General features: G+C 42.6%; 1 protein-coding gene across 5 annotated transcripts; it reads right to left on the bottom strand.

Annotated features, from left to right (window-relative positions):
- Window positions 1-260: 260 nt before the first annotated feature.
- On the bottom strand, window positions 261-85916 carry UBE4B (ubiquitination factor E4B). Of its 5 annotated transcripts, none has more exons than XM_074975726.1 (29): window positions 85592-85916; window positions 72359-72545; window positions 54991-55126; window positions 54256-54343; window positions 49840-49984; window positions 48496-48724; window positions 46524-46934; window positions 45053-45166; window positions 41262-41403; window positions 40401-40501; window positions 39295-39409; window positions 28352-28435; window positions 26576-26632; window positions 25669-25785; window positions 25478-25576; window positions 22618-22731; window positions 21553-21751; window positions 21111-21249; window positions 18656-18755; window positions 16878-17005; window positions 16462-16560; window positions 14904-15139; window positions 11209-11335; window positions 9762-9906; window positions 6828-6962; window positions 5792-5983; window positions 2766-2940; window positions 2016-2162; window positions 261-1538 (listed from the first exon to the last, which is right to left on the bottom strand). In XM_074975726.1, the coding sequence occupies exons 1-29, from the start codon at window positions 85613-85615 to the stop codon at window positions 1477-1479; spliced, it is 4047 nt and encodes a 1348-aa protein (XP_074831827.1). In that variant the 5' UTR covers window positions 85616-85916; the 3' UTR covers window positions 261-1476. The 5 variants fall into 5 exon arrangements, with proteins under 5 accessions (XP_074831827.1, XP_074831828.1, XP_074831831.1 ...); XM_074975727.1 differs by having other exon boundaries at window positions 54991-55123; XM_074975730.1 differs by lacking the exon at window positions 46524-46934 and having other exon boundaries at window positions 85592-85914.
- Window positions 85917-108422: the final 22506 nt, after the last annotated feature.

Raw genomic sequence — 108422 nt, 5'->3', positions numbered from 1 at the left:
CAGCTGTTTGTCTGTCTGTACGAATGAAGTGGCCTGTGGCTATTGCATCTGAGAAAAATAGCATTCACTTGAATGCTTCACAAGAATCTGCATTTATGTTCATGAAGCTTTTCATGCCTAATTGCTTTTCCTCTGGAATCCTAAAACAATTATCAGCAAGATTTCCAGCAGCAAACTAGGGCATTTACACCTAACCATTCCATCCTTTCCTCTCCTTCAACAAGTCTGAAAGATGGGGAGACACAGAAGGTTCCTAGTGACTGTGTATCACCATTTATTTTAATTCAAGAGTCAGGAACTGGACAGAGGACACTGTCAGCCAAAAACAAACATTTTTTTTTTTACAGGCTTAATTTTAAAACACGGTGGTTTCAAATCCTTTTTATAAAGGAAATTCAAGTATTATAAGCAGGGGGCAGTAATACAAAAATGTTTTGTGGTTTTGGCTTATTTTTTTCCTCCAGTTTTTTTTTTAAAAATGTAATTCTACATTTTCTGCACCCTTTTTGCTTTGGTAAGGCCAAGCCATGGATACAAACTGGTATGCAACATAAAAATGACCCCTACCCCAAATTACAAGCTGCAAGAATAAAAGGATCTGCCTTGCGGAGACAGCTAACGGCTCAGATCTGTCACTTAACATACTATGTCTCCGGCTTTAAAAGTATTTATTTATTTTAAGTCCTGGCATTCCCAAACACCTCCTTGGTAGCAGCTGTTTCAACATGTTCTATCATAAGGCTTTTAAAAAATACCAGAGCATCAAGATTCTATTTAACACAAAGAAAAGGGACATCTCAGAGAACAACTTAAAATCCATGTGTCAAAAATTTTTAAATTATTATTCTTGCATCATCTAACACCAATTAAAAAACAAATATGCGAATATGTATAATATAAAAATACGATCCCAAGATTAACACTTTGTTGCAGGCACAATTATCTCACAGAATATGTTCTCCTCGGGGGCAGGGGAAGGACTATTTTCACTGGGACGTTTTGTTTTTGTTTGCATTACAAAAAAAATAAGACAGCAGTGCAGGTTGGTGGAGGAGGGGAGGAGTTATTTTAGCAGCAAAGTGTCCAAGGTTCTAACCACAATCAAATTAATGAATATCTGGTTGTAAAAATAAAGTTGAAGGGATGCTGCCCTGATCCATTCATTTTTGCTAAAATAATTCAGCTGTCAAAACCCCAAATTGTGACACACCGAAGGACTTTGTTTTGCAACATTAGAAACTTCCTAATTTGTCCTCCGCGCTATTGACCACTGTTATCACTTAAATATATGTACAGGATTTAAGCTGCTTTTCTTCTTATCCACATGCTTCTGGTCACTACTACAAGTCAGTGGTGGTGGGCACCCTGAATGCTAATCCAATCTTCCTCTTCTAATGGATTATATGCACCATCATCACTACAGCAACCCGAGGTGTGGTCTTCTCCTTGGCCTTGGCGTGCGCTGCAAGGGACTTTTTAATGGTCAGTGTTCTGCTTGTCTCTCATCCAGGCTTGGATTTGCTCTTTCAATTCTGGCACTTGGAATGAAGAGAGGAAAAACATTTAAATGGTTACTGTGAAATCTGTGAAGTTATAGAAACGCTGAACTGAGAAACTACTATGGGACAAATGGTGTCCTTTGGTCAGGACAGAAAATGAAGAGGGAGCCCCTGAGCTCTGTTTGTGTGTGGGTAATGGATTTGCCATGTGGCTTCAGGCAAATCACTTAATTGCTCTCTGCCTCCCTTGATCTCTCTACAAAGTGAATATAATATTTAACTACCATTAAAGGATTCATTAGTCTAAGTGGTGGGAGCTTTGGAGTCATTCAAATGAAGACAGGAACAAAAAAGTACTGATTGCAAGGAATAAAACCTGAGTGACTCAGGGCCCGTGCTACATGTGGGGAGGGCAAAGAGGACTGCTGCTCTAGCCAGCCTATGACACAGTCCTTCAGGAGTCTAAGGCAAACCTCAGGGTACAACCCTCCACCAATACAGCAAAGGTAGAGCTACCTGGTTCTAGCATATTTTCTGTCAGCATCTGCCGATTGAAGGGGTCAGTGGAGGAGTTTAGCAGGTGTCGCAGGATGATTGATCTGTCCATAATGGTTCCAGATGGCAGTCTCACTGGGTCGGTCATCAGAGTGTCCATGAGTGGATCTGAAGAGACATATGAAGCTTATGTAATTAACGAAAGAGTAAGTGCTTTACCGATGTCTCTCTAGGTCACTTGTGTGCTGTGAATCTCTCTGGATCATTGAGAACCAGATACATTATTCAAGTCATGAAGGGTACCCCCAAAGAGAGGAAAAGCAAGTCTCTTAAATATCTCCTGCCAACTAACAGTAGCATCAGAGTAGGTCTCATGCACGTGGGCAACAGCTGCTGTAAATGAGGAATTGCTGGGATGAAGTCTGCCCTAATACAGAGCTGGCCATTCCCTTAAACTTTGTCCTGCTTCTTGAGTGTGAGTTTGAGCATTTCATTAGGCTCTCAGGGATCTTGTATTGATTTATGACCTGTGTTTGCAAAGTTGGTTTTAACAAGCACATGGCTAGGTATGGCTAATATGGTTGCTGAATAACTGCTCTCTTCCCTCAAACCTGAACTGTTTCACTGAATCAGTGGAAAATTCAGGACTACATAGAACCCTAGGCTATTCCCATTCGAAATCACAAGTCTAAATTATACGTACCTTACACGCACTTTAAGCAACTGCCCCCCCCCCCCCCAAAAAAGTTATTAAAAAAAAAATCAACCTGCCTCGGAATTCATCTGGAGCATCACTATAATCTATTTCTGCACGGGCATTCCTGGCAACAATTTCCTCCACTTTCTCTGCCAGCAGTTTGAATTTTTCTATTGCTATTGTGGACTTGATTCCAGCCTTCCTCATTTTAGAAATAACTTCCTCAAACAGCTCTTTGCTGTAGGACCTCTGCAAACAAGCAATAGAAGAAGAAAATGTTATCAAGTGACAGCATTACTCAGGTATATCATCTTTCATCTAAGGCTCTATTAAGCCTCAAAACTAATGTGAAGTACGCAAGAGGTTTACAGAAATCTCTTCAGTGGGCACTGAAACAGTCACCTCTGGGGTGGGGTGCACCTGCTACACCACTGCACATCTATCTACGACAGGCAATGAAGAGCATTATATCCAACTGGAGTTGTATCAGTGTTATGGAGGCTGACCTTAATTATCAGTGGTAAGAGAGTCATCTGCTGAATCACCCCCCAGTATCACCTAATTCTTTCTTTCTGATATCCTTCCAATTCATCCCAACCCTGCATTGCCGGTGAGATGTTTATGGTACAAGGTGATGCAGATGCAGTGAGTTTCAGAACTCCATAATTATGTGAACACCAAACAATTTAATTCCACTACTCTCCCTCTATTTTGCAAGGTTCAACTGGCATGAAACTATTTCATACACCCACAGTAACCAAAATATTACGATCTAAATAACTCTTTAATATCAGCAGTTGGATCTTTCCCCTTTCCCAAATAAGAAGGAATAGCAGTGGGCCCAAATTTCCCAACCTACCTTGCAATGGTGACAAAACTGCTTAGGACAGTCATCTTTTTTACAGAACTGAATTTGCACATTGGTGGAAACACCACCTACAATTTGGGTTCTCTGAATTATTAACTGCTAGAATTATAGCCAAGTATAATTTCATGCCATGCAAATATTGGTATGTGGGAATCAGGACAATACTGGGGAAATGGAGAAAGCAAGGAAGAAAGCACAAATTATCCAACTCTCACCCATCAGCATGATAATGACAATCAAATGCATTGGAAAACAAAAGTATCAGATTCACCAGCTAAAAATTAGTGTGCAGTTGCCATTGGGTATAAGCTGATGATTTGTTCATCTCTGTGACAGAGGAGAAGAGAGTTCTGGGAAAGCTCATTCTTCTTCTGTCCCTTAACAGCAAAAAAAAAAAAAATCCTGCTACAAAAATTAGTAAGAAGTCTCAGTGAGGGAGCTGGTACTTGCTGTGAGCCTGCCAGTTCAATGCACCATGAACCACACCACAGCAACAGCAGCAGCCTGCGTCTAGAACACTGCAGTGACAGCAGTCACAGGCAGAATGCATATTTTACAGCTTCACAGCCTACTCAGAATTTAAGAATACAGCAATATAAGACTTGTAAACTGCTTATGTTCTGGAGATTATAAAGCCACTCATGCTTACCTTCAGGGAGCTGGGTTTTGATATAAGCCCTTTAAAGTTTATTTGAATAGTTTTTAAACACCTCTTTTAATAAACACATATTTAAACTACACAGTACAAGACTGAGTTAAGCAACTAACAATTTATCATACTGGGCTTTACTGGTACCTTTTCTTTAGGAATTTTAAAATGTTTCGAACACAGTGGTAATTCTCTAATCTGTATTATACAAGCCACTGAAACGTTGTATTCAGTGCTCAGGACACTGTGTGCCCACCCAAACACCACATCAACCTCCAGAGGAGAACACAGTTATGGCCCTGTGCCTGGGGCCTGGCAAAGCTATTCAAATTTCTTCTACTACATGCTAAGATTTGCTAATCAGAGCTCCATCAAAATTCTTTAGAACACCTTTGCCAAACTCTGGTAACATTTTAGAACATACGTTTTACCCCATCTTTATTACAGCATCATGTGTTGTCTTGGATTTTCCTTCCTGTCATTGTCAATTACCAAGACACTAAACACTCCTTTGCCCCACCTCCCATGAGAGACTACTTTAGGTCATCCAACATTAATCCATTTGTACTAGATATTACAACTCAAATGCACAACAGCAAGGTGGAGACAAACTATAACAAAGCATATTGTTGTGGGAACTGGAATAGCATTTAAGGGACACTGTCAATTTACAGATCGCCAACAAAAGGCATCTTTTTACCTATGTTACTGACACCATGTGAGATCATCAGAATGCAGAAAGTTTAAACATCCAATTTACTTTTCTCCATGCTGTCTATTTCCTGCATTTCTCAGCCTAGCCATTGGTGGGTAAAAATCATCAAGCTAGTTTCACAGTTCTGCTTCTTGGAGATGCAAACATCAGTGCAATATTTCCTTATTTTAAAACCATTTTCATCAGAATTCTAAGTAGCCATGGAAACATGTCTATTGTTCTCTGGATTCTGAAAAGCTTGGTTTTGTACAAAACAGAACTCTAGGCCAACATTTGTCCTTTCTACTCTCAAAAACAGGACAAGGAGCCCAGGTGACAGATGAGCCATATTTCACCTATGTGATTTCTCTCTCACACACAATAGAATTTTATGAGTGTAGAAGTGTTATTCTAATGATTATTGTTGGAAGGAAATATGTTCTAGATGAAAGATAATGGTTTTACAAGAAGAGGTACATAGATTCCAATTCCAGTTGTGCCACAGGCTGTGTTGACTTCAGGTACGATCAAAATCGCTCGTGCCTTGGTTTACCTTCTGTAAAGTGGTGATGCTACTATTACTTCTACTTTACAAGAGAGGCTATGCAGGTAACAATTTATATAAAATGCTCTGTATATGTGAAGTGTACATATGTTTTATGGACATCTATTTACATTGCACTATTGCTTTGCAAAGCACTTTACAAACATACTTGTGGGAAAAGAGCAGAGAGCACCCAGGCAGACATGAATAATGAAGTTGAAAAAGCTCATTTGAAGGAGGCGTGCACAGGTATTGAGAAAGCTATCCCAGGAGTGAGTCTCCAAAACTCTTCCAGTTCTTTTTGCCCACGCCACCACCATATCCACATCTCTTTCAGTAGCTCACCTGGTCATCAGCAATTGCTTTAGCAAAGCGAGCACAATCTAACTGGAGGTAAATATCAGTCAGTTGGTCCAACAGCTTCTTTGGTTCAAACCCATATTTTTCAGGGTTTTCAACTTTCAGGTCACGGCACTTGGGGCCACATAACTGCTGAAGGTTAAAGTTCAGCATAGCAGCCAATCGTGGTCCAAGTTCCTAAAAAGCCAAAGTCAAGTACAAATGAAAATAGGAAGCACTGGGGAAGAGACCCCACCTTAGGGCCAGATGCATCAGGCTCTAACACTCCTCTTCAGGAAGACTGCCACTGACTTCAGATAGTACCCTTTCCTCACTGCTATTCCCAAGCTTAAGTTCAAAAGTTAAGTGTTGAGCATTTGAAGTAGAAAACAATGCAACTGGTATTGACTATTACCACAAGAACAGGGATTTTAAAAAGTGTAGATAATATCATTCATGGAGGGTTTTCTGGTAGTGACAAGGTGAAAACTTGACATGCCTATCTCCCTCTTCAGATTGGAACAATCATGGTGACTTTTCTCAGGCTGGAAGGACAAAAAGAGTCTACATAAAGGTAGATGCTAAAATACCCTTCCTACCATCCAATCTTGACATCATTGCAACATGCTTGTTATAATCCAAACATAAAAGCCATCTGGGACACGTCTAAAATCACTATTACTATCTCAGGAATAATGTTTCCTCTAGTTTTTTCCACCCATGTGCAGAATAAATGTTTTTTTGCATCAAGACATGTGGAACATGCACCACAAGTAGAAATGTAAGCTGCTGGCTGTGAGAACTCTGCTAATCAGCTGGGCCGCACCCAAGTGCTTATCTTACAGGGAACACTGCTTGGGGACTAAGGAAATGCATTCCATTGCACCATCATTGCTATCAACAACACGTATATTTAACATTAGATTTAGATAACATTACAACTCACCTCCAGGATTTTATCCATTAAAAAAAAAAGGAGCCAACCTGCACTGTAAAGAAGCTGGAAACAGCAACATGAGCAGAATAATTGATTTATACTTACGGGTCTGAGGAAAGGCTTCTGAACCTGCTTGGTAAGGATATGAAACATATCAACAGTTTCTGTTGCCAGGGCAAGATATGAGCGAGACACACGCTCATCCTGAGCAAGCTGAGACTGCCGAGCCTGTTGCTGGTCCTAGAAAAATAGATATGCCACAATTACGCTTCCTTATAACTTCCTATGGAATAGCTGAACATACACAAGGCTAATATTCTTTTGGCAGCAAGCAGTGATAGTCTGTGGTTCAAGATGTAACAATACATGGCTCTTTTAATTTAGGTCCAGCTCCCCTACATGAGCACGTCCTCAACAAATGTCTGGTGTGATAGAGGACTATAAAAGTGTACATAATAAAGAGTGTAAATTCCTGTATCTCTCCAAAAATGACTGTAAGAATGGTATTGTAGGGGCCCCATGTTTACTCTGTCTCACCCATTTCATATCCAATTTGCTCAACATAAAGTTAAAAGGGTGAACTGACCTTATCCCCAACCTCAAATACCATCACTGCAGAGTCAATGTTGGATGTAAAGTCAGGCCAGGGTTTTTCTTGCTTGTTCGTGAAACACAGGTACTAAAATTGGAATGATTCTAATGGATGTGTCAGCTCACACTATTGCATAATGGCTCTCCTGTGCTGTCAGGATCAAGATGTCATAAAGGCTTCAGAAGAGCAAATCTGACTAACATGCAGGAAGCCGAAGCTGTGAAATAAAAAGTTGTTTGTTTTTTGGGGTTTTTTTGTTTTGTTTGTTTGTTTGTTTGTTTGTTTTTAAAGAGTCACCTTGTTGATCACAACTGCATGCACTTTTTTCTTAATTATTTTTATGGGAAAGAAATAATGGTTCTTGAAAATTCACACATCTTTCAAAGGTAAATCAGAGAGAGTTACAGGGATGAGTTACTGCACAGATTTCAGCTCTGAACAATTAGCAGCAAGCCCCTGCAAGTGTCAAGGTCATGCTGTTTGTCACCTGAAAGGTACAATTACTCTGTATTTGAAACATGACTCATGAGCTCGATGTCACAACTTATTAATGATCTCCAAATCTAATAAAACTAGACTTGACAAAAATGCTGTCGAATACGTTCGAGAGCAGTGGTTCCTAACCTTTTCAGCATCACACCCCCCTGCTTTTGATGTCTGAGAAACCTTCACGCCTCCCCACCTCTTCTTAAGCATCATCCAACTCCCCTTAACAAAAAATTCAATCTGTAATTTAAAATAAACACAAACTTGATAGAAAAATGTTATTTAAAATTACAAATAAGCACAAATAGGTATTTTTGGTCCCTTGTGGGTGCTTGGTGCAGCCCCAGCTGGCCAGCTGCCAGAGTTGCCTGCACCAGCCACCTGCCCTCCCGAACGCTGTGTTGACAGAGCCACCTACCCAAGCCAACTGAGCCCTGTGCTATTGGGGCCACCCACCCACATGACAGCTGCCCAAGTCCCGCAAGCCACCCACCCGAGCCCCACGCTGCTGGGGCCAGCAGTCCACCTACAAGCTGCCCAAGCCCTGCACTGCCTGGGTCAGCTGCCTGCCCGAGCCACAGGCCAGCCACTTGCCTGAGCCCCACGCTGCCAGTGCCAGCCCCATGCCTATTGGCCCAAGCCATCTGAGCCATGCATGACCAGGGCCAGCTGCCGCCCCCACCCTCCCACCCACCACCCAAGCCCCACACTGCCAGGGCCAACTGCCCGAGCCCCTGAAGCCCCTCCCCCCTCCCCCAAAGCTAGATACTGCCAGACCCCAACTCTTACCCCATCCCCCTTCCCTGAGCCTGGCAGTCCCCAGCCCCCCATCTAACCCCATCCTACTCCTGCTCCCCCTCCCCTCTTCATGTCAGTTTACTTTTATCAGAATTTTCCAGATCTGAAGTGGGTCTGTCCCATGAAAGCTCATCACCTAATAAATTATTTTGTTAAGTCTTTAAAATGCTACAGGGCTGCTTTTTCGTTTTGTGAAGGCATTTATCTTGTTTAACACATTAGTTTGTATTCTTCAACTGTGACAAACATTATGGGCATCTGCATGTCTGCAACTGGATAATCCATTATAAGTACTGAGTGAAACTTCAATCTCCTTCACACGTGTTCAGCTACCTAAGCACCAAAGATTACAGCTGGGCAGAAAATTTTCTTCACTGTATAGTAAGTGAATTCCAAGACAACGGCATATAGTCACTTACTATCACAATATATTTTAAGTTTATCCAAGACTATTTCAGAAGAGAATAAGCCAGCTACCTACATGTTCTATTTTTTGCCACCTGTTTGCACTGTAAGGACTATCCACTTCCAAGATTTGTGCTCATGTGTTCTATTTGAGCCAGCTGTCCACATTCCTGGTGTGCACAAGTTTTAGGGCAGCTAAAGCTTATCTGTATTAAGAGGAGGAAGTAACATTGTAGGGAGAACACAGAATTTAGATCTCTCTCATCTGAAAAGAACTCAGCAAAATGCATCTTGCTCTTTTATTTAGCTTTTTGATTTCAAACTATTTTGAAATCAATAACATCAACATAAAAATATCCAACATTGGTGGGTGAATGCATACAATTATTGTATGACGACAGCAAATCCTGGAATTTATTCTCTTTCTTTTCATGCCGAAGCCTGCTTCAAGCTCCATACATTAGGAGAACAAAAGCTCTTTATTGAGACAGTTCTCTGAAGTGAACTTCGCTGGTGGGCATCTTTCAGAATGCAGACTCCATTTCTCCATTTAGCATTTTAACTACACAACCTCTTAAAAGCCTTGTACACCCTCCCACAAATGCCAATTCTGATGTAGCTCTGTATCTTGGGTTCTCTTTCAGGAAGTAATGCCAGAAATGACTTTGAAGCAAACAGCGCTGTCCCCAGAGGCAATTTGGTTCTAACCTTACCCAAAGAAAGTTTAACATAGAAAAGGAGAAAAAAAAAATGCTCACCCTAGGCAGCAGATCCCACTGTTCTTTGTTTTTCATCTCCTCCTGAACTTCATGGATACGTTTCAGGGACTCCAGACTCTCGTCCAGCAAAAAAGTTGTATCATTTATCAGCATGTTGATATAACGAACAAACTGCTTCCCAGAACTGGAGAACATTGAAATGCATTTATCACTGCACAATACAGCAGGAGCATCCAGTCCAGAATGTCTCTCTCAATTAGGAGCACCAGTAACATTCCCTCTTCTTATCACAATTTGAATAATTAATTCCCTCACTTGACAGGCCAGGTGAATCAAGAGTCCAGAGACTACATACATCCTATATTCCTCTATGCTCAGAATGGTTGTAGAGGTAAGGCCTAACAATAAATAAAGTAGGACTTATTGAAAAGCAGCACCATCCTGCTTCCTGACAGTAATGGCAAAGAAAGAGCAAGAGAGCCCAAACAAGAGCACAACAGGAGCAGGGAAAATCCCTCTTCACCGCATAAAGCAATTCTTGTTGGCCAGTGACAAAAAAAATTGCCAAATATCTACAAACTCACAGGGGAGCGACAAATAAACATCCCCAGGGTCTGGAAATGGAATCTGGGACAGACCAGTACATGAAGTAGAAGGATGAAAGGGATAAACCTTGTCTCTGCACATCCTGACTATAACAATACAGACATTAACTAGAAATGAAACTAAGTATGGTCAGAAACATAAACAGCAGTTCTCAACTGGGACCACCACCAGGAGCTCAGGAAAATATTCAGAAGAAACATATAGTAGTAGCTGACAGAGACTAAAGGAAAAGCATTTTCTACAGTACGTTTTGGCACAACATGTCCAAGGCAGGGACAGAGTGAAGATGTGCCCCCTATCCCTCCAACACAGCAGAGAAGCTAGCAGTATGTACAGCCGCATAGGGAGGCACGCTTCGTTTAAAAAAAAAAAAAAAAAAAAAAAGACTTGGTGGAGTCTCTCTCTTGCAACTCCAGGCCTGGTACATTTTTCTCATGTTCTGAAGCTAAATATCTTTGGCTGTGTCTACACTTACCTGGAAGGTAGAGGCTGCTATGCAATTTTTGGTATGCCAACTGCGTACCAAAAATCGACTTTGCAGTCATCAACTTCTGTGCCTGTCTTCACAGCAGAAGGTCGATGGGAGCACTCCTCCCATTGACCTTCCTTAATATCATGCCACTCAAAAGAAGTTCCAGGGTCAACATTCAGCCTGGAATGTGCTGTTTTTCACATGCGCAAAACGGTACCCCAGAAGATTAAACATAAAGTGTTCAATCTTCTGCAGCAACTGTAGATCCAGCCTTTGAGTAGTCTGGCTGTTTGGCTACATATCCTCTTTGGAGGGATCAGCCTCAGATTCTTATTCTAGTGATCCTTCACACTTCAGAAATCCAAAGTGAGTGTCTGATGTTATCTGTAGCATTCACAGTTTACTCACTTGAACTCTTCCATGAACGTGCCATGATGAGCTATATTTTGCCAAAGGCTTTTGAAAATGGTGCTGATATGATAGCGGATTGTAAATTTGTCATAGAACTCGCTGGTGGCTCCAGTATGCTCAACATCTGAGAAGAAAGTAGAAGACCCCAGTATTAAAACTAGAAACCCCATCATCAAAATATCCCTCCAGTATGCTGTACTAATTATAAGGCACCCATATATCAGAATCACCCACAACCTAGCTAATCAGGCACAGGTGAAAGCTGCAAAATATTGAATCTAAAGCATATATATTTGTAAAATTCCACTTTGATCCCTATTTTAAGGCATAAATCACCGTATTTCTCAGAATCAACCCCCCCCCCTTCAAAGGTAAGCGAGTCTCATGATGCAGCATCTTTGGCGGAGAACATCTTACATACTACTTTCATTCCATGTTAAAAAAAGCCACATTGTTTGGATCCGCCAGTGTTTGAGGTGCTAAAGGTAAATAACTCAAGTGAATACAGAGATCCTTAAAAAAACTGAACACAAAAAAATCCACTACTTTATTACGTTGAATATTTTAATCACCTGCCCCAAGAAAACCCAGAAATTCAGTTGTTTCAACATCACTTCTAACTCAGTCCCCTTTCAGATGGGGAGTACTGTGATTTAAGAATATCCAAGTCTCTCATCATTGAATATTTCAGCTTATCATCACAGCATCTGACCACTTTGCATGTAAAATCAATAGCAATAATGAACTCTCTGGTGTACCTCCAGAAGTGTCTGGTTTTTCACCCCTTTTTGGGGTAGTCCTTTTAGTTTTGATGTTTTAGATTTTATTTAATTTACTTGGGTTTTTTGTTTAGGTTGATTTTTCTCAGGGCAAATAATATGGTTATTAATGGCTAAAAACATGTGGGCTGTGTCTACTCTAGCAACTTCTTTCAAAAGATTTTTCAAAAGAAGGCAGCTCTTTCAAAAGATCCTGCAGAGCATCTACATGCAAAAAGTGTTTTTTTCTAAATAAAATTGAAAGAACACGGAGTTCCTTTCAAAATTCCTCTTCCTTTCCCATTTCAGCAAGAGTGCATTCTTTTGAAAGAAAACTTGTGTAGATGCTCCTCAGAGCTCTTCTTTCAAAAGAGCAGTCCTCTTGGCACCTGATTTTTCAATCCCATGCCCATTCTTCTGAAAGAGTCGGGGACTATGTGGACGCTCTCTTTCAAAAGAGCAGATCACTCCTTTGGTCCACTTTTTTGTGTGTGGACACACACTTTCGAAAGAAGCTCTTCCAGAGCTTCTTTTGAAAGCTTTCTCTACCATAGACGTTGCTGTGATACGTAGCTTATAACTGCAATTGCCTGGAGATTACACTATACAGAGTCTGCTGCGGTGCCCATCCCAGAGTGACACTGTAAAAAAGCCACAGTCATGTTGTTATGGAATAGGGCAGCAGGATGTAGCCAAAATCTACCATACCTTTTAAAGAGTGCATCTGTCGTTTGATCAAGAACTCCTCCTAAACAGTAAGGGCTAGGACCACCATATTCGGTATATGGCTTCCACTTATTGTAACTTAAGCAAGGCAAGGGTTTGGTTGTGCCAGGAAAATGAGATGTGCCTAGAATGGGATTACTTCTCATCAAACAAAACATAAGAATGGCCATCCTGGGTCAGACCAAACGTCCATCTAGCCCAGTATCCTGTCTTCCCACAGTGGCCAATACCAGATGCCCCAGAGGGAGTGAACAGAACAGCGATCCCTCTCCTGTTATCCCAGCCAAACAGGGCTCTGCTATAGGCTGCTGCACAAAGCAGTGGGCAGCCAGTCAGACGAAAGGAGTGGGCAGGCTGAGGGTGAACCCCAGCCAGGACTGCCTGAACCCTGAGCCTCCCCCCTCCAAGTGCCCTTTAGGAAAGTGGGGGGGCCCTAAACCCCCTGCCTCCGGACTCATACGGGGATGTTGCCTGCTGTTTCCCTTCATCATTGTCAGGAAGTAAGGTAAATGTCTGCTGCACTTCTCTCCCTCTGGCTAGGGAGGGTAGGGTGCACGCAAGCTGTGCACTTTGATCTTGCTCCCTGACAAGGACAGGAAAGGGAATGGCAATCAGCTTCAGGCCTCCTGCCTTTCCCACACACACCAACCCTCTGTGCTTGTTTTTTCCTTAATTTTTGAAAAATACAAATCAGTTAAATAAAGCATGTCCGTTTTCATCTGTTTTTTTAAAATTGAGTTAAGGATTTGAGCAACACTGAGTACATGCAAAGTGCTCCACTTAGGAAGAAATAATCAGTGTCACACATACAGAATGGGAAAGGACTGCCTAGGAATGAGTACAGCAGAAAGGGATCTGGGGGTTATAGTGGACCACAAGCTAAATATGAGTCAACAGTGTGATGCTGTTGCAAAAAAGGCAAACATGATTCTAGGATGCATTAACAGGTGTGTCATGAACAAGTCATTCTCCCGCTCTACTCTGCGCTGGTTAGGCCTCAGCTGGAGTATTGTGTCCAGTTCTGGGCACCGCAGTTCAGGAAGGATGTGGAGAAACTGGAGAGGGTCCAGACGAGAGCAACGAGAATGATCAAAGGTCTAGAGAACATGACCTATGAAGAAAGGCTGAAAGAACTGGGCTTGTTTAGTTTGGAAAAGAGAAGATTGAGGGGGGACATGATAGCAGTTTTCAGGCATTTAAAAGGGTGTCATAAGGCAGAGGGAGGGAACTTGTTCTTCCTTGCCTCTGAGGATAGAACAAGAGGCAATGGACTGAAATTGCAGCAGGGGAGGTTCAGGTTGGACATTAGGAAAAAGTTCCTAACTGTCAGGGCGATCAAACACTGGAACTAATTGCCAAGGGAGGTGGTAGAATCTCCATCACTGGAGCTATTTAAGAAGAGGTTGGACAGATAGCTTTCAGGGATGGTCTAGAAAATGCCATGGCAGGGGGCTGGACTTGATGGCCTCTCGAGGTCCCTTCCAGTCCTACTCTTCTATGATTCTATGATCTGCTAGTAATGAAATAAAACAAGAAGAAAGGAAGCTAGAAAAAGGTGAAGCTAGAATACTCGCATGAATTAGCTATTGTACATTTAAAATACCAGCACACTGTGTTACTGTAGGCTTTTTGATTATTTTTTTAAGCAAAAGAAAAGTAGCATTTGTGTGTAGGACTACTCCTATTCTGCTCTATTCAATTGCTTTATGTACTATAGCTCTATGCTCCACAGTGCAATAAAGCTGGCAGATTATGGTAGATCTGAAGCTGAAATAGCTGAAAGGCCACCTAGACTCACTAGATCCCTAGGACATATGTTCGAAAAGCAAAAGGCAATGAGGCAAGATGGAACATGAGAGTGGACTGAAAATGACTTGATAACGTCCCAGAGGAAGAGCGCTTAAAAACAATCCAAAGTTTACATAGCTACTGGGATACATACAAGCTCATGCACAAAAAAATTTCAGCTCCAAAATCCCCAGAAAAGCTCTTTCCTGATTTGGAATCTAATTGCCACTGCCACTGGTAGTGTCAGGCTACAATACCACACTTACCTACACAAAGACTGCCAGAAAGCAACACAACAAGGCATCATCTAGACTAGGTTTCAAAACCTTCACTTATTTCTTTTAAGAGCCTAAGCAGGCTAAAAGAGCCTCCTGCCTTACAAAGCCTTCACCACCCATTATGCAAAACACAACAACTTACCTGTATAAAACTTCATCAGTGAGGGGACTAGCAATTTAGTAGAGAGAGGATGATTCTCTATCATTTCAAAGAACTTCTGTGTCCGTGGCTGAACAGCTGGGTTTGTCATGAACATCACCTCCACCAGCTTCGCTACTAGATATGGATTTCGAATGTAATTCTGGTTGCACAGCATCACAACAAGGAACATCACGATGTCCTGAGTGCATGGCTCATAAAGCACCTGGGGGGAGTATCTGAAGACAGGTCGGGGGAGTGGAAAGAGGGGAGAAGAAGAAAAACCTGTAAAGGATTCAACTACATACTTAGGCACCTCAAGTCAGGCTACTTGTTACCACTAGCAAGAGCAGAAGGCAATATGGAAATAATATTCTGCTTAAGTTACATTAGGCAATCTTGCTGGCAGTAGTTCTATGGGACCACGTTTGAAGCCCAGGCGTGACTGGTTGTTGCTTTCATTTGGAGTCAACCCTACTCTGAATTGTCACTTTAAATGACACTTCCTCTCTCTTTTTGGAGCACTGAGAGAAACTGGAATGGGAATGAAGAAAGAAAATGACTCAGATCTCCTGAATTCTGTGCTCATCAATGGACTCGCCACTCTGAGGGAACAGCCATATTCAGCTTTAACGAGGTAAAATAAAAGTTAATGTGACCCTGACAAATCCACAGATTAAAGGGCATTTGTTTATAATTGTGTAATTTCTTATCTTTAATGCTGTTCCAGAGATGGATCATACCCAAGACCTTCTTGTGATATGTAAGAGAAATTGTCTTTAAGACCATATGGCACTCCATTCCATTTTTAATAGGCTAGGAAAGCATCTCCCATCCTAGAGGGCACAGTCTCTGGTGAACTCTAGTCACTTTCTAAGAGAGATGTAAGTAGCACAGGAGACTGGGGCAGGCCTGAAATAAGAATCTCCACTGCAAAACTGCTCTTATGCCCTTGGGTAAATCAGTAATTGTCCCTTTGAATGCCAAGTAGACAGCCCCATTCCTCTTTCTGCTACAACTCCAAATGCCGTCAGCAACAAAAGCAGCTCATACTTGGAGGGCTGTACAAAACAGCCTGCCACAAGCTTCTCTTCTTGGCTCAGACAGTGCACACTTTGTTCAATGGCAAATCAACCCAACACTACAGAGTCCACAATAGGGGCTTAGCCCACCTGCCCAAGCAGCATGCAGCCTTCCAGTGAGCTGGAAGGAGGGACAGAGATTCTCAAAAGTAAGAAAAAAATTAAAGATTAGAAAAAGACCAAAAACCACATAACTGAAGCCAACTCTGGAGCTACCCCTCTCAGACATGCACACTGGGGGAGCTCGAATACCTAGGCAGCTGATATTCACTGCAGTTCGCTCCTTCTTTTTCTGCCTTTTTTCCCTCCAGAGAAATTGCTGAACGTTTTCTTATTAGTCTCCCCCACTGGACTGGAATGCACTTACCTCAGAGTCCTGACTGTTTCTCAGAGAAGGGAGCCCACAGACAATTACAAGAACACCATCTAGAATGTATGAATGGGAAGCATGATAGTTTACCTCGAACAGGACTACTTACTGTACAATAAAAAATAAAAATTCAGCAACATCTTCCACATAAAACTCAGGCAATGCTGCAAACACCTTCGGAACATCAGGATTTAAAGGCAGTATTATGCTGTTGAATAGAAAAGACAGTGACCAGGTTAAAAGGAGGATAGTGGAATATCAGGGCTAAGTAATATCTTCTGCATTTTACAAAAGAACTGCCAAATGGCCTTTAACAGATATCCTCATAAATACTTCATAAATTTTAAAATCCAATGTCAGCACTTCTGAAGTTACTACATCTATCAGACAGAGTCTAAGAAGAGTAATTCATTGACATGAGGCAGTCAAAGATTTAGGAGTTCCTCTAGATGGTAATGGTGAGGTAGAGAGAGCTAGTATCAGATATTACAGATAGCAATTTACACACACAGCCCTGAAACTCACTTGGGGTATGCAGGGTCGAGGATTCGAAGCAACAGCTGAATTACCATGCCATAAAAATTCAGACACCTCCTCAGAAAGCTTTCATCTAACAAGCCAGCATCTGCACAAGCTTTGCACCGTACCAGTTTCTGCAGGAGGAGGAGAAGAAGTACACAAAAGGCTAATCAAGGGCAAGACACAAGAAACACAGTATAAAGGTCAAATCCATCCAAACCATTCTATTCAACACTCCCAACTATTAAGACATTTATGCCCCTCCCTCCACACAAAATATTTTATCATTCGCCAAAGAACAGGTCTCTTAAAATCCCCCTATACATCAACAAGGACAGATAAGTACAATTCAGCTACAGTCAGTAGGTCAAAACCTTCACTAACTTGAAGTCAAGGAGCAAATTCTCCAACAACATCAAGAATAAAAAAGCACTCAAGTAGCACTTTAAAGACTAACAAAATAATTTATTAGGTGAGGTTTTGTGGGACAGACCCACTTCTTCAGATGTAGCCATACCAGAAGAGACTCAATATTTAAAGCACAGAGAACCAAAAACAGTAATCAAGGTGGACAATTCAGAAAAAAAATATCAAGGTGAGGAAATCAGAGAGTAGAGAGCAGAAGGCGGCGGGGGGAATTCAAGAATTAGATTAAGCCAAGTATGCAAACAAGCCCCATAGTGACCCAGAAAATTCCCATCCCAGTTCAAACCATGTGTTAATGTGTCGAATTTGAAGATAAAAAAAAGTTCAGCAGCCTCTCTTTCAAGAGTTTTGTGAAAATTCCTCTTCAGTAAGACGCAGACTCTTAGGTCATTAACAGAATGGCCCACTCCACTAAAATGCCGGCTAACAGGTTTGTGGATCAGGAGTGTTTTGATGTCTGTTTTGTGCCCAGTTAATTGTCTCCATACCCTAGTCTGTCTCCACAACCTGTGCCCAGTTAATGGGCACAAAACAGACATCAAAAACACTCCTGATCCACAAACCTGTCAGCCAACATTTTTTTTCCTGAATTGTCCACCTTGATTACTGTTTTTGGTTCTCTGTGCCTCAAATATTGAGTCTGTTCTGGTCTGGCTATCGTCTGAAGAAGTGGGTCTGTCCCACAAAAGCTCACCTAATAAATTATTTTGTTAGTCTTTAAAGTGCTATTTGAGTGCTTTTTTGTTTTGATAGTATATAGACTAGCACAGCTTTCTCTCTGTTACTATTCAACATTAAGAATGGGAAAGTTAAGAATTTAGCAGAGCTGGGAAATTGTTTGAGAAAGCGGTCTACATGGCACAGGGTAGGATGTTCCAAACAATTTATAGTTGTAATAATTAAACAGAATATTTAAAGTCTCAATGAAGGATTCCACTGAATCCACTTTGAAGAAAGTGGAGGACATAGGAACTCTGGAGTTCTAAACCTAGTTTAGAAAGAAATTCCATGAGCCCACCTACCATAAGCAAATCACTCACATTCTTTGACACTATTTCTTCATCTGAGAAATACAAACAGCAACACCTTCATTCCCCCAAAGTGCGTTGCAAGGACTGATTTTTACAATCTGCTTTTATTTAAAATTGCTAAGCACGTGTTAAGCATTTCATCCTGTATTATACTGTGCATATTACATGGCATTCTCACGTCAACAGAGTATTCTCCACTAATGTGCTGTCAACAAGCTTTCTATACACCTAAGACATTTTCAAACATCTGTGAAATTATGGTTACTAGCCCACCACTCCCAGCCTCAAAGTGATTGACTGGACTTGTAATCTTAACTAGTTACAAACCTTAAGTTGTGTTTTACAGCGTTTCAGCATTTCTCTATGTCTGGTAGCTAGAGGAGACTCCTTCCATTGACTTTCATTGTTTTTCAGGTCTTCCACAGTCCTGTAAACCACACAAATCACTGGTGACAATAGTAGAGGGAACATGTGCATACAGCAGGTAAAACGTTTATATGATTTCAAATGACAAAAGGAAAGAAATTTGCCACGAAAGAAATATGAGATTACAAAAATTATTCATCTTTATAGAAACTATGCCTCAAATTCACCAGGACAGCAAGTTACTCTTCGCATCTTTTGAAAGGAAAGACAAAAACCTTCAGGGCTAAATGCTCAGATACACAATTGATCAAGACATTCAGCAAAGAAAAGACACAGCAAAATTATTATTGGGCAGGAATGAGGTACGGAAAGGATTTCCCCTCCAGATAGTCTTCGTTTTATCACTGCATTTCAAGTACTTAGTTTGTATGAAATTCACAATCTCTATAAAAAGCAGAGAGTTAAAATCATGTCATTAAAGACAGTAATCCTGCATCTTATTCCCTCCCCAAAGAGCAGAAAGAAGATGGAGAAGCTGCTAGAAGAAAATTGGAAATTGTTGTCAGGAACGGTTCAAAATACCTTCCTTTTCTTTGTAGGACAGATACAAATGCACTCCCAGCACTACCTTCTAGAAAAAATTTCTCTTAGCAGCCCCCTTTCTTCTCTTCTACCACCAGGCACAACCCCATTACAATGTAAGCCCACAGGCAAGGAGCACAAGCCATGGGAAAGCTGCTCATGCACTCCTTGCCAATGTAATTCAAAGACTGGGTTGTGCCCCCTTCACAATGGTCATAGTCAATCTAGAACTATCACGGGATAGATGTTAAGTGGAATGACTAATGTCACCCAACTGTCCATGTCAAGCTATTCAAGTATCAACATCTGGACTAGTGTTCCCTGTAATTTTTTCCACCCCTGGGTAGAATAAATTTTGTTATGTGAATCCAAGGCATGTGCAGATGTGAACCGCCCATAAAAATACATGCTGCCAACTGTGGGTGCTCTGCTAATCAGTCAGGGTGGCATCTGGATCTCTCCTGGGTGGCCACCTAAGCCCTCAGCTTCCAAGGAGCAGTGATCTGGACCTGTTTCCTTTAAAAAGTAGCAACTCACTTATATTTTGTTTATATTGTTCGAATCTTAATGTACTTTAGATTTTATGTTCTGCACTATTATGTTTCTATTTCCTATCTCCTCTGGATGTAAACTAGTCAGTCTCCACACCCTAGCCTCCATCTACTGCAGATCACTAACTGAACTTAATTCTTTCATTAAGAACATCAAAATATATGGCCTCATTTTCACAAAGGGCTTACCAGTACCTGTTAAGGGCTGAGCATGCACGGAAGTCACTCATGACCAACAATACTATATTCCATATAAGGAACAAGAGGAGTGACTCCTTTTTAAAATCCAGGGCCTGTTTACCTGAAAATACTTTTTTGTGTAAAATGCGTGCCGACTGTTCACACACAGAGACCCAGAGTTTACCTAGCCCTTTGTATGTCTACACTATAAATAAATTTAAAAACCCTCCAATAAGCCTGCCACCTTAATGTCAAGGGACTTTTACTAAGTGAATGCAATGATAAACAGTGAAAACACTGATGCTGTGCAATCTGCTGTTTTTTAACTGAGAAGTTTCCTTGAAGGTTTAAAGATCTAACAGATATAAAATTTTATTTGGATTCATATCAAGGAGATGGGAAAAACATATACCTGTGTGTCAGGGCCAAAACTTTTTTTGAAATGACAAACCAGTAGTTGAATTACATATGAGGAACCTTAGAATTCACTCTGGAAGCTTTTATAAAATGAAGGAGATCATTTGATATCCATGAACACCACAGTAGACATCAGAACCAGACAAACATCTGTTCTGCATGAGGATATACAACAACACAGACAGAGAAGATATGCTGCTTGTCAAGCAACTGTTACAATGACCTGCACATCAGAGATGTGTGCACATGCCCCCAGAGCAATGCCAAAGGCTTAAAGCACTAAGATCTCACATCATATCACTGATTATTCACAAAGGTGGACTGTTATAAAACAGTGCAATTCTGTGCACCTTCGCATACTTTCAAACAACTATCCAGTGCTCTCTAGCACTACCCACAGAATTTGAGATCCTATATAAAAACCAACACCCTTTCCCCCATTATTGTTGGAAGCCAATGTACAGCAGCACAAACAGAAACTGGAGACAAAAACTCTGTGTATCAACTCAAAACAGCTGACTGAGCAGATGATAGAATCCCCCAATACGCCATACCATGTATTTACTTAAGTTGTAGTTTTCATTTCCATCAAGGTGAAAAACAATTATTGATATGAAAGCACCTACAATTCAAGCTGGCAGGGAAAACTGTGGAACACATGCTAGGTAATTAACACAACTTCTAACCTGTTGAGCTCTCTGATGGCCCGCAGTCTACGGATATAGCGGCGGCAGCTTGGCAGGATGGAGAGGTGATGGGCATGCAGAGTTAGGAAGAAGCATTCTGTTGGGAATTTCGGTTCAGAACATGGAGATTGATCCCTGTCTACAAAAAGAACAGCATAGCATGAAGGAGGGGACCACCCGATCACCACGCTGTCCAGAAAGAAAATGAACTCAAATTGCAGGGCTTCCTGTTTCCTACTTCCAGCACACCTGGAGAAAAAAGCTACCTGAATTAGTGCTCAGACTTTCAGTAACTCATGCTTCTCATGCAGTGTTAAAACAAGCCAAAAAAGCAAAATGAAGTCCCCAGGAAAACATTTATAGTGCTGAAAATGTTGTGGCATTCCAAATACCAAAAGGAAGGACAGAGACTGAAGGCAGAAAATGCATGTTCTGTACTCACAGAGCTCAGCCATCCAGACTGTCACGTCTTCCATTGTTGCTTTCACTCTTGCCTCATCCATTGGGACAGTGATGCGACACCTGGGATGGAATATATAGCTGGGATCAACTGTTTCTAGCTTTATCTTCGTGCTTAGCTGCTGCAGCACCCAGAGGAAGTTAAGCATAAAACCATCTGTAGACACCATCCGATCATCAGTCTGCAAGACAAGGAACAGAAAGTGAATGCTTGAAGATGCCAGCTTATAAGAAAGCAGCAGGCAACAGACCATGGATTCCAGTAGCCATTGCTTGTGCACAATGCTTGGTTAAATCAAAAGTAGCATCAGGATCTCTAGGGCTAACTAGAATGTAAACAGCTGACTTATTAAGTGTTTCCCTTTCCGCTGCTTGTCCAAACATGAGTCATACTTGCAAGTACAAAATGCACATAACATAGGAGGGGAAAAAAAGAGGAGGTAAGGGTCTTTAACAGGCTTCTACCTCAAAACTTTTTAGCACAGGGACAGCCAGTGACAGGAAGGATTCATTAAGGAGCTAAACTTCAGGTCTTAAATTTTACCATACAAGCAACTTTTCCAGTAATTCTTTGTTTCAAGTTTAAGCCAATATTTCTGAAGACAGTTTAAAACTGTTTGCATCAATGGAAAATGGGGGCTTCAAGACACTGATGTCTCAAACTGCACACATTTAGGACTCACAACCAGGCTATACCAAGGCAAAAATTAACCAACCAACTGGCTCACTCTTATTTGCAAGAGCCACAAATAGAGCGAATATTGGACAATTTGTTAACTGCAGAAAATAGGCCTTAATTACAGCCAGTGGGTGGAAACTGCCAGAAAGAGCACATATCAGTAAAAAGTGGAAGCAAGGCAAAAACAGATTCATTTCAGAAAAGAAGAATGTACAGAAAAATAATATTGAAAGAATGACCTAGATTTCCTGGTTGCTCCAGGACCTAGAACATCTGTTTTCTTCAGTTAAAATTACCACTGCATCAGCCATCTAGAACTATTTGTACTAAACACATCCATGAGTCAGAGGGAGAAAGTTGAGTCTTTACCTGCATCTGTGCTTTCTTCATGTTGGCATCAACAACAGCTGCCATGTAATTGAGAGCTGCCTCTCGAGTTTCACCATTCAGCAAAATACTGTGTAGAATCTTAAACAGCTCTTGCTGAAATTTAAAGTGAAAATTCTATCACTTGAGAGCAAGATCATGAAAACAGCAGCATGGAGACAAGTGGATATTCCAAGCATTATGCAGCCTCTACTACTGTGTTGCAGTCTTGTAAAGAACACAGCTACCCCATATAAGAAAAGTATTTCTATTACAGAAAAGTATTATCTAGAAAAGATTAGTGCTTAAAAATCATGGCAATATAAGCACAAAGGCAGGGGTTCACCAGATCCAGCTCATCAAGCCTCCAGATGCACGGAGCAACCAGCCACTGCTTTAAGCAGCTTCTTGTTCCCTGTAACTCTCTGATCCAGAGTCTGAGAGGGAGCAAGAGGCTTTGAGGATTGTTCCTGTCCCCTTGCAAAATATCTCAGCTTCCATTGGTTGGTTTCCAGTTTCTGGCCAACAGGAGCTCAGATTTTGCTGAAGGGCATAAGCAACCCTTTAAAGCTCCCCACCTCCTGCTCCTGCCTCTCTAGCATCTAGAGCAGAAAACTACAGGAAACAGATGGCAGTTCTGAGAGGTCTATGGCTGCAACAGGGAAAGAGCCTGCCCACTGGACTGCTGGTTGGGCACCACACAGGTAAAGTCTCTTAGCTAGAGCCTCCCTCTGGCATCCTAGAGCCTCCCTTCTACCAACCCTTGGCCCTGCCCCCTCCCTCCACATTACCCTAACCTTCTGCGCCTCCTCTTGCATCCAGACCCCGCATCCCAGTCACAACCCCCACCTGCTCCCGGTCTCAACCCAAACCTCTGAACCCCCTCCTGCATCCCAGTCCCCTGCCACAGGTCACAACTGACTCCTCCACCCAAACTCCCTTCCAGAACCCACACTCTTTCCTGCACCTCAGTCCCTTACCCTAAGCTCCCTTTTGTATCCAATGAACATCCCAGACCCTGCACGTCCTCCATTAATATCATGGAAGAGTGCAACCCTTGAGCACTTTTCAAATTCTTGGAGTGGCCCTCCAATCAAAAATTACTGCCAACCCCTGCACTACAGAACTATCTTCTTTACTCATCCATTTGCAAGAGCTGAAATGGAAATTTGAAATAATCAGTAGTTTGTGGTAATACTCCCAATAATTGGGTAGAAGGCTTACATAAAGATCTCCTATTTTGTGGCTCTCTGGTTAAACTGCTCTTGCTGGGTTTCCTCCCTTTCTTAGGCTATGTCTACGAAATAAAGTTGACTTTGTCAACTTCGTAACACTTGATTTTAGAGTCAGGAGTTGAGAGTCTGCACTTGCCCATAAAGCTGACTTAGTAAGTCTCCACTAAATCACCAAAGTTAGACTGCTGCAGCAGTGCATTGTGGGAATTTATCCCCACACTTCCCTCAAGCCCATGGCATTCTGGGTTTTTTTGCTGGTGTGTTATGGGGGAAAAAAATGCCCCACAAGTGGTGGTGGGTGTGTGATGTTATCTCCCCAGACTGCATTGTCCTCATTCCCCTCATGCTGAAAATAAATGGCCATATTTGAGAAGTATCTTTCCCCAATGAAATTGTTTGAGTCGTCCACATTACCAGATGTGTTCTGAGAGCACCCAGCTGACTGAACAACTTCAACAGGTTGTTCAACTAGTTTTCTCCACTTCACATTTATAAGGAGCAGCAGCCACCATGTAAAGATTACATTTCTAAGCGGTCACTGCTGGGACTGTACTTTATTTTTAAAGCAATTAAAGAACAGAGACTTTAAAAAAATAACCATATCAAATGTGTTCTGAGAGCACCCAGTTGACTGTACCACGTCACCAGGTTGCTCAACTAATTTTGCCCTGGTGAACACACACCAAACAGGTGGGCTTCAGAAGCTGAATCCCATGACACCCATGTGGAACAAAATGGCTCCATGTGACTAGGGAAAGACTTCATATTATTCACAAGAAAGAAGATACAATGCAAAAGTAGTAGTGTCTCTGGCTGAACGAGCCAGGTTTGAAGTTGAGAAAAAGACATCTGTGAGTCGTCACCACATAGAAGAGAGGAACACTCTGGGGAGGTCATTGCACTGACCTCTCCAACGTGAGGCGAGGAGACCATACAAATGTGAAGCACAGAAAAGAAGTTTCCCAGTCTCTCCTGCTAAATCCTGTGCAGGGGAGAAGCCTCCACCCCGCACAGGATAGGACATGCTGCTCTCTGCAAGCAGGGTCCCCACAGCCCAGCCATGACATGGTGTGGTGTGGCAGGGGCTAGCCTGCCATCCAAGAACCTGGTTCTCTTGATGGCTCCATGCTGGAGCTCTTTTTCATGACTAGGTGTGATTGCCATGTTGGCCACAAAGAAAATGAATTCAAATTGCCCAGCATCCTGTCTCCTACTTCCTGCACACCTGGAGAGCAAGGGAGGTGAAAGCAGCCAGAATGGACGCATCCAAGGCACTGTGGGATACCTCTGAAGGCCAATAAAATCAATTTAAAGTAATGCTGTTTCCACACTAGCATTAATTTTACCTTTTATTTCAACATGGTGTTATGCCACTCAGAGGGTCAGGGCAAGAAAGCTGACTTCATCGCCTCTTAAAATCGACCTTATGATTTTTGCAGTGAAGATAGTCATGTTGCAAAATCAAGCTAAGTGCCTTAAAATTTACTTTATGCTGTACTGTAGACACAGCCTTAGCTAATTTATTGTTTAGTAGATGGCCTATATTTTATAAAACATTCTTTCCCAATGTTATGGAAAAATTAAAAACAAAAAACTCCCTGGCAGCACTTAAGTATCAGGACACTTACCCTTGCAGATTCCAAGTAATGCTGCAAAGACTGGCTAACCACTCGTGTGTTTTCAAGAGTAATGGCAGGCCCTGAGAAATATTTTTCAACCACTTTAGTCTGAAAGAAAAAAAAATTTGCAAGGAGTACAAACCAATCTTTTGGGTTCATTTCCAGATGAGAGACTGCAAACAGCCACACATAGTACTTACATCATCTTCAGCAAAGACTGAGAGACTGAAGAAAGCTCCAAGGTAAGAAAGTCTTTGCAACTCTCGTCCTGCACCTGGACTTATAGGTTTAGGTAACCACAATGGCAAAGCTACGACCTACCAAAAAATGGGAACAGAAACACATTGATGGGAAAAGCCAAACCATTGTCATTTTTCTGTCTACCCTGGTTTTTTTTGATTATTTGCTTTTCACTCTTTGGACTCATCATCATCCCATCATGCTAGTAGCAAAATGGTAAAGTCTGTAGCACTTCAGAAAGCTAAGCAAGCAGTCTTTGTTTTATGTCTCTCTGAACTTCAGTTATTTCTCTTTTCAGGGGGAGGCAACTCAGTTTACTGACATGCTTCTCAAGAGCCCCCAATTAGGATGACAGCCTGACTGTAAAAGATGCTATACAAATACTTAAGTAAGAGCCCTGGTCCAAATAACTTACTGAAGAAATCTGGATGATCCATCATCTATGAATGCAATTCTCAAGTACACTGGTATTACCAAAGAAAACAAAAAATAAACCTTGCCATTAGTAAGAACTGCAAGCAAATTGGCAGGCCTAACAGATTGAGCATAAGAACAGAAACGATGAAGTCATGGTTTCCAGTCCTGGAAGCCACAGACTTTTTATGTGGCTTTGGGGCAAGACACTTCTTTGTGCCTCAGTTTCCTAAGTGATTTTTGCAAACTGCACACATTTAGGATATACAACCAAGTTATACGAAGGCAAAAATCAACCAATATCCTTATTCAAATTTGCAGAATACCAGCTACCTAAATTTTAAGGGTGTTGACAGAATAACTGAGGTTTTCAGAGTGTTTCAAAACAAAAATGCTACATAAATGCCAAGTATTACGTGGTACAAAATCACATGTGTGTGTGTGTCCACTTACCAAATTGCATATAGGGTGTGTTTTCCCAAACTTGATTTCACACAGTTCACCTAACGCCTGCAAGAAAAACCCAGCAAATTTGTTCAGATGATCACCCTGGTGACCAACGAAAAGGAAAAACCAACAGAATGCTTAAGAGGCCATATCCTACTCCACTAAGTCAATGGTAGAACATTCACTGACAAAAGAAACAGGATCTAAATATGCTGAAGCGCACACCTTGCAACTACTACTGTTTTTGTGTCTTTTAAATTTGTCTGAAAAAAGCCAAATATGTTTATTTTCAAAAGTAGCTAGGCAAATTATTTGCTTGTTCAGTATATAATGATCCCATTTCTGAACTCCTCAATCACCATACAAAAATAAGAGTAAATAAGAGGGCTATTGTCCTATACACACCAAGGCCTTTGTCTTCCATCCCAAAGTGGAACATCGTCACATGAATACTGAGGCCTGAAACAAGGAATCCTATCTATAGGATAACTCAAGCTAAACTGCAGAGGAAAAGGAAATAAAGCAGCTAGTAAAGGAAGATTTTGAAAATGCAAAAATACCAAGTTTTTACGTGTTCCACTTCTTGTATTAGTTGTTCTAATACTTGAATTACAGTGCACCTCCACCCTTTGCCACAACAGCAAGTGTCCTTAGCCTACGATGCAGCTGACAGTTGAATTTCACACGGGGTTTTAATTATTTATGGATGGGGTAGGCAGAAAATAGGGGAACATAGAACAAACATCAGAGAGGTAGTTGTGTTAGTCTGCATCCACAAAAAAAACGAGAAGTCCTGTGGCACCTTAGACAAACAGATTTTTTGGGAGCATAAGCTTTTGTGGGCAAAAACCCACTTTGTCAGATGCATGTCACACGCATCTGATGAAATGGGTCTTTGCCCACAAAAGTTATATTCCCAAAAAAATCTGTTTGTCTATAAGATGCCACAGGATTCTCATTTTTTATGGAACAAGCAGAGAAAGCTTTTTTTTTTTTTTTAAAATGTGGATCAGTGACATCAACTTTGCTTTGCTTTCGAAGTTCCAAAGTAGTTTAAGCTAACTGGCAGAACTGCAAATTCAGATCTAAAACAGTTCTCTTTCTAGTTCAACCATAAGAGATCCTGTAATCTGATCATAATTTACAATAAATGGCATAGAGGGGTCTCCTGCAGGCTCTCTTGTATCTGTGCTTGACTCAGCAGTGTTGCCTACAGGATTATGTTTGGTTGTGTGGGTAAACCAGCAATTCTGCCTCAGACACACTGGAAGTTGATCTGTGGAGCACAATAAGCACTTTTTAGAAGTAGCTTTTCAGTGGACAGGCTGCTATGAATTTCCAACAATAAATGGCCCTGGGTTCGATTTATTTTATTATGGACATTAATTGGATAGGCTGACACAGGGAAAAAAACAAACAGATGCCAACAGTAGAAAGTATATCAGATATTAATTTTTTTCATTTCTGATAAATTAGTTTTTAAACACCTGGTACATTTACTTAATGGGCAAGACCACATCTCTCCTGTGCATCATCAGGATGTAAACATTTGAACAGACTGCTGCCTCAAGTCTCCTGTACATTTTAAGGCCCACAGATTCTACGTGGTCATTACCCTTCGTTACTCACCCCAGAACACTAACTTTTGAAGATGCCATCACCAATATTCAACAAGACATCTGATGCAATGCATACAGGGTTAATTACAGTTACTTTGAAGACAGTCTGCATCAAATACTGGGTATCTTAAAGCAAGAGCTGCTAAAAAGGAATAATCCTTACCATAAGGGGGTACTTAAAATTGTCACTGTCAAGGGAGCACTCTTTGGAAGCAAGAGCCAGGCCTTGTAAGATAGGGATAAAGATCTGTAAAAACAAATATATAACTTAAGTGAAACCACAGCCCCCGGGCACCATGAAACCCTTGCTCACATCTCCAATACTAACATATCCCGAGAAGGAAACAAAGTTTCTTTTGGTTTACATAAATGATTTCAAAAGAAATCACAAATAGACGTGTTTAAACACAAAAAGAATAGCAAACCTAGGAGTACAAAATGAAGCCAGTTCCTTTACACATCAGGCAATGAAGTTCATCCCAAGAGACCACGTCTTTTGTTACACACTGAGAAGGAGCATCTGGCATGACTCTTAAACGCATCTAAGTACAATGCACATGACAGATCAACTTGATGTCCGTACATGGGAATTCTCTTGTACCAACTATTAACTATTCCAAACGTGAGCATTTGTGAAGTCTTCCTGGTCCAATTCTAACTTCGAGAGGCCCTGAACCTCCATGATAGTCTAAAAAATTCTAGCAATGCAAACAAGCTAATCTGGACTTGGTCACAGAGCTAGGTGGAACATATAACACAAACTGCAGCCAATCAACAACAGTAAAACTATGATGAGATTAGAAGTTTGATCTAGCAAACTCTCCAGAATCGAAATTCATGAATAAAAAATAAAAATATGAGCTATCACTTCCTTTAACTGCTCTGACAATGCCGTCTTGCAGAACTCTGCTGACCCATTCACTTGGAGTGAAAAGTGATTATTTATAGCAGTATAGTAGTTTCATCATTATAAGTAAAGTAGATTTTGTGCCCATGTTGGTAAATGCTAATTCTGTAATAGGCATAAATAAAACCAACAGCAGTCAATGAGTCTGCAAGGAGGTAAGAAGGGAGGAAATGGTTAACCAAGAAGTAACACCACTAAATTACCAAGATCCAGTAATACATCATCAAGTTTTTCCTTCTGGAATAAAAATAAAATATTTTATTACTAAACACAAGTGGCCACTTGAACTCAAAACAAAAAACTGTACTGGTTCCCTTGGCTAAAGATATACAAATACCCATAAATCATACTAGGGGACCTGGTTAACAAGACTGTTCCCTAATTCAGTTAGGGTCATGATTCCAATCTTGATCTTCAACGCATTCCATGAGTGGGTATATCTATACTGCAGCTATAGTGCGATTCCCAACTTGGGTAAACAGATACATGTTAGCTCTGCTTGAGCAAGCTTATTAAAAATAGCGTGGGCTAGCCACCCAACTACAAGCCTATCTTGCCATTGCCCTAAACTTGTGTGGCTAGTTTGAGTACAGTTAACATGTGCGAGTCTACCCAGCAGTGATGAATTAAGGCATAAAATACCTAATCTACAATCCTGGGCCTTGCAATATGAGGAGCCTCTAAAAAAAAGAACCTGACTCAGTTTCCAATGTTATCAAAATCAACTGAAAAGTAAAGGAATGTGGGAAAAAGATTCTCTCTCAAAAATAGACATTTTTGTTCCAGAAACACAAATGTAGACATCTGACTACACAAATTCCCTTGCCCTTCACTAATTTTTTTCGGTACTGATGGCAGGAAGCCAGGGCTGAGAAAAACCTATACTACTTTTAAAAATAGTATTTTCTATGAGTAAGTCTCCAATCAGTTTTCCAAAGCAGCATTTTGTTGTCCATCTGCTATTGGTAACATCCTGACTGTGGCTTCAGAACTTAAATAAATAATTTCACTGCGAAAAAAACTGGAAAAGATATGAGGCTGGAGATGGCAGTCTCATGAAGCAATCCTATGCCCTCCTTGTATTCAGTTGGGACTCATCCTAGGAGTGACATCAGAGTCCCCCATGACCGGTAATAGCCAGAAGGCCGCCATCTTATGTCTGCTGTCCAGCATGCTCAATCATATAATGCCTTCGCTTCTGCTTTGTTTCTTTTTCTTAAGTGTTTCTATGCTCTTTCTTCTTTTGATCTGCACATATGTTCCACTGTGTATATTAACATATACACTGCTTTCTCCTTCATGTGCTGTCCATGTTTCTCATCACTGAGTTTGCAGGTGATCGTCTTATGGACGTGGGTCAAGTGGCTCTTGAGGAGGATAAATTTGTGTTGGCTTCCCCCATTAATTTCAGGAATTTTTACTATTTTCTTATAGTATGGCAAAAAAGAATCCCCAAAAAATTATTTCCAAGTGAAAATTAAATCGGAATAACATTGTAAATATATTTTATATAGAGTCTGGATAAACTTTGTATTTCCCTAACAAAACTGATAAGAGTTTTCATTTACTCATATGAAAAAAATTTTTTTCTTATTTGTCGAATAAAAAAAGTCATCCTCTCTCATCTAACTTTACATTTCATTGAAATAGTCTGCTAAAAAACAGGTTTTTGGCATATTTTTATAAATATTGGTAATTATATATAAATATATATTTTACTGGTTTCAATAAAACATTCTAATACTAATTTTAGTACCAATATTTCATAATTCAGCAGAGTCATCTATAAAACCAATAATCTATTTATTGGAAAAATATAACCTGCATAAAATTATGCAGCCAAAGGACATTTAAACCACTTGAATCTTTAATCAAATCATTTTCCAAGATAAGACTCAAGTGGCATTTCATAATGTAGAAATGCTTTTGTGGCTTTTTCTTTTTTTTTTTTTTTTTTCCTTCTTTTGGTCTAATGGTGTTTTAGTTAGGTCATTCCAGTCTTACAACCTCACCTTTGTATATATGCAAATATAAAGCTTTCATGTTTATATAAGCAATGTCCTTTCTATGAAAAATCAATTTTTAATGGTACAGGAACTCGTACACTTGAAATAATTCAGAGACTTGGAACGTACATAATCCAGTCCTGCTGCCCAAGATCCCAAGCTGCAACATGTACTCTCAGACACACACCAAGCACTCAGATAACAAGAGCCCAAATAAGAGTTAGCACAGAAATTAAGTAACCACTTAACTGTGCAAATTGATATTTAATCCCAGATAGGAAAGGTAATATTCCTTCTGGAGTCTTATTCAGAGGATCATGTTAATTAAAAACAGAGGAGTTTGTAGTGATCAAATACTTCTGTCAAAAGTCAGTTCTTATTGGCGTGGATGGTGTTAATACAGAGTAAGAATTTCTCTACATTTTCTAAAGCAGTGGTGAACAAACTTTTCCAGTCTTGCTCCCCTTACCAGTATACAATCTGTTTATGATATTAAACCGCCAAAGGTTCCTCAGCAGCAGAGCCTCAGGTGGATGTGCAGCTGGGGGAGTAGCTGTGCGTTGAGGTGGAGTGGGGTTTAACATGTGACACTCTCCCCCCAACGCAATGGGAGACCAGCCCCAACCCCTCCGTGTACTTCTCCACATGTTCCTCTTTGCACTTTGAGAACTATGTTCTAAGGATACTAAAGATTTTCCATCATTCTGAGTACTGCTCTGTTAGTAAATCAAGACATACCATGCAGGTACAATAGTAATTAGAGCCAGTAACAACCTGATTGAAAATTTAATGCCAAAGTAGGGCAAATAGAAACATGGCCTAGTAATTATCACATAGAACTAGCAATCAGGGGAAATGGATTACAATTTCTGGCTCCACTTCTGACCCACCCGGCCATCTAGGGCATGTTTTTACTGTGTCTCAGCATCTTCATCTTTAATGGGGGATAACAGGGGTTCCCCACCTTACAGGGGTGCTGTGAGGCCTTAATGAATTAATGTTTATGAACTGGTTTGCATCTGTAACACTTTTGCCCCAAAGATTTAAAACTATTAAATTTACTCTGTCCTTACAAGATGGACACAAACTAACATTTCTAAGTTCTGATTTGGGTAAGTGTGCCATTTTATGCATCAGGGAAATGGACAGAATGATCAGAAAAGTGACAGTCCAATACAGTTTCATAATAGGATACTATTGTACTGAAATGAATTCTGGTTGTATGTGTCAATATTTCAAAAAATGGGGCGGCTTATTAAAGCATCTTCTTTACCACACATTTTAATGTACAGTAGGGTTTCAACGTTCACGAAAGAGAAGTTACTCACCGTAGTAACGGTGGTTCTTCGAGATGTGTCCCCGTGGGTGCTCCACCATAGGTGACGGCTTGGCCGGCGCCGCAGATCGGATCTTCCAAGCAGTTTCTGCCGGACCGCGCATGCGCCGGTACGCGCCGCTCCCTGGCGCGCTCCCGGCCATGTGCGCGATCCGGTCCCCGCCAGTTCCTCGACCAACCGCCTCGGTTGCCCCTGCAAAACACTAACAGAGATCCGAAGCGGGGAGGATGGGCGGGAAGTGGAGCACCCACGGGGACACATCTCGAAGAACCACCGTTACTACGGTGAGTAACTTCTCTTTCTTCTTCGAGTGTCCCCGTGGGTGCTCCACCATAGGTGACTACCCAGCAGTAACCCAGATAGGTGGTGGGTAATCGGATTATGTGCAGCTGGTCCCCGAGAGGACCGCTGCAGAGAGACGGGTATCCTCTTGGAATACCCTGTGAAGGGCGTAATGTTTGGCGAACGTGTCGTAGGATGACCAGGTCGCCGCTCTGCAAATGTCTTTCAATGCAACGCCCTTGAAAAAGGCTGTTGATGCTGCCACCGCCCTGGTGGAATGAGCCCTGGGAGTGGCCGACAAAGGAGTCTTTCTGAGCTCGTAGCACATTTTTATGCAGGATACAATGTGCTTTGAGATTCTCTGCGATGAGAGACCTTCTCCTTTAGATTTGGGAGCGAGGGAGACCAGGAGTCTATCCGATTTTCGGAAGGACTTGGTCCTGTCTACGTAGAAGGCTAGCGCCCTCCTCACATCCAGGAGGTGTAGGCGCGCCTCTTCGCTGGAGTTATGAGGCTTTGGATAGAACGAGGGTAGAACAATAGGTTCATTGATGTGAAACTCGGAAGAAACTTTGGGAACAAAGGCTGGATGCAGCCGTATGGTTACCGCCTCCTTGGAAAAGACAGTGCAGGGTGGCGTTGCCATGACTGCCGCAAGCTCGCTCACCCGACGGGCTGACGTAATTGCAAGAAGAAAGGTCGTCTTTACTGTAAGGAGGCGAAGGGGAACCGTGGCCAAGGGCTCGAACGGTGGTCCCATGAGTGTGGTAAGCACCAGGTCCAAGCTCCACGAAGGTGGAATCGGTTTCCGAGGGGGGTATAGGTTTACCAACCCTTTGAGGAACCTGGTAACCATAGGGTGGGCGAACACCGTGTGCCCTCCCTCCTCATGTCTGAACGCCGAGATGGCGGCCAGGTGGACCTTTAACGAGGATAGCGAGAGTCCTGCTCTCTTGAGGTCCAGTAAATACTCTAGAATTGTAGGTATAGGCACCGAAAGGGGGGCCAGCTGCTTGGTAGAACACCAAGCCATGAAGCGAGTCCATTTTTGTTTGTAGGTTTTCCTAGTGGAAGTCCTCCTGCTACTTTCTAGGACTTGCTGTACTTCCACTGTGCATGTGCTCTCTAGGGAGCTGAGCCATGGATTAGCCACGCTTGCAGTCGCAGGCTTTGGGGGTGCGGATGCACTATGGACCCCTGGGCTTGCGTGAGCAGGTCCGGCGCCACCGGAAGAGGCATCGGTGGGCGGTCCGACAGGCGCAGGAGTAGGGGGAACCATGGTTGGCGATCCCATGTTGGGACTATCAGGATCATCCGAGCCTTGTCTCTCCTGGCTTTTTGCAGAACCTTGTGGATCAGCACTGCGGGGGGAAACGCGTAAAGCAGGGGGCCTCCCCACGGGATCGCGAACGCGTCCCCCAGGGACCCCCGGCCCAGCCCTGCTCTGGAGGAGAATCGTGGGCACTGTTTGTTGTGCTGAGTGGCAAACAGATCTATTTGGGGAAACCCCCATGCGTGGAAAATAGGCCGTAGTAGATCGGGACGGATCTGCCACTCGTGGGTGAGCGCAAAACGTCTGCTCAACTGGTATGCCTTCACGTTGTGCGTGCCCGGCAAGTAGGAGGCTCTCAGGATTATATCGTGGGCGATGCACCAGTTCCATAGGCGGATTGCTTCCGCGCATAAGGTACGGGATCGAGCTCCTCCTTGCCTGTTTATGTAAAACATGGTGGAGGTATTGTCTGTACTGATCCCGACGACTTTGCCTTGTATACGGTCTCGAAAGTGTTTGCAGGCGTTGAACACTGCTCTGAGCTCTAAAACATTGATATGCAGAGACTGTTCCGTGGGTGACCACAGTCCTTGAGCCACCTCTTCGCCCATGTGCGCTCCCCACCCTATGAGGGAGGCATCCGTAGTGAGGAAAACCGATATTTGCGGCTGATGGAAGGGTACCCCTGTTAGCAAGTTCCCGGGGTTTACCCACCATTGCAGGGATTCGCGCACCCCAGGTGGGGGCGACACCACCCTGTGAACGGTGTGTACTGCCGGCTTGTATACACTTGCCAGCCAATGTTGCATGCCGCGCATGTGCAACCTGGCGTTCTGTACCACAAACGTAGCCGCTGCCATGTGGCCCAGCAGCTGCAAGCACGTCAAGACCGGCACCGTAGGGCTGAAGGTGATGACCTGCACGAGGGAACCGATGGCTCGAAAGCGAGCCTCTGGAAGGTATACTCTCGCCGAGACTGAGTTTATGCGAGCCCCTATGAACTCTATGTCCTGTGAGGGGTCTATCTTTGATTTTGCCATATTGATAACCAGGCCAAGTGCGGAGAACGTGTTTGCTGTGACGCGTATCATGCGGAGAACCTCCCTTTTCGAGGTCCCTTTGAGCAGGCAGTCGTCCAGATACGGGAAAATAAACACCCCCTGTCTGTGCAGGTAGGCTGACACCACTGCCAAGGTCTTGGTGAAGACTCTGGGGGCCGAGGAAAGGCCAAACGGCAGGACCTTGTATTGGAAGTGTTCGTTGCCCACCATGAACCGGAGAAAACGTCGGTGAGCCGGATGAATGGTTATGTGGAAGTACGCGTCTTGTAGATCGAGGGCTGCGAACCAGTCTCCATCGTCCAGTGCTGTAAGGATGGAGGCAATAGTGATCATCCGAAAACGTTGCTTGCGCAGATACCTGTTGAGGCCACGAAGGTCTAAGATGGGCCTCCAGCCTCCTGTTTTTTTCTCCGTCAGGAAATACCGAGAGTAGAACCCTTTCCCTTGCAGTTGCTCCGGCACCTTTTCCACCGCCCCTATGAACTCTAGGTGGGCCACCTCCTGCCTGAGCCTGGCTACATGGGAGGCCTCCTGGGGGTGGGGCTTGGGCGGGGGTCGCGGCGGCGGGAGCGACTGGAAGGGGATGGCGTACCCCGTGGCTATGATCTCCAGCACCCATTTGTCTGTGGTGATCCTTTGCCACTGGTCGTAGAATGGTCGGAGGCGATGGTGAAAAAGTCGTTTCGGATGATCTTGTGCAATGGTGGTGATGGCGCAGCCCTGGATTTGTATGTCAAACTTGTGGCCTTTGGCCCCGCCCCGAGGACGTACGGCCCTGTTGTGAGCGTCGCCTGGGGGTTCTGTACTGCTGGTGCTGCTGATGCCGCCCTTGCTCGTAACCCCTGTGATACTGGGGGCGCTGTTGCTGGTATTGGTACCGCCTTTGCTGTGGGTAGTACCTTTTCTTTGAGTATGGAGGGGTGTAAATCCCCAGGGTCCTGAGTGTGGCTCTTGAGTCTTTACTGGAATGAAGGACCGAGTCAGTTGATTCAGCAAACAGCTTCTGCAAGTCGAAGGGAAGGTCGATTATCTTCGCCTGCAGATCTCTCGGTATGCCCGAGGTCTGGAGCCAGGACTCCCGTCGCATCACCACTGCAGTTGCTGTGGAACGTGCTGCCGTGTCCGCAACGTCCAAAGCAATCTGAACTTCCATCCTCGCAGCCGCGTAGCCCTCTTGCACTATGGCCTTGAGGACCGGCTTTTTGTCCTCTGGAAGCGAGTCCATGAGGGAAGTTAATCTGGCATAGTTGTCGAAATTATGGTTCGCCAAGTGCGCTGCATAATTTGCCATTCGCAAGGTTAAAGTGGAGGAGGAGTAGACCTTTCTGCCGAACAGCTCTAGCTTCTTGGCATCTCTGTCCATTCCCCCTGTTTTAAATTGAGATGTTTTTAATCTTTGCTGCGAGGACTCCACCACCAAGGAGTTTGGCTGGGGGTGGCTAAACAAGAACTCCATGCCCTTCGCCGGCACGAAGTATTTCTTATCCGCTCTCTTTTGGACAGGCGGAATAGTTGCCGGGGTCTGCCATATGGTAGTGGCGGACTCCAAGATCGCTTCATCAAGCGGGATTGCTACTCTGGAGGAGGCCGGGGAGCTCAAATTTTTAAGGAGCTTATGATGTTTCTCTTGCACTTGTGCTGTCTGGATGCCTTGCGTGAAAGCTACCCTCTTAAACAGCTCCTGAAACTGTTTGAGATCGTCCTTGGGATGGACGTCCCCTAAGGCCGTGGCCTCATCCGGGGAGGAAAACGAGGAACCGCTGGGGTACATTTCTTTGGACCCTTCCGGTTCTTGATGGTGATGGTGCGCCCTCTCGCTGGAGGTTTGCGAGGGAAAATCTCGTGGGTCCACGGCCAGCCCCCCCTGGGATGCTTGAGTCTCCGTCCCCGATCGCGATTGCCCTCGGGGGTACGAGGTAATATGTGGGGATCTCCCCCTGGTAGATTGCCGATGGTGTCCATGCCCCGCGTGGAAGGGACGACCATGGTAGTATAGGCACTGTTCCTGGGAAGGTGACCTTGACCATTCCCTTTGCACGTACCCTGTGTGTCTGGGAGAGGGGGATTGTCGAGACACTGGAGAGAGCGATTTTGCATAATAGTCCAGCGATTCAAATCCCAGGAAGGGCGAGGGGGGTGCCAGCCATGGGGAGGCTGATTGCAGGAAAGGAGAAGGGGGCTCCGGGTAGGCTAGGGGGGGCCCCTGCCTTCTGGTTGGAGTCTGCAACATGAGCGGAGGGCTGTGAGAGAAGAGCTCCACAGCCCTGTCTGGAGAGGGGCTGCAATGCCTCCTCTTGTGTGCAGCCTTCCCCCTCCCTTGAGGAGGTAACTCCGCCCCCTGATGGGCGGGGGATCCCGGCCCCGTCGGCACCGTGCTAGGCACGCTCGAGGGCGGTGCCACACGTGCGGAGTCCTTGTGCGCCTGCAGGCTACGTGCCTGCGCGCCCTGCACCGCCGGTTCCCCGGGGATCGGTGCCGCTGTCTGCGGTGCCGCTGGTACCGGCGCTTGCTTAGCCGCCGCCCTGCCTGCGGTGCGGGGCGGCTGGCTGATCATCGGAGGCTGAGCCGCTTCCACGTGGCTCTCCGTGCCGCCGCCGATCAGCTGTTGCTGCGGCTGGGGGCTGCTCGCTCCTCCCGTCCCGCTCACTGTTACTGCCGGCAGGGATCGGGTTGGAGAAACTTTCCTCCGTTTTTGCGCAGATGGAGTGAGGGAGGCAGCTTTCCTTCTAAGGGCCCCGGAGGGTCCCTCCTGCTGCGGCCGCTCCGGCACGTCTGGCTGGAGGGCCTTGTCAAGAAGCAGCAGTTTAATTCTCATCTCCCTGTCTCTCCGTGCTCTGGTCGTTAACTTTGCACAGAAGGCGCATTTTTGTGCCACATGGGACTCCCCCAGGCACCTTATGCATAGACTGTGCCCATCGGACACTGGCATCGCCTCTCGGCAGGACTCACATTTTTTAAAGCCTGAGGCGGACATTGTTGGTGAGTCTTTGAGTTTGCTTGTGGGTACTTAGCACTTCTTTGTGCTGTTTCCCCGTCCGATGGCCTGCCTCCGCAGGAGGGCTGATGGCCCTAGCTCCCGGCCTCCGGCGCTGGTTACTGGGACTGGCTTGAGCTGTCCCTCCGTAGCTTGTTTGTTGTTTGTTTTTTTTTTTTTTTTTTGCAAAATAACAACCGGTTACTTATGGTATCCTAAGAACTGAAAAACTTTAAAGAGAAAAACAAATAAAGTCGTTGAATACGCTATGTGGCTTTAGCCTAGTCGGATTCCGTCTGCAGCCGACGGCGGTTGAGAGGAACTGGCGGGGACCGGATCGCGCACATGGCCGGGAGCGCGCCAGGGAGCGGCGCGTACCGGCGCATGCGCGGTCCGGCAGAAACTGCTTGGAAGATCCGATCTGCGGCGCCGGCCAAGCCGTCACCTATGGTGGAGCACCCACGGGGACACTCGAAGAAGAACCTAAGCTTTGCGAAGTCAAGTATTTGCGAGTGGCCGCTTCCCCCCGGGGCCCCGGGCAGGAGCACCAGCAGCTATGGCTTCCCCCCCAGGGCCCTGGACAGAAGCACTGGCAGCCCCCACTTTCCCCAGGCTCCAGGGAGGAGTCCCGGCAACTGGGCTCCAGGCAGGAGTGGCTGTCATATAGTAGCCTATTCACGAAATTCACCATTTGCGAGAGTTCTCAACACGGAACCCTCGCGAATGTTGAGACCCTACTGTATAGAATTATCGATGATTTACTTACTTTGAGTCAAACTTCATACAGAGCTCAGTCATTCTTTTTGAATCCCCTTAACAAGTGAAATAAGAAAAAATACAAACTCCATCAATTGCTTGTTAACATGCCAGTCCCTGGAGCAATGGTTCTCGGATTGTGGCTACAGAGTGAGGTCTGCAGAACAAAGAGTTGGACAGGACCCTTCCTTGGATGGTTCAGGCATTAAGGCCTAGCCTATGCTACCACCAGCCACATAGCTGAAATCAAGGTACTTAGCTCTACTTACCCCAGTATCTTAATTGTAGTGAGTCGATGGCAGGCACTCCCCCACCGATTCTGCCTATGCTGCTTCCTTCTGAAGTCCTGGAGTCAATGGGAGAGCACTCGACACTCAATTTATTGCACCTACACTAGATGCGATAATTGACCCCTGCTGGATCAGTTTTTGCCTGCTGATCCTGCAGGTAGTGTAGACGTGTCCTAAGTTGTAGAATATGTTTATATTTCCAACTTGAACAGCCTCTTACCTGTTTAAACATCTCTTCATCCTGGTGAGTTGTTCTCACCAATTCTTGGATGAAGCCAAATGGAAGATTCCTACACAGCATGTATGGTACCAACAGTGACTGCTGCTGCAAAGACCTTTAGTCAAGACAAAAATAAGGGGAAGGGGATTTTTCAGAAAAAAGCTACTAGCCTCACATTTACTAACATAACTAGAAATGGAATGTTGTAACTGTGAGACAATTACTTCTTTCAGGAACAAGCAACTAAGTCTCCAAGTTCTTTTACAAAGGTAATCCTGCAGGGGATGCTGCTGCCAAAACCACATGGAGCTCTTATATAGCTGGAAGAAAACTAATTCGTTCTCTCTTTTACCACTCTCTACTGAAAAGATGACTTGTTCAGCTCATCCTAGTGAAGCAACAGCATTAGGTTTGTTCCATTAACCTCAACCTATTCCTTTTTCCAACTTTAAGGAAAGGATCAAGCCATATTTTCCAAAGTCACACTTTCTATAAGCACACTCGCAACTTAAAAGAGGACTGTTGCTTTTTTCTCTACTGCACACAAAACCACAGTTGTTACTCTAAGGTTCCTCTGTATCAGTGAGTGGCTCCCATTAATTTTGGGAAGTTCATAGAAGGATTATTTTGAACCAATATACCTAAGTTACCTGGATTTTAGTAAATAGGAAAAGAAAAAGTCAGGTCAGAGTTCTCATTTGACATTTTCCATTTACATACTTACGGCTTGTCTATACCAGAAGTGCAATAAATATAAATCCCTGCGTGGGCACACTTATTCCAGAGTACATGTGACTTATTTGGTTTAACTTGAACTGCTTTCACAGTGACATAAGCTGAACAGAATAAGGCCCCCTTATACTGGAATAAGAAGTGTCCACATGAGGGTTTTCCTGGGAGAATTACAGAAGTTAAGTTCACATCTTAATTTATACTGGTATATCTTACCATGTAGACAAAAAACGAGCCAATGTAACGGTACATACTGTGCAATGAAAAGGTGTCCCATTCTGTAGCTGACTTTACTCAAGTTTAATCTGTTTTTATAGACTAACACATCTAATGCAGAATTTATGTATTTCACAACCAACATCAACTTTACTCACCTTGGTTGCGTTAAGGATCCCTGTAGCACCAAAGCGGCATGGGAAATGCACTGTGATCGGATGTTGCTCAGTAACTGGCTAACTGCTGGCTGGCTACACATCTAAGTATATGTAGAAAAATTAATGCAGAATTAGATCATTCTTAGACAAAATATACAGGCACTAGGGTTGTAAAGTCCCATTTAATTAGTTAACCCAGCTGGAGTAGCCCCTGTTCGCAGGGACCCTGAGAGTACTACAGGGCCTGGGCTCTCTAACCAGGCTGGAGCAGTCCCAGTCCGGAGGTGTTGTGCTGCAGGCAGGGAGCTGCTCCAGCTTTTACTTGTTAACCATAACCAGTAAGCCTCATCAGTTTAGGGTGAGACTAACTGCTTAACCATTAATATCCCTAACAGGCAATGCAGTGAACAACTTCTGCATTCATGCAATAAGCAAACACAGGACATATTTCCTGTTAAAGATTTTTCAGCCTTGATTTAATGAGCTGAGCTAAATATTTTCCATTCCACTGCTGGGACAAGTTTAGGTTTACATTAATGGCAAAGGCTGCCGGCCTCAGAGAGGTAGTTCTATGTGGAATAAATAATTTAAAGCAAATTCAAGGGTACAGACAAATGCATGTCAGTCCTCAAAACAATGTCAATTTTACAGATGTCAAATTAACAGAGCAGGGTTCTGAACACAAGCTGAAAAAGGCTAAAGAGAAATTGCGGTAATGAGATTTACAAACAGAACTTCGCATGAAGTTTTTACACAGCTATCATCTACTGCAAACCATCTTTCCTCTCCAGGGAACATGAAGAGAATACAGTCTGAGCATCTATGCAGTTGGAAATACAACTTTTCTCTTCTCTACAATACCTTTGGTGCTTTTCGCTCCTCTATTCCAACTCTGTCAAAACACTCAATGAGGTAGTTCAGCATCTCTGTCTCCTTACAAGTTTCAATGCTGAAATGGTCGCTGCAGGAATCACAAGCACTTACTCCAGCTGAGCCTCCCATGCTTTAAAAAAAAGGAGAGAAAAAATAATCAAGATGTAGCTCTCTGTTCTTTTAATGTCTTGCACGCTCCCAATTTTCTCTGTCAAACAATTTCTTGATATTAGAAGACGCCATCCCAACACAGCACACTCATGCAGACAAGACCTGTAAAAGTTTAGATTTGTGTGACCTGTGTACAAGTTGCTAATTGTTTTGTCCATATCTTGGGATGGGAACTATTCCCACAATTCATTTTCTCTGCTTGCAAACCAAGCAACCAAATGGGATTCCTAAAGGGGGAACAAGATGGACCAGATGTTTGACAGATGATAAAAAGCATATAAAAACAATGGGCCTTTATAAATGTGTCCTGCAAACTGTGAGTTACAGAGGTGAAGCAGCCATCAGTCATCAAGCAGTGATACTTATAGCTAATTGCACCCTATGGTTCTGCACTTTATGGTTTCCAAGTTACCTGAGCAGCAACACTGAGAAAGTATTAAACCCTCCCCACTCAGCTGCTTCACATTCTCTCTCTCAGGCATTGACTGTAAGTTCAACCACAATCACTTTTTTGGTATAATTTTTTAATTCATTTTTTTTCAGCACACACAATTGGTTAGTATAACAAGTCACAGAAGGCAGGTTAATTTCTTCCTATCCGATCATGTAACAGAATGCTACTTTTAAATTAGAATTTCATGTAATTTGGCTGGGACTGAAGTGAAGTTCACTGGTCTGTAATTCTCCAAATCATAGGTATGTAAGGTTGGAAGGACCCCAAGAAGTTACCTAGTCATTTCCTCCTCTCCATCCCCATACACTAGTATACCAGGATCATCTCAGGTAGGTATTTTGTTTTTTTAAGACTGGCTCCCCATGTATTTCCCTCCAGGTCTCCAATACAACAGCTCACTTTTAGGAATCAAGATATTTTCAATAACAGTTCAGCCACTCCATCCTTTTGTTCTGTCAGAATTCTTCTATATACCACTAGCCCTTACAACACACATTAGGTTATCAACCCATACCAGCACCTCCCTTTGGCTACCTCTATCTCAGGCAGTATCTCATATTTATTACCTTGGGGTAGGCACTCACCACCATCCTCTATTTTACAGACATGAAAAATGAGAGAAAAAGTGACTTGCCCAAGATTACAAAGGAAATCCATGACAGACACAGGAACAGAACCCAGTTCTCCTGGATCCCTGTTTGTGCCTCTATTCCCTATCTCTCTACCTTTCCAATTCAAACCTAGCAATTTTATGCAATATGCACATCTCATTTTATAAGAGTGGTTTACAACTATGTAGCTACTACCTATAACAAGTTTTAAAAAATAAAACAAGAACAGTGCCAGCATGGTAGATCTTACAGTTATATTTCATAAGGCCATTTTTCAGGGTCTCTAGATATGTCTACACAGCCCACAGAAACCTGCAGCTGGCCTGTACCAGCCCTCTTGGGCTCACGAGCCTCAGGCTGGAGCACAGGCTCTAGGAGCCAGTGGAGTGGGAGGGTCTCAGACCTCCAGCACAGAAGTCTGCACAGCAATGCCATTTTTATTTGCTGTGGAGATTCACTGTCTCCCGTTGCTAATTTCTCCACCCTAACAACCATCTTGGGCCTACTGACCTGTTATTGGTTCTCTCTCTGATCCAATGTAAAATTACATATTTGTGTACTTTTCTCCATGTGGTCTCTTTCTGGCAGTTTGAATTTCTCACTTTCCACCTGACAATCACCCCCCACCCTTTATTTGTAGAATATTAACTTCTTTTCATAGAAGATTATTCAGACCAAGGTTAGTTACTTTGCAGGCAACTTCACAGCTGTATATGTTTATTACATATGCAAAGTGCTCTGGAATCTTTCAAAATAAAAGTTGTTGCATAAACATTAGATTGTCACATAAGTTCTTTAAAATGATATTCCCTGCACTCAGAATGTAATATACCAACACAGCCGCTTGAAGTATGGCTGTCCCACAATATACTACATTGCACAGTGTTAACACTTGGACTGCATTTTCAATAGCACATGGGTAAGATCTGAAATTAAAGCAAAGGGTGAAAATGACAATTCCCTGTATACACAATACAGAACTTTAATCTGTGGATCAGAAGATGGGAGTTTATACAACTCACCTCTCTGAGAATCATCCAGCAACTATTTATTAAATTTATAGCTTTCAACTTTGTCACAATAGCTAGGTCCTAATATTAAACCACAGACAACAGCAGACGTAAGAGCTAGAAAGGTCTTGTAGGACTTTCCTCCACTCCTGTGCATGACTGGATTTCTCCCTTGTACAGCACTTCCCAGTTCTCTATCTAGTTTTGTTCTAGAAGTCCCAAGCAATGATGTTTTAATTTTGAGAGGATACATCAAATACTCAGATTTCCCTAATTCAAGAATTTTTAAGAAGTAACACAGCCTAAATTCTCCTTTTAAAAGGTCTCTTTGCTCTTTCTTGTACTCAGAAAGAAGCATTCTAACTCAACTACATGAGACAATGAGCACAATATTCCAAGCACATGGATTAGATTGTCGTCGTGATGACAGAGCCTCTAGTGTCCTAAAATGGTGGCCAGCCTCAGATCTCTCAGCCTGGGTAAGACTGAAGGAGGATTAAAGTGTTAAATACCACAGAAATTTTATAGAGCTATTGTTTTCCAAAAAGCTCCCCTCTTTTCCAAAGGGCATGTTTCCTACATACTACTCCCATATCCATCTCCTAATTTAGCTAAGTGCAAAGGAAAAGAATCTATGACAATACGTTTCTTCTGTGGTTTTTTAATAAGGATATCACAATCAACATCACTCGTGGCCAGACCAAAAACGCAGATTACTTAGAAGTGACGAACATGCATTCAGGTAGTTTTTCATTTGAAGTTGAAAGGAGGCTGACAGACCGTGATGCACATTCAGCAGTTATTCTTAAACTACACACATGGATAAAGAAGATGGAGCCCTTCTTTGTCACTCCTACAGACATCTGTTGCCTGATCCATCCAACATTCAAACAAATTTATTTTCAGGGCTAACAAGTTAACCTTCACATGAACACTTCCAGTCTCATTTCATTATAATGTATTTCAGTGCCATACAAATGGAACTAAGAGTCCCAAATGTATCAGTCTTTACCACAATGCATCCCAAGTGGCTGCTAATTTCCACTTGGGCATTTGAGAATCAGATGTGCTTCACAGATTAAAGGACAGATACTCAGCCAGAGTAAATAGCTGCAGTTCCATTAAGTTCAATGGAACTGAACCAGTTTATATCAGTTGAGGATCTGGCTCTGGCTCTCACCCACTACTAAACTTTGTCCTCCTTTCCTTTGTCCTCCATTTAGCAGAAGTGTTTCTACAAAGGTAGTACTGAATTTGAAGATGTAGTTTTAGATGAGCAACATTCCTCATATCATACATGTCACTTCAGACCTCGTGATCTTTAAAACTGAAGGGCAACATGACTAACATTTCCTTTACTTTGAATCACCTCTGTTTAACAAGAATGACCAATTAGACTTCGTTACACAGGTTAATTTTTCATCTCCTATTATGACCCATCCAGGTTATCTCATTTATTTATTTCCAAAGCTCCTCAAACTGTTAGTTCCTAGAGCACCCAAACATGCAAATTACAGTCTATTTCTCCAATACCTGGACCCAAACTGGACACAAGAAAAATCACCATCTTCATTTTCTTCATCACTACTGTCCCCAGACACATCAGAAACGGCAAGGAAGAGGAGGGAGAAAGGGTTGTCGTACATACTACCACAAAAGTGAAAAAGGCCATCAGAAAACAAAACAGATTTTAAAATGAAAAGAAAGCACGAAAAGTAAAAATGCTACAGTCTTCCCTTCTAATTTATATCAAAATTCTTCCTAAACATGCAGCAAACAATGGTTAATACAATCTATGACATTAAAGAAGTCATAGGCTAACATGCTCCAGCACACTACTGACAATGATGGCATCTACACTATCAAGTTCTTAGAAAATATTTTTCGAAAGAAGGGGCTCTTTCAAAATATCCAGCAGAGCATCTACAGACAAGATGTGTTTTTTCGAAATTAAATCGAAAGAACACAACACTCCTTTTGAAAGCACTCTTTCACTCCCATTTCAGGAAGAGCACCTTCCTTTGAAAGCTTCTTTCAAAAGAAAACAAGGGTAGATGCTCCACAGGCGCCCCCCCCCCCCACTTTTTTTTTTTCTTTTTGAAAGAGCAGTCCTCATGGCACCTGATTTTTCAATCTCTGACCCGTTCTTTTGTAAGAGCAGGGGCTGTGTGGACGCTCTCTTTAGGATGAGCGGATCATTCTTTTGATCCGCTTGTGTGTGTGGATGCACACTTTGGAATGAAGTTCTTTCAGAAGAGATCTTCTGGAAGGATTTTTTTTTTCCAACAGATCGATGTTGGGCAGATGTAGCCTTTGAGTTATTTACATATCAAAATATTAAACATTTATACACAACTAATGAGGAAACAATGAGAGCCTTGAGAAAAATTATAGCATAAATGTAAACCCTTCAATCTCAGACTCTGAGCTGCTCAACCAAACCACAGCATTTGCAGAGTAAATGAGACACAACCCAAAAGACTGTTTGCTGGTTTCTCCTGCGAAGACTGGGGGACCCTGGAAACGGCTAGCAAACAGAGAACATTAGTACCGGTCTTTGTTGACAAAGAGAAGTTAAACTATCATTCTGATTTATACACTAAGGAGTCAAATCTAACACACTTTGCCAAACAAGTGCATTCAACAAACGAAGTGAAGAGCTGTTTGAAAGACTATCCAGCAAGAGTGACTGAACTGGAATTTCAACAGAAGACAGACAGTTTACCAGGAAGGGGGCGGGGGTAGGAGGAGAGTAAAAGAAAGGGGAAATATAAAACAATATTGCTACCTTAATGCCAATTACATAAAATGCCAGCTAAAAAGGCTTAGTACTTTGGCAGCCAGGGCCTGTTAGCAAATCAACATATTAGCTCAACACAAACACAAAAATCAACTCTCGGTAAGTAGAATGAGCTCAGTACAGAGACAAGTTCTTCCAAATAGCATCAATGCACCACACCCTGCACTGCACATGTAATAGACACTGTTTATGCTTGTGAATTACCTAGAAGGAATCCTGTTTAGAAAAGAGGAACGCCTACTCAAGGTACTGGACAAAGCAGTAAACAAAGGTGGACCCACTGTTGTGGGCCTCTGTCTGGACGAGCTGACTGGCACAGTTGGAGGACTGGTAAGCATGACTGGAGGATTTGGTGAGCTAGTTGGGATGGAGATATTCAAGAAGCGTGGACTATGAGAAGCTGAAAAACCCACAGAGTGGGTAATAGTATATGGGCGGTATCTTGGAGAGCAGGCCTGGACTCCAGAAGAACTTGCCGCTGTGAGATGAGGGCTTACAGAAATGGAAGGGAAAGATGTGGTGGCAAGTGAACTGGCTGATGGGGTGACAGATGAATCAGTTACTGGAACATGGCTTGAGAAACTGTTACTAGGAGATGGACTAGTCCCATAGAGACTAAATCAATTAAGGGGGAAGAAAAGAAGAAGAAGAAAAAAAAAGTCATTTCAGACACAAGACAGGTGACATAGAGAGAGAAAATGAACAGAAACACTCCAATACTATTAACCATTCGATGTATGTATATTCCTTGTAACATATCACATACAACATTTTACCTAGTGATTCTCATTTTAGACTTTTTGCAATATTCAATCAATTTCATTGCTTGGATTATACATTTGAAAGTGAACCTAGCTGAATATCTGGCTCTTCAGTTAAGCGAGACCCCAATTACTTCATAGCATATAAAGTCAGAATGAGCCCAGGATCATCTAGTCTGACCTTATGCACACTGCAGGCCACAGAACCTCACCCACTCACTCCTGTAATAGGCCCATAACCTCTGGCCCAATTACTGACCTCAAATCATAATTTAAAGACTGAAGTAAAGAGAATCCACAATTTACACTCATTTAAACCTAAGAGTGATTGTGCCCCATGCAGCAAAAGAAAGTAAAAAAACAACCCAAGGATCTCTGCCAATCTGATGTGGGGGGAACCTTCTTCCTAACCCCACAAAGGTGGGCCATGTCTACACTAGCCACAGACTTCGAAATGGCCATGCAAATGGACATTTCGAAGTTTACTAATGAAGCGCTGAAATACATATTCAGCGCCTCATTAGCATGCGGGCGGCTGTGGCACTTCGAAATTGACATGCCTCGCCGCCACGCGGCTCGTCCTGACTTTCATTTAATGTCAAGCCTAAACTTGTTTTTATCTATTTGTCTTCAACAAAGCTATAATAATTTATATCAGCTGAGGACCTGGTCTTCATTAAAAATATGCATTTAACCATCGAAGACCAGTCAAAAAGGGGGAAGAACACGCTGGTACATGAGGATGAAACATTTTTTTAAATCCTGCATACCTCCTCAATAGTAACAGAGAAGGAGCCATGCTAGTCTATACACTATCAAAACAAAAAGCAGTCAAGTAGCACTTTAAAGACTAGCAAAATAACGTATTAGGTGAGCTTTCGTGGGACAGACCCACTTCTTCAGAGTCTGTTCTAGTATAGCTATGGTCTGAAGAAGTGGGTCTGTCCCACGAAAGCTCACCTAATACATTATTTTGCTAGCCTTTGAAGTGCTACTTGACTTCTTTTTGTTTCCATGCTTCCTGCTTTTGTGGCATTTTAAAGCCCATATGAAGCAGAGCACATTAAATGCAGGTACTCAGGGTTTGTTTACACTACAGAGGCTAGAGTGATACAACAGCACCGCAGGTTTGTAACCCCATAATGTAGACACCATAGCAACAGAAGGGGTTTTTCAGCCACTGTAGTAATTTCTCATCTTGGAGGTAGTGAGGCTGACAGAATCATTGTCCCACTGAACTAGCAATGTCTACACCAGAGGTTAAATGGTCATGGAAACATACCTCATGAGAGTACCATGTGTCACGCTTTGAGTTACATACTTACGTCAATCTGCCTTTTAAGTGCAGACAAGGCCTTTAAGTCTCACCTTTACCCACAATTACAGAAGCAGCAATTTAGGGTACCCAAAGTTACCTGGACAGGGAACTGGAACCAAAGGAGCCCAAATTACACAATATTGGACTTGTTCCTGGGTTGGAGCCAGTGTTTAGAATTAGATTTCTGTCAGGTGACCGGGCAGCTGCTGCAATTGGCTGGGACGTGGCTGTGAGGCTGGCAAATGGGTTTTCGTCCCTCGACTGCGTGGACATCATCAGAACTTCCATTAAAATCTGGCCAATCAAGTCCTTAAAATCTGAGAATACTGAAGAAGACAGCAAGAAAATTAGTGACCACTGCGATAATAATTCTACTGAGGAACCTGACTGGTTAACGCAACCAAATTCTTTTCTTCTCTTTCTGTACATTAAATGCTATTGCTGCCAATAGCAATAAAGTAGGTTACTTTATTTTAACTTCAAAAAATTATTATGATGCAATGCAATATTGAATACTTCAATTAAACAGTATATGAAAGATTCAAAACCCTGGCAACATTAGCAAAATAATTTGCTAACAGGGTGATCAGTTTTGTTCTTAGTCTGACTATTACAGCTACCGCTCTGCATCTTCACAAAACAAAAAAAGCAGTCCTGCAGTACTTTGAAGACTAGCAAAATGATTCGTTGACGAGCTTTCATGGGAGACACTCACATCTTCAGCTCTGGATCTGAAGTGGGTTTGTCCCACGAAAGCTTGTCACCTAATAAATCATTTTGTTAGTCTTTAATGTGCTACGAAACTGCTTTTCAGTTTTGTTAAGGCAGTTGACTTCAATAGCAGTTTCTTCTGCTCAGCATCTTGCAGCATGTTGCCTTCTTCCATGTACTGTGGCCCCATTGCAATGGCATCTTCTGATGACAAATGTATTTTGTGCTCAAGAAAAGTCTACATAAAGCAGAGGACAACTAGAAAAGCTCAAGCATCACTATAACATTATTTATATGACTAGCCAAATAAAAAGCTAGAGATGAAACTGAACAGCTAGCCAGCCACCCCACCCTAATCTTTGAAAATAATTACAGGAATCCTCCAATTTGTTCTTTCATGCCATAACTAACAAAATGGAAACCAAGGAAGTCAACAGAATTGCCAGGCTCCTGCGCAAGGTTGGAGAGGGAACCTTAGGCAGAAGAGGCCAGCCAGCCCTCAATGCTGCCCAGACTGCACCATGCCCCTGCCCCAGTCAGCCCTTAGAACCACCCAGACTGTACTACCTAGGGATCTGGAGACAATTTACAGAGCCCCCTGACACTGCAGTGGTAGTAGCATCAGCAGCCGAGCGCCTTGGGTCCCTCTGAATCTGTGGGACCCAAGGCAGTTGCTTTTGCCCCCTCCCTCCCAGGCAGTGGGTCTGATGGGAATGGCTTAAGTTCTTACCTTCTCTTGGGTTCTGCTTAAATTGCTCAGAGAATGAACTGAGAAAGATGACGTCTCTGTCTCGGTCCTTCCAGGATACTCTGAAGATCTTACAGACAAGCTGTAAGGCCTGCTCCTCAGAGACTTCAGATCCTGATGGAGGCTCCTTGTGGAGGGAAGAGGAAATCGTTTTTTGCAATCATTTTGGTTTGGCTTATGGAAGTCAAGAGTTTCTCCAGGTGCAATGCTACACCTTAATTCAGCTCTGGTGGCTCACAGCAATATCAAACAAAACCCAACACTTATTACCCAATGATACTGGAAAGAAAATGTTCTGGAAGGCTTCTTGCACATCAGTCCAATAAGTCATGACCACAGGCTGGTAGCATTTTCTGGATACTTATGAAAGGGCAGTTATACAAGTACCAAAATATTTCAGAAAGAAAAATTATGCAAAGAAGAGTTATAGGGGAAATGAAATAATGATTTCATGCAGCAATAAAGTGAAGTGCAACTGGCCTACATGATACTAAGGACAGCTCTGGAGGCAGGTAAAGCTTACAAGGAGTTAGTTCTATGGGGATTTAAATTTTATTTAATGTCCATTCAGAGTAGACAGCAGTTCCTTTCTTTTTAAGATTTCATCTCAAACTGAAAACAAAGATTCTCCCCACTCTTTTTAATTCCAACCTTGGTTTTGAGAAAAAAGACCAGTGAAAAAATTGTGTCCATACAGCACTTAAAAATAGTTTCCAGTTAGCTGGCTTACAAAATATTAAATACTGAGGAATGGTCTTTATTCATGGCCCAAACCAAGTCTCTGAAGTCAGAGCACTGCCATTTCCATTCAATGAGAGTAGGAGCAGTCTCATGGCACAAGTCAGTGTCTGTTCTAAAACAGAACTCCACATGGAAATTCCACTATAAATGAAATTGCAGTTTGCACGCTGTGATGCCTGGAAGCAACTGGGGATTTCCAGTTGCTACACGAGAGCTGAATGAATGTAAATAGCTACCAGTATAGTTCATAAGCACTTGGTCAATGAAAGAATACAAAAAAAATAAAATAAAATGAGAAAATTAATTCTGATACCAAGTGAAAACTTGTAGTTGTAAGACTTGGGTAGAACTGTTACGAAGAGCTACACGGCTAATCTAGTTTTTGTTATACTCAACCTCAAAACTTTGCCTCTCTTTGAAAAGAGTTGGACAAAGTTTTCAAGAACATCTGCCTCATTCCTCTCCTTCCTTTCCTTCGTAAAGGCAAGTTAACTGTATTCAATTCTAAGGTAAAACAAGCTTCTCAGCAGTTCTTCCCTTCAAGAAGTGGTCACCCTAATAACAAGAAGTGAACAACAGTGGTTTTACAAAGGTATTCCCTGTAAGCTGTGTGCTTGTGTGGCTGCTCAGGGGATATTCAGAGACTGTACAGCTGACTAAGCAGAGCACCTTAAGCAAGGCTTTGGGTTTCTATTGCACATTTGCACTTGTCTTGGTGTATGTAAAATATTATTCCACACATGGGTGGTAAAGATGAGAGGGAACATGGGTGATAGCACATTTTAGGGGGAGTGGATGCAAAAATAGCTCAAGAAATAAGGGAATCAAATTTCATATAATTGTTATCTGCAAAGAAGGAGGGAGTTAGTAATTAGACATTTGCAGAACATGAATGTAACCAGCAACCTTTGTTCTCTATCAAGGCTGGCAAGAATAACTTGTACTGTAATTAGACAGAAGACTCACTCAAGAACACAGAAAATATTTGTTGCACAAAGTTCAGTTGCTTCTGCCTAAAACCATTTCTTCTTTTCCCTTCACCACTTACAAGAAAAAATTCTGCACTTGAAGTTCTATGATTAGTTAACATTCCACCAATTGTCAAATGCCTTTTGTTGGGACACAATGGTGACTATTGCTTTTACCTCAACTCTTCCTTATTCCATCACACCACAACCCATCTTTTCTATTCTCTTACCTTCCCGTTAGCAAATTCTGATTTGTTAATGGTAACAATTGACCTAAACAATACAATTCTTCTGAAGTGGTCTACATTGAAATAGCTTGAACCCACTGCCTGTGCTCTCTTTTTATTGGGCACACGTTTCCAACACATGCTAAAGTTGTCTGTTACACAAAGTAAAAAAGGCCAGATCATACTGCAATGACAAAAACCCAGCAAATGTGATTGTAAGACACAGCACCTAAGAGATGGAAAAAGCCTAGTGGATCAAAACCCATTCTTTTTGAAGAGTATGGTATATTTATCAGATAAAACAGATCAGATCAGATATTCACCTGATACTGAACTTTAAGAGAATTAGGATAAAATCAATATATTCTGAAAAATTGTTCTCTTTAAAAAAGAAAGATTCCTGGGGGAGGGAGAACATGCAAGTTAGAAAAATTAATCAACAACTAAAAAATAAAAATAATAAAATAATTGGACTCTGATTAGCGTTCAAAGGGCAACTCCAGACGCAGCGGAGACTGCCTCGCTTTCCTTGTCACTTCCACAAAAGTTATCACTATTTCCCATTTTTCATCCTTCCTCTGCAGCCAAGAAACAATACATAAGGTTTATGGCCCTCAAATAACCTAGAAGCCTGGGCAGAATACAGTATTCAATTCACAACTGTAAGGCATGTACAATTAAAGTGTTACTATTTCTATTTCACACAGCTCAAGAACCTACTGAGAATAAAATCCCAAACTCTTCTGCTTCCTCTTCACAAACAAAAGGCTTCAATGCTGAAATTATTAAAATAACCAAGTTATTAAAAAAATCCAGTTTTCCATGCAGAGAACAGGGAAGGAAGTTTCCGACTTAAAAATGGGTTTGGGGTGCCTTCTTTCCAATTCATTCACTCAGAGTAGTGAGAAGGCTAAAGAATTAAACCAAGTTTGCAAAGCTTCTTCGTACTCACCACTGAACCCCTCCCCCATTCAGACATCCTTGATTTGAAACTAATTTCACAACAGCACAATGGAAGCTGTCTGACTGCCTGGCTTGCAACCAGCGTCTGCTCAGAGAAATAAGTTCTGCAGTAAGGTTAGTGCAACATGGCTCAAAGCCAGACTTTCACTGACTGAGCTTATTACAGATAGTGCAGACAAAGGCTTAGAAGGAGAACTGAAAAAATGGTGATGAAAGCTTGTCTGCATCCACATTAAGGGCAGAACAATGCTACAAAGACAGATCAATCTAAGCTATGCAGTTTGAGTTACGTTCGCAGCATAACTCATATCACTGCAGCTTAAATCTACTTCCCATGAGGGCCACACAAAAAACAAAAAAACAACCCTCTCCCCTCAATTCCCCTTACTCATCTTGTTCTGTTGGAGTACTGGACTCAACAGGAGAGTGATCGATGGCCAATTTAATGGGTCTTTACTAGATATGCTAAATTGACCACCAGTGATTTAATTGCTGCAGTGGTGATCCACCCCATAGTGGAGATAAGTCCTAAGGCTGCAGCTCTACCACTGGACCCAGAGTCAGGTTATAATTTTGGAATGAATTTGATCTTTGGATCGGATTACTCCCTGCTCTGCTCATCAGAGTCCCATCACTCGTCTGGATGGGTAGGAGAGCTAGGTGCTCTTATTTCTCTTTTGCATGGATACCACCACCACCACTTAATTGATTGCTTTTCATTGAAATCTGAAAGCACTTTACAAAAGGAGGAAGGACATGGTCTTCAAAATTATACCAATTATTTCCCCTAACACCTGCTCACTTTGATCTAATCCACATTGCAGAAAAATCAGATTTCAAGGGTTAAACTTATTTTATTGCAAGATACAATAATCCTCCTTACACCACAAGACCAATTTTCCAGAGTCCATCAACCACATTGTTGAAGGCATTATGCAGAAAATACTCTGAGACCATCCAGTCGCTTGCTACAAAAGTTCATGAGTTCTGTCTTTTTTCAGATTTGACCAGGGATTTGAGGAAGTGAGTATAGTTAAAGCCTGGAAGCTGGATACTTCCCAAAAACATGTATGTGCGCATAAACGTGAATGATACAACAGAAGACAGATTAAGAACAATACTGTATATTGCTCTTTCACCAGTCTGGCTACTGTTCCACTTCAGATACACCCTTTGGGGGGACGTACGAAGTATGATTCTGATTAGGGACATTTCCCTAAGTGTGATTTAATCCTCTGGAGGTAAAAAGGAAAGCAAAGACAGTATCACAAAGCTCATCTAACAGTTCATCTGGTTCACTAACACAAAAGTCTAAGACAATGTGTTCACAAAACAAATTTAGTATTTTATGAAAAAGCAGCATGGATAGCATTCAGTAAAAGAGTGGTGGCTCAAACTTAAACATTAGGTCACACAATTCAAGTAAACTTTCTTACCAAATGCAAGAGCTAAGAGAGTTTCTACGTCTAGCCTCAAATGAAACACTCTGACTAACCAACCTTATCAGTCAGGCTCCTTTTCTCTCTGCGATCACTCTCATCAACCTCCATGTTTTCTATTCCTGAATCTACATCCACCTGGGACATACTGTAAAAGGAAAGAAGGAAAAAAGCCCATTAACTGCTGGAAACCCAAAGATAGTTCTTTATGAAGATGCTGACTGAAGGAATGTTCTCTTAAATGGAAACTGCTCAGGAAATAGGACAGATGCCTAGAAATTGTCTGATCCATAAATGTGGCAATTAAAAGTTACTAGCCAATAAATGAGTTGCTTAGATATGCTTCTCATATTATGTTTGCTATAAGTACAAGAAATTTCGTAAGCAGGGAAATTAAAATGTACAGACATTCCATCCTACAATTTATTTTTAATACAGTTACTAAATCATGCCCACCAGCATAGAATCACAGAATACTAGGACTGGAAAGGACCTCGAGAGGCCATTGAGTCCAGCCCCCTGCCCCAATGGCAGGACCAAGTACTGTCTAAACCATCCCTGGTCACTTGCATGCTGGTCACTTTAGTGTTTAGGATGACCCTCTGTATTGTAATAATTTAGGAGAGGGAGACTCCATTAAAGAGACTGGACAAAATCACAAGGTAGGAAATTATAACATTTTATACTTGTCCGTTAATATAGCTATAAGTGGAAGAGTGTATTTTCTTTGTACATGCAGTATTTAAATGGCCTGTAGAACAATATCTGCCTAGCAACATAAGCAGTGATTTTTACCTTTTTTCACAGGAGACACCATCAATATCCATGCTCTGGGACCGGGAGAGAGACTGAGATTGCGTTTCAAGACTGTTAGACGGGGAACTGCTGAGTGAACTCACTCCCTCACTGCTCTGGCTTCGATGGGCTACTGCTAAAGAAAAGCAACAACCAGGTAAGTGCTGCAGAGATGGGAAGCCACCACACAACTATCCACTGAGGTCAATGTAGCTTTTTGTAATCATTTCTCAAACCAACTATTAAGGATTCCTGGAAATGCGTTACAAATATTGTTGCCTCTGAACTACTATATGGCCGAACGAAAGCTAGTCCATCTGTATTGCCTCTTCCCTGTCTGTAGAAGGAAAGTTAAGAATACTTACCTGCAACATAAGTGAGTGAATGGAAGCTTAATTCATGGCTGTGAAATACTCAGGGCTCCCTCCAAAAACAGCACCATTGTTGTTTTTTTTAAAATAAACTCCTTGTGCTCTCTTCATCTGAGTGATAAGTGAAGCTATAATAATTCTATGTTTTAACTGTACCAAAGCTTAAATATTGTAAAGATTTAGAAGTTTGAGAGTGATTTACAACAGAGCTTAAAAGGAGGACTACAAGAAATTTATCTCCTTTTGCAACCTGCTCAGGAGAGAAATGTGGGTATATCAAATACCTACTCAGTTCAATAATGCCCCTCTTCCACTTCTCTTGCTCTGAAAACCTGTACTGAATACAAATGCCTGAAGCTAGGGTGACCACAATGACCTATGGCAAACACAGGACACCAGCCTCCAGAGATGGCGTCAGGGCTGCCGTTCCATGTCAGGGCTCCTTGGTGACGGGGGCTGCTGCTCCAGCGTGAGGCATCGGGGATGGGGGCTCTGCAGCCTCCAGTGGGGAGGCACCAAGGATGAAGGGGACTGGAATATGGGGGCTCCAGAAGCCCTTGATGGGGGACGTTTCAAAGCCTCCTGGCAGGGGCATCACACAACAAGGCAGGAGCTGCCTCCCTGAGGAATGGGACGCTGGGGAACAAGGCAGCCAAGCCACAGAGGGGCTCCCTGCCAGCAGGTGCTGCCTCCCGTACGTGTAGGGCACCAGGAAGTGAGGCAGCGACCCCAATGTAATTGTCCAGCAGTGGGAGCTGCCAGTGTGGGGTGCTGGGGAAAGGGGGCAGTTGCCCCACAGAGCACTTCCCCTGCAGCAGGAGCTGCTGCCACAAAGATGCAGAGCTCCAGAGAACAGGGCAGTCACCCAGTGGAGAAGCTCCCTGGCAGGAGAGGCTGCCACCCCATGACAAAGGATGCCATGGATCAGGAAACCTGCCAAAATATGGGACAGTTTGCATTTTCTTTAAAAAGTCAGGACACCTGTGCAACAGCTTAAATAAGGGACTGTCCCAGTAAAAAAAGGGATGGATGATCAGTGAGAGAGGAAGGTAGTCCATACTGGATATTTGATGCAATTTCCCTACAGCTGTGTGAGGTCAGTCAGTTTTTAAAAATTAATCCTAAAGCAAGTAAATAATGTACATGATGTTAATAGACAAAACAAAAACAATACTTGGCTTGTAGAAGCTGACTGACCAAATCAGAAGAAGCGTCTCACAGCAAATTGTTGCCACGTTTTAACGTTCATGGAGTCAGTTTATAGATATCTTATTAGCTATGCGCAGCTTTTGCTGTCCACTGGTCTGAGTCCCATCCCGTCTGTTGGCAAACCATCCATACAGACAGTCACACATGCTAACAGTTTGCACCTAAAGTAGTTTATATGCAAATCCATTTTTGTATCTGGGTTTTATCTGGAAGAAAAAGGATTTTCTCTTGCCAGCCCTACTGTCTGAATTCATCAAACTCTCTTGAGGCAAGTTGGGTAACATTATCTCTGGTTCCCATCAGCACAATGCCAGTGTGCATCATCATGAGCAAGGAGAGGAACTAAGCTTACTCCCTGGGCACATCTTCACTATAGCTACGTCTACACTGGGATGCTACATCGAAATAGCTTATTCTGAAATCGAAATAAGCTTTTTTCGATGAATAGAATCTACACATCCTCCAGGGCTGGTGCTGTCGACATTCAACATCGAAGTAGGTGCTGCAGGGGAGCGTCTACACACCAAAGCGGCCCAAATCGAAATCAGGGTGCCAGGAACAGCTGCAGACAGGGTCACAGGGCGGACTAGCACTTCTGGGGCAACAGCAAGCCGCCCCCTTAAAGGGCCCCTCCTAGACATACTCAGCCTGCACAGCACGCGGTCTGCAGAGCCACAAGCACGCACACCCCGTGTAAGCAGCATGGACCCCCAGCAGCAGCAGCAGCCGCCACCAGAGGCCCACACCCCCACCACTGGAGGAGCAGTGGTTGCCCTGCTCAGTGCCATGCAGGAGGCAGCTGACCATCTTTTATTTGAGGAAGATGACCTGTCCTCGGGGGATGAAGAAGCAGCCCCAGGCCCCCCCACGCCCCCCCCCGGCCGCACATGCCACCGGCTGTGGAGATACCCCACGAGCACGGACTCATGGGAGTGGCTGGTGCTCACTGAGTGGGACAATGACCGCTGGCTTCGGAACTTCCGAATGAGCAGTTAGACATTCCTGGAGCTCTGCCAGTGGCTCACCCCTGCCTTATGGCACCAGGACACCCCCATGCGACGTGCCCTCACCGTAGAGAAACAGGTCGGCATCGCTGCCTGGAAGCTGGCCACTCCAGACAGCTACCGATCCGTAGGGCAGCAGTTCGGCGTGGGCAAGGCCACCATCGGGGCTCTCCTCATGGAGGTAAGAGGACCCAGGGAGAGGGGGGGAGCGCTCTGGGCAGGGGGAGCCCTGGGGAGGAGGGCCAGACACATCCTGCACACCCCTCACCGGTGCTTGCTAATGTCCTTCCCCTACAGGTCGTCCGCGCAATCAATGCCCTGCTCCTCCACAGGCTTGTGCGGTTTGGGGACCCGGATGCTGCCATCGCGGGGTTGGCCAGCCTGGGCTTCCCAAATTGCCTTGGGGCTCTGGATGGGACCCATATCCCCATCCGCGCCCCAAAGCACAGCGGAGGACGCTTCCTCAATAGGAAGGGATACCATTCCGTGGTCCTCCAGGCCTTGGTGGACAGCCAGAGCCGCCTCTTGGACATTTACGTCGGCTGGCCTGGCAGCACCCACAATGTCCGGGTGTTCAGAAATTCGGGCCTGTGCCGCCAGCTGGAGGTGGGGACCTACATCCCCCAGCAGGAGATCCCTATGGGGGACACCACCATGCCCCTCTGCTTCGTCTCAGACGTGGCGTACCCCCTCCGCCCCTGGCTCATGCACCCGTACACGGGCCACGTCACAGCCAGCCAGGAGCGGTTCAACACACGCTTGAACCATGTGCACCAGGTGGTCGAGCGCACTTTCGGCCACCTCAAAGGGCACTGGAGGTGTCTCCTCACCCACCTGGATGCAGGCCTCACCAACATCCCCCAGGGTGTGGGCACGTGCAGCGCACTCCACAACCTGGTGGAGAGCAAGGAAGAGGCCTTCTTCCAGGGCTGGGCTGTGGAGGCTGGCAGGGCCGACGTCCAGCCACCCGCTACCCCTAGTCACCAGGTCGACCCTGAGGGGATCCGGGTCTGGGAGGCCCTGCGGACCCATTTTGACCAGGCTGCGGGGTGAACGCTGGCAGGGCCAGCTGAGGGTGAGCCACCCGCTGCACGCCCCAAATACTCCACAACACTCCCTGCCCCCACACCCACACCAGAGAACCCGAGAGCACGCATGCCCCCCCCGCCACTTCTGTGCAATAAAATGGAATTTTTTTAAACAAAACCCTGCAACCTTGTATTAATTATTAAAACAGAAGAAGAAGGGGGGAACTATGTACATGGGGGGGCAGGTACAAAACAAGGGTAGAACCAAAACTATTTACAAAGATGGGGGAATAAGTCCAAAGGAGGGGGCCTTGGGGGCAACGTCCTCGGCCATGCACCCCTATTGTCCTGCGCCTGGTGTTGGGGGGCGCGACCCACGTCTCGGCCGGAGGTCCAGTCGAGGCTACGTGGGGGCCGGGCGAACTGGCAGATAGGGCCGGGCAGAGTCCGGAGGCCCATAGTCCCCCTTGGTGGCAGGCCCCAGGATGGCTGATGGTGGAGGGATGGCGGGCGGAGCGGCAGGGAGGGCCAAGTGCCGCACGATGGCATCGAAGGTGTGCATGAAGGCCCCCCAAGCCTCCTGGCACCAGGCCAGTGCTCGCTCCTGGAGATGGAGCTGCCGCTCCTCCACCTGAACCAGAGGGTGGCGAGCAGCTGGGGTCCGTGGACACCCGCAGATGGCTCCACCGCTGTCAGGCTTGTCCTGGGGCTGGTCCGTGCTCCGCCGAGGGGCTAGCCTGGTGGGATGGCCCTGGTGGGCTCTCCGGGACCACGGACGGCGCGCCGGTGCTCTCCGGGCCCTCCAATGGTGCAGCTGAGGAACAGAGGGGGGAAGAAGAGTGGAGACAGCCGTTAGTCTGGGCCCTGACCCGTGGCCCTTGTCCCCCCACCCCTCTGCTGCTAGTTCCCCATCCCCGTCCCCCGCCGATGATGATGATGATGGGTGTCCAACCCCACCCCCCCAGGGGACCCTAGGTTCTGCTCCCCCCATCCCCCCATGGGGCATGGCGCTGTCCTGCTGGGGGGCAGGGGCTGATGGACTTTTCCGAGAGTCATGCCGCTGCTGTCCTTGGGGCCATGGTCATCTGGGTGTGTGGAGGGCCCTGGTCATGTCTTTTGTCCCCGCCCCTTAACCCCGGGGGTGTGCACCAAGGTGGTACATACCTGACGCTCCGCTCCCACGGTCAGGGGACACCCATCGGGCGGACGCCCTGCTGGAGCTGCGGGAGGGGAGGGCGATCTGGAGCCCCCCGTCGCTGGAGGCCCCCTCCTCCTCCTCCAGTGTCCATGGGGTGGGCTCCTGGGGGGGCCCCTGGGGTGCAGGGCTGGCCTCTGGGGTGGACTCCGTCTCCGGGGCCTGCTGGGGCTCGTCGGCCGATGGGTCAAGGGTGGCCAGGGGGGAGGTGGTGTACCGGGGGCCCAGGATGGCCCTGAGCTCCCTGTAAAAGGGGCAAACTGTGGGGGCGGCCCCAGATCGGCTGGCCACGTCCCGGACCCAGGCGTAACCCTGCCGCAGCGCCTTTACCTTACTCCTGACATGGTCAGGAGTGCGGGCAGGGTGACCCCGGGCAGCCAGGCCCTCAGCCAGCCGAGCGAATGCATCTGTTTTCTGCCTCTTGCTCCCCGTTACCTGGAGCACCACCTCCTTGCCCCAGAGCCCCAACAGGTCCCAGATCTTGGCCTCCGTCCAGGAGGGGCCCTGCTGCCTCTTCCCCCACTGGCTGGCAGGCTGGGAGCCCTGGGTCCCCTTGGGGGGGTGTCCTGTGGGCGCTTGGGGGACTGGCTGGATGCCATGGGGTGCAGGGTGGTGGGTTGGTGCACAGGAAATAAGGGGGCGATGAGCTTTAAGGGGCTGCTGCACGCAGCGACCATAGAGCTCAGGGGCTGGAGAGAACGTCTCTCAACCCCTCAGCTGATGGCCGCCGTGGAGGACCCCGCTATTTCGATGTTGCAGGACGCGGATCGTCTACACTTGCCCTACTTCGACGTTCAACGTCGAAGTAGGGTGCTATTCCCATCTCCTGATGAGGATAGCAACTTCGACGTCTCGCCGCCTTACGTCGATTTCAGCTTCCAAATACCGCTCGGCGCGTGTAGACGTGGCGGGTGCTATTTCGAAGTTGGCACGGCTACTTCGAAATAGCCGGCTAGTGTAGACGCGGCTTATATGTTGCATCAATGAGCAGTAATGAATCCAGCGGGGATCAATTTATTGCATCTAGCACAGATGAAACAAATTGGCCCCCAAGAATTCTCCAGCTGACTCCTGTACTCCACCAAAACAAGAATTATTGATGGGAGAGTTGATGCAAGAGTGCCAACTGTCAACTTACCACAGCAAAGACACCACAGTAAACAGACTTAAATACGTCAACTTCAGCTTTGTTACTCAAATAGCTGAAGTTGCGTAACTTAGGTTGACAGCCCACAATAGTGTAGACAAGGCATCGAATTCTGATCACCTGTAAGAGTGTTAAATGCTGTCCCAGCACTGCTAGGTCATCCAAACCTTACCTGTTTATCTTCAGATGGGCACAAAAGTTTTCTCCGCTGCGAAGTTGACCCTGGGTGTGACCTATGCGCACACATAAACTGGTTCTTCTCTACACACTAAAACCTCCGACCCAAGGTCAGTAGTGCTTTCAACCCAAGCTAGTTGGCCAGTCACAGATTATAGTCTAAATGCAAGTTAAGGCTTTCACTTGGCTGGTATCCTGCTTATGCTGCAGGTGAGGAAGCAATGTTAGCCCATTCAAACGATAGTTTTTTGATGCCTTCCCATGACTCCCTTCACGTGCCCAGAAGGGCAAACATGTTCTGCCACAGTTCAACTGGAAAGAACCAGTGCGGTCCAACTTATGAAAGCACAAACCACCATGGGATATGCCCCACACATCCTCCAGATGAAGACAGATGAACATAGCACCAGCGAGGATAAAATAGTTAAAGTGTTGCTATGCGATATGGCTAGGCTAAGCTGGCTGCCAACCAGTCGGGTTAACTGGGATGTGCAGATAGGCAAACCAGCACGTTAGGATGGAAGGAGGAAGAACTTAAGAACGGCCATACTGGGTCAGACCAAAGGTCCATCTAGCCCAGTATCCTGTCTGCCCACAGTGACCAATGCCACGTGCCCCAGAGGAGGTGAACCGAAGACAATGATCAAGTGATTTGTCTCCTGCCATCCATCTCCCACCTTCGACAAAAGGCTAGGCACTATACCTTACCCCTTGCTAATAGCCATCTATGGACCTAACCTCCAAATATTTAATCGAGGTTTTTTTTTTGTTTTTTTTTTTTACACTCTGTTAGAGTCCTGGCCTTCCCAGCGTCCTCTGGCAAGGAGTTCCACAGGTTGACTGTGTGCTGTGTGAAGAAAAACTTTTTTTTATTAGTTTTGAACCTGCTACCCATGAATTCCATTTGGTGTCTTCCAGTTCTTATATTATGGGAACAAGTAAATAACTTTTCTGTATTCACTTTGTCCACACCATTCATGATTTTATATACCTTTATCACATCGCCCCGCAGTCTCCCCTTTTGTAAGCTGAAAAGTCACAGTCTCTCTAGCCTCTCCTCATATGGGACCCGTTCCAAACCCTCAATCATTTTAGTTGCCCTTTTCTGAACCTTTTCTAACGCCAATATGTCTTTTTTCAGGTCAGGAGACCACATCTGCATGTACTACTCAAGATGTGGGCGTACCATAGTTTTATATAGGGGAAGTAAAATATTCCTTGTCTTATTTTCTATCCCTTTTTTAATTATTCCTAACATCCTATTTGCCTTTACTGACTGCCGCTGCACACTGCATGGATGTTTTCAGAGAACTATCTACTATAATTCCAAGATGCCTTTCCTGATCAGTTGTAGCTAAATTTGCCCCCCTCATATTGTAAGAAACAAACAAAATTCATATTAATGAATCATAAACCTTGAACTCAAACCAATGAAAAAGAATAGTGATAACATCTACACAGAAGTCAACACAAAGTGCACCACACACCTAAAATTCCTGCCTTCTGATACTGGGTCAGGGAGACGGATGTTAAATTATTTATTACTTGGCAAGATTTGACCTAAGTGCGAACTATAACACTTGTGTGCTGATAACAGGGTTCTCTCAAGACCAAGCAAAGAAAAAGCTTTTGTTAGCATGCTTGCTTAATATGAAAGCAGCACTTAATTCTCCTCCTATGGGGTTCTCCATATGTTGTTTATGAGACATTCCCCAAATAGTATTCGTTTTCAGGTAAACAGTATAAAGCCAGATTGACAACCTATTTTTAAATTACAGCACGGATCTGTTCCACCATTACTACTAAAATCTGCAGTAGCATTTCCTGTGCTTATGGCAGTATCACATTTTAAAGTTAACTGTGGATAGCGAAGCAGAACAGATATAAGATTATGGCGTTTTTACTGCAAATCAGTTTGTGTTAGAAGTTTCTTCATAAAATATTTGAGAGCTTTCACACAAATCTCAACTAAACAGCAAAACTAAGAGCAGTCTGCAGAAAAATACAACGCACATATTTTGCTTCCTTTGGTCAAAACGATGACTAAATTACATAAAACCAGTTTCTCAACACTCTAAAAAACAAACTTCTGATTGTAGCCACATTTTATAACAGGTCATGGTAGCAACAGCTATTTAAATGGAGTTCGGCCAAATTCTCTTTCTACATAGCATACATGTGAAATAATTCCATCAACTTCAATGGAGATACAATGTTATAAAATGAGTTTAAGTGAGCATTGACTCAGATGATCTTATTTCAAGTAGTTTCTTTGTCCAATATGAACAAAGGGATTTTGTGTTTTTAAAGCCATGTTATAAACATGGTATGGGAAACAATATGCACTTTGGCATAATTTGGCTAAATTGTCCGAAAAAAAATTCACTATTTAACTCAGCCAGGAAACAACCATATGCTTCTTGTTAGAGAAGTTTCAGCTGCAATACAGAGACGGTGTCAATAAATTAACTTGACATATACCTACACACAAGAAAGTACTGTGCTGCGGGAATCATGTTATAATACAGGATGCTCCCCTCTATTAGAATTTGAGGAGGTACTATTGCATCTTAATCATTGAACTATACAAAGAGAATTTGTACATTAGAACAAACTGTCCAAAATAGGGCATATTCTGAAAAGGGTCACAGAGTTACAGCTGTGTCTTCGCGACACCCCTCCACAATATACACTAAACTCTTTCATACCCAGCAGCCCAAGGACCAGGAGGTTGCCTGATATTCAAATATTCTGGATAACAGACAGGTATACCTAGCAATTCTTAACACTAAAGAAAAACAAATTTGACATTAAGAAATAAAAATGTACGCAGAGTACTTTATTTACCAACAGTAGTATTGTACACTGAAAACTTACAGGCTATAGCCACACTAGTGAGTTTTTTCGACAAAACTGGGAGTTTTGTCAACAAAACTTGCCACACATCCACACACAAAATGCGTTTTGTTGACAGTGGCCACAAAACATGGCACTTACACCAACAACCTTCTGCCTCTCCCAGATGAAGAAGAGTGCCTTTGTCAATAGAATTTTCAACAAAAAACTGTGGGGACGAGCTGGGGGGGGGGCCTTCTGTCAACTCTTCCAGAACACTGGGCAGCCCTGTCTGCTGTGCTTCTAGTTCGCTGTTTTGTCGAGAGAGTGGCCAGTTATTTGAGAGTTCCAGGTGACAAAATGCTGGTTAAGACAGAGTTTACTGTGTGTTAGCTTTTTTCTGTGGGTTTGTCGCGGTCTTAGTTCTCAGAACACTTCTGATAACGAGTACAGATTTATATTCCAAAAAGAACTGAACTATTGAAAAAGTGCAATAATGGCCCAGTAACATGATGGGGACAAAAGATTATAACATTCTCTTCTACATTTTCCCATGCTACGGGCAGACAGACACCAGCTGACAGTTAAACTCACCAATTGGTCACTCTTAGAGCCACTTTCTAGATCAAAAATAGATTCCCTAACTTTAACATAGTTGGAATTTCTTCAGCTATTGTATTTGAAAGGCATATTGCAGTACTCAATTTTTTTAAATCTTCTAATTTATTCATGGAAGCTAGGGGAGAAGTCTGTTTGCTCTAACTTCTAAAGTATTTTAGTCTCCCAGTTTCAGAGACTGAGTGGCTCAAAAGTCATCTTCAAGATCAGTATCTCTTCTATTAAAAATGTGAGGAAATAATTTGAGTAAACCCAACCAATCCTCCCCATTTCAAAAGAGAAGGAGAAGCTTTTGGGCAACAATCTGTGTGTGGGCACAATTTTACCATCAGCAAATTTTTTGTGGGTTTCTTTTTATTTCACTGTATATGCTAAAGGCCACACATAATGTAATCATCCCTTCTTGGTGTTAGCTAATGTCTTTTTCAACTTTTTGAAGAGTTAAAGTGCCATGCAAATGCTAGGTATTGTTCTATAGGATCAACCATCATCTTGGATTCCATTCACTCATAAGGGAATCCCAGTGCAAACTAGTAGTGTTAAAATTTCAAACTAAAATACAGACCAGCCAAGAAGAAACAGAACAAACACTGTTTTAGTGAGTATGATTTGCAGACCACCCCCTGCCAGCTTGAATGGTGTGTCTCAACTCTACTTCACTGGAAGATAGTGACCTCAAAATTAGGATTTTAAGAGTTCACAGAAAAGGGGATCACCTCTCATTGTCTCTTGGCAGGTAGCACGGGGGGGCCCTCCATAAGGTGCGAATGCAACCCAGTGACCAGAGAATAGCACCAGAAGCCAATACTATTCCTGAATACAGGCTAGATGTAGTCTAGCAAAATGGCTAGAATGCTCAACCTCTCCTCTCAGGTTGTGTGTCTGCAGAGCATTTTGAGATCATTAGACCAATGGCGTAATATATTTAGAAGGCATTACTAATTGGCCTGTATAATCAGAAATAAGGTTAATCTAAAATTATCAAAACATTCCAGTTCTGTGGCTGAAGAAACAAGTGCACTTTGCAGAGTGGAATGAAAATACAGAAGGAATAGATAACCCAGACCAGCCACAATTTATGTGGTATGTTTAACAGTTGTAAAAGAAACAAACAAAAGAGAAATATGGAAAATATACACTAATGGTCTATGCTGGGCTGAAGCTGACCATTAACATGCAATTTTAACAGCTGTCTCAAATTTAAGCATGCTCTAACAATGAGGAAAAACGGTACCTGGGATCCTCTAAGAAACTAGATTTTGCTGAAATGCCAGTTGACTAATATTACACAAACAAATTATTTCAGTTTATGGATGAGAAAAAATAAATCCCTTTGAAAGTATTGAGATTATGGAATGCATACTACACCCTCATTCTGCAAGTCATTGCAAGATACACAAATCTGTTGCAATTCAGCATAAATGATGGCTAAATGGAAGCTTAAAGCAGCATAAACATCAGGTATCTCTAAGCACTCAGGTCAAGCAAGCATGAAGCCTCATCTAAATTAAGGAAATTTGCAACAGTATAACTACATTGATGCATTTACCCCAGCACTAATCCTTCCTGTAAATATGCTGCACCAGTTTAGAGCAGCTCATGTCACTATGTGACTGATAAAGGGTATCCTAATGTAACCCCTGATCCATTTCATTTAGTGACTTCAGCACAAGTGTACTTAATGTAGACAAGACCAGTGGCACCACTGCACCTACTCCATTATCTACAGATAATACAGGGGAAGACAAAGAGATGTGAGCAGAATACAAACGTAGTAAACACAACCCTCCGCGACACTCACAAGGTGCAAAGCTCTATGTCTCACAACACCTTTGCTCCTGCTATTGAGCAAAGCACATTGGTTCTGTGACCTACCTGCTGCTTTCTATCTTGAGATAATTTGCCAAACACTCAACATCTCCCTTGTGCTGGAACACAGTCTATGAAACATCTGATCTTCAAAAATGCAAACAGAAACACTGTAAATACATAGTGATGTGCACTGAGCTAACCTAACACGTTGTTTATATCTCACTCCTTTATTTTATTTGCCATTTCCAGGGTCTCTAAATATGAAACTAAAACATCTTTCCTATCCAACGTATCCTGTGCTCTGACTTCACCGTGGTATGCAACTCCTCACACACAGAAACACTTAGAAGAACATTATTTTGCTGAACCCACTCTCTTCACACATGTAAGTGAATTGACATCTTCTGCCATCATCTTAATCTAGCACTGCTAATGAACTCCTGCAACCATAGAGCTTTAAATCAATCTTTGTCCATGTGAAGCACATACAGTGGATGCTCAGCATTGAACAACATTACTCTCAGTAACCACCAATGTTCTAATTTACCTAACCCCCTCATTTGGGTCTGAAAAAAAATGGAACAGTTTCAATAATCTGTATAGATATGATCAGTCTGGTTTTCTGACAGGTGGTCTGGTGCAACCTAAGTGACCTTATAGATACTTTGTGTCAAAAAACACCACCAATCCATTTCGGAACAAAAATCACTGAAGTGCTCTCCATTTTCATTCACGTTGCCTACATCGTCTTTTCCCAAGGTCTGTTCTCTGCCTGTTCTTATGCTTCCAATTTTCACATTGAAGTTGCCCATCAAAATCAAGACATCCTTCTTTGCATTCTGGTTCACAACACTTGGTAGTTTCTCATAGAAGTCTGTTTTCCATTCCTCAGCTGCTTTGCTGGTTGGCACATAACATAGCACAATCAGTACTTTTTGCACTTTGGCATAGAATCTGGCTGTGATGATGCGTGATGAAACTGCTGTCCACTCTATTAAAGCACCAGATGTCTCTCTTGACAACATTAAGCCCATATCTTCTGCATGTCCTGAGTAGATGAGGGTTTCACCTACTGCCATGAATAGCTGCTGAGATTGTATCTATCTTGTCTCACACAACCCGAAAAGTGCAAGTGTGTATTGTTTCATCTCCACTGGAATCTGTACTGTTTTCCTTGCTTAATACATGATCCAATCATTCCACATATCAAACTGGGTGGTTGTCCTAGGTGAGGATGGTCCTCTGTGGGTTAGCTTCCTTTCTGCTGATGTCACCCTCCTTTCACACCAATATGAAAGTGTGGAAGAAAAGGTTGCAACACGACAAAACTGTGTCAATGACGGGACTGAGCATCAAGGAGGGAAATACCAAGACAATAAGGATCAACAAATCCAACACCACCACCACCACCAAACTGGAAGGAGATGACATGGAAGATGTGGAGCAGTACACCTACTTGGGGTATATTATGCAGAGACAGAGCAACAGACAAGGATATCAATGCCAGGAAAGGGAAAGCAACCACTGCATTCAAGACTCTTCATTCCATTCAGAGATTACAAGTATCTTCAAAACACACATCTTCAACACAAATGTGAAGAGTATACTCTGATATGGATGAGACCCCTGGGGTACTAAAACATCTTCAGATCACAAGCTACAGACTTTCATAAACAGATGCCTGAAGTACATCCTTCACATCAAATGGCAAGACTCCATCACAAATTAGGAGCTTTGGAACAGAGCAGGACAAGAACCACTTAACATTCAAATCAAAAGAAGGAAGTGGGGATGCCTAGACCACACGATCAGAAAACCATTATCCAGCTCGCAAATGGAACCTGCAAGGAAAATACAAAAGAGGAAGACCTCGGACAATGTGAAGAAGATTTACTGAGACTGAAGGACAACAACTGGGGTACTCCTCGAGTAAGCTAGAAGTTTTGTTCCAAGAGAGAGTGAAGTGGAGTACACTTGTAGATGACCTATGCTCCACTCAGAGTGTCAAGTCAATAACCTGTATAATTGGAAGCAGATACAATACTTTGACTAGTAATCTTATGATTCTGAGCATGACAAAGCAAAAACTCATGCACTCCCAGGGCCTGGGTGTCTAGAACAGACAACTAAATTTGTCAGACTGACCTCTCCAAGTAAACAAATTGTGATGCATGAACCTTTCAATGCCAACTGGTAAGAGGGTTACAAGAATATCCTGATTCTGGTATGCATATTCTTGTTCAGCAAAGAATGTCATGTGAGCTCTTAAATGTAAGCCAAGATAATACTGGTCATCAGTATAATTGAGAAACCTCAGTACAAACATGACGTAAGGCGTTATGTATGCGTTCTGAAAACATGTTTAGAAGTCTGTATCAAGGCACCATTACAAAGCTAGACAAGAGATATCTATCCAACTGTCAAAAACTTAACACAATGGCTAATCATTTATACAGAAAGCAGCAGTGGGGATGGGGTGGAGAGGGTGGCCAGGAGTGAACATGCAATAATAAGAGGAGGTCCCCACACTTCTAAGCTGACTTTACCGAATGCATAAGAATGGCAATTCTGTGTCAGACCAAAGATCCAGCGAGCCCAGTATCCTGTCTTCCAGCAATGGCCAGTTCCAGGTGCTCCAGAGGGGATGAACAGAACAGAACAGGACATCAAGTGATCCATTCCCTGTTGCTCATTCCCAGCTTCTGACAAAGAATCTAGGGACATCATTCCTGCCCATCCCAACCAAAAGTCATTTATGGACCTATCCTCCCCGAATGTATCTAATGCTTTTTTAACCCTGTTATGATCTTGGCCTTCATAATATGCTCTGGAAAGGAGTTCAACAGGTTGATTGTGTATAGTGTGAAGAAATACTTCCTTTTGTTTGCTTTAAATCTGCTTCCTATTAATTTGTTTTGGTGACCCCCTAGTTTACTGTGTTATGAGGAGAACTAAATAGCATTTCCTTACCCACTTTCTCTACACTTGTCATGAATTTATAGCCCTAATCACAGTTCATCTCTTTTTCCAAGCTGAAAAGTCTCAGTTTTATTAATCTCTCCTCATACAGAAACCATTCTGTACCCCTCATCTTTTTCTTGCCCTTTTCTGAACCTTTTTCCAATTCTATTTTCAGAAGGGGCAACAACATCTGTACACAGTATTCAAGACATTCAAGTTTCAAAGGACATAATCAAAAAGCAAGCACATTAGACAAAAGCTCACAATGCCCATTTTTAAGTCATGAACTGGCTTGATCTGCACCCTTCTGCACAGACATGGGAAAATATATTTCACTAGGCCTCAAGTGTTTTAAGTCTCCATGACATTTTAGCAGTAGATAAAAAAAGAGTCCCCACTTTTTAAATACTGAAATATAAAAATAAAAAAATAGTTAAATGACTGATTTCTTAAATATATGAACTAAAATTTAGGAATAAGGGTACTTCGAGGTAGCTGGGGTCCTTTCGAAAAGGAACCCCGTCTGGATGAGCTGCTCGGCGGCGAACCACATCAATTTCGAAGTGACGCAGCTGCCCGCATTCTAATGAGGCGCTGAATATGTATTTCAGTGCTTCATTAGTAAACACTGCATGGCCATTTTGAAGTTTTGGGCTAGTGTAGACACGGCCCTAGAGTCACAGGAATAGTAAACTAAAGGGCACTTGACTTTTACTCTCCAGAACTGTTAGAAGACTCTTTTTCCCCTTTGTTTATGGACTTCACATACATTGCTCCTTTGAACACCACCAAAACACTATATGAAGCATCCAAATGAACCTAATAATCGTGCAAGATCTTAAACAAAACTGGACTTTGGGACTCAGTGTTGAAGTGCAACTAGAAACAGATCAACGAAAATGTTACTTAAAATCTCAACTATAAAAGGCAGATAGGAAAAATCCTTGGTTTTGTTCAGACAAAGAAGAAGATCTAAGCAATGTCAACTATCATCTGTCTACATTATATACTTCATGCTATACCACGTTTTAACGCTGAGTAAACTATGTTTTAGAATTATCTGTAATCCCCTCCCCCCAAAAAAGTTTTTGCTTTGTTTTAAATAAAAGGAAGAGCTCTCTCTCTCACTGGCTGCCAAAAAATATTAAAGTAATTTAAAATACGTTCATTAGCACCGTTGATTAATCCAGTTAACTCTCACAATTAACTCAAAAAATGAATCAATTAAAAACTAATTCTAATCGCAGTGTTTAACTGGTATATAACAGTCTGCCAATTTAAATTTATTACATTTTCAGATGTTTTCTAAATTTTCAAATATATTGATTTCAATTACAAAGAATACAAAGTGTACACGTCTCACTTTCCATTATTTTTAATATCACATATTTGCACTGCAAAATGATAAACAAAAGAAATGGTATTTTTCAATTCACCTCATACATACATTGTAGTGTAGTCTTTATTGCAGAGGTATAATTTTCAGATGTAGTGGTTTTTTTAATTGCATAAGTGCATTCAGAAACAAAACTTCAGAGCCTACAAATCTATTCAGTCCTACTTTTTGTTCAGCCAACCACTAAGACAAACAACTCTGTTTACATTTATAGGAGATAATGCTGCCCACTTCTTATTTACATTATCAGAAAATGAACACAGGCATTTGCATGGGACTTCTGTTGCTAGCATTGCAAGGTTTTTACATGCTAGATATGCTAAACACTCATACGTCCCTTCATGCTTCAGCCACCACTCCAGAGGACAGTCTTCCCTGCTAATGGCACTCATTAACAAAACAATGAATTAATTAAATTTGTGACCAAACTCCTTGTGCGGACAACCATATGGCTCCTGCTTTGTTTTACCCAGATTCTACTGCATATTTGATGTTTTAGTAGTCTCGGATGATGACTCAGTCAGTGTTGTTCATTTTAAGAACATTTTCACTGCAGATTTGAGAAATTACAAATAAAGTACCAACGTGAGATTTCTAAAGATAGCCACCGTGTCCAACCCAAGTTTTAAAAATCCAAAATCTAAAAGGAATGAGGTGTGCAGCATGCTTTTTCAGATATCTTAAAAGAGCAACACTCAGATGTGGAAACTCCACAACCCAAATCAGCTAAAAAGAAAATCCACTGTCTGCTGATGACATCTGGCTCTAATTATGAAAATAACCATGTGTTTGTCCACCCTGCTTTAGACTGTTATCAAGCAGAGCCCACCATCAGCATGGATGCATGTCTTATGGAATGGTGACTGGAGCATGAAGAAACGTATGAAACTACAGCACATCTGCCGTATAAACATATTGCAACATAGCTAACACAGTGTTATATGAATGACAGTTTTCACTTTCATGTGTCATCGTGAACAAGAAGCAGGCAGCATTATCTCCTGCAAATATTAACAAACTTGTTTAACTGAGTGATTGTCTCAACAAGAAATAGGACTGAATGGACTTAAAGGCGCTAAAGTTTAACATTGCTTTATTTTTGATACATAAACCCACATTTGCATATTCAGTTTTCACAGTGAAGAGACTGTACCACACTACTTGTACTGGATGAACTGAAAAGTAACATTTCTTTTGTGTTTTTTTTTTGTTTTTGTTTTTTTAAGGTAAATCACAAATAAATACAAAGTGAGCACTGTACACTGTATTCTGTATTGTAATTTACACAATTGAAAACGCAGCAAAAATATTTAATTGAATAGTATTTAATTGTCATGAATGTAATTAATCATGCCATTAGATTTCTTTTATCATGCAATTAAACATAATTAGTCACTTGACAGCCCTAATGTTAATACATTCACCTAAACAACTTTATATAGCTCACCAGAAAACTTAAACATATTCAACATAAGAAAGTGTCCAGTTTCCTAAACACCTTTCAAATTGCACCAGAAGTAAAACTGTAGCACTCATGTCCTAGGTTTAAAAAGTTAAATAGAATACTTACAACCACCACTACAAAATTATTCTTCAACGATCAGTTGTAGCCTACCTGATGTGCCAATTGGAGAGGTAGCTGGGGTCATGCTATGGACATTGAGGCCAAAATTGTGGGAGGGACCTGGTGTTGGCACTGCTACTGGAGGTCCAGGGGGGTTCTCTCTTTGTGGGGAGGTAAGTGGGGTAGTGGGCTGGGAAGATGGTCCACCTGCAAGCCGAGCAAGGCGCCTTCGACGGATCTGCACAAAAGACATAAAAAGCACACACGCATTGAATTTTATGAACATTGCACAAATGGCCCTTCCAAACTGATGGCATCACCAACAACAAAAAATTACCTGTGCCCCAGATATAAAAAGAAACCTGCCCTAAAGATCACCTCCAATAAGCAAACTACTGTCTTAAGTGGCTATTTTAAAAGTCTACCTAGAATGTCCAGAACATTTTTAATGTCTTTGAAGATCATCTTTACCAGCCCAACTTGTATAAATCCCCCAAGTGATCATTTAAGACAGGATGTACTGTCTATTGTATAATAACTAAGAGGTAGTCATGTTAGTCTGTATTCTAACACCACAAACCAGCAGTCATGTAGCACTTTCAAGACTAACAAAATAATTTACTGTATTACGTGATGAACTTTTGTGGGGCAGACCCACTTCTGGAAGTGTAATTCCAGATCTGAGGAAGTGAGTCTGCCCTGCAAAAACTCATCACCTAATAAATTATTTTGTTAGTCTTTAAAGTGCTACATGACTGCTAATTTGTTTACTGTATAGTTACGTGGACAAGCATAACAATTTCCTTCCTCTGGTTTTAGCATATGACGGGATAAACTATGTTCTTCTGCTAAAGAGACCTTAATGTAAATATTGTCCAAATTTCTTTACATCCAGGACTAACACAAATTTTTATATTTAAAAAAAAAAAATCTACTGAAAACAATTATCTTTACTCAAAAGATCATTGCCCTACCATATCTGAAATTGAAACATAAGTGAAATTTTTCATTCAAAACAAAAATACAGAAACAAGTGAAGAGGCTAGCATCCCAGGAGCCTCTTGGAGCAGCAGATCAACGTCAATTGACAGATGAACTGGCGTTTTAAAAATTTTACCTTTTGGTGTGTTGTTATGAACACAATTCAAGACGTGCTTTCGCTTACGACATGACATCAGTTCCTAGTATACTTTACAATTGCTCAAAGTTTAGCACCACCACAAGCTTGATAATGGGATTAAAGGGAAAATAATATGTACAACATTTTTAAGACTAGTAAACTAAAAAAACTCTCAAAGTTAAATATCACCATGAAACACTTCTCTAGCATTAAAGCAGCGTTCAATCAACTGCATCATTTCTCACTCTTGCTCATAAGATCCAAAAGTTGCCAACCATGTGAAAGAGTGCAATAAAAGAGGTGTCAAATGACTTATACTATGTTACTATAGTCATTTAATGGCCTATCAACCCTTCCTGAATAGAGAAAGAAGATGAACAGATTGAATTAAACCAGACTTTAAAAACTCTGGGGAAAAAATAGCTTCTGGAACAGAATCTCTTCCCTGACTCTGATGTCACCATATGAATACAAAAAGGGCTTTGAATAGACTATCTTAATCACAATCTTTACAAAGAGAATTTGATGTTATTTTGCAGCAAGACAAAGCAGGATCCATTCATACAGCCAAAAATGGTTTTTAAATGGGCTCTCAAAAGAAAAAAATATTTAAATTCACATTTTCCCCCAAATACGTTTCACAGACTGATGAAAGCTGGTGATTGTATATCTTATATACTCATTTGTGTACAGATTTTCCGTGGAGTAATATTGCCTCAACCATTAGGCAATTACATTTATTCAAGAAAAGAGGTAGCAATATTTGAAAGAAAAAAACCGGGATATCGGTATGGGAGTGTGACATTCCTGTCTAGTTTTTTTTTTTTTTTTTTAATTCAACAACTGAGAAAGTGGGTTGTATCTCAGAAAAGCTTATACCCTAGCAGCCTAATAAATTAGTATTTAAAGTGGCAGCAGAGTCTTAATATTTCAGTAGTGATTCAAGTGATCTCTAAATATACACACCCTATAAATCAGGTGCAACTGACCAGCCTCTACTCTTAACCAGTATCATGCTATTTATACTACAGAAAATAAAGAACAATTACACATGAGAGAAAAGTACCCACAGGGTTTTCTTTCACACTGTCAATGATTGGATGTTATTGTAAAGTTAATTCCTCTCCAAGAAAAAAAAGTCAGAGTCCCAAAAAAACCTCATGCAAATGCTAAACTCTACATAAATGTTGTTCCATAAATGATAATGTGGCTACTCATGTGTGTAATGTTCCACTTGAGTGCATGACAGAGGTCCAAATCTCCATATCTGCTTTAAAGAAAGGATGTGAGTGTGCATGTGAACTAGTTTAGAGCTAGAGTCATCACCACTGATGTCACAAGGAGATAGGAATATTTACTTGCTTCTTAATATTTTTCTGTGCAGCAATACAGTAATGAAGAAAACATGGAAGACACTAAGTACACTAAGGCACTAATTCTGGATGCAAGATCCAAAATTACAACATAACAAAGCACAGCTAAATTTACATCAATTTTCAATTGGCTGGAAAGTTTCCAGATCATATAATGAAAATTCAGTTTGGTCTTTGGTTGATTTAGTTACAAAACCTTTGAAAATTTAAATTTGGCATATTTAAATCAGTGTATCAAATAAACTTGGATAAGAATCGCCATATCAGGTCAGACCAATGGTTCACGTAGCTCAATAACTACTTTCGGAGGTCAGGATAACGTCAGATAAGGAATCAATACAATAGGGAAGTCATCAAGTGATCCATTCCATCACCCTGTCCCAGTCTAAGACAGTCAGAAGTTTAATGGGGTTGCTTTCCTCAACATCTTTGCTAACAGTCATTGATGCCTCTCTCCTCCATGAGCTTATTGAATTCTCTTTTGAACTCAATTACACTTTTGGTCTTCACAATATCCCTTGCCAACAGGTTCCACAAGTCACACTTTACGTGAAAAAGTATTTTCTTGTATTTGTTTTAAATCTGCTTCTTGTTACAGGTTGAACCTCTGTAGTCTGGCACACTTGGGACCTGACGGGTACCAAACCAAAGAATTTGCCAAACCACAAAAGACCTGGCAGCATCACCAATATCTCCACTGTTTACTGGGCTCTTAGAAGACATTTAGAAGTAAATTAGAGCTAAATAACAGCACTGAACACTGAGAGCCAGGACTGGTGGCTATAAAACTTTACTGGACCCCAAAAAACTTGCCCACACTCCTAAGTGGACATTCGGCTAACTAACCTCATGCCAGACCATGAATATTTCTGGATTAGAGCGGTTCAACCTGTAATATCACTGGGTAATACCTGTTCTTGTGTTATGTGAAAGAATTAACATTTACTTACTCTCTTTCTCCATGCGAGTCTTTATTTCATGGACCTTATCACATCACTTAGTCATTGCTTTTTTATGCTGAACACTTCTAGTCATCCTAATCTCTCTTCATACTTAATTTATTCCATGCTCAATTATTTTTGTTGTGCTCTTCATAGATTTTCCACTTCCAATTTATCTTTTTTAAGATGGGGAAACTAAAACTTCATGCAGTATTCCAAGCGTGGCTGTACCATGGAACTATGATATTATCTATACTATTACTATATTATCTATTCCTTTCCTCATGATACCTGCCTCTGGAATTTGCACTATGTGCATCTGAGAAAGCGTGTCTTTGCCCATGAAAGCTTATGCTCCAATAAATCTATTGGCCTGTAAGGTGCCACAGGACTTTTCGTTGTTTTTCCTTTCCTCGTGTTTCATAACAGTGTTAGCTTTTTTGACTGCTGCTGCATATTGAGCAGATGTTTTCATGGAACTATCCATGATGGTCCCACAATCTCTTTCTTGTGTGGTAACAAGTAATTTAGACCTCATTTTGTGTGTATTGTTTTGATAAAGTTTTTCAATTTGCATTACACAACGCTGAATTTAATCTATCATTTTGTTGCTCAGTCATGCTGCTTTGTGAAATCTTTTTGCAACTCTTCAGAAGGTATGGATAAAGAAAAAACAATTTGGGCAGTAGGACCCTGTGAAGAGGAAGCATCCCAGACCATGGGCTCCAGCCTGAGGCCAGAAATCTACTGAACAGTGAAACTTTCCTGTAGCCCAAACCCTGTGAATCTGTGTCAGCTGGAATGGGCCACTCACATTTTTTTCTTTACTTTATAGACATTCCCACAATCATCTTTGGACTTAATTATCTTCAGTAATTTTGTATTACCTGCAAACTTTTTCATTTCACGGTTTACTTCCTTTTCCACATTATTTATGATTATGTTGAACATTGGTTTCAGTACAGATCCTTGTATCAGAGGGGTAGCCATATTAGTCTGTATCCACAAAAACAGTGGATACAAGAAGTCCTGTGGCACCTTATAGACTAACAAATTTATTGGAGCGTAAGCTTTAATCTTTAAGGTGCCATAGGGTTCTTGTTGTTTTTACAGATCCTTGGGGAACCCTCCCATTTGCTTTTCTCCATTGTGGAAACTATTCCTATTTTTTGTTTCCCTCTTTTAATCAGTTACGGTCCATGAGAAGACCTTCCCTCACTCATCCCATGGATGTTCACTTGGCTTAAGTACTTTTGGTGTTGGATCTTGTCAAAGGGTTCCTGAAAGTCCAGGTTCACTACATTCCCTAGATCACCCTTGTGCACATGCTTGTTGGCCTATGATTCTCCATTACAAATGTACTGAGACTCTTCAGAATATTGTGGTCACCTGTGCGTCTGATAATTTTATTCATTGCTACAGTTTCAACCACTCTGGCTGATATTGAAGCTAGGCTTACCAGCCTATACGTGCCACGATCACCACTGGAGCATATTTTAAAAATTGATTTAGCCATTCAGAAGATTAATTATTGGGTACAAGATCCCAGTGCTCCATCACTGAATGGAACAGTATGAAAAGACAATTACTCTGTCGGCTCATTTATCCAAAAGTTGTTCAAGACACAACAGTTCAATGGTGGAAGCACGACAGGTTTATTTAACTAGAATGCTTGTGCATGATGCTGAGAGCCCGACCAAATTCACAGCCACGAAAAATCCACTAGGAACTGTGAAAGCTGGTGTCCCCCACCATGCAATCTGATCTTTTGTGTACTTTTATCCTATTCTACTCAGATCTCGTGGAGGGAGACCAGCATTTCTCAAATTTGCATAGTATTTTTCATACTTGCTCTATTGAAAGTTTACTCTCAATCTTCCTATTGTATGAAAGCACTTAGGATTTCCATCTTCTTTACCTTTTCTTACCTGCAAATCCACTCTGAAGCACAGCACTAACAACCTCATTCAAACACTGCTGACACTATACTAATAACAATTCTACTTAAACATAACTATTGCAAGTAAAGTTTGCTTGACCAATGATTACTAGAATGGCTTAGCTACAGAGAAGTTTAAGGCCCAATCTATAACATCTACACTCTAGGAATCCAGCACAGAGAACCGTTTTTTTCCCTTCCTTTTTAAATGTGACTTGGTCTTGCCCACACTGATTGGCCCAGGTAATGCCATCATCATTTTAAGACATCCTGATATCACTGTGATCTTTGCACTGATCCTTAAACATAGCTCATTTTGGAGAAGACACAGAGCACAAACAAATGGTATTGTAAGGCCAACACAGAGAAGTTCTACCTGAGGGTATTTACCATTTGGCTAGCATATTTCACTGAGAGAGAAAAACTCATATGCCTACAGGTCAGGAAAGCCAGACTTGCAAACGACTATGTTTAAACTGTTGCCATTAGTAGATTTCAACTGTAGGGTGAGTGGCTTCCAAGAGGCCCCACTCTGAGATGCTTATGTCATGGTACATTTTTGTAACAATTAGAATTTACATCTCTCCTTTTGCCTATTTCTCATCTTTTGCAGCAAAGACAAATATCAACGAATCAATGACAACAGTATGTCAAGACACCAGGTAGGCATGGTATTATCTCTTATTGCCCCAACTTGTGTTAGTGAACTAGACAAGCCTTCCAGTTCCACATACCATCTCTTCAAAGCTCAGAAACATTTAGGTATGTCTGTAAAACATTTTCCCCTTGTTTTTGTGGATTTTCAGCTCTACCTCAGCATACAGGTGCCCTGCTTTGACAAAGGTCAAGACCTTCAAAATGCCAGTTTTGACTTAGATTAAAGCCTCAGCAACCCTTTGTAAAAAAGTGAACAGGCAAAACATGTTCGTTAAGATGGACAACTTCACCCTGTCATACCACCATGCATTAACAAATTCTTCATGCAGCGCAACCCAACTAGATCTGTTCTAGTGCTATACATCCTTAGTGGTGTGGCCATTCTAATAGCAAGAGTTAGGGCAAGACAAAGGAAACAAGAAAATGGGAATACATAGAGTCTGTCATCAGAAATTCTCATTCTGATTAATACAGGTGGAAAAACAAAATCTTTATTAGTAAGATCTGATTGGTTGAAAGACTAACTGTTCCATTTGAATTAAATTCCAACAGAATATACGAAACTCTGCCATGAAGCCTTGAGGAGTTCCATGCCAGGATAAAGGAGAAGGTTCATCAGATGAGGGATGATGAGCTGACCTTGAAACAACAATACTAATGAAATCCGACACCAGTACAACAAAATGATAAAAGATGCCAGCTCCGACGTCACCCACATAAACAAGGTCCGTGACACCAATCGAGCGACTGGGGCTGGGTCAGTAAGTTGGCCACTGAAAGAAAATTACAACTAACACGTATGCTATCAGTTGGAATGTGGAACATCCGAACTCCGAGGGTGACTGCAAAATTAGAGCTGCTTCAGAAGGAGACAGAGGGATACTGATGAGATATACTTAGACTGGCGGAGATGCGTTGGATGCCATCAGGAGAGATGTGTAGTTGCAAAGTCATTTGGTCAGGGAATGAAATGAAACATGAGGCAGGAGTCAGATTCCTTCTTAGCAAAAGTTCTAGAGGAGCATTATTAGGACACAAACCGGTGAGTGCAAAAATGAGGGTAGCGAGATTTGAAGCAAAACCATTCAACATCTTGTTCAGTCAAGTGTATGCACCCACGTCTGACGGTACAGAAGAGGAGACTGAGCTATTCCATAAAGACTTGATAAAGACTCGAGGAGATACTAAAGAGAGATGTGTTGATCATCTGAGGAGATTGGAATGCAAAGGTTGAAACAGATAACGAAGGATGGGAGAGAGTCATGACTGGGGCGGAGTTAGTCTACAGAAACTAAACCACTCCACACTGGACAGGGAAAGATGGAAAGAAATAGAGAGAGAGGCATCAGACACCAAACGGCACTGAGCCCATGGTTGTTGATGATGATGATGATGATGAGAATACATGAAGAAAAAAAACACAGTTAAAAAGTCTCAGGTAAGTAGAGTGATGATGCTTTGTTACCCAATTCAGCTAATGTTATCTGAAAAATGAAAAAAGTCATCCTCTCAACACACTGATGCATAGCTGCTGAAATGTCAACTACATGTCCTCACTTCTGTTTGTTCATTTGCCAAGTCCACCTGTATCAGAACTGCTGGAGTCAGATAAAAATCTGTCCAAATTAAGCACGTGTTGCTCACAAACAGAAGTTGTGCCAAGGAGGATAATTAAGACAAGACTTCTGAACGTATAATGGAAGTTGCATTAGGGTTTAATCTATCACTCAATTAATATATTTACAGCATGTTTTTTTTTAAATAAATGGTACGCAGAATGGGGAGAAAAAAACCCCAGAGGTGGTGGGAAATGGGAGGGAGAAACACAGTGTTTCTGTTTTTGGTGTGAATCGGAGGAAAGGAATTAAGGAAAACAATGAAAAAGGGAAGGTAGTGAACATATAAGAGAAAAGTCATTTAAGTGTCACTGGAAAATAAGACAACTTTGATGTCAGACTTTTCCACATTTAAGCACATTTTCTGCCTTGCTAGCTTTTACCTTCACAGCAGTAAACCTGAGATCAAGTGGGAAAAAATAATGGTAGAGAAGAGAGGAAAAAATACAGATGCTGAAATAACACCGGATCTGTATGTTTACCAATTTATCCTCAAATATAGTCAAACCTTGATTATTCAAAACAAGGTCATGCCTCAAGCACAACATGTATTAATTACACAGAAAATCCTCAGTTATCCATTATCTCCCCTCATCACATAGTTTCAAGTGGAAAATCAACATCTGATTGCGCTCTTGTGTCACTTCATATCCTCCCCAGCCACAGAAAGTGACAGATTAAGCCAAGAGTTAACTCAGGAGTTCTACTAAGAACAATAACAATCATTGTGTGCAACAAAGAGGGCACACACAACACTTATCTTTGCCTCATTTGCAACTCAGATTTTCATGTGTTTGACATTCTTCTGGCCAACAATCACCCGCCTTCCTAAGGAGTCACCATTTCAGCTTCTAACCTGCTGTGACCTGCCATGAAGAGACTTTTCCAATAGCAATCTCCCAAAGAGAGTGACAACACTAGAGCACAGCGTAGTTTACTATTCCTAAGCTCAGACAGGCACTATAATTAAAACCAAACCAAAGTTTCTCTCAAATCTTCGAGGATGGTGTTTACATCACCCCTTCATTTTGCAACCATGAACAATTTCTTTTCAAAAAGCTTCCTCTCACCATTTAGCTGACCTCTACCTAGTCCCTGTGCACCTACATTCTCCACTCTCCATGCACAGCTAGGCTGGGTCTACACTACAGAGTTTTGTCAACAGAAAGGGCCTTCTGTCAACATAACTCAGGGAGCATCTACACACTTAAAGCATTCTGTCGCCACATTCTCGGCGGAACTCTGCATTCTCGTCAACAGTATCATCCCTCAAAAATTTGAGGCATAATCTCTGGACGGAGCAATATCGACAAAAGCAGTGTTGATACTTCTGTCAACAGAGAGGGCTTCGGGTTGCAGGGCAGCCCTGTTTGCAGAGCTGTCATTCTGCTTTCTGGCACCACAGGGCAGTGCAGTCCAGCAGTTCTCTGTCAACAGAGCAAGTTGTGTGCAGATGCAATCTGCTGACAGAGGTTCTGTCGAGATTACCCTGTTGACAGGTAACTTCTAGTGTAGACACAGCCCAAGTGCTGTTCAGGGGTCTTTCAGCTTACCCCTCATAACCCTCCCTTTCCTGTTGCTAGTGGACAAGGGCATGCTGGGAAATGTAGTCCTTTCACTATGCTAGAGCCTGTTCTCCAGACAGGGAGCTGGCCAAGGAACTACAGCTCCCAGGTGCCTTTGGTTCCCCCACCATGCCCTGCAGGCTCCCCTTGCACAGTGCTGCAGGGAGAGAAAGCAGACATGGTGGGTTGATGCATTCGCAGCCTTTGAATCCCAGCCCCCTCACCATTTCAGTCTCGGGACTGATTTTTTGCTGCACTCAACACAAGGCCCCAGACTCCAGTGTCACAAATGTACTAAGACTGTGCTTAAACTCCCACAATTCTTCTCTAAATGATCACCACTTTATGTTCACCTTTTAGACATAACTAGTATTTATCAAAGAATGAAGAAATAAGGCAGTATTTTTGAAACATTTTGCTAAGAAAGGGCCACTGTTTTATCATACAGCAACCCTATGCTACATAGGTCTTGGTTTCAACAGCATCTTGTATATAATGAGGAAGTTATTTTGTAACACTCTTTATATAACGCCTTGAACCACCAAAAACTACTTTCCCTCTATTACATAAATTGTTGATATTGGATAAAAGCTCAACGTAAAGAATCTAAGAAGCCCCATGGAACAGGTGCACTGGCTCTTATTAGTTCACTTAGCACCAGACGTATATAGATTCTTATTTGGAAATTAGCTCTCAGAAACGTATTTTTAATCTTACTGAACTTCCACAAAGCTGTCAGCTGGATACTCAACAACACAAAAGATAAATAGCTCTATCACTAAAAATAGCAAACTGAGGACATTATTTATGCAGCAGACCAATAAAGACACAACCACAGCAACTTGCCTTTCACCCTCACATAACTTTGACCAAAAAATTCAACTGATTTTTATTCATATCTATTTTGAAGAATTGGTACTAGATCAGCTGAGATTCTAAGCCAACAACCTTCATCTTTCTACTGAAGAGCAGTTTCAAAACTGCACAATGCCAATAGAAGAAATGCTATTAACTCCAGGCCTCAATGTAGCATTTTATTTCCCTATGATGCATCAGCTCCAGCATACTAAGCAAATGTAATTATTTCACCTTTTGAATACACTGTTCATTGAAGGATTCAATGGAGGTTACTTAGCCCAGTGTTTCTTAAACTTTTTGAGACCCCAGAACACCAAAATAATAATATTTTTGTGCGGAACAGCTATGATAATGTTCTTCAAAAGAAGAATTGTTGTCAGAACAAAAAACAAACAGTAACATATACAGCAAAAACAAAATCAAGTAATTTAATCAAGTATCATAGCACTGAAGCAGTAACATTGTATCTGGTTTTAATAACAAAAAATATATATACCATCAGTGTATTCTTCCAAACGCTCGTGGCACACCAGTGTGCTGTTCGCAGAACAGCAGTGTTGCGCAGAACATAGTTTAAGAAACACTGATTTAGCCCATTTTTAAAAAGAACATAATGGCTGTGTCTACACTAGAGAGTTTTGTAGACAAAACTCATGGAGCATCTACACATAAAATCTATTTTGTTGGCAGAAACTGTACAAAAAAAAAAAAAAAAAAAAAAACCTACTGTGTAGACACTCCAGGGAGGTCCTTTCATCAACAGAGCAGATCAAAAGATCAACCTGCTTTTGTGTGTAGTTGCCATCCGTCAACACATGTTTTGTCAAAGCATCTCTTCCTACAGTAAGTTCTGTAGACAGATGTTTATAGTGTAGACATAGACAATAAGTAATGACAGGTCACTAAACTGTCTCAACTTTATTAAGATGTCAATACTTTTACAGAACCTCTATCTCTATATGCAAAATAATTAACAATGCCTTGATCCTTCTTTTGAAATAAATTCTGCATATCCCTTTAACTTCAAGGGAATTCAGGGCTTAACATATATATTGTAATCTTCAGTCTTGCACCTCTTTAAATTGTGTTTTTAATTCACCTGATAACATGTAAAATTCAATAATATCCTGTGCATCTACCAGACATAAGTATAAATCAGCAAAGTTCTACAGTACTTAAAATTATATCTTGACACTAGAAGACTACTGAATCCATGTCACTACCTTCAGTTGCTGGCAAGGCTCAACATATAAAGTTTCTTTCCATCCAATTTAGAGAAAGGGAATATATAGTTATTTTAAAAACAGCTACATTTTCCAGTAATGGCCATCTAAGTTACAGGACTAGCTGCAAAGTGTAGCAGCAAAAAAGAGGAATGTCGAAGAAAAAAAACTGACTTAGTTCTTTAAAAGATCTTTCCCAGATAAAAGAGAGTATACATGTTAACAACAAATACTGATGGCATTATTTTGTTAAAGATATACCTACACAGCTTATCAAGCAAGCATGCAAAGGGCCAGCCAGCTGAGATCTTTAGCTAAAATTTGACTGGAAAGCTTGGGGAAGAATTTAGGAAGTTACTTAAGACAAGAGTTGGAGATTTTCTTTAATAAAGGTGGAATCCTTAGTGGAGGACTCACTACATTTTCTGCAATCTCAATTCCATGATGCTGCAGTTCTGAAACTAGTAATTTACTGTTACAGTGACATAACCAGGTTTCTATGGGACAGTCCAAAATCTAACAAAATGCTTCATAAATGAGACACAGTTGAGAAACACAATTAAAAGCATTACAGATATAAAATATTACTCATGAAACACAACCACTAAATTATAGGGCTTGCCCCACAATATGAACTACATTCCTAGTATCCCCCACTCAGTGTCAAATGGGAAATGTCTTTATACAACCTTAGCACATGACGACCCTCCCCAGGCACACACCTATGAAGCACTTTTTCCTATATCCTATTGCAACACATTAAGACTGCTAAATCATGACTTACAACATGATCAAAAACACCACTGATGTTGTAATACAAACCTGAACAACAACAACAGCAGCAGCAGCAGCAGCAACTGCTGCCTTGCTTTACAGGCTGGTCACCAAGTATGGTGCAGAGTAAAAGCCATTTCTCCCCACTACCTGTACATCCTAACCATAAAGAGTGAGTCTGCAGTTAACCTATTAGTAAACCAGTTGAAGCCAATGCACTAGACCATTCATAGTTTCCTATGAAAATGTGATTAAGAGAAGCGGGAGAGGCCAGGTTTGAAGATGTAAGTGATGTGGATGCTCAGGCAGCTGGAGGTTACCAGAATCAAGAAAACTCCTATATCCAGATCAGCAAAACTTCAGAAGCAATATAATCTTTGTCCAAATATAAATGAAACACCACATTGTGAGAGCACATTAGGTTCCACTGAAGAAGAACCAGAAGCAGTTTACAAAATGATTTGCCTCACGTGTCCTCCATAAGAAATAAACCTACAACTTTAGCTGAAAGAATAAGAGAGAAGAACAAATGAAGGGAATCAAAACCAGCCACAGAAAACAGGGTGACCTGTTCTAACACATTGAGATCTTCGTACAGCTATGGAAAAAAATAAAAAAAACTATTAAATATGGTACCACACATACACATCATGAGTTTCAAGTGTTGACAGAGGGAAGAATCTTGAATGAGACTTTTAAATCTCTTTCAAAAATAAAGACACAAATTCCAAGTACAAGATTAAAAAAAACAACCAATATTACAAATTAACCCCAAAAAGAAGTCATCCTCCAATTGAACAAGATTTGGCAGATACAAACATACAAATACTGTAAACAAGAAACCACAAGAAAAGGAATTGAACTTCCTCCCTCAAACAAGATAATTACAAGCCAGAAAAACCATGCTGAAGTACTACAAAGAGACACCAGTGGGAAAATAAAAACAACACACAAACACTTTACAGAGGAAAAGTCACATTATTGTATTTTTCTTAAATCTAAGTTTTCCCTCTGGATCAGCAAGTCATAAATGAATCTTCCAGAGCAAGTACCCCAGGTGTAACCCTACAGTTCAAAATACCCTTACTATCTTATCCTCCTCTCCCAGAGTACCCTATACTCCTCAAATTCACCCTTACACCGAGATTCCCTACTCCAACTCACTCATCTCTCTCCCAAAACCCAGCTTTCCCCCATCCCCCAAACCCCCAGTCTCACCTCATCAGCGCTCAGCTCCTCCATCGCTTTCCTCTTAATGGTGAAAGTAGTTTGGGGGCGCTTTGCTTCTCTAGGGGATGGGAGCTGCGGGGAGTTCGGTCCTGCTGCCTCTTGCCCCGGAGATGTCTCAGAATTGCATAGTCAGAGGTTAAGCACAATAGAGAACGCACCCTCTCCCTGCTTGGGGAGAAGCAAACTCCGCTGCCAGCTGCACCTCCAGGTCCTCTCAGTGGCGGCAGCAGCTTCCTTGCGCCCCAGCTGCGACTACTGCACCCTGCCCGAGCTTCTGGCGGCTCCTATGCCCCAGCCCCGTTCCCCCTTCTCCTGTTCCCTAGCTCAGATGCCCTCAGCTCCTGCTTCCCGCCCCCTCCCCCTTCTCCAGGTGCCTCCTTGCCCTGATGCCCGCAGCTCCCACTGCCTGCCGTACTTCAGAGACGACGACGCCAGTGCCCACCTGCGTCAGCCCTGCCCGCTCAATGCCCCGCCCGGCTGCCCCCTCCGGCCGCTGCCCAGCTCCGTGCCCCTGCCCCACACAGAGATTATTCATCAAAACAAGGAGGCGCGGCGGCCATCTTGGAGAGAGATCACGTGAGCCCACCCGGTTGCTCCGAGCGAGCTGAGCACGCCGAGCTCCGCTCCACGGCGACCAATAGCGGCAGGAGGAGGCGGCGGCGGCGGCGGGCCCGATCGGGGAGTGGGGAGCGCGCCAACGGCGGGCTCCCGGAAAGGAGGGCCCAGCCGCTGCGCCATAGCAACAGGGGCGGGGCAGTAGAGAGACGGGCGGGGGATGGAAGAAAGGAGAGATGGGCGGGAAGAGGAGAGTGATTGGAAGGGACAGACAGTGGGAGGTGGGGTGAGGTGGAAGGTGAGGATGAAGAGGGAAGGGGAGAGGTGAGGTGGGCAGGCTGTAGGCAGAAGTGGAGTGGAAGGGAGGAGGGGGATGAAGGAGGAGAGGGGGTGGGAGGGATGAAGAGATGGTCTGAAGAGAGGTGGGTAGGAGGGATGGAGAGGATATAGGAAGAAAGGGGAGAGGTGAAGTGGGGAGCATGTAGTTGGAAGGGGGACTGGTGGGGAAGGAGAGATGAAAAGGGCACAGGAGAGATGGGAGGAGAGCTGCGAGGGGAGGATGTAGACAAAAGAGGGGAGGTGGGGTGGATGGTTTGAGGGGTGGGGTGGATAGAGAGGGAAGGGGGCGAGGTGGGTTGGAATATGGGAGGGGTAGGGAGGATGGAGAGGGAAGGGCAGGAAGTAGCTGGGAAAGTTGGAGACGTAGGGAAGAAAAGAGGAAAAGAAAGAAGCATGAAAAACAGAAACAAGGAGAAGCCAAAGGGTCTGAAGAATATGTTACGCCACCCCCTGATGTCTCCGCAATTGGAAGTAACAAGTATGAGAGACTCAAGCTTTTAAGGGAGGGAGGATGAGAGTTTCCTTTCGACTTGTTTAACCTGTGAGAGAGCAATGTTACTGTCATTGTAACAGGAGTTGTTGTGTGTAGGTGGTTAGGAAAATTCTCCAAACTGCTGAAGTGCTTGGTCCCTGACTCTGTGTCTATGGTTACACTACAGCTGTCTGTCAAGAGAAGTCACCACCGGAAGAGACTTCCTGACAAAACTTTGGTTGACAGAGCGTAGCCATAAACAAAAGCCAATCAGAAGAGCATGCCGATCTGTTGACACAGCAGCTGGACTGCCCAGCTGCTCTCTCGACAAAACAGGCACCTGGGACTCTGTCTATACTGGAGAGTTCTGTCGACAGAACTCAGGGAGCGTCTACACTCATAAAGCGTTCTGTCAACAGTCTCAAGAGAACTGTGCTTTTGCTTTGACAGAATTATCCCTCAAAAATCTGAGGCATAACACTGTTGACAGAGTACTGTCGACAGAAGTACCATGTAGCCCAGCGGTTCCCAACCTTTTACAGATGGAGACCCGTTCTGACAATTCAAGAAGACTGGGTGACCCAAGGCAATTGAAAAATGGGGGTTGGGGGAACAGTGTTGTAATTAGCTAATTTTGCGCCTGATGCAAGAATATAAAATTGGACCCCATCTTGTTCATATATTCATCGTAGTTATTTCATGGAAAAAGGGGAAATACATTATTAATAATAATAAAACACCACCACATTTATAAGAGTTAATTATTATTATAGTTGGTCTGAGTTGTGGCAGGGGAAAAACCCTCATCACCAAACTGCTCCTCCCTGCTTCCAAAGCTTAAACCCCACACTCAAAGGCTGGAGGGGCTGTTGGAAGTGACACTCGGGCTGAGGGACTCATACTCGTGCTGGGAGGGTGGGAGGGTCACTCTCAGAGGCTGGAGGTACTGGAGAGGTCACTCTCAGGGGCTGGGGACTGGGGGGGTCACACTTAGGGGCTGGGTGGCTGGGGGTCACGCTCGGGCTGGGCAGTCACACTCAGAGGCTGGAGGGGCTGGATGAGTCACACTTAGGGATTGGAGGGAGATGTAAACAAAACAATGAAAACTGGCATCAGCTACATAGAACAGAAGTGGGGCAAAAAGGGGGAAGAGTGGAGGAAGGGCAAAAATGACTTACTCCATGAGTCTGTTAAGTGGCTTGCCTGGGATGGCTATGAATAGCAAAGGTAGAGAAGCTGTCTTTGTAATGCATAATTGCTTCTCTATTGATAGAGATAGCTGCTGGATGTGGCAGCGTTAAGGAGATGCAAATGGCTCCTTTAAGAGCCACATGCAGCTCTGAGTTGCTGGCGACCCTTAACAAATCAAATACAAATCAAATCACGATCCATGTTTGGGTCCCAGCCCATAGGTTGGGAATCCCTGGTGTAGACACTTCTGTCAACAGAGAAGGCTTTGGGTTGCAGGGCAGCCCTGTTTGCAGAGCTGTCATCCTGCTTTCTGTTGCCAGAGGCCAGTGCAATCTGGCAGTTCTCTGTTGACAGAGCATGTGGTCTGTAGCAGCTATCTGTTACAGAGGTTCTGTCCTCATTTCTCTGTCAACAGTAATTTCTATCAAAGATGCTTCTAATGTAGACATAGCCTAAATGTTCAACAACTTCCAAAATCCAAGCAACATTTCACACCACTCTGGGGTGACCTGCTGTGTCAGTTCTTAAATACCTGTTTCCTGTGAAACTAACCACTAGTTTCGTAAGTATCGGAGAGGTAGCCGAGTTAGTCTGTATCTTTAAAAACAGCAAGAAGTCCTGTGGCACCTTATAGACTAACAGATATTTTGGAGCATAAGCTTTCGTGAGCAAAGACCTACTTCATCAGTTGCAATGACGAAGGGGGTCTTTGCCCACGAAACCTTATGCTCCAAAATACCTGTTACACTAGTTTCACAGTAAATTTATATTGGTCTGCAGCTGCTTGGCTGCTTTAGAGTGGTTTTCCTTCCAGGCCTTTTGTTTATCTGAAAAATTCCCATTTATTATTTGGGGAGGAGGTGTCAATAAAACTGCTACAATCACTAGAAGTACATTTTTTTTTAACTAATGACATGGGTCTGATTTCAGACATGCTTGGAAAATCAATGGAAGTTCTGCCGTTGACTTGTTGGAAGCAGGACCTTACATCTCAGTGTATGAAAACAAAAAAGCAGTCCAGTGGCACTTTAAAGAATAACAAAATAATTTATTTGGTGATGAGCTTTCGTGGGACAGACCCACTTCTTCAGATCATAGCCAGACCAGAACAGACTCAATCTGTAACGCACAGAGAATCAAAAATAGTAATCAAGGTTGACAAATCAGAAAAATATTATCAAGGTGAGCAAATCAAAGAGTAGAGGGGCAGAAGATGGGAGGAGTCAAGAATTAGATGAAGCCAAGTATGCAAAAGAGCCCCTATAATGACCTAAAAATTCCCATCCTGGTTCAAATCACATGTTAATGTGTCAAATTTGAATATAAAGGAGTTCAGCAGCCTCTCTTTCCAATCTCTTGTGAAAATGCCTTGTGGCGAACTGTATAAAGTTAACTAACACGGCTTCTGTAAAGCTAAGTGCCCACATGATGGGCTCCACCTGCTGACTCTGCATGCTGGCAGATAAGCTGACCATGGTACGACCCCACACAGGAATGAACAGAACGAGCTGCAAGGAGCTGGAAAGAACTGGATCTAACTGAACTAGGAGTACTGCGTTCTGTCAGAATAAGATGTTAAAGAATTGCTGCTTGACAGTTGGGACATACCTGTTTGTTCATCCGTTACTGTAGCCTGTATCCAATCAAATGTATCAAATGTATCCTAGTTACTGTGTTTGACCAACCAACTGTATGCAAGTTAAGGCTATACATGTTCCATTACTTTGCTATACGGGGTCCCTCTCCCTGGAGAGGTACCTTATGCGCATAATAAACACCTTGTAATTCTACCCCAGAGAAGCCTCTGTGTCTCTCAGTTAGCCAGAACACTGTCATTTCCCTGACAGTTTTGGCGACCCAGATGGGACTGGGCTAATTCGCCAGACTCCGACTGTGCTGATGCGCCGCTGGCCCTTCTGCAACTCTCCAACGCTGTCATCAGGTGAGTTCACCTGGGAGACTCAGTGTGGAGTCTTCAGTGCAGGCACAGTAGGACCTCCTTTGAAGGTGGTAAGGGTGAGACACCAAGTGGGGCAGTGTAAGTCTGGGTTCTGGTTACTGTCTCTGAATGGGGCAAGGAATAGTAAAAGGCACTTTGCTTGCGGAGGTGCTGGTAAACTGGAAATCGATTGATGGGATAGTGGGTCTGTCTAGGAAATGAGCCATGGAACTGTTTCAATCTACTTGGCCCGCCCTGACCGCCTTTGGCTGACCAAAGGTGGCCCAGAGTCAGTAGTTTCGATTCAGGAAGGCTGTGATTTTTGCACCAACAATTGGAATCACAGTTCCCGCCGCAAATGGATTATTGGTATGTCTGGGAGAACTATGCGCACACCCGGACAGTCGGGAATTCTCGGAGGGCTACCCCTGAACCCCCCAAGAATTCCCCTATCCCCTTGGAGCCGACTCCTCCTTTTGCCCCACCTGGGGCTCTTACTGCCCCTTTTACGCCTTCCCCAAGTCTAATGGCACCCCTGGTCTCTCAGATCGTCCCCACATTGCAAGCCAGTGGGCAGGCACAAGCTAAGGCCATTAGGGTCCATGTGCCCTTTTCTCCCCAGGATCTGATAGTATGGAAACGACAACTGCCTAGTTTAAATGACGATCCTGAAAAGGTTGTAGAGACCATAAGGGGAATTTTCCAAGCCTATGATCCTGACTGGCATGATGTAAAACAATTGTTGACTACCTTATTTACCCCGATGAATGAACAAAGATCCTAGGCGCAAACAGAGGCCAGACTTCACCATGGCCAAGGGATGACCCTAACTGGGACCCGAATGTTCCAGCCAACCTGACATTTGCGTACCCATCAGGGTGGACTGCTAGATAGTATACGCGCGGCCGGGCAGAAGACTGTTAATTGGGGGAAAATTCATGAGTTGCACCAAGAACATGACGAACACCCGTCCGTATACCTCAGTCGCTTATTTAGGCAGATTAGAATGTACGGTGGAATAAACCCAGAAGCTGACGATCATCAGCCCATAATCGTTTCTATGTTTGTAGATCAATCACCCCCTGATATAAAAAAGTACTTTGCTAAACATGCCCCTGGATGGCAGGGAAAGCCATTGTCTGAAATAGTGAGCATAGCAACCTGTGTGTTTGGGGGCTGGAACGAATGGAAACAGCAGGAAAAACGAGTACAGAAAGAAAGGGAGGCTCGCATTTTAGCAGTCGCATTGCAAGGACACCCCCCTCTTAGGGGAGGGAGAACCCCCTATAGAGGTCAAGGAAGGAGAGAGAGACAGATCTGGGCCACTGGGAATAACAACTGTAATTATTGTAAACAGCCCGGACATTGGAAAAGAGACTGCCCTCCTCACCCAGGGGACCCCCAGTCGAGGCAGCTTGTGGATCGGTGAGGGGAACCTCATCGAATTGCGAATTATGGGGCCAGGGGTCTCAGGATAATGATTTTACTCAGGACTGACAATTAGTGGGGACCTACTGGGTAGCTCTGTCTGGGGGCTCTTATTGCAACACCTTTCTGCCCTGTAGTATTCAGACCCATTAGTGACCCTTAATGTGGGAGAACATAGTTATGAGTGTTTGGTGGATACGGGAGCCACCTATTCCGGGTTAACTACTTTGCCCCCTCAGACAGAGATAACATCAAAAGCCTTAATCATGGGGACAGAAGGGAACCCTAGGGGCGTCTCTATGACTCAAGATGTAACTGTCCGGGTGGGTCCTATCACTACCCAGCACTTATTTATGATACTAGAAGGCAGCCCGGTGAATTTGTTAGGGCGAGATTTATTGTGTAAGTTAGGAGCTACAATAGAACGCACCCCGGATGGCATATGGCTCTGCTTGCCTGCACACCAGCTTCCCACATTGGCAGGTGCGTTAAGCAATGGGGAGTGAAAAAGCTCTCTCCCAGAGGAGCTAGGAGATCTTCCCACAGCCCTCTGGGGGTGGAAACTGACCGATGTGGAACTATTGAAATCGGCTGGCCCAGTACAAATTAAAGTCAAACCAGGTCCACCACCAGCAGTGAGACAGTATCCTCTAACCCATGAAGCAGAAACCCCAGAGAAGCCTCTGTGTCTCTCAGTTAGCCAGAACACTGTTGTTTCCCTGACAGCCTCCTCAGTAAGACACAAACCTTCAGGTCATTAACAGAATGGCCCACTCCATTAAAATGCTGGCTGACCGGTTTGTGGATCAGGAGTGTTTTTATGTCTTTTTTGTGCCCATTTATTCGTCTAAGAGAGTTTGAAGTCTGTCTAAATATACAAAGCATCTGGGCATTGTTGGCACAAGATGGCATATACGATGTTAGCTGAGGAACATGAGAATGTGCCCGTGATTCTGTGAATAACCTGGTTAGGTCCAGTATCTCCAGAACAGATATGTGGACAAAGCTGGCAACAGGCTTTGTTGCAAGGAAAAGTTCCAAGACTGGTGTTCCTGCGGTATAAACTGTGATTGTTGGAGAGAATCCTCATAAGGTTGAGAGGTTGTCTGTAGGAGAGAACAGGCCTGCTGCCTAGGGTTTTCTGGAGTGTGGCATCCTGATTAAGGATAGGTTGTAGGTCTTTAATAATGCGTTGCAGTGGTTTGAGTTGGCGGCTGTAGATAATGACCAGTGGTGTTCTGTTCTTGGCTTTTTTGGGTGATTCGTGGAGCAGCTGGTCTCTGGGTATTCGTCTGGCCCTATCGATTTGTTTTTTTATTTCTCTTGGTGGGTAATTCAGGTTTATGAATATTTGTAAAGATCTTGTAGTTTTCGGTCTCTCTCAGTAAGATCAGAGCAAATGCAATTGCACCTAAGGGCTTGACTGTAAACAATTGATGTCGTTATTGTGCAGGATGGAAGCTAGAAGTGTGTAGGTAAGCACAGCAATCAGTGGGTTTCTGGTAGAGTGTGGTACCAATTAGGCCATCCTTGATTTGTAGTGTAGCGGCCAGGAAATGTATCTTTTGTGTGGAGTAGTTGAGGCAGAAGTTCATGGTGGGGTGCAGATTGTTAAAGTCTCTGTGGAATTCTTCTAGAGTCTCTATACCATGGGTCCAAATCATAAAGATGTCATCAATGTATCGTAAGTAGAGGAGGGGTAATAGGGGACGAGAGCTGAGGAATCGTTGTTCCAGGTCAGCCATAAATATATTAGCATATTGTGGGACCAAGTGGGTGCCCATAGCAGTTCCACTAATATGGAGGTATAAGTTTTCTCCAAATCGGAAATAATTGTGGGTGAGAACAAAGTTATGGAGGTCAGACATCAGATTGAATGTGGTGACGTCAGGCATGGTATTCCTGATCACTTGTAATCCATCTTCGTGTGGAATATTAGTGTACAGAGCCTCTACACCCATGGTGGCAAGGATGGTGTTGTCAGGAACTTTTCCAATGTTTTGTAACTTCCTCAGGAAGTCAGTGGTATCTTGTAGATGGGTGGGAGTGTTGGTGGCATAGGGTTTAAGGAGGGAGTCCACGTAACTGGATAGTACGGTGGTGAGGGTGCCAATACCTGAAATAATAGCGTGTCCGGGGTTTCCAGGTTTGTGGATTTTGGGAGGTAAATAGAATAATCCAGGTTGGGACTCAGATGATGTGTCTGAGTGAATAAGGTCCCGAGTAGCAGCAGAGAGTTCCTTAAGTAGTTGTTGTAATTTCTTTTGGAATTCCAAAGTGGGATCAGCGGAGAGAGGTCTGTAAAATGTGGTGTTGGAGAGTTGTCTAGCTGCTTCCTGTTCATAGTCTGACTTATTCATGGTGACAACAGCACCCCCTTTGTCAGCTGGTTTGATTATAATGTCTGGGTTATTTTTGAGACTCTGGACAGCATATTGGAAAACACTGGAAAAGTTACTGACAACACCATCCTTTGTCAACCTTGATTACTATTTTTTGGTTCTCTGTACCTTAAATATTGAGTCTGTTCTGGTATGGCTATGATCTGAAGAAGTGGGCTGTCCCATGAAGCTCATCACCTAATAAATTATTTTGTTAGTCTTTAAAGTGCTACCGGACTGCTTTTTTGTTTTCATAGTATATAGACTAGCACAGCTTTCTCTCTGTTACTACCTCAGTGTATGTTGACAGTGGGCAATGGAGTTCAGGTTAATTTGTCAGCAATAAATGTTACTGCTGTGCCATAATCAGGCTTCCAGAATTTGTATGAAGGCCTTTCAACCATTTATTGCCATTTAAATGGACTCCCATTTTTTAGTTAGTTTTATGATGTGAAGACATTTTGAGGAACAAAAGGATAAAATATTCCTCACTTTTTGTTCCATTGCTGACTTTGTTAGCAGTGAAGTCAGAATAAAACCCTTGCTCTAGCTTCAGAGGAAAAGTGAGGGGGCAGATGCAGTCTTTAGGGGCCCCTTAGCCATGATTCATTCTCCCCAGTGTTGATCTACAGAGAAGGTCATTCTGAGCCAGTTTTGACTGCATAAAAATGTAAAATAAACTTGAAACCCATGTGAGGCTTTTTCCCCAATTTTATGTGAAATGCCTGCAAAGTTTCTGTTCAGTAGTATGGACCGTGGTCTTGGCATGTCTATGCTGCTTCTCTTTTACATGAAAATTAAATAATCCACATGCCATGGCCATTACCAGTCTTCCTGGGATTCTTCTTTAGAGGCATATTATTAATGTATTTTAATTTTCTGATAGTGGCCTTTGTTTCAAATCAACATATCAGTAAGTTATACATATAAATACTCATTGATATTAAAATTATATAGTGTTTAAATTAGAGCTATTTTACAAACAGAATAAAATATATACATGCACACAATCATCTGCATCTGTTACAAGTTTAACCCCAAAGGCACTGAGACCATTGATAAGGAAGAGTAAAGTCTCTGCCCTGCAGCCTTGGCTGAGGTCCAGCTGCCATAGAACACAAAACTTAAACCCATAAGGTGTCAGGTTCGTTCCCTTATGAGCTAGAAGCCAGCTGGCCTCAGCCAAGGCTGTAGAGCAGAAACTTCACTTTTGGAACGGGAATGGTAATAAGTGAGGTTGGAATATGCTAGTAAGGTGAAGGTGCTGCTTTCAAATCACGTGTCGCCCATGTAGACGTGGGTCTTTCAAAAGGAACCCCCAGGCTTCGAAAGCCCCTTATTTCTAACACCAAATAGGAAGAAGGGGTTTTTGAAGACTGGGGGCTCCTTTCAAAAGTCCCCCATCTACATGGGCAGCATGCGATTCAAAAGCAGCTTCCAATATGCCTGGTAGCACCTCATTAGCATTGCCCAACCTCACTCATTACCACGCCCCTTCCGAAAGGAAGGGGCTAGTGTAGACACAGCTGTAATGTTTATGGAAGCAGCAATGCCCTTTCTGTCAAGGGGCCATAAGCTGTTTCCTAGTAGTCCCACTTCACTTTTCCTTTTTAAATATGGGATAGTCTATGCTAGAAGTACTGTATCTGGGCAGCTGCACAATTCTAGCTCATCAGGCAAGGCCACACTAAGCCATTGGGAGAGAACTTTTCTGTCAGCATAATAAACCCCTCTCCACAAAAGGTGTAGCTATATAGGTGCAAAAAACTGTGTCATAGCATTGTCCACACTGACGCTTATTCCAATAAAACATGTTGCTCCAGAGAGTGGCTAATTCTCATCCCTGAGTGGTCCAAGTTAAAGCGAAATAAATTGTAAAACTGGCCTCCTTGGAACTTTCAGTGGTTGTCCCTGATCTTTTTCCCTGGAGTAAGAATAAAAATTGACATAATCTCATCTATTTGTAGTTAGTTCTCCTTTCAGTTCTTCAATGGCTTTTAATATCACCATAGGAGACATCCCTGTTTTTCCCAATCTTTTTTATTTTTCCATGCTCTGCATTTGAATAATCATACTTCAAAATGAGAACAAACCACTCAGGGTCTGTCTCTGCACTGGGAGTCTGTGTTCATTTTCAGCTCTAAAGCTAAGATCAATCATTACTTTCCTAATCTACATGGGTGGAAAAGATCATTTAAAAAAAAAGAAATCCAGCTTTTTTTTTTAAAAGAACAGTGGAGCGGGATCTTCGCACTGACATTGTGTGCAGGTTGAACAGAAAGCAGTTACAAAGGCTCTTAATAAAAAGCTGCTTGTAGCAGCCTAGTCTGCGTCAAATTATGACAGAAGGTGATAAAAGGAGGACATCATAAAGATCCTGATATAAAACAAGTTGAGCCACATGGACATAAAATAGAATTTAGCAAGACTCCGTGTTAGATGAGCACTGTAAATCTAAAAACAATAAAAAGTTGCTGAAAATTGTAAAAAACTCAGATTTTTTTCAGATCTTGAAAACAAAAAATGTTGCATCTGCAGTCCAATTCCATCATTCCTTAATGTGACTTATTTATTTTAAGAATATTTAAGGAAAGTGTTCCTCTGTGGAAATTGCTTTCTGTAGGAAATGTCTAAATCCTCTTTTAAGAGCCGCCACTGACAACTTGAAGGCTAACTCAAAAAGCCAGTCAAGGCCTGCTTTATGGAAAAGCTACAGCAGCATCTCAGTCTCTACTGTATGTGCATCTAATCTGATTAGCCATTACAGCATCATAATAGCTAAAGGACAGTTATTATCTTAATAACTTTATTATATAGATTGACATACCTTCTTGAGTTTGAACTTGTTTTTGGTATCTCAGGCTTTTAGTGTCTATGTTCAAGAGCACATTACTCAATATAATAGAAAAAGGGACGATGTATGCCAGTGGAAGTTGAGTGCTAATGCCCCTTATTGTCATATCAGGGGTTACCCGGAAATAGAGGACCTTCTGGTTTTAAGGTTGGGTCTGTAACTCAGTGAGTATGCTGTATAATATCTACTTCAGAATTGGTGTATTAATCCTTCTTCAGCATTTATTTTTTAACAAAGAAATATCTATTGTATTTTCTGATGCCCTTTATGTAGGATCTTTATGACAATCATCATCTTCCTTTAGGTATTGGTCCTGGACACTGCTTAATCTCATATCCCTTTTCTCCTTTGGATTATGTTTTTTATGCTGCCTTTTGTATTTTTCCTTCAGGAAAAATCTTAATTGTTCAGCTGTTTCTTTTAGGATGTTTTCTTGAAGAACTGAGGTCAAATCTCAAGTTGTTTTACCGGATTTTACTTGGCAGTTTGTTCATATCCTGATCTGTAAAGACTGCCTCAGTGTTAGCAATATTATACATAACAATTTGTAGACCATGCCAGAAAATATGAGTAAGGGGAAATGGATTATCCATCTCTGCACAAATTTACATTGCTGGCTGTATTTCTTGTAGTACTGTATGTCTTCAAAAATAGCTAAGTAAGAATTAACCCAAAGGACACTCCTAAAAATGACAGGGAAAAAAGTTACCTATTCTTCTTTGGCTTGCATGTAAAAATATCACTTGAAGCAAGCTTGAGTCCAGTGAAGACTTCCTGCTGTATGCCATGATCAACATTGCTTCCTTAATGTACATCCTCATCCTGGGAAGAGTTACAAAGCTTTTCAGTGCTGTAACGAGCTAATTTTGTGCCTGAAGTAAGAATATAAAATTGCCCCACCCATGTTTATATATTCATAGTAGTTATTTTGTAGAAAACAGGGAAAATTGTTGTTGTTTTAGAAGGTCTGTTTTACATCCTTGTTTAAAGAACAAAGGAGCAAAGTGCAAAATTTAACAACTGAGTGATTTTAAATGATTAGATGTGACTGAATCAACGCTTTTTTGACAACTTTTTATGCATTGTACTATCAGTCTCTCTTCTCAGGGACCAGCAGTAATCAGCCATCATGTTGACATCTTAGCATCCTTGATATCTCTTTTCCATCATCTTGATATCCTGATGAAATCATTCACCTTGGTCTTCACTAACCCTTCCAACATCTTCAGGAAAATAATCCAAATGGGAGTGCAAAAAATGAACTTTCAAGATCATGTTGCAGCCAAGTCTTTCAAATTTGTTCTTTAAACAAGGACTTACAACAGACCTTCTAAAAGAACTATAACTTACTATCTACCAAGTTTTTAATGCATAAGATGGAATAAAAAGCCTGAAAAATGTCCATTTTTAGTTATTGATTTCTGTTTTTATAATCAGAATCTTTGTTATTCCCTAAGAAGTTTTGTATGACATTTCCGAAGGCCACCCAAGCATCTTTTTCTGTATCATTCATGGTTTCTTCAAAATTAGTGTCAAGAATCAGTTTCCTGATCTGAGGACCCACAAAGACACCCTCCTTCACTTTTTGGTAAATCAAAGCTGGGAACTTGTTGCAAATGTACTTGAAACAGTCACCGTTCTTGTTTAATGCTTTCACAAATTGTTTCATTAAACCTACCTTGATGTGGAGTGGTGGTAGCAGTACCTCGTTGGCCTGGATCAGTTTTTCATTAATTATATTCTTGGAACTGGGAGTCAGACTCTCCCTTTGTGACCACTGTTTCCTTACCCAATGAAGATCTCTTGCTCTATCCCATTCGCATAGAAACCATGGCATTTTTGTGTAACCAGCCTGCTGACCAAGCAACATACACAGCACCTTCAGATCTCCACATACAGTCTATTCATGCTCTTGATAACGCGCCTTTTCAAGGAGCTCAAGATTTTCGTAGGTTTCTCTTAAGTGAACAGAATGGACAATAGGCATAGAGGCATATTAATTGCCATTATAAAGTAGAACACCTTTTAGGCTTGTCTGTGAAGAGTCGTAAACAGTCTCCAGTCACCTGGTTGGTAAGCTCTCTCCAAGCTTTCTATTAATTCGGCAATGTTATTGCAGTGTACCAACAGACCATCCATAGAAAAATATGGAACAAACTCTTTCTCACAGTTCCTGTACCAAGCAAAACTTGTCCCAGGGGAAATCAAATTCCTTGGTTGAAGTCTGGATTCCAAAATCTCAGTAGAATCTTTAGGCAGATTCAGGTCTCTCACCAAGTCATTCATTTCACTTTGGATGAAAAGTTGTGGCTCATTACTGGTATGTTCTGGTCCATATTCAGTATTGCCTCCAACATTGTCAGCATCAGTGTTGGAAAACAACATGAAATTTTCAAGACAATTTGGTGTGTTAGGGATAAGCACATCAGGTCAAGGTGGTATTGGCTGTATTTCAGAAGGAAGGTCTGGGTAAGAAATACCATGCTTGTTTCAAACTTTATACACTTCTGCATTACATAAACAGAAATAACAGCCGTCCCCTTGACTCTTGGGCTCACGCCAAACCCTGGGAATTCCAAATGCCATAGACTTCTTTTTTCCAGACATTAAACTAATTAAATTGAATTCCATTTCAGCGCACTAAGGCAGGGCAGGGCGCCAGCTGGAGGAGGAGTCAGGTGGAGGCAGCAGCATCAGATGGAGCCAACTAGCTGGCTTTTAAAAACATCACCATGGCCATCTTAACTGCACCCCTTCAGCTGTGTTCCTGAGGTGAGTGGCTCACTTGCCTCACCCTTGTTACAGCTCTGAAGCTTATGAACCATCTTCACAATGAAGTTTCAATTCTGTTTCTGTGCCAGATAGTTGATCTGGTTTCACTGCAAGCTTTGTAGGCCCGGGACCTTATCATCACACATCCATATGTGATTGGCATTTGTGTAAAATAATACCGGCTATGTCTATACTAGAGAATTTTGTGGACAAAACTCGTGGAGCATCCACATTACAGAAGTGTTCCGTCAACAGTAAATTGACAGAAAATGGCACTTCTGTTGGCAGTGTTCTGCCATTCCCCCAGGAGGCAGAACTCCTTTCTTAACAGAATCTATTGACAGAAAGCCAGTGTGGACACTCCGGGGGGCCCTCTGTTGACAGACAGGGCTTCCAGAACATTGGGCAGCCCTGTGTGGTGTGCTTCCAGTCGGCTGTTCTGTCGAGAGAGCAGGTGGGCACTCTGGCTGCTCTCTGTCGATGGAGTGGACTAACAGAGTGATCTGCTTTTGTGTGTGGTTTCAAATCTTTGACAGAAGTTTTATCAGAAGATAACCTCCAACAGTAACTTCTGTCAACAGATTGCTGTAGTGCAGATGTAACCACAGTCAGGTATAGGACTGTCTTGGAAGTGGTTTCTGTCTTGCGGCTGGTGTGAAAATTATATATGTACTTTGAAATTATTGTAGAAAGATTGCTACAAAAAGAGAAAATTTTCATCATTAAAGTGGCTGTCAGCAAATCTAAGTGATCAACAGTGTCTAGAAGAGAGAGTTTTCTTATACTTTTGCAATGGAGAGGAGTAAATGAGGGAGCCTGGTCAACATGTTCATAAATGAGTTGGAAAAGAGGGTGAACAGTGAGGTGGCAAAATTTGCAGATTATTCAAAATCGTTAAATCCAAAGCTGACTGAAAAGGGTTACAAAAAGCTCTCACAAAACTGGGTGACAATATGTTCCAAGAAATTTAATGCTAGTAAGTGTAAAGTAATATACATTGGAAAAATAATTTCAACTATACATACAAAATTATGGATTCCAAATTAGCTGTCAAAATTCAAGAAAGAGATCATGTAGTCACTGTGAAATATCTGCTCCATGTCTAGTGGCAGCCAAAAAAAAGCCAGCAATGTTAGGAACCATTAGGAAGGGATTACATATAACAGAATATTACGTATCAGAGAAGTAGCCATGTTCGTCAGTAACTTCAAAAACAACAAGAAGTCCTGTGGCACCTTATAGACTAACAGCTATTTTGGAGCATAAGCTTTCGTGGGCAAAGACCCACTTAAGACCTGGAAGCAGGTCTTTGCCCATGAAAACTTATGCTCCAGAATATCTGTTAGTCCAGAATATTATGATCATGCCATTATATAAATCCATGGTACCACCATAATTTGAATAGTGCAAGAGTTAACTGGGGGGGTGGGGATATGATAGAAGTCTATAAAATCATAAATTGTATGGAGAAAGTGAGTAGAAGGCGTTTTTTACTGTTTCATGTAATAGTAGTAGTAGTGGTCACCTAAATAACTTAATAGACTGTTGGTTTAAAACAAACTAAAGGAAGTCATTCACACAATGCAATTAGCTTGTGGAACTCATTGGCAGGGGATATTCTGAAAGCTAAAAAGATAACTAGGTTCAAAAGAGAATTACAGAAGTCCGTGGACAATAGGTCTGTCAGTGGCTATTAACCAAGATAGTCAGGGATGCAAGCCCATGCCATTGTTGGCTCTAAGACTCCAATTGCCAGAAGTATCTGGTACTATCTGCTATGTCTAGATTGCAGGCTTCTGTCATGAGACTGGAGGTCTCTCGACAGAAGTCTACTGTGTCGAGAGCGTTCTGCCAACATTCCTGTCTTCCTCATTCCATGAGGAAGAAGGGATGTCTCAGCAGAGGGTGTTTTCCTGACATTTGGCCCCATGTGGACAGGCCAAATGTTGGGAAAGCCTCTCCTGAGAGAACCATCAACTGTCAGCAAGAGATATACAAATCTGATGCACAATTTGCATGTCTTTTGCCATCAGTTCTCGGCAATCTAAACACAGTCTCTATTATCAGGGACCGGATATTGGGCTAGATGGACCACTGGTCTGACCCAGTGTGGTTGTGTTAATGTTCTTAATGTTCTGTGGGGATTTTACTCCTGTCCTTGGGTCTTAGAGCTCAATAGGACATCTCTCTCATTGCAAAGAAAATATGTTAACTAGTTTGATCTGAAGAAGTGGGTCTGTCCCACAAAAGTGCTACATGACTGCTTTTTTTTTCCTTTGGTAGACTAGTTTGTGTGCTAATTTCTTTAGTTTCTCTTTCCAAGTCTGTTTGAGAGTATAAAACAATTTCCTTTCTCTTTTCATATACGGCTTGTCTACAGTTGCCCCGAACTTCAAAGTGGGCATGGTAATCAGGACAATGGGGGATTACTAATGAAGTGCTTCGGTAAATATGCAGCACTTCATTAGGCTAATTCTTCCCTGCAGCACCTTCGAAGTGTCAGACTTCGAAGTGCCGGTATGCATGTAGCCGTGGGCACTTGGAAGTGCCTGCAGCTACACGCATGTTGGCACTTCAAAATTTGACACTTCGAAGTTGTGACGGGAGAATTAGCCTAATGCAGTGCTGCATATTCACCAAGGCACTTCATCAGTAATCTTCCATCACCCTGATTACCATGCCCCCTTCAAAGTTGAGGGCAAGTGTAGACAAGCCCATAGTGTCTCAAGCTGCTGGATTTTGTACCTTCTAAAGGCTCTTCAGTCAGCTGGTATATGGCTGAAAAAGGATAGTCTGGTTAGTCAGTTCTTTTATGTTGCCATCCCGTAATTTCCTAAGTGTCTAAGATTTGTGCACGAGAGCTCTCAATTGTCTCATGAGTAGCTCAATATGAGTTTCCACACAGCAGCATATAACTGATTACAACACTGGGTAAATACCGTTAAGTGAGACTATAGCAATGGGAGTATCTTTAGCTCTCCTTGGTAAGGACTCTGCTGTATTCAGTAGCAAAGCTCCCTGACAATGGTGCTTTGTTACACAAGACTTGATTCTGCCAATTTGAGCTTTCTGATAGTAGAGCTTTGCCACCTGTGACTCTTGATGGTTGTGAGATCTGTGCACTAAAAGTATTCTCAAGAATGCAATAGCAAAATCCTGTTACATAGTAATGTCCTTGAAGCTGACAATCTGGGAGGTTTATTGGTATTGCGTTGCTTTAAAGACATGTTCCTATTGCAAACCAGAGCTTTTTGAGGCTACAGACAACCTCCCAACCTTATGAGAATCCTCACCAACAGCCACAGTCTATACCCCAGGAATACCAGTCCTGGGACCTTTCCTTGCAACAAAGCCCGCTGCCAGCTTTGTCCACGTATCTTTTCTGGAAATACCATCACTGGACCTAACCAGGTTATTCACAGAATCACGGGCACATTCTTATGTTCCTCAACTAACATCATATATGCCATCATGTGCCAACAATGCCCAGATGCTTTGTACATTGGACAGACTTCGGACTCTCTTAGACAAAGAGTTAATGGGCACAAAACAGACATAAAAACACTCCAGATCCACAAACTGGTTACTCAACATTTTAATGGAGTGGGCCATTCTGTTAAAGACTTAAGAGTTTGCGTGTTAGTGAAGAAAAAATTTTGCACCACTATTGAAAGGGAGACAGCTGAGCTGTCTTTTTTATTAAAATTTGGCACATTGACACGTGGTTTGAACCAGGATGGGAATTTTCTGAGTCACTGTAGGGGCTCGTTTGCATGCTTGGCTTAATCTAATTCTTGACCTTCCCCCCCCCTTCTTCTACCCTTCTAATCTCTGATTTGCTCACCTTGATCATTTTTTTCTTTGTCCTCCTTAATTACTGTTTTTGGTTCTCTGTGCCTTAAAAATTGAGTCTGTTCTGGTATGGCTATGGCCTGAAGAAGTAGGTCTGTCCCGTGAAAGCTCACCTAATAAATTTTTTTGTTAAGTCTTTAAAGTGCTACTTGAGTGCTTTTTTCTTTTGAGGAAGATGCAGTATGTTGCAAAGGCGCCATCTAGTGACATACAGAATCCAATGTGAGTCTTGTAACCTTTTATTTCCCTTGGGTCTGTCCCACGAAAGCTCATCAAGTAATAAATTATTTTGTTAGTCTTTAAAGTGCTACTTGATTGCTTTTTTTGATAGAATACAGACTAACACAACTATCTCTCTGTCCTTTTTTCCCTGTGTATGAGTTGCTTACTGGATGTGACAGAGCCAGGATGTGACAGAGCCAGTTCACTGCTTTAATGTTTAACCTGCATTGAATGAAGCTAATGGTGACTTATCTTCACTGTGAATCAGTGTCTTTTTTAAAGCAAATTAAATCATCCATTGCCCTGAGCTACAGCAATAGGAAGCTGTGTTGGGTTTTGTCAGCTACGTGGCAGGAATTTTATTATACTTATTTTTCCTCTGAGGAGATAGATTTAGGTCGATCCTTTAGAAAACAAATGTATACTAAAACTAGTCACAATAATTGAGTTCAAGTAGGAAGGTGAGTTTTGTTTCATGTATTCAATACTTTCAATAAAATCTCTTACTTTACTCCATGCTGAATCTTTGACAAATTTTGCTGTCTTTACCAACTATTGAATGGTAGTGCTCTTCTCTTTATTTTGATTGTCAGTTTAAAAAGACAAACTTCACAACAGGAAACAATTCCATGTAATTGTGTACATTTCAAACCATATCATGCTCACTGTAACAAATGTTAATGACTGTCACTGTAAAAAAAAAAACAAAGTGTCAAGGCACTCAAAAAAAGTTTAGCTCACCATTCTTTAGGACACTCAAAGTTCAGATATTTGAAAAGGTGACCAAGAAAATGGTTTTGTTCTGTGTAGGTTGTCTTTTGGGGATACCTGATCCTAAATTTGCGGATTATATCTGTAAAAGCTTTTTTTTTCCTCAATTTCCATCCTACTCAATCTAGAGTAATAGTTTTTTTCTGTTCATGTGGTAGCACAAGCAATAAATACTCCACAAACTGAATTATGCCTTAAGTGATTCCTCTGCAGCCTATTTTTCCTAGTTCATCTGTAACCTAGGAAACAATTTAGCCCTCCACTTGTGATGTAATTAGACATTCTTTTGGTGCATGAGCCAGCACAGAATCAAGCTTACTCTTCATAAGTTGATCTGTCTCTGAGCTACTAAAAAAAGTAACATCTTTTTTAAAACAACTCTGAAAACACATCAGAAGATCTGTTGAGTAAGACAATCTAGTACAGTTCTAGCCTATCACTTTCTACAACTTCACAAGCTGATAACAGTTCAGGTGTTGATTGGTCTCTCTTCATAATAGCTGTCCTAAACGGGCTCATCTTTTGTAAGAATACCTTTTCCAGTACCACCACTATGAGAATGGAGAAACTACATTGCAAATGTAGACTATAACTCCCTGAATTATGGATTGGTTTAATCTAAAGGTGCTTGTTCAGAGTTCTTAGTCACTGTGATCAGCTCCCTTATAGAAAGATTGGGGTCTTTGGATAGGAGGATTCTGATAGACTGTCTTAAATATTTGAGTCAAAAAGTAATACAGGTTGAACTTCTCTGGTCTGGCACGCTCCAAGCCAGCAACATCCATGGTCTGGAATGATTTTATTTAGGTGGATGTTCACTTGTCATGGGTGTGGCCAAGTTTCCCTCAGTCCCATAAACTTTGTTTACAGCCATCAGTCCTGGCTCGCAGTGATCTGTGCTGTTATTTACCTCTAAATGTCTTGGAATCATAGAACACTAGAACTGGAAGACATCTCAAGAGGTCATCGAGTCCAGTTCCCTGCCCTCTTTGCAGGACCCAATACCATCTAGATCATCCCCTATAGGTGTCTGTCTAATCTGTTCTTAAATATCTTCAGCAATGGAGATTCCACAGCCTCCCAGGCAATTTATTCCAGTGTTTAACTTTTTTTCCTACTGTCTAATCTAAACCTCCCTTGCTGCAGTTTAAGCCCGTTGCTCCTTGTCCTATCCTTAGAGGCCAAGGAGAACAATTTTTCTCCCTCCTCCTTGTAACCCTCTTTGAGGTACTTGAAAACTGCTATCATGTCCCCTCTAAGTCTTCTCTTTTCTAAATTAAACAAACTCAGTTCTTCCAGTCTTCCCTCATGGCTCATGGTCTCTAGAGCTTTAATCATTCTTGTTGCTCTTCTCTGGACCTTTTCCAATTTCTCCACATCTTTCTTGAAATGTGGTTCCCACAACTGGACACAATACTCCAATTGAGGCCTGACGAGCACTGAATAGAGCAGAAGAATGACTTCTTGTGTCTTGTTCACAACACTCCTGTTAATGCCTCCCAGAATCATGTTTGCTTTTTTTGCAACAGCATCTCACTGTTGACTCATATTTAGTTTGTGTCCACTATGACACTTGTCTCTTTCCGCAGTACTCCTTTCTAGACAGTTGCTTCCCGTTCTATATATGTGAAGCTGATTTTTCTTCCTAAGTGGAGTAATTTGCATTTGTCCTGATTAAACGGCATCCTGTTTACCTCAGACCATTTCTCCAGTTTGTCCAGCTCATTCTGAATTATGAGCCGCTCCTTCAAAGCAGTTACAACCCCTCTCAGCTTGGTATCATCTGCAAACTTAATAAACATACTCTCTATGCCAATATCTAAATAGTTGAAGATATTGAACTGGTCCCAAAACAGATCCCTGCAAGACCCCACTTGTTATGCCCTTCCAGCATGACTGTGAACTATTAATAACTACTTCTTATCCAGCCAGTTATGCACCCACCTTATAGTGGACCCATCTGAGTTGTATTTGATTAGTTTTTTGATAAGATCATGTGAGACGGTGTCAAATGCCTTACTAAAATCTAGGTATACCACATCCACTGCCTCTCCCTTATCCACAAGACTTGTTATCCTGTCAAAAAAAAAGCTATTGTATTGGTCTGGCATGCTTTGTTCTTTACAAATCCATGCTGGTTGTTATCACCTTATTTTCATTCAGATATTTGCAGATGAATTGCTTAATTATTTGCTCCATTATCTTTCCTGGCACAGAAGTTAAACTGACTGGTCTGTAGTTTCCTGTGTTGTTTTTTTTCCCCTTTTTATAGTTGAGCACTATGTTTGCACCTTTCCAGTCTTCTGGAATCTCTCCCAACTTCCAGGACTTTCAAAGATGATAGAGGAGGTTTCTGAGCCTTTGGCTATCAGCTCCTTAAGTTTTCTAGGATGCATTTCATCAGGCCCCACCGACTTGAAGACATCTAATTTTTCTAAATAAGTTTTAACTTGTTCTTCAGGTATTTTATCATCTACCTACCCCCTTCCCTCTAGCATGCATTATATTAGGCATTTCTGCATCAGCCTTCTTGATGGAGATGGAAACAAAGAAGTCACGAAGCACTTCTGCCATGTCCAAGTTTCCTGATATTGTTTCTCCCTCCTCACTGAGTAGTGGGTCTACCCTGCCCTTGGTCTTTCTCTTGCTTCTAATACATCTATAGAATGACTTGTTACCCTTTATGTCTCTAGCTAATTTGAGCTTGTTCTGTGCCTTGGCCTTTCTAATCTTGCCCCGCATCCACACATTGTTTGCCTATATACATCTTTTGTTATTTCTCCTACTTTCCACTTTTTATACAATAAGCAGCAAAAGTGTTGATGCTGCTGCTGAAATATTAACCTCCCATAGTTCAGCAAATTCTCTGGTTTGGCACTGATCAGGTCCCAAGGGTGCCAGACTAGAGGTTCAACCTGTATTAACAGAAATCTGGTGCAATATATGCTGTTGCTGTAATACTTGTAATTACATACACCTGCCCACCATTAGCTAGTTATAAATATTTACTGTACCTGGGCAGTAGATATTACAGGCAAGAGAAGACATTCCAAAAAAGACTGTGGTGGCCCCACCCAGGCCATTCCAGACAGCTGCAAAGGCTCAGGCTTCATCTGCAGCATGTCTGCACTGCTGGCCAGTTGGGAAGACTAGGGTGGCAGTCCATTCCAGAGTGGGGACTGTGCAGCTGCTAAGCTGCTTCCCAGGGCTGGGCAGCTGTCTGGTGGTGGCTGCTGCTGGGGTTGGGGCCAATGCACTCCTGGGACCAGGGCTGCATGGCTGCTGCTGCACATTTGCTACTGCCTGGGCTGCGGCTGAGACTGGGGGCCATGGCTGTCCACCTGCTCTGAGGGTGTGCGTATGGCTGCTGGACAGGGGCAAGCTAGGGCTACCTAGCATTGGGGGATGGGCAAAAGAGGGATGTGATGACCCTGGTCCTGCCCCCTGCAGACTCATAGCAGGCAGGGCTTGGGTTGGCACAGAAAAGGCATGGCTGGGGTTTGCCCCTTCAAGCCCCACCCTTACCTACCACCCATGCTTCTACTTAGACAACTAGAATGAATGCTCCTAAAATGTACCTATTCACACTGAAGACCCCATGTAGTCTGTGGTTGTAAAGTCTACCTCATCACTAGAAAAATCAAATTTATGCTCTTGAATAGTGTGGTTTAACGCTAGTGGTTGTAAAGGCAGCCTTTAGCGACTGAATATAACTTATGCTGGCTTTTCTTCTTCACTTTGTCATTCATTTTTCACCAGATGGCCAACACCGGACCCAGTCTCCCTAACTGCCAGAGGGGTGTAAAAAGTTTATTTAAAATAATTAAATTTTAGAGTATTTTTTAATAAAATCATTACTACCTGTCTTATTTTAAATAAGTTACAATTAAATCATCACAAATACCCTACATACTTACAGTTGCAAAATGAATTAGTATCCCTAATCTGTCCAGTCCAATGATTAGCTTTTGCTTCTTGAAAGTTCTGGGCTTTCAATTTCTGTTTTCAGAAAACTAAAAGGTAATGTGCAAACAGACAAGCTG

This window comes from Carettochelys insculpta, chromosome 23 (genome assembly GCF_033958435.1).
Source record: "Carettochelys insculpta isolate YL-2023 chromosome 23, ASM3395843v1, whole genome shotgun sequence".
NCBI classification, from domain to species: domain Eukaryota; kingdom Metazoa; phylum Chordata; order Testudines; family Carettochelyidae; genus Carettochelys; species Carettochelys insculpta.
Note: the sequence above shows the minus strand (reverse complement) of the source record. Positions and strands in the feature narration are given on the sequence as shown.

Bases quoted from the DNA above. Each gene is read 5' to 3' on its own strand.
- UBE4B (XM_074975726.1), bottom strand. From the start codon at position 85,615: ATGGAGGAGCTGAGCGCTGATGAG. The intron at 28,436-39,294 runs GTAAGAGGCTGT...TTGTTTTTACAG, and splicing joins ATGAAGAGATGTTTAAACAG to ATCTTTATCCCTATCTTACA. The intron at 11,336-14,903 runs GTAAGTTGTTGT...CTTTCTTCTCAG, and splicing joins ACTGATGAAGTTTTATACAG to ATGTTGAGCATACTGGAGCC.